Source organism: Vulpes lagopus, chromosome 15 (genome assembly GCF_018345385.1).
Source record: "Vulpes lagopus strain Blue_001 chromosome 15, ASM1834538v1, whole genome shotgun sequence".
In the NCBI taxonomy this organism is placed as follows: domain Eukaryota; kingdom Metazoa; phylum Chordata; class Mammalia; order Carnivora; family Canidae; genus Vulpes; species Vulpes lagopus.
Genome location: NC_054838.1, coordinates 22,444,200 through 22,588,378, shown reverse-complemented (window position 1 = coordinate 22,588,378; position 144,179 = coordinate 22,444,200). Strand labels below are relative to the sequence as shown.

General features: G+C 38.8%; 6 protein-coding genes and 1 pseudogene across 7 annotated transcripts; 2 read left to right on the top strand and 5 right to left on the bottom strand.

Moving 5' to 3' along the window:
• Positions 1-19,621: 19,621 nt before the first annotated feature.
• Positions 19,622-20,584, bottom strand: LOC121476615 (olfactory receptor 51I2-like). The gene has a single exon (XM_041730716.1). The coding sequence runs from the start codon at positions 20,582-20,584 to the stop codon at positions 19,622-19,624; it is 963 nt and encodes a 320-aa protein (XP_041586650.1).
• Positions 20,585-33,668: 13,084 nt separating this feature from the next.
• Positions 33,669-34,631, bottom strand: LOC121476622 (olfactory receptor 51I2-like). The gene has a single exon (XM_041730740.1). The coding sequence runs from the start codon at positions 34,629-34,631 to the stop codon at positions 33,669-33,671; it is 963 nt and encodes a 320-aa protein (XP_041586674.1).
• A 23,066-nt stretch (positions 34,632-57,697) lies between these two features.
• LOC121476675 (olfactory receptor 51E2) lies at positions 57,698-75,932 on the bottom strand. Of its 2 annotated transcripts, none has more exons than XM_041730814.1 (2): positions 75,795-75,932; positions 57,698-60,313 (listed from the first exon to the last, which is right to left on the bottom strand). In XM_041730814.1, the coding sequence occupies exon 2, from the start codon at positions 60,259-60,261 to the stop codon at positions 59,290-59,292; it is 972 nt and encodes a 323-aa protein (XP_041586748.1). In that variant the 5' UTR covers positions 60,262-60,313; positions 75,795-75,932; the 3' UTR covers positions 57,698-59,289. The 2 variants fall into 2 exon arrangements, with proteins under 2 accessions (XP_041586748.1, XP_041586747.1); XM_041730813.1 differs by having other exon boundaries at positions 57,698-60,310; positions 75,795-75,924.
• Positions 68,020-75,864, bottom strand: LOC121476676 (olfactory receptor 51F2-like). Its single transcript, XM_041730815.1, has 2 exons — positions 75,795-75,864; positions 68,020-69,191 (listed from the first exon to the last, which is right to left on the bottom strand). Exon 2 carries the CDS (start codon positions 69,188-69,190, stop codon positions 68,246-68,248), a length of 945 nt encoding a protein of 314 aa, XP_041586749.1. The 5' UTR covers position 69,191; positions 75,795-75,864; the 3' UTR covers positions 68,020-68,245.
• A 13,212-nt stretch (positions 75,933-89,144) lies between the features above and the next one.
• LOC121476668 (olfactory receptor 51F2-like) lies at positions 89,145-90,089 on the top strand. Its single transcript, XM_041730807.1, has one exon. It carries the CDS (start codon positions 89,145-89,147, stop codon positions 90,087-90,089), a length of 945 nt encoding a protein of 314 aa, XP_041586741.1.
• Positions 90,090-114,162: 24,073 nt separating this feature from the next.
• Positions 114,163-115,086, top strand: LOC121476167 (annotated as a pseudogene).
• Positions 115,087-127,086: 12,000 nt separating this feature from the next.
• On the bottom strand, positions 127,087-128,220 carry LOC121475910 (olfactory receptor 51F2-like). The gene is given in 3 exon segments (XM_041729575.1): positions 127,087-127,261; positions 127,456-127,512; positions 127,514-128,220. Coding segments are annotated over 3 exon segments (939 nt in total).
• Between the last annotated feature and the right edge of the window lie 15,959 nt (positions 128,221-144,179).

Here is a 144,179-nt window from a genome sequence, read left to right as displayed (position 1 = left end):
ATCTTCTTTATCCATTCATCTTTCGGTGGACACCGAGGCTCCTTCCACAGTTTGGCTATTGTGGACATTGCTGCTAGAAACATCGGGGTGCAGGTGTCCTGGCGTTTCATTGCATCTGTATCTTTGGGGTAAATCCCCAGCAGTGCAATTGCTGGGTCGTAAGGCAGATGTATTTTTAACTCTTTGAGGAACCTCCACACCGTTTTCCAGAGTGGCTGCACCAGTTCACATTCCCACCAACAGTGCAGGAGGGTTCCCCTTTCTCCACATCCTCTCCAACATTTGTTGTTTCCTGCCTTGTTAATTTTCCCCATTCTCACTGGTGTGAGGTGGTATCTCATTGTGGTTTTGATTTGTATTTCCCTGATGGCAAGTGATGCGGAGCATTTCCTCATGTGCTTGTTGGCCATGTCTATGTCTTCCTCTGTGAGATTTCTGTTCATGTCTTTTGCCCATTTCATGATTGGATTGTTTGTTTCTTTGCTGTTGAGTTGAATAAGTTCTTTATAGATCTTGGAAACTAGCCCTTTATCTGATATGTCATTTGCAAATATCTTCTCCCATTCTGTAGGTTGTCTTTTAGTTTTGTTGACTGTATCTTTTTCTGTGCAAAGGTTCTTATCTTGATGAAGTTCCAAAAATTCATTTTTGCTTTTTTTTCTCTTGCCTTCATGGATGAATCTTGCAAGAAGTTACTGTGGCCAAGTTCAAAAAGGGTGTTGCCTTTGTTCTCCTCTAGGATTTTCATGGAATCTTGTCTCAGCAATCAGACAACAAAAAGAAATAAAAGGCATTCAAGTTGGCAAAGAAGAAGTCAAACTCTCCCCCTTTACCAATGACATGATACTCTACATAGAAAACCCAAAAGCCTCCGCCCCAAGATTGCTAGAACTCATACAGCAATTTGGCAGTGTGGCAGGATACAAAATCAATGCCCAGAAGTTAGTGGCATTTCTATACACTAACAATGTAACTGAGAAAAGAGAAATTAAGGAGTCAATCCCATTTACGATTGCACCCAAAAGCATAACATACCTAGGAATAAACCTAACCAAAGAGCTAAAGGATCTATACCCTAAAAACTGCAGAACACTTCTGAAAGAAATTGAGGAAGACACAAAGAGATGGAAAAAGATTCCACGGTCATGGATTGGAAGAATTAATATTGTGAAAATGTCAATGTTACCCAGGGCAATTTACACGTTTAATGCAATCCCTATTAAAATACCATGGACTTTCTTCAGAGAGTTGGAACAAATTATTTTAAGAGTTGTGTGGAATCAGAAAACACCCCAAATAGCCAGGGGAATATTAAAAAAGAAAACCATAGCTGGGGGACATCACAATGCCAGATTTCAGTTTGTACTATAAAGCTGTGTTCATCAAGACAGTGTGGTACTGGCATAAAAACAGACACATAGATCAATGGAACAGAATAGAGAATCCAGAAGTAGACCCTCAACCTATGGTCAACTAATATTAGATAAAGGAGGAAAGACTATCCACTGGAAAAAAGACAGTCTCTTCCATAAATGGTGCTGGGAAAATTGGACATCCACATGCAGAAGAATGAAACTAGAACACTCTCTTGCACCATACAGAAAGATAAACTCAAAATGGATGAAAGATCTTAATGTGAGGCAAGTATCCCATTCATCTTTTGATGGACCCTGATGCTCTTTCCACAGTTTGGCTATTGTGGACATTGCTGCTATAAACATTGGGGTGCAGGTGTCCTGCCATTTCACTGCATCTGTATCTTTGGGGTAAAACCTCAGCAGTGCAATTACCGGGTCGTAGGGCAGATCTATTTTTAACTCTTGGAGAAACCTCCACACAGTTTTCCAGAGTGGCTGTACCAGTTCACATTCGCACCAACAGTGCAGGAGGGTTCCCCTTTCTCCACATCCTCTCCAACATTTGTTGTTTCCTGTCTTGTTAATTTTCACCTTTCTCACTGGTGTGAGGCGGTATCTTATTGTGGTTTTGATTTGTATTTCACCTGGGGCCAGTGATGCAGAGCATTTCCTCATGTGCTTGTTGGCCATGTCTGTGTCTTCCTCTGTGAAATTTCTGTTCATGTCTTTTGCCCATTTCATGATTGGATTGTTTGTTTCTTCGGTGTTGAGTTTAATAAGATCTTTATAAGATCTTGGAAACTAGCCCTTTATCTGATATGTCATTTGCAAATATCTTCTCCCATTCTGTAGGTTGTCTTTTAGTTTTGTTGACTGTATCTTTTTCTGTGCAAAGGCTTCTTATCTTGATGAAGTTCCAAAAATTCATTTTTGCTTTTTTTTCTCTTGCCTTCATGGATGAATCTTGCAAGAAGTTACTGTGGCCAAGTTCAAAAAGGGTGTTGCCTGTGTTCTCCTCTAGGATTTTGATGGAATCTTGTCTCAGCAATCAGACAACAAAAAGAAATAAAAGGCATTCAAATTGGCAAAGAAGAAGTCAAACTCTCCCCCTTTACCAATGACATGATACTCTACATAGAAAACCCAAAAGCCTCCGCCCCAAGATTGCTAGAACTCATACAGCAATTTGGCAGTGTGGCAGGATACAAAATCAATGCCCAGAAGTTAGTGGCATTTCTATACACTAACAATGTAACTGAGAAAAGAGAAATTAAGGAGTCAATCCCATTTACGATTGCACCCAAAAGCATAACATACCTAGGAATAAACCTAACCAAAGAGCTAAAGGATCTATACCCTAAAAACTGCAGAACACTTCTGAAAGAAATTGAGGAAGACACAAAGAGATGGAAAAAGATTCCACGGTCATGGATTGGAAGAATTAATATTGTGAAAATGTCAATGTTACCCAGGGCAATTTACACGTTTAATGCAATCCCTATTAAAATACCATTGACTTTCTTCAGAGAGTTGGAACAAATTATTTTAAGAGTTGTGTGGAATCAGAAAACACCCCAAATAGCCAGGGGAATATTAAAAAAGAAAACCATAGCTGGGGGCATCACAATGCCAGATTTCAGTTTGTACTATAAAGCTGTGTTCATCAAGACAGTGTGGTACTGGCATAAAAACAGACACATAGATCAATGGAACAGAATAGAGAATCCAGAAGTAGACCCTCAACCTATGGTCAACTAATATTCGATAAAGGAGGAAAGACTATCCACTGGAAAAAAGACAGTCTCTTCCATAAATGGTGCTGGGAAAATTGGACATCCACATGCAGAAGAATGAAACTAGAACATTCTCTTGCACCATACAGAAAGATAAACTCAAAATGGATGAAAGATCTTAATGTGAGGCAAGTATCCATTCATCTTTTGATGGACCCTGATGCTCTTTCCACAGTTTGGCTATTGTGGACATTGCTGCTATAAACATTGGGGTGCAGGTGTCCTGCCATTTCACTGCATCTGTATCTTTGGGGTAAAACCTCAGCAGTGCAATTACCGGGTCGTAGGGCAGATCTATTTTTAACTCTTGGAGAAACCTCCACACAGTTTTCCAGAGTGGCTGTACCAGTTCACATTCGCACCAACAGTGCAGGAGGGTTCCCCTTTCTCCACATCCTCTCCAACATTTGTTGTTTCCTGTCTTGTTAATTTTCACCTTTCTCATTGGTGTGAGGTGGTATCTTATTGTGGTTTTGATTTGTATTTCACCTGGGGCCAGTGATGTGGAGCATTTTCTCATGTGTTTGTTGGCCATGTCTGTGTCTTCCTCTGTGAAATTTCTGTTCATGTCTTTTGCCCATTTCATGATTGGATTGTTTGTTTCTTCGGTGTTGAGTTTAATAAGATCTTTATAAGATCTTGGAAACTAGCCCTTTATCTGATACGTCATTTGCAAATATCTTCTCCCATTTTGTAGGTTGTCTTTTAGTTTTGTTGACTGTTTCTTTTGTTGTACAGAAGCTTTTTATCTTGATGAAGTCCCAAAAATTCATTTTTGCTTTTGTTTGTCTTGCCTTCATGGATGAATCTTGCAAGAATTTACTGTGGCCAAGTTCAAAAAGGGTGTTGCCTGTGTTGTCCTCTAGGATTTTGATGGAATCTTGTCTCACATTTAGATCTTTCATCCATTTTGAGTTGATCTTTGTGTATGGTGAAAGAGAGTGGTCTAGTTTCATTCTTCTGCATGTGGATGTCCAATTTTCCCAGCACCATTTATTGAAGAGACTGTCCTTTTTCCAGTGGATACTCTTTCCTGTTTTGTGGAATATTAGTTGACCCTAGAGTTGAGGGGCCATTTCTGGATCCTCTATTCTGTTTCATTGATCTATGTGTCTGTTTTTATGCCAGTTTCACACTGTCTTGATGAACACAGCTTTGTAGTACAACCTGAAATCTGGCATTGTGATGCCCCTAGCTCTGGGTTTCTTTTTCCATATTCCCCTGGCTATTCAGGGTCTTTTCTGATTCTACACAAATCTTAAGATGACTTGTTCCAACTCTCTGAAGAAAGTCCATGGTATTTTAATAGGGATTGCATTAAACATGTAAATTGCCCTGTAACATTGATATTTTCACAATGTTAATTCTTCCAATCCATGAGCATGGAAATTTTTTCCATCTCTTTGTGTCTTCCTCAATTTCTTTCAGAAGTGTTCTGTAGTTTTTAGGGTATAGATCCTTTAGCTCTTTGGTTAGGCTTATTCCTAGGTATCTTATGCTTTTGGGTGCAATTGTAAATGGGATTGACTCCTTAATTTCTCTTTCCTCAGTTACATTGTTAGTGTATAGAAATGCCACTGATTTCTGGGCATTGATTTTGTTTCCTGCCACACTCCTGAATTGCTGTCTGAATTCTAGCAATCTTGGGTGGGGAGTCTTTTGGGTTGTATATGTACAGTATCATGTCATTGGTAAAGAGGGAGAGTTTGATTTCTTTGCCAATTTGAGTACCTTTGATTTCTTTTTGTTGCCTGATTGCTGAAGCTAGGACTTCTAGTACCATGCTGAAGAGCAGTGGTGAAAGTGGACATCCCTGTCGTGTTCCTGATCTTAGGGGAAGGACTCCCAGTGTTTCCCCATTGAGAATGATATTTGCTGTGGGCTTTTCTTAGATGGCTTTTAAGATGCTGAGGAATGTCCCCTGTATCCATACACTCTGAAGAGTTTTGATCAGGAATGGATGCCGTATTTTGTCAAATGCTTTCTCTGCATCTAATCAGAGGATCTTGTTTTTTGTCTTGTGATATGATCTATCACATTGATTGCTTTACAAGTGTTGAGCCAGCCTTGCATCCCAGGGATAAATCCCACTTGGTCATGGTGAATAATATTTTTAATGTATTGTTGGACCCTGTTGGCTGGCATCTTGTTGAGAATTTTTGCATCTGTGTTCATCAGGGGTATTAGTCTCTAATTCTCCTTTTTGGTGGGGTCTTTGTCTGGTTTTGGAATTAAGGTGATGCTGGCCTCATAAAACGAGTTTGGAAGTATTCTGTCTCTTTCTATCCCTCGGAAAAGCTTAAGTAGAATAGGTATTTTTTCTTCTTTAACCATTTGATAGAATTCCCCTGGGAAGCCATCTTGCCCTGGACTTTTGTGTCTTTGGAGGTTGCTTCAATTCCTTCCCTGGTTACTGGCCTGTTCAGCTTTTTTATTTCTTCCTTTTTTTTAAATAATAAATTTATTTTTTATTGGTGTTCAATTTGCCAACATACAGAATAACACCCAGTGCTCAGCCTGTTAATTCCCCCCTCAGTGCCTGCCACCCAGTCTCCCCCACCCCACACCCTCCTCCCCTTCCACCACCCCTAGTTTGTTTCCCAGAGTTAGGAGTCTTCCATGTTTTGTCCCCTTTCTGATATTTCCTGTTTCGGTTTTGGTAGTTTTTGGTTTTCCAGAAATGCATCGATTTCTTCTAGATGGCCTAATTTATTGGCATATAGCTGCTCATAATATGTTATTAAAATCATTCATATTTCATTGGTATTGGTTGTGATCTCTCCTTTCATTCATGATTTTATTGAGTCTTTTCTCTTTTGTTTTTAATAAGACTGGCTAATGGTTTATCTAATTAATTCTTTTAAAGCACCAACTCCTCGTTTTGCTGCTCTGTTCTACAGTTCTTCTGGTCTCTATTTCATTGAGTTCTGCTCGAATCTTTATTAACCCTCTTCTGCTTGTTGTAGGTTTTATTTGCTGTTCTTTGTTCAGTTCCTTTAGGTGCAAGGTTAACTTGTGTATTTGAGCTTTTTTTCTGATTTTTTGAGGGATGCTTGTATTGTGATGTATTTCCCTTTTAGGACTGCTTTTCTTGTATCCCAATGATTTTAAACCGTTGTATCTTCATTTTCATTAGTTTCCATGAATCTTTTAAATTTTTCTCTAATTTCCTGGTTGACCCTTTCATCTTTTAGTGGGATGCTCTTTAACCTCCACGTGTTTGAGTTACCTCCAAATTTCTTCTTGTGATTTACTTCAAGTTTCAAAGCATTATGGTCTGAAAATTTGCAGGGGTCAATCCTAATCTTTTGGTATCCTTTGGGACCTGATTTGTGACCCATTATGTGGTCTATTTTGGAGAAAGTTCCTCGTGCACTTGAGAAAAATGTGTATTCAGTTGTGTTTGGGTGGAAAGTTCTGTAAATATCTGTGAAATCCATCTGGTCCAATGTATCATTTAAAGCTCTAGTTTCTTTGGAGCTGTTCTTAGAATATCTATTATTTGCAGAAAGTGCTGTGTTGAAGTCTCCCAGTATTAGTGTATTATTATATAAGTATGTCTTTACCTTGGTTATTAATTTATTGATATACTTGGCAGCTCGCACATTACGGGCAAAAATATTCATGACTGTTAGGTCCTCTTGTTGGATAGATCCTTTAAGTATGATATAGTGTCCTTCTTCATCTCTTACTACAGTCTTTGGTATAAACTTTAATTTATCTTATATGAGAATCGCTATCCCTGCTTTCTTTTGAAGACCATTTGAATGGTAAATGGTTCTCCAACCTTTATCTTTCAGGCTGGAGGTGTCCTTACTTCTAAAATGAGTCTCTTGTTGACAGCAAATAGATGGGTTTCACTTTTGTGTCCAGTCTGAAACCCTGCAACTTTTGATGGGATCATTTAGCCTATTCATGTTCAGAGTTACTATTGAAAGATATGAATTTAGTGTCATCTTAATACCTATTCAGCCCCTATTTTTGTGGATTATTTCTTTGGGCTTCTTCTTTATTTTACAGAGTCCCCCTTAATATTCCTTGCAGAGCTGGTTTGGTGGTCACATATTATTTCAGTTTCTGCCTATCTTGGAAGCTCTTTATCTCTCCTATTCTGAATGAGAGCCTTGCTGGATAAAGTATTCTTGGATGCATATTCTTCTCATTTAGGACCTTGAATATGTCTTGACATTTATCCTGCCAGCTCTTTTGGCCTGTGTGGTCTCTTTGGAAAGGTCTGCTATGAATCTAATATTTCTCCCCATATAAGTTAGGGATCTCTTGTCTCTTGCTGCTTTAAGGATTTTCTCTTTATCTTTGGAATTTACAAGTTTCACTATTAAATGTTGAGGTGTTGAACAGTTTTTATTGTTTTATTGGGGGGGAGGAACCTCTCTATCTCCTGGATCTGAATGCCTAGTTCCCTCCCCAAGTTAGGGAAGTTCTCAGCTATGATTTGTTCATATATGCTTTCTGGTCCTCTGTCCCTTTTGACACCCTTGGGAACCCCAATTAAACATAGATTTTTTTCTTCTGAGACTGTCATTTACTTCCCTTAACCTATCCTCATGGTCTTTTAATTATTTTTCTCTTTTTTCCTCAGCTTCCTTCCTTGCCATCAACTTGTCTTCTGTGTCACTCACTCGTTCTTCTACCTCGTTAACCCTCATCATTAGGACCTCCAGTTTGGATTGCATCTCATTTAATTGATTTTTAATTTCTTCCTGATTAGATCTAAATTCTGCAGTCATGGAGTCTCTTGCATCCTTTATGCTTTTTTCCAGAGCGACCAGTAGCTTTTTTTTTTTAAATTGGAGTTCAATTTGCCAACATATAGCATTACACTCAGTCCTCATCCCATCAAGTGCCTCCCTCAATGGACGTCACCCAATCACCCCCACCCCCTGCTTACCTCCCCTTCTACCACCCCTTTTTCATTTCCCAGAGTTAGGAGTCTCTCATGTTCTGTCTCCCTTTCTGATATTTCCCACTCATTTTTTCTCCTTTCCCCTTTATTCCCTTTCACTATTTTTTATATTCCCCAAATGAACGAGACCATATAATGTTTGTCCTTCTCCTATTGACTTATTTCACTCAGCATAATACCCTCCACTTCCATCCACGTCAAAGCGAATGGTGGGTATTTGTCGATTCTAATAGCTCAGTAATATTCCATTGTATACATAGACCACATATTCTTTATCCATTCATCTTTCGATGGACACTGAGGCTCCTTCCACAGTTTGGCTATTGTGGACATTGCTGCTAGAAACATCAGGGTGCAGGTGTCCTGGCATTTCATTGCATCTGTATCTTTGGGGTAAATCCCCAGCAGTGCAATTGCTGGGTCATAGGGAAGATCTATTTTTCACTCTTTGAGGAACCTCCACACAGTTTTCCAGAGTGGCTGCACCAGTTCACATTCCCACCAACAGTGCAGGAGGTTTCGCCTTTCTCCACATCCTCTCCAACATTTGTGGTTTCCTGTCTTGTTAATTTTCCCCATTCTCACTGGTGTGAGGTGGTATCTCATTGTGGTTTTGATTTGTATTTCCCTGATGGCCAGTGATGCGGAGCATTTTCTCATGTGCTTGTTGGCCATGTCTATGTCTTCCTCTGTGAGATTTCTGTTCATGTCTTTTGCCCATTTCATGATTGGATTGTTTGTTTCTTTGGTGTTGAGTTTAATAAGTTCTTTATAGATCTTGGAAACTAGCCCTTTATCTGATATGTCATTTGCAAATATCTTCTCCCATTCTGTAGGTTGTCTTTTAGTTTTGTTGACTGTATCCTTTGCTGTGCAAAAGCTTCTTATCTTGATGAAGTCCCAATAGTTTATTTTTGCTTTTGTTTCTTTTGCCTTAGTGGATGTATCTTGCAAGAAATTACTGTGGCTGAGTTCAAAAAAGGTGTTGCCTGTGTTCTCCTCTAGGATTTTGATGAAATCTTGTCTCACATTTAGATCTTTCATCCATTTTGAGTTTCTCTTTGTGTATGGTGAAAGAGAGTGGTCTAGTTTCATTCTTCTGCATGTGGATGTCCAATTTTCCCAGCACCATTTATTGAAGAAACTGTCTTTCTTCTTTCTATTCTTTTATTATCTCTCTTCTTCTTTAGGATTCCTGGCCTTTTATTTTTTACTACTTTGTTTTAAATTTTGTTTTACACGTTTGTGATCCTTTTTTTTTCATTTCTTTCTGATCTAAGTTTCCAATATCTGGCCTCTTACTTGGCAGAATCACCTAGGGTGAAATATATTTAGGTCGTGGTTGATATTCTTGATGCAGCCCACTATACAGCCACTCTGCACTGAGCAAAATGGCTAGAAAGAAGAACTTGCGACAAAAGAAAGAATCATAAACAGTCCTCTCTGCCAAGAGTTACAGGATTTGGATTACAATTCAATGTCAGAAAGACAATTATAAAGCAATGTCCACAATAGCCAAACTGTGGAAGGAGCCTCGGTGTCCATTGAAAGATCAATGGATAAAGAAGATGTGGTCTATGTATATAATGGAATATTACTCAGCCATTAGAAACAACAAATACCCACCATTTGCTTCAACGTGGATGGAACTAGAGGGTATTATGCTGAGTGAAGTAAGTCAATCAGAGAAGGACAAACATTATATGTTCTCATTCATTTGGGCAATATAAATGATAGTGAAAGGGAATATAAGAGAAGGGAGAAGAAATGTGTGGGAAATATCAGAAAGGGAGACAGAACATAAAGACTCCTAACTCTGAGAAAGGAACTAGTGGTGGTGGAAGGGGAGGAGGGCACGGGGTGGTTGTGACTGGGTGGTGGGCACTGAGGGGGGCACTTGATGGGATGAGCACTGGGTGTTATTCTGTATGTTGGTAAATTGAACACCAAAAAAAATAAATTTATTATTAAAAAATGAGGGAAAAAAAGGGGGGACTGGGAGGTGGTGGTGGTGATTAAGTTGTTGTGGAGGGAGAATGTAGTCTACCTGAGGGGTTCTAGATGGTGATCCTCTTGTTTATGAGTATATGAAGTTCTGTTGGCTATTAGATGCTCAGTCCCAAATTTATATAAACCAGAAATACTTGTGGAGGGCCTCAATATTGACCACCATAACATAAATGAGATAAAAGAGGGGGGCAGGGGATTCCTGGGTGGCTCAGCGGGTTGGTGACTGCCTTTGGTCCAGGGCGTGATCCTGGAGTTCTGGGATTAAGTCCCACATAGGGCTCCCTGTATGGAGCCTGCTTCTCTCTGTCTTTCATGAATAAATAAATAAAATCTTAAAAAAAGAGGGGGGCAGACGGGGAATGAGGAACCTCACAGAATGAACTAGTACAGTATACCACTTAGTTCTGGGTGCATACTGGTCATGTTTTAGAAGGTATTAACTTCCACCATTGTAGAACAAAATGAGGCAGAGAAAATAAAAAACACAAAACAAAAAAAAACATATTTTGTGTATCTCCCAAAATTAAATTGAGTATGTTGAAGGGAATCTGGAAGTGGAAAATATATCTAGGACCTGTTATTATAGAAGTAGGAAAGTCAAAATGGAAGAATCTTAAAAATCAAGAGGTGGTAAAATAATGTAGTTAAGGTGGGAAAAGAGAAAAAAATTGGAAATTTACAGTCTGATATAAAAACGAGTTGTACTGGGAAAACGTAGGGGAAAAAAAGGAGGGGTACCCTCTGGTTCTATATACTGTAAGTCCCTCGACTTTCCCTGGAGCTTTCCAGCACTGCTGTGCCAAGAACTTTCTCTTCCCCTGTTCCTCAGTTGGTCTTCTGGGTGATGTGCCTGCTGGGCGTATTCTCAGGTGTGTGCCCTCGGGGAGGTGCCCTGCCCCCTGCTGGTGCTGGGCTCAGTGGGAGCTGTTTTCCCCATGAGGCCTCTGTTCCCTGGCGGCCCCGCTCCGTCCCAGGCACAGGGTGACACCAGGAGGAACAACTCCACTGGCAGCGGCCAGGTCTCCATCCCTGGAGTCAGCTTCTGCAATAACTACCACAGTCTCCCAGTCTGCACTGTCCTGGATGCTCCGAGGGCGGGAGGCACTGACCTGCCCAGCTTGGGGGGCCCAGCGGCAGGAGAGTCCTTGCTGTCCTGTGCCCTTCCCGCCTCCGCCTGCCCCTGGGGAGTGCAGGATCCTGGGCTGTGTCCCCCATGCCCTGGGATCCGGAGCCTGTGCTGCTGGAATCGCGCTCTCTGGCCATGGCTCCCGAAGGCAGCAGGGTGCAGCCTCCTCCTCCTGGAGCCCCGGCGGACCGACCATCTGCTCCCGAGGCCCTGCTGGTGCGTGCTCCCACCCTTTACCGAGATTGCCCTTGGTGTGTGGTGTGCTCTCCCCAGGGGCGCACTTCTATTAGTGATTCTGGGAGACTGGAGGCTCCACTGCCCCTCCTGCGATTCTCCTCAATTTCCCTGCTACGTGCCTTAATGTCCGGGAAGAATGTTTTAAAGTTCCTGCTTCTCTAGGACTGGGCCTTCCTGTCCCTGAGTCGGGCCTTAGCCTGGCTCCTCCTCCGGGGGGGGGGGGGCTCCTCCCCCACTGGATTCTTTTGTTACCCCCCCCCCCCCGCCTTCCTACCTTGTTAGAAGCAAAAACCCTTCTCTCTGTAGCGTTCTAGCTATTCTCTCTTTAAATCTCAGGTCGAATTCATAGGTTTTCAGGATGATTTTAAAGTAATCTAGGTACATTGGTGGGGCCAGGTGAGTTGAGGCACCTACTCCTCCACCATCTTGCCCCTCAAACGCATTCTGTAACACGTTATAAAATGAAGCTGCTTATCATTTTTGGGGGGCCAAAAGAAGCCTTTTCCCTTCATTGCCCCCAGACCTCTTGGCTCATACTTTAAAACAGGACCATTTACGGTTCAGAAAAGTTTGGGTGAGACTTCTGCATCATACTTGTTCATATTAATAAGATATCCAATATTTAATTTTATTAAGTTGAGATAAGACTCTCTTGGGTGCAATGAACATACATGTGAAGGTTTAACCCTCTACTTGTTTGTCTTTAAGATAGACCGAATTTAGGAAATGACCATGTTATACCATTGGTTTAGGATCTCAGAGTTGATGTTTATTGTTTATCTCTTAAGGTACAGTAGTCCCCTCTTATCCACAGGGGATACATTCCAAAACCATCAGTGGTTGCTGGAAACTGCAGATAATATTGAACTTTATATATATTGTTCTGTTTTTTCTATATATACATACCTATACATACCTAGGTTTGATTTATAAATTAGGTACCATATGAGATTAGCAACATAATTAATAATAAAATAGAACAATTATAATGTACCATAATAAAAGTTATGTGAATGTGGTGTCTCTTACTCAAAATATCTTATTGTGTCATACTCACCTTTATTCTTGTGATGATATGAGATGATAAAGTGTCTACAAGATGAGATGAAGTGAGGTGATTGATACAGGCATTATAATGTAGAATTAGGCAACTATTGACTTTCTGATGATGTGTCTGAATGTTATGTCTGCTTCCAGACGGTGGTTGACTGCAGATAACTGAAGCTATGGAAAGTGAAACCATGGGTAAGGTGGGGGTAGTAGCTTCTTGTCCATTCCCCTGACATCTCATAACATTCTTTATGTTAGACTTGATCCAAAGAGAATGAAACTAATGGGGAATCAGATTGGAGTCTGCCTTTTCCACTCCTGTGGAAGCTAATGGGGGTGTTAGACTTCAGCATGGAAACTGGTAGGCAAGGGAGTCTCTTGGAAAAATGGACATTCCTGAGAAAGGTTACAGGAAGAGTTAGTGCTGAGGCAGGTGGCACCATATCACCATGTCATGAGCCAGCATCAACTAATTAACACATTTATGTATTTACTTATTCAGCATAAAGTAAGAACTATTTTTTTGGGGGGGGGGGTTTAAACCAATACAGAAGAATAAGACAGAGAACCTGACCTTAGGGAGCTTTCATTTACTACATATTCTCTTAGCAATAACCATGTGGGCTTTTTCCTTGACCCCAAAGTATCCTTTATAATATCTGTCACTTAGAGCAGAATTGAGGTGGATGAAAGTACACTTTAAATCATAGGTTCCAGGGTAGTTTGTATAGGAAGTAGATCTGCTTTTCTTCCAGAGTCTTCTTCCCAGACATGTCCAGAGCCCTGATTTACTTCTGAACCCATTTCCTCCTCTTCCTTTTCTTATTCTTCCTTTCATCTTTTTCCCCACCATAATAATAATTATTTTAAAAATTAATTTATTTATTCATGACAGAGAGAGAGATATTGAGAGAAAGGCAGAGACACAGGCAGAGGGAGAAGCAGGCTCCATGCAGGAAGCCTGACATGGGACTCGATCCCAGGTATCCAGGATCACACCCTAGGCTTAAGGCCGCACTAACCTGCTGAGCCACCGGGGCTGCCTTCCCCCTACCATAATTTCTAGGAAATCTGTTCCCTCCCTTTATTTTTAAGCTGTTCTTGTGAGTTATTTTATGTTAAAATATAGACATAAATTTAGAGAGAAGCCACACTTTCAAAGGTAAGAAGTATGGAATTTGGGAGGTCTAGTGAAAATCAGAAAAAGTATCTTTAGAAAAGATGAGTGATGGGAAAGAAGACTCTAAGAAAGAGTGAAAGATGTATCACCCTTTCTTGATCCAGACTTAGGATGTTTTAGGTCTTTCAAGAAATTTTCCATCTCATCTAAGTTGTGAAATTTATTAGCATAATATTTCTCATAATCCTTTTAATATCTGCAGCATCTGTAGTGAGGTCACCACTCTCATTCCTAGTATTGATAATTTGTGTCTTCTCTCTCTTTTTTTCTTTTCTGTTCAGTTTGGCTGGAGGCTTATCAGTCTTAATTCTTTTCTCAATAAAATAGATTTTGAGTTCATTGATTTTCTTTATTGTTTCCTTTTTTGTTGATTTTTCTCTATTATTTTCTTTCTTCTGCTTATATTGCTTTTAACTTCCTCTTCTTTTTCTAGATTCTTAAGGTGGAAGCTGAAGTTACTGGGATATTTTTTCTTATATAGGTCCTGTACTGCTATACATTTCCTTCTAAGTACTGCTTCAGCCTGCATATCACAAATTCAATATATTTCATTTTCATTCAGTTAAAAAAATTAGTAATTCCCCATTTCATTTTTGCTTTGACCTATAGTTATTGTAGATTCTGTGTCCAGGAGGTCTGGCATAGGGCTCAGAAAGCTATAAATTTAAAAACACTCCATAAATGATTCTTATAGTTAGCAAGATTTGGGAGTCACCAGCTAAGATGGGAAGTATGAGATGGCAGATGGAGATAACATTGGCCATTTGAGGATGACTGGTAGCTGATGAGAGATCCTTCAGGACTGCAGTTTATTTGAGGTATTGTGTGGTATGGAACAAAAAGACAATCTGGCTATAGAAGCATAGGAATCAGCTCTGCTTCTAAGGGTGCTATTTCCAAGGCTTAACAGGTTTTGTCTTCAGTATGATGTGAAAACAGTCTTAACCAAGAAATTCAAATAACAACCTCTGAAACATGATCTTCTATGTGATTGAGATTCATTTTGCTTCTCAATCTTTAGGTTCCCTGATAGGTATTCCCACAACACACTTCCTTTTTCTCTTGTAACACTCATTATGTTTGGGAAATGCTTATTTAATACAGTATTTGCTACTGAGTTGTATGTGAATTTATGAGGACACGGTTTCATTGAACCCCTTTATCATTGCATCCTTAGCATTCCACAGTGTGCCTGGGTCATAGTAGGTGCTTATGACAGACATTGACTGTTGTTCCCCAGACCTAATTCCTCCCCATCCTGGACACACAGAGAGGCATTTTCCAGCCTCCTGTGAGTTGAGTATGATTGAATTCTAGCCATTATTTTCAATGTGAGTGGAAGTGACATGTGCCTCTTCTAGGCTTGGCTTGAAAACCCTTCTCTGTGCATTCTTCCATGTTGGTATCACATGTGACTTGGGAACCCAAGTAAACCACCAGCAGCCTGAGTTACTAAAAAGTTATGTAGAGCCACACCTTTCTCCCACCAACCTATATTTGCACCAGTTGAATAGATGAAAACTGAATGTGTCAAGTCTCTGAACTTATTTTTGTTGTTCTTAGTTTAGCCTTGTAAATACAACACTGAATAAATAGTTATTGAATAAATAGCTTAGAAACTAATGAAAATAAAACCTGGAAAGTGAGGAACTAAGGTTAGATTGCTATTTATCCTGCCAGAGAAGACATTGGAAGTTTGACTTTATCAATTTAATGTAAGGAAACTTAGATTATTGTTCCTTGTCTCTCTTGGTCATTCAAACCTACCATCTCAATCACTTCTCACATTCATTATTCATTATGCTCAAGTCTCTTCCATATTAAAAGCAACAAGTATAAATCTGCTCAGATCCTGTTTCTCTTTTTCTTTTCTTAGCCAGATCTCTTAGAGAAGTTATCTATAACTTATCTCCATGTATTCATCTTTTATCTAACTCTTTCATTCCTCCTGTATAACTTTAGCCTCAAACTACCAAAGAGCATTTACTATCATCATTAACTATCTCTGTGTATCTAATATTTTAAGTCCTTATCTTCCTTGGCTTCTCAACAACATTCAACACAATTTAACCACTCTCTCTTTCTTGGTACATTTTCTTCCTTTGGCCTCCATGACATCACACTAATGGCTTTCCTCTAATCTCATTTAGTACTTCCAAGTTTCCTTTGCTGTATACTTTCTACTCTGCCTTATGAGAGAACATGGTATAAGAAATCCTGGAATCAACCCTTTAATTGTTATGCAGTCATACTTGGGTTGATGGATTTCATTGCCATCTGTATTTCATGACTTAAATTTTATCTCTAGACAGACCATTCGGCTAATCTAGAGTACTGGGCTATAAGTACTGGCCTATGCAATCTAGTCATTTGGATGCTTTTAAGGGAGTTCAGGCTCAGAGTGTCCATAATTGAGCTCATAATATTCTTTACCCAACTAAGTTTTTCTATTCATGTTTCATTTTTCAGTTAATCACACTACCATTTACCCTGAAGTATTCCAAACTAGCAGTCATGCTTGGCCATTCCTTTTTCTTCTTTTACCCTTCATATTTGATCCAAAATCAAGCTATATAATTTCTACTTATATAAATTTGAGCCCATCATTTTTTTCTTTCTTTTTATCTCTATACCCTTGGTCCAAGTTTCCACTAAATTTCATCTCAACTATTTCAATAGCCTTCTAACTGATAAATTTGCATGCCTTATCACTTTAATCTGTTCTCTATAGCACAACATAAAATGCTATTTTTAAAATAAATGTGATCATGTTGAAACCACCCTCATCCACGATTAACACATTAATAATTTCTCATATTTCCAATTGGTTCTCATTTATGTTTTCACACTGGCCTTGAACCATAGGCTCTTTGCTCTTTGACTTCCAGTCACACTGATTTTCATTCCATTCCTTCACTGTGACATGCTTACCCTTATACAAACTCTTTGGAGACAGGGGTTTCTTTGCCTAATATACCTTTCCCTAAACACTCTCTTTTTTCCTAGTTAACTTCTCTTCAAAAATTGGATATTCCCATAATTACCACTTTTTGAGAAAAGCCAGATACCCTTGTTGTGTACTTTCATAGAACTATCCATTAAGTAACCCATGTATTTTGTCACTGTGGTAGGCAGAATTTTAACACCCCATGAAAATATCCTGTTCTAGTTCCCAAAACCTTTGAATATGTGAAATATAACTTCTGTGATTGTGTTATTATATGGCAGTAGCTGACCTTAAGATAGGTGGGCTTGAGCCCACATGGGTCCTTAGAAAAGAAGAGACTTTTCTGCAACTAGCTGGTGACAGAAGAAGCAGAGATATTCAAAATACGAGAAAGCTGTGATGCATTGTTGATGGTTTGATGATGAAAGGGCTCATATGAGCAGCCTTTAGGAGCTGAGGAAGGCCAATAGATAACAGCTGCACAAACTCAAGAACTGGCTGGCTTCTACCAACAGCCCAAATGAACATGGAAACAAATTCTTGTCTAGGGCTTCCAAATAAGAACTCAGTTGGCTGACACATTGATTCTGGCCTTATGGGACTCCCAGTTAGAGAACCTCGCCAAGCCCATCCATATTTCTGACCTGCAGAATGTGAAATAAAAAATGGGTGTTGTTTTAGATACTAAATTACATTTATTCGCATCAATACTTACTCTAATTCACCAAACCATTGAATATGGTAAAATGCCTCTCCTATGATTGTGTTATGTTAAATGGCACAGTTGAGTTTAATATAGGGAATTTATAGTATTCCTTCCATAAGAATAAAGTTTGATTTTGGTACCTCTGTATTCTCATTACCTAGTAGAGTGCCTGGTACATGGGGGTCACTAAAGAAAAAAAAACTTCTTTTTGTTAATACATAAAAGGCAAAATGCTCCCAAGTTAGATAGCTGGTAAATGTAAGAGACAGGTTTGAGAGATTTTGAATAAGATTTCTTTCTTGACTCTAAAGATTGTGTTCTTAACCACTATAACACATGAGCCTTCTTACCCAGTACAGACACTATTATACTAAGATCTTAAAATATTGAACCTCATACTTTTGGGAGGAGTAGGGAGTGGGTAAGAAGAAAGACACATCCCCTTTTATCTTCACTTTGTAATATGGTACACTCAAGGGGCTTCTGTGTAGCTCAGCCGGTTAAGTGTCTGATTTGTGATTTTAGCTCAGGTCATGATTTCAGATCCCGGGATCAAGCCCCACATTGGGCTCAGTGGTCAATACATATTTTCTCTGAGAGACTAGAGGCTCCTTGGAGTAAACATCTCCAGGTTATCTCTTAATTAATCTATTGCCCTTTTCCCCATTCAAATTCATGTATACATTCAAAAGAATTATTAAGTAGCTATTATTCCACAGATACCACTAGAAACTGAATATATTTTGGCACCTTTGCTTGGGGTTTACAGTCTAGTTAAGTGACAGACTATGGAATATTACATATGTGCATATTTCACATAGAGACACAGTTCAGTGAATAATGTGGAAAAGAGAATTGGGCAGGATTTTCTGAGAAATTAGGTTTCTACTTGACTAATGAGAAGTGAAACTGGAAATATAAGGGGGGGAGATGAGAATGTTACAGGCAGAGTAAATGGTGTCTGAGTAGACCCTGAGACCAGATAAGAGCTTAAACTAATAAGTCTTTTTGGCTTCAGTCTTGCTTATATGTCAATACATGTCTTTTTTTAAGTTTTTATTTATTTATTTGATAGAGAGAGTGGCACAGGAGCAGTGAGGAAGAGCTGAAGGAGAGGGAGAAGGAGACTCCCTGCTGAGCAGGGAGTCTGACATAGGGCTCAATCCCAGAACCCAGGATCATAACCCGAGCTGAAGGCAGATGCCCAACTGACTGAGCTCCCCAGGTACCCCTGTCAACACACTCTACCCTGCAATTCATACTCCTAACTTATTTTATAGTAAAAATATTTAAAAATGATTCATATGTTTTTGGACAAACCAAACTACTCAGCATAGTATGTGCAATTCTGTACAATTCTATACAGTTTGTGCAGCCCAAACCATACCACTTTCATTGTTTCATTTTCTTTCTGGCTTCATCCCATACCACTCCCTCTTCAATCTCTATGTCACAGTCACACCTATACAGATATAATAAGTGGTAGAGTATAAAGAAGTACAGGAATGCTTATCTTTACACAAACACATTTACTTCTTTGAAACATGGAATCTTTTTGTTTTCTAATTGCTCTTTCTTCCTAGGTTTTTCTCTTTTATACTGAATTCCTATTTTGCCTAGAAAAATCCTAACTTTTTTTTTTCAAAATTAAGTAAAAAGTATTCTCTCCTTTGTAGAGGTATATCTGATCTTCCCAGATAAGTTCTGGCAACTACTATTTGCAGTCCCTCTAATAATCAATTACACAGAACTTTATTATGGTACTTGTATTCCAGTTTTGGATTTACCTGCCTTTGTGTGTTTGTGGAGAGAAAGGATCATGTTTAATATATTTTTAATCTTTCATCCTCAGCACTATTTCCAGCACTATTTCCACTATTTAGTATCTAATGGTAAATGTAAGTTTTTTTTTATAAATTAATTTTTATTGGTGTTCAATTTACCAATATACATAAAAACACCCAGTGCTCATCCCGTCAAGTGTCTGCCTCAGTGCCCATCACCCATTCCCCCCCACCCCCCGCCCTCCTCCCCTTCCACCACCCCTAGTTCGTTTCCCAGAGTTAGGAGTCTTTATGTTCTGTCTCCCTCCTGATATTTCCCACACATTTCTTTTCCCTTCCTTTATATTCCCTTTCACTATTATTTATATTCCCCAAATGAATAATCCTGAACATTTTTCCACTAGCCTTGACTAGGAATTTTCAGTACTTGCTGAGGTAGCAGATTCCTGAAAGGTACAGGAAGTTTCTTTTATGGTACCTAGACCCTGCTATATTTCATAGTTTCATCAACCTTGGCCTTTCCTCTTTAGCATCCTAATCATGGCCTCCCTGATGGGCTTGGATTTCACACTGTAGATGATGGGGTTGAGCACAGGGGGCACCACCAGGTACACATAGGCAACCAGGGCATGTACAACAGTGGGTAGGTGCCTCCCAAAGCGGTGGATCATGGACACAGTAATGCCTGGGATGAAGAAGACAAAGACAGCCAGGATATGAGAAACACAGGTGTTGAAGGCCCGGATGCGCTCCCTGGGGGAGGCCAGTCCTAGGACTGTGTGTAGGATGAGAGCATAGGAGAGGATGATGAACAGAGAATCTATGCCACCAGTGGACAGTACCACATAGAGCCCATAGAGGATGTTTATGGTGATGTCAGCACAGGCTCTTCTCATCACATCAGGATGGAAACAGAATGAGTGGGACAAGAGAATCTTGTCAGGGCAGAAGTTCAGACGTTTAAGCAGGAAGGGCACTGGGAAGAGAGACAGGGTAGCACGGGCCACAATGGCCAGCCCAATCCTAATAATGACATTATTGGTGAGGATAGCTGCATAGTGAAGAGGGTTGGAGATGGCCACAAAGCGGTCAAATGACATGGCCAGGAGCACTGATGACTCCACCACAGAGAAGGAGTGGAGGAAGAACATCTGGACCAGGCATGCATTGAAGCCTATGTGCCGATAATCAAACCAGAGCACAGCCAGGGTGGTGGGCAGTGTGGACAGAGTGAGGCCCACATCAGTGAGGGCCAGCATGGACAGGAAGTAGTACATGGGCTGGTGCAAGCTGGGAGTTCTCCTCACAGCCAAGAGAATCAAGCAGTTTCCAGTGAGGGCCACAGTGTACACGGAAGAGAAGGGGATGGAGATCCATCCATGAACAGCCTCCAGCCCTGGGATGCCAATCATCAGGAAGGCATGTGGCTGGAAGAAGGAGATGTTGACATAGGAGTGGGAAGGGAGCATCTTTGGAAAGCAGTTGAGATCTCCAGAAAGATGTGACCTCTTTAGTCTGGACAGACAGAAATACAATGACAGGACACTTGTTATTAGGAAGACATTTATTTATGCTCTATAGGTCTTTTCATTAATTATTTCCCACTTTCTCAGCTCTCTGTATTATTAACTGTTCCAGGAATGTACATATGTTAGCTAATATGTCCTCAAACAAAGGTAGAATGTAGGGGATACTTTAAATTCCTAATGATTACCAGAAAATAAATGACTGAAATGGACTTAGAATTTAGTTGTTTCTAAATGTAAATTCTATACTGTTTCCACCCTAGCGAGCACTGTCTTCATTACATGAAGTGATGTTTGTTAATACTCTTTAATATGTAAAGCACTTTAAGTACTCATCATCATCAATCATTGTCATCATCATCACCATCTTTATCTAGGTATGTCCTGGTCATTATTGTTATCCCATTGATAATGCATTTTGCAGTATTCTAAGTACCTTCACATAATTATCTCATTGTTGTCTCATAATTACCTTGCTGAAAGAGAGGGAAATATTTTAGCTAAAGTAAAAAAAAGAAAAATTCTGAAGTCCATCTAAAGAAGAGAGTACTGCAGCTTTCCCCTGAGCCAGTTATTAGAACTCAAGGTCTTTTTGTGTTTAGAGGGTTTGAATATAAATCCTAGGACATACTCTTTTAATTATGTCCCAGTAATGATAAAGTCCCAGGCTGAAAATTAACATAAGTACTAGGAAAGTTTTGGTAAATGAAGAGACATTTCATTTTCCCCAGGTCATTGAAAACACTTAAATATCTGTGGTTCATCTATGCCTTGTCCAGAGTATTCAGCCTGGGTAATTGGATGTCCTTGTAATCCAGGCTACATGTTGCTTTTCAGGAATAATCCCCTAATTCCATTCATTCAGCAGTCTCCACATCCTTTAGAAATCCAGCCAAACATTTTGTTCAGCTCTCAGTACACCCACCTTGAGGTCTTGACTTGTCCTTGAGTGTGCCTTCCTGTAAATCAGTCAGCAGAGAGACCTGACCTAGCTGTGAGGGCCATAGCCCCAGGGAATATGGACCTGAGATACTTTTCCAAGAATTAGAATATCCATAGACATCAACTGAAAACATGAATCAAAGACATAAATTTAGTCTCCTTTAATGTTTAGTAGGATCTGTCCTATTAATGTCACTAATTTTGGTATCTAATACTGGACAAATAAATTTACCAATTATTGAATATCTATTATGTTTCAGATATTAGACCCCTCACTTACTGTTTGTTTGTAAATAATATCTCTTGGTCTCAAAAGAACCATATAAGTTTGGTGCCCCTGGGTCGTACAGTTGGTTGAGTGTCTGACTTTTGGTTTTTGCTCAGGTGGTGACCTCAGGGTCATGAGATCAAGCCCCATATTGGCTCTGTGCTCAGTCAGTGTGGAATCTACTCAAGATTCTCTCTCCCTCTCCCTTTGCCCCTCCTGCTCATGCTCTCTCTCTTTCAAATAAATAAAATCTTAAAAAAGAACCATATAAGTTAAGTATTATATCTTTTTAATAAATAATATAATAACGATAATGTCAAAAAAAATAAAACTGGAGGGGAGAGGCTTAATGAGTTCTTATAGGCCATTCAGGAAATGAGTCCAAAGTCAGGTCTGTTTGGCTTAGACACTTTCAGTGGTTTTACATTGCTTGTATTAGCCATGAGTTGTCCTACATGGTGGAGATTTATAAAGTGTGGGGCAGGTTGGACCAGATTATTTGGAAGAGTTTGTTCTCTTCTGATGTTTCATGGTTACATGATTTGGAGCCCTGCAAATAAAGCCCTTTCTTATTTCTCACAAAATCTGCAAAATCATTCTTTTACTCCTCATTGTGACCCTTTGTGTCCTTCTTATAAAGCCCTTTGCCTCTTATTGTGCTAATTATTTCTTTATTCCTGCTTTTATTTCTGCTAATCTAAGTCACATGTCTTCAAAATTCTCATTAAGTCTCATTGTTCTGATTTTGATGATTTCAAAGTTTCTGTCTTCTTTTCAAATTTTATTTTTAAAAAATTTTCAAGGACAATCAATAAATGAATAAGAAAATGAATAACTGAGTGAAGGTTCCTTAATTTTATAATTCAGTTCTCCTTTACCCAAAACCTTAATATAGCACCTCTTGTGTGCATATATTCATAATTTATACTATATGATTTATATGTAGTAAAGATACATGACTCCTTTAGATTAATGCAATTAGTATCTACTTTTATACTACTATTTTAGGATCAATCCAGGAAATACTCTTTGTCATTGGTAGCTTAAATCAGAATAGAGGATGAATTCTGTGCTCTCTCTTTAATTTGAAGGAATCTGAGAATTAATTTTACCTGAGAATAATATCACCATTCTCTCTCTTGTTTTATCCTGCGTTGATCTATCTAATACTGAGTAAGTGGCAAATCCTCCATTTTATTGTAGAAATTGCCCTTGTCTGCTCGTTGATATGTGTGGGTCCTATGCAACTCTGGGAATTTATGTGATCTATTGCTCTTGACTGTGGTGGAAGTATCCAAATGCTAAATTAAACAATATTACAAGAAGCCTAGAGCTCACAAGGGAAAATTAGAGGGTACTATTTAAGAGAAGTTGCCAAAAAATAAGGACAATTCTTAAACAGTCAAGCCAATTTCACCCTTGTATTCAGATAGTGGCCTTTCTATCCCTTTTCATGTTTTGGGAATATTATAGTTTTATGAAGAGCCTGACATTGAGAAGGGATTCTCTGTAGTGAAAGGACAGATTTTGGCAGCCCAGGTGGCTCAGCAGTTTACCACCACCGTCAGCCCAGGGCCTGATGCTGGAGACCTGAAATCGAGTCCTGTGACAGGCTCCCTGCATAGAGCCTACTTCTCCCTCTGCCTGTGTCTCTGCCTCTCTCTCTTTCTCTCTCTCTCTCTCTCTCTCTGTCTCTCATGAATAAATAAATAAAATCTTTAAAAAAAGGACAGTTTTTTTTTTCCTGCTCATTTTAGTAGCCAGGTTGGATTGACATGTTTTGTGGCTCTCATGAAGTCCAAAAACATTATATTAAATTACTTAAACCTGGAATTCACACTGGGTTTGGTCTTCTGTTATTATCTCCAGGACACCAAAGGGTCAAAGATACTACAAATTATAGCTCTCCCTTAAGGAAATAAATAATTTCTGTTTGAACACTTTGGGATTCTGTGAACTTGTTACTGGGTGTGTCTGGGAAAGTCAAGTTGCCTGAAAACAAAGGGCTGAATCCACCATTCTTTCTTAACCCAAAGCCAAGTACGTTCCTTTTTTTCCCCCACAAAAAAGAAATGACAATCATGTGATGTGAGGGAGGTGCTATGTAATGCTATGGTGTAATGATTTTGCAATATATACACCTAGTGCTTTTCTAAAAGGTTCTTACTGAGAAGATTTTGAAGGTCAATCTTATAAGGAGAGTTGGGACACCAAGCAAACATTGAGATCACCTGCAGGATGCTCTCTGGGATAGGATTTTAATATACTGTTATGCTGTTGCCCTACTTAGAGAAGCAAAAGGATACAAATGTGCTTGGACACTGAGTCTGGGTTTCTTTTTTCTTTTCTTTTCTTTTTTTTTTTGTATTCTTATATTTATACATTTTAATGTTAATTTATATACATTTTACTCAGAATTAGACAAATATTTAACAAATATCTTAGTGGATATGGCTTTTCCTTTTTTTTTTCTTTTCTTTTCTTTTCTTTTCTTCCTTCCTTTTGTTCTTTTCTTTCTTTCTTTCTTTCTTTCTTTCTTTCTTTCTTTCTTTCTTTCTTTCTTTCTTTCTCTTTCTTTTTAGAAATTTTCTTAGTCCTTTTTTTTTTAAGATTTTATTTATTTATTCATGAGAGCCATGGAGAGAGAGGCAGAGACATAGGCAGAGGAAGAAGCAGGCTCCCTGCAGGAAGCCCAAAGTGGGACTTTATCCCAGGACCCCAGGATCACACCCTGAGCTGAAGGCAGACACTCAACCACTGAGCCACCCAAGTGCCCCAAGTCTGGGTTTCTGAATAATTATCTGAATCAGGAAATTTCTGTGCTTTAGGAAAATAGCCACTTACATTTCCTTTGCATTATCTAGGGATGTAGATGTGCTGTCTTTGGAATTCCTGGCCTCCTTCCTTTCTTTCTTGCTTCTGACATCTGTTCACCTGCATCCCATTGACTCCTTCTCTTGGCAGCAGCTGATGAAAGGGGATCTTACACTAATTAACCAGGCCCCCATCCTTCTAAATAGTGTATAAGGGATTGTATCTAGGCCCTAACATACTCACATTACTTGTTACAGCCTTCTCTACCTCTCCAGATCCTGAAGAAGCTCAGGAAAATTCTGCAAGTAAGATACTCCCTTTATACCACTGGCTAGATGCCTTAGTGAGTTGCTACTCTCCAGAGATGTCCAAGCCACAGCCACAGAGAATAATAGTCTGTGCTTACTTTTTCCCAGGCAATAGAAAATGTATGGGGATATATGTGTTGATAGAGAGTTATAAGGCAAGTGAGATATTTGAGTAACTGAATTGTGGAGGAGAGGTTTAGAATCATCATCATCTCTAGGTATAGCCATTCTTTACCACAATCTGCAGGAAGTTTTATTCGGCATTTCAATTTTCCCCTTTACTTACTGCGCTCTTTAATGATATTAAATCAGGCATCTGGAGTCACATTGAATGCTTTCTGGCCTCTCCAAGTAGTACCTTTCAGAGACTCAGGGTTCATTGTATCTCCCTCCACTCTGTCTGTGGCCCCTAGGGTTGTTCATGCAGGTTAAGTACCCTTACTTCCTGTCTATTCTTCATGTAACATCATTGTGAAAGCCCCATTATGTTGCACAGCAAATGTGTATCAAGTGACCTGAGATGATAGATGGGAAATAAATGGCCCAAGGCAAAGAGAGAGAGAGAGAGAGAGAGAGATATGAATGGGAGCACCCATGTTTACTGGGAGCTTCTGCATCTCTATTTTTATGTTTTTAAAGATACAGAATGTCTTCCAACCTAGGAAATTTTCTTTGCTACCTTTTTTCTAATAGAGTGAAGTAAATTGAAAGCATGAAGAGGCCACAGATCTGAAATGCAAAAGTATCTGTGTGTGTGTATGTTCATAGCTGGTTTATTGAGGTATAATTGATGTGCAAAAAATGGCACTTAATGTATGCAGTTTAATGAATTTGGACATATGCATACATTCATAAATTTATCATCACAATCAAGGTAATAGACATATCCATCAACTCCAAAAGTTTCCTTGTTAAAAATGATAGGATTTCCTTTTATTTTTTAAGGCTAACTACTATTCTACAATATGTATATACTACATTGTCTTTATCATTCATCTTTTGATGAACATTTGGATTGTTGGATCTTGGCTATGGTGAATAATGCTGCAATGAAAATGGGAGCACTAGGTATGTAAGAAATGTATCTCGACATAATAAAAGATATACATGAGAAACCCACAACTAACATCATACTAACAGTGAAAGACTAAAAGATTTTTTTCCTTTACAATCAGGAACAAGGCAAGAATACCTATTCTTTCCACTTTTTAAAACACAGAAAAAAAAGTCCTAACAAGAACAATTAAACAACAAAAAGAAATAAAAGCATCCAGATTTTACTGTAAGAAGTAAAATTATTTTTCCTTGGAGGCAACATGATCTTATATATAGAAAACTCCCAAAATGCCATTAAAAAACTGTTAGAACTAATAAACAAATTTAGTGAAATTACAGGAAACAAAATCAATATACAAAAATCAGTTGTGTTCTATATACAAACAGTGAACAATCCAAAAAAGAAATTAATAAAACGATCCCATTTACAGTAACATCCAAAAGAATAGTACTTAGATGGGGTGCCTGGGTAGCTCAATTGGTTAAGCCACTAACTTTGGTTTAGGTCATGATCTCAAGGTCCTGGGATTGAGCCCCACATAGAGCCTCATGTTGAGCTCTGTGCTCAGCAGGGAATCTGCTTGTCCCTTTCCCTGTCCCTCTGCCCTCCCCTCCCCTCCCTCAAATAAATAAATTAAATCTTTAGAAAAAATAAAAGGGGCCTCTAGGTGGTGCAGTCAGTTGAGTGTCTGACTCTTGGTTTTAGCTTAGGTTGTGATCTTAGGGTCTTGAGATTGGGCCCCATGATGGGCTCCATGCTCAGTGCAGAGTCTGCTTCAGACTCTCTCTCTCTCTCGCTGACCCTCCCTGCTGTGTTCTCTCTTTCTCTAAAACCAATCAGTAAATCTTAAAAAAAAAAAAGAATAAAATACTTAGGAGTAAACTTAACCAAGGAGGTGAGACTTATACTCAAAAAACTAAATTATTGATGAAAGAAATTAAGACCCAAATAAATGAAAAGACATTGCATGTTCCTGAGTTGAAAGATTTAATATTATCAAAATATTCATCTTACCCAAAGTGATCTGTGAATTCAGTGCAATTCCTATGAAAATCTCAATGGCATTTTTTTTATAGAAATAGGAAAAAATAATCCTAAAATCCATATGGAACTACAAGAGACCCAAAATAGTCAAAGCAGTCTGAGATAGAAGAACAAGGGTGGAGGCATCACATTTCCTGATTTCAAAATACTTTGTAAATCTACAGTAATTTAAAACAGTATTGGTACTTGGCACCTGGCTGGCTCAGTTGGTAGAACATGCAACTCTTGATCTCAGGATCATGAGTTTGAACCTCATGCTAGGTGCAGAGATTATTTTAAAAATTAAAAAAAAAATCAGTATGGTACTGGTATAAAAACTGACATTTGGGATAGAGAGCCCAGAAATTAATGACATACCTACAGTCATCTGATTTTTGATAAGGGTCCCAAAAATATGCAATGGGGAAAAGACAGTTTCCTTAATAATTGCTTGGCAAAACTGGGTATCCTCATGCAAATGAATGATGTCATATTCTTATCTTATACCATATACAAAAAACAGACTTGAAATTATGAAACTCCAAGAAGAAAACAGAGAAGAGTCTTGATGACATTGAACTTGGCAATATTTAATTAGATATAGCACCAAAAACACAATCAATAAAAGCAAAATTAGATAAGTATGTCTACATCAAACGAAAAGGTTAATGCGCAGCAAAGGAAACAACAGAGTAAAAAGGCAGAAAATATTTGTAAACCATATACCTGCTAGAGGATTAATATAAAAATATATATAAGGAGCTCTTAAAACTCAGTAGCAAAAAACCAAATAACCTGATTAAAAAATGTGCAAAGGAATTGAATACACATTTCTCCAAAAACATACAAATAGCCAACAGGTATACGAAAGATGTTCAATATCATTAATTATTAGCAAAACGCAAATCAAAAATAACCCAAAGTGATCTCGTGGTTTCCAAAACCATGATGAGATACCATCACATAATATTTAAGGTAGTTATCATCCAAAAAAAGAGAAAGAAAAAGCAAATGATAACAAATATTGATAAGGATGTGGACAAATTGGAGCCTTTGTGCCCTGTTGGCAGTAATGTAAACTGGTATAGCCTCTATGGAAAGCAGTATGCAGGTCTTCAAAAAATTAGGAGTAGAACTACTGTATCATCCAGTAATTCAACTTCTGGATGTACATCCAAAAGATTAATATCAGGATTCAAAGAGATATTTACAGAAGCATCTTAAGAGAACATTTATATTTCCAAACATTGGCCTCCAAATCCTACTTCAACTTGGCAACTCCCTCAATTTTCTGCCAGTGTGCCTGCCAGTGAAGAAAGTGCCTGCCTCAGTGGTCCCTTGGGATGACTTTGGAATGAAAGTGTGTCTATCCCAGAGACATTGAAATTTAAGAGCTGAGGCAAAATAGTGATGCATAGCTAAAGCTTAGTCTCTGATATTATAATCTGCGGCAACCAAGAAGGGCAGGGGAAAGCCATTTTTGAGCAAGAAGATGCCCTTTATGAGCAAAGGATGCCCATTTGCTCCACAGCTGTGAAGAACTAAATCTATAGTTTCCATTGCTTGGAGTGTGGTGCGAACTTAGTAACTAGTTATTGAATAAACATCAGGATATTTGCTCAGGAATTTTGATTTATACATAGATTTACTCAAATAATGTCCCTGAAGCAATGTCTGGGCCAGTCCCTTTTATAGGTAATGAAGGCATTCGGTGTGAATGAGTCAATCAGTAATTGCCTTCTAGGAACAGGAATAGATCAGTACAAAAGATGATTTCAATAGCAAGTGATAAATTCTCTGAAAGAGGTGTGTGCCAGCTTCAAAGAGCTTGGAAGAGAGATTAAGGAATAAAACACAGAAGACAGAATCTTTTTTCTTTAAGATTTAATTTATTTATTTATTAATGAAAGAGAGAGAAAAAGGCAGAGATACAGGCAGAGGGAGAAGCAGGCTCTGTGCAGGGAGCCCGATGTGGGACTCGATCCTGGGACTCCAGGATCACACCCTGGGCTGAAGGCAGGTGCTAAACTGCTGAGCCACCCAGAGATCCCAGAAGACAGAATCTTTAATCTCTTCCTGGAAGGACAGAGTGTTCCATTTAAGATGGAGAAAGTAGTATTGACCACTACAGCAGTAGATGAAGCTGGGAGATCCACTCCCCTGGGCTGTATAGTTATGCATTCATCCTCTGTTGCCTACATTTGGACGTAAACTGGGGGAGCAGTGCTAGGATCTGCACCCAGAGATCTTTGTTTCTGACCAGACCTATAAGCTTTGTGCTACCTTCCTTTACTATCTTCTTTCCTTCATTCATTCACTAGAACATTATTTATTAAGCAATGTGTTTTTATGTGCCAGGCCTGAGTTAAGCATTGAGAACACAGAAATAGATAGAACATCATCACTGTTCCCTAGCTTCAAGGATTTCAAAGTCTCATATGCAATTATTTATAATTACAGTATAGTGTATTAAGTACTGCAACTGAAGGAAACACAAGGTGCTTAGGGATCACTGTGAAAGCAAACTCCTTACTTGGCTTGGGATGGGAATGGGCAAAATCCCAATTCAAGTCTTAGTGGAAAGTATATTCTAACCAAGAAGAAATATAACTATTTTCCTTCCTTTGCATTCTGATTCTGCATTCTTGACACCAACAGATTAGCTTGCCCATGCTTAGTTTTAGGCTCTCTCTCAGCATTCATTTAATAATTACTTGAGAGACTAAACTATCTTTCTTGAGGTTATAGGATCAGGGGGTTGGGGCTCACTTGCTTTCTCCCTCCACACCGTCTCAGACATGTATGCACACACACACAAACACACACACACCACATAGTTACACACTTTTTCTGCAGAAAAAGTAAATTGTAAACATTAGAGTCTTACTCCAATAAAAATATGTAAAAAATAAAAAATAAATATTAACCATGCCTCTTCTAAAACTAGGTACTCCTACATAATCACAAAACTATTATCAAATCTAAGCAAATTGTGCTAACCTAATAGTGTTATCAGTATATAATACATATTTAGATTTCACATTTTGTTCCTAATAATGACTGGTTAGTGCTAGTATTTGGTTGTAATGTCCCTTTAATCTCCTTTAATTTAGATTAATTACCCAACATTGTTTTTGTAAAATTGCATTTTTAAAGATACTGGGCTAGTGTGTGTGTGTGTGTGTGTGTGTGTGTGTGTGTGTGTGTGTGGTGGTAGCCATATTCAAGATTTTTCTATTACTTTCTCATGGTTAGATTCAAGTTGAACATTTTTAAAAAGATTTTATTTATTTATTCATGAGAGACACAGGGAGAGAGAGAGAGAGAGAGAGAGAGAGAGAGAGAGAGAGGCAGAGACACAGGCAGAGGGAGAAGCAGGCTCCATGTAGGGGGCCTGACTTGGGACTTGATCCCGGGTCTCTAGGATCAGGCCCTTGGGCTGAATGCAGCACTAAACCACTGAGCCACTCAGGCTGCCCCAGGTTGAACATTTTTGATAAGAATTTTACATATGTGATTTTTGTGTCCTTATTTTCAAATCAGAAGGTATATAAGGTCAAATTCTTATTATTGGTTAAGCTAAATTTGATCATTTGCTTCAGGTGGCAATTGGAGGTCTCTATTGTAAAGGCATATTCATCCTTTTCTATTTAGTAAATGGTATGTACAGTGATACTTTCAGACTGTTTGAATATTATTTTCCAATACTTTTAAGGCTTTGTTGGTTATTTTAAAATTACATTAAAAACTACAAAAAAGTAATTTTTAAAATCTATCAATACTTTCTTTCTTTTTTTTTTTTATTAACTTTTATTGGTGTTTAATTTACCAACATACAGAAAAACACCCAGTGCTCATCCCGTCAAGTGTCCACCTCAGTGCCCGTCACCCATTCCCCTCCAACACCCGCCCTCCTCCCCTTCCACCACCCCTAGTTCGTTTCCCCGAGTTAGGAGTCTTTATGTTCTGTCTCCCTTCCTGATATTTCCCAACATTTCTTTTCCCTTCCTTTATATTCCCTTTCACTATTATTCATATTCCCCAAATGAATGAGAACATACACTGTTTGTCCTTCTCCGATTGACTTATTTCACTCAGCATAATACCCTCCAGTTCCATCCACGTTGAAGCAAATGGTGGGTATTTGTCGTTTCTAATTGCTGAGTAATATTCCATTGTATACATAAACCACATCTTCTTTATCCATTCATCTTTCGATGGACACCGAGGCTCCTTCCACAGTTTGGCTATTGTGGCCATTGCTGCTAGAAACATCGGGGTGCAGGTGTCCCGACGTTTCATTGCATCTGAATCTTTGGGGTAAATCCCCAACAGTGCAATTGCTGGGTCGTAGGGCAGGTCTATTTTTAACTCTTTGAGGAACCTCCACACAGTTTTCCAGAGTGGCTGCACCAGTTCACATTCCCACCAACAGTGTAAGAGGGTTCCCTTTTCTCCGCATCCTCTCCAACATTTGTTGTTTCCTGCCTTGTTAATTTTCCCCATTCTCACTGGTGTGAGGTGGTATCTCATTGTGGTTTTGATTTGTATTTCCCTGATGGCAAGTGATGCAGAGCATTTTCTCATGTGCTTGTTGGCCATGTCCATGTCTTCCTCTGTGAGATTTCTGTTCATGTCTTTTGCCCATTTCATGATTGGATTGTTTGTTTCTTTGGTGTTGAGTTTAATAAGTTCTTTATAGATTTTGGAAACTAGCCCTTTATCTGATATGTCATTTGCAAATATCTTCTCCCATTCTGTAGGTTGTCTTTTAGTTTTGTTGACTGTATCCTTTGCTGTGCAAAAGCTTCTTATCTTGATGAAGTCCCAATAGTTCATTTTTGCTTTTGTTTCTTTTGCCTTTGTGGATGTATCTTGCAAGAAGTTACTGTGGCCAAGTTCAAAAAGGGTGTTATCAATACTTTCTAAAGAAGAGTTCTTTTTTTCCGTTTTTCCCTCTTTGTTTAGAATATCACCATGAACTCACACTTTCTTTAAAGATTCAACTTGTTACAACTGTTTGCTGTCAAAATTATTTTTAATGTTCTGTTTGATCCATCTGTAGCCACTGGTAGCCCTTTCAAATGAGATTCTGTGTATTTTTTTCAAGTGAACTTACTGTCTTTGTGTTCTATATTGCTTGGGATCGTAAGCTATTCCAGTATCATTTTATGTTTTTTCTAGTTCATACCTAGAATTAGCCATTGCTCAAAGGATTTTAGGTTATTTGTAGTGGGGAATGGTATGTAAAAACCAATACATAGGCCCTAGCTTTGCTCATTGCTTCCAGCACTTTCAGAGGACAGAGAAGAGAAATATAGAGATAAAATTTTAAAGAATACATTTAGTTTTTCCCATTATCGACTTAACTTTAGCTTCCATTCTTTTTTTTCCTAGACTGTTACAAAAATCTCTTAAATGCTTTCCTTGTATTCTTTTTCTCCACTTTCACCTTTCAAACTTGTAGCACATAGTTAACCCTATGTAACGTTTTACAAAACAATAGGCTTTCCATGACTGAGTCTTAAATAAGGAATGAGGGCAGATATTTCCATGAGGTCTGAAAGGCCCCAAGAAGCACAAGGAGTGTTCATCATTTCTATCTCATCTCCTGTCGATCTCCTTCCAACATACACTCTGATTATGCTGAGCCACATCTGCCTGACTGCTCATCTTTCCACAAACACACCAGATAATTCCACATCTTAGTGTTTCATTTTTGTTTTAAAGATTTATTTATTTATAAAGAGGCGGAGTGGAAGGGGCAGAGGGTGAGGGAGAAGGAAAGAGAGACTCCCAAGCAGACTCTGCTGGTATGGAACTTATCATGGGCTTGATCTCACGACCCTGAGATCATGACCTGAGCTGAAATCATGAGTTGGATGCTAACTAACTGAGCCACGCAGGTGCCTCACACTTCATTGTTTCTGTTTTTTACATTCTTTTACCTTTATTAAGTTTGCCTTCCCATTGCCCACCTTTTCTGTGACTATCTCCTACTCACCTTTCAGCCTCCTTCTTCCCTGACTTTTTTCTCATTTCCTCTTGATGAGACAGGAAACCCTCTTCCAGGTTTCTATAGCACTTTGTGTATATCTATCATAATCTCATTACACTTAATTATAATTGTGTATTTAGAAGCTTATGTCCTATAGTGGAAGGACAAGATCATGTATAATTCATTTTACTATCTCTAGTAATGAGCACAGACTATCTCACACAGGTAAATACTGAATTAAAAAGATGAAGTGCATGAGTGCAGGAAAGAATCAAGACTATTTGCCGCTGGGACACCTGGGTGGCTCAGTGGTTGAGCATCTGCCTTTGGCTCAAGGTGTGATCCCAGGACCCTGGGATTGAGTTCCACATCAGACTCCTTGCAGCGAGCCTGCTTCTACCTCTGCCTATGTCTCTGCCTCTCTCTCTCCATGTCTCTTATGAATAAATAAATAGAATTTTGAAAAAAAAGGAAGACTGCCACCCATCAGTCTGAGGGGATCTATTTGCTTGTCATACTCATGACAATGTGTCTTGGTCAGGTATCTGAGTAAGGGCTTTCTGGACATAAGACCGGCCATGTTTTTCCTCAGATTCTGTGGTTATTTCTTGGTGTCATCAGCCTTTCCTCTTCTCTCTCAGCAGTCTGAGCATAGCCTCCCTAATGGGCTTGGATTTCACACTGTAGATGATGGGGTTGAGCACAGGGGGCACCACCAGGTACACATAGGCAACCAGAGCATGTACAATGTGAGGCAGGTGCCTCCCAAAACGGTGGATCATTGACACTCCTATGACTGGGATGTAGAAAATCAGAACAGCTAATATATGAGACACACATGTGTTGAGGGCTCGGACACGTTCCCTGGGAGAGGCCAGACCCATCACTGTATGGAGAATAAGGGTATAGGACAGGACAATAAACAAAGAGTCTACACCAACTGTGGATAAAACTACATATAGCCCATAAAGGATGTTGACAGTAATGTCAGCACAAGCCCGTTTCATGACATCTGCATGGAAACAGAAGGAATGGGACAGGAGGATCTTGTCAGGGCAAAAGTTCAGTCGCTTCAATAAGAAGGGCACTGGAAAGAGGGATACAGTGGCTCTAGCCATAATGGCCAGCCCAATCCTAATAATGACATTATTGGTGAGGGTAGCTGCATAGCGAAGAGGGTTGGAGATGGCCACAAAGCGGTCAAATGACATGGCCAGGAGCACTGATGACTCCACCACAGAGAAGGAGTGGAGGAAGAACATCTGGACCAGGCATGCATTGAAGCCTATGTGCCGATAATCAAACCAGAGCACAGCCAGGGTGGTGGGCAGTGTGGACAGAGTGAGGCCCACATCAGTGAGGGCCAGCATGGACAGGAAGTAATACATGGGATGGTGCAAGCTGGGAGTTCTCCTCACAGCCAAGAGAATCAGGCAGTTTCCAGTGAGGGCCACAGTGTACATGAAAGAGAAGGGGATGGAGATCCACCCATGAACGGCCTCCAGCCCTGGGATGCCAATCATCAGGAAGGCATGTGGCTGGAAGAAGGAGATGTTGACATAGGAGTGGGAAAGGAGCATCTTTGGAAAGCAGTTGAGGTCTCCAGAAGGATGTGACCTCTTCAATCTGGGAAGAAAAATAAGGATAAAATCATTGGAAAATATACCAGCTCTGATATTAGGTGACATGGGTTCCTACATATTAGAAAATATGAAATGTGAAGGGATTTAGAAATGTATTCATCTAAAAGCCAATTAGAGAATAACTATAATTTAAATCTGTTGACTACAAGTGTCATTTTATAGTGTAAAACACTGATTTCTTCATGTTTTGAAGAAAGCAGAGCTTTCTTTAAGAATATGTGATGATCCTAAAAGGTCTCATCAGAAATGCTGTAGAAACATGGTCTGATGGAAATAAATTGCAAACACGTGGTGGAAGCCTGAAGGCTTGACAGCATGAGCTTGTTATCTTTATTTTCTTGAATTCACCTTTAAATTCCCAGATAAACAAGTAAATAAATACATAACCCTCTAAAGATAGGTCAATAACAAATGACATAAGGGGAAAAGCTACTGAAATACCTTTTAGGAAAGATTTAAAAAAAACACCAAAAATAAATCTGTGAGCTAAAATGGCTTTTAATATGAACCCTGGGTATACAGTTATGCTATCGTTTGCCAGTAATCAACTCAATCTGAAGGTAAGAGTGGCCTTTTGTTTCCTTTGGGGGAGGTGAATTGCTTTTAGAATTGGGTTTCTAAAACAGATTGCACATATCTAGTAGAGTATTTTAAAAGAGAATATAATGAAATAAGTTTTTGACAGTGTCAGTTTTGTCATCCTCCATTTCTTCTTTCTCAGACACTATTTTGAACAAATATTAATCTGTGGTAGAGCTCACCACATTCAAAGATGAGTAGCAGAAAAATTCCAACATAGAATTTGTGAAGACATGTTATGTCAAATTAAAAGGGTTAAAACTTGTTATAGATATGTAAAAATACTCTTTGAGATAAGGAATTATTGGGATGTCTGGGTGGCTTAGTGATTGAGGGTCTGCCTTTGGCTCAGGGTGTGATCGGGGGTCCTGGGATCAAGTCCCACATCAGGCTCTGGGCAGGGAGCCTGCTTCTCCCTCTGCCTATGTCTCTGCCTCTCTCTTTATGTCTGTCATGAATAAGTAAATAAAATCTTTAAAAAGAGAGAGAGAGAAGGAATTATTAAGGAAGAAGAGGAAAATTCTGGGTAAAAATTTTGTAAATAAATAAATGAAAGAAATCATGAACCAAACTAAAATTTTTGGTATTAGGGTATAAAAATGAGTTGATAATAAAAAGAAAACGAATATGAAAATGGTAAACCAAAGAAAATAACAAGAGAAAAATAATAAAAGCTAGTATAAAATAGAGAATACTTTTATTACGAAAGGACTACTGTTTAAAATACTCAGAGAATAGAACTGTGAATAATGAACTAAAATGAAGACAATGATAAAAATAATTAGACTATAACAGAGCTGGATGACGGGCACTGAGGAGGGCTCTTGATGGGATGAGCCCTTGGTGTAATATTATATATTGGCAAATTGAATTTAAATAAAAAGAATAGACATGTCAAACAGTGGAATTTTAAATATAATAGATATTCTTGAAGAAAAGTAAAATAAAAACAAAAACTAGAAAGATTATAATATAAAGTTTTTTTCCCTGAAAAATGAAAGAAAACCTATCTACATTTAATTGCTTGTCATATACAAAGAAATAAATACTAATAAGCAAATTTAGAGTATTTAGGTATGATAATTATATTGCAAGGATAAGCAAACCTATACAAGTGTTCTGATAAAAGTAATAAATCTTAAAATGAAAAAAAAAGACACTTATCCTAGAATCTATTAAGACCACTAGACCACAAAGAATGGATCAGTGTGTGTGGAGAGTTGCAGAAAACTATAGGGCACATCATTTGAGTCATTATTTGAATGCATTTGGGAAGCAAAACTTTAAGGGTAGGAATAGAGGATATGTAAATTCAAACAGGTTAGTTAAAATGCTATAATCATAAATTTGAGAGTATCAATTTGGGAATATCAGAATAAACTCAAGGAGTATTTCTCCTTTAAATAATACATATCTCCTAGCTTTATTTATAGAAAATACCTACAAACCAGAACAATTCAGTAGCAAGGAACACACCTAATGCTTAGATGTGGTCTCTAAATATCTTTTTCCCCAATTTCAGGTATCCTTTCATAAATGGCTATTAAGTCTTCCACTGGAAATATACCAAGTGACCTTAGATATCTTTAAATAATAGAAAACAGGGAACCGGGACCCCTGGGTGGCGCAACAGTTTGGTGCCTGCCTTTGGCCCAGGGCGCGATCCTGGAGACCCAGGATCGAATCCCACGTTGGGCTCCTGGTGCATGGAGCCTGCTTCTGCCTCTGCCTGTGTCTCTGCCTCTCTCTCTCTCTCTCTGTGACTATCATAAATAAATAAAAATAAAAAAAAAGCCATCTACGAAAACAGGGAACCAAAGACAACTGAGATTATTTTTAAAAGACAAGTCAACTCAGAGAGGCTTCCACTTGGCAAATATGGGTCAACGAAGTATCAGTGAGAATAATAACTGGTACAGATGGAAACACATTGAGAGAGAGAGAATGAGTGTGTGTGTGTGTGTGTGTGTGTGTGTGTGTGTGTGTAAAAATGAGGTCAGCAAGGCTAGGCATTCAGTATTCAGAAAACTGGCAAAAAACCTACTTTTCTTCTACATGAAGTAAAGAAAGGAGCTGATGGAGGAAAGTTTCTTTTTACAGAAGTATTCCAACTAATAAGAAGTAATAGAACTGAAGTGTTACTTTTTAACAAACCCAATGAAATAATGGCAAAAAAAAAAATATCAGGAGCTGATTGCATTACAAATGAGAGAAAACTAGATACTGTATTTTACCAAAATAACAAGCCTGATTCATATCTGACTACCAACTTCTAGAGAATATAGGAGATATCAGGTAAGCAGGTATGTTAAAAGACATAAAGAGATGTGATGAAAAAAAAAAATCCAAACTGCAACAAAAACAAAACCTTCCAGGACAAAATTCCAGTTTCTTCCACAAAAAAATTCAAGAAAATAAACAGGAAAGGGTTAAAACCTATACAATAAGAGAGATTTGACTCATATCAACTAAATACATCAGACAATAGAGAAACCTTGTTAGGATCTTGTTCTGAGCAAATCAAACATACAAAGTGAGCAAACTAGCATTCAGAAATACTTCCATGGGATAACTGGGGAAATATAAATACTGGTTGAGTTCCTGATGATGATCTTTTATTTTGGTGTGATTATGGTACTATGGCTGTATTTTAATACTTGAAAATATTTGTAAAATAAAGAAGGATGTTATGTTGACTTCAAAACAATTAAGAGAGTGGGGGCCACCTGTGGCTGGAATCGTGTAGAGCCAAGCTGCCAAGAGTGGCGGATGATTTTGGTAGCTGGGTATGGGAATATAGAGATCAAGTTTACCCTTTCTCTAATTTGGAGAGAGGATTTGATTTTTCATAATAAAATATTAATACTTTTACTCTGTAAAAAGTAACAACATTTAATGGGAAGAGTTTTCCAATAAAAAATGGTGAATTGCATATAAGCCTTTATCTCTGCTTTCTCTAAAATCTCATTTAAATGATCTATAAAGAACTTATTAAACTCAACAGCAAAGAAACAAACAATCCAATCATGAAATGGGCAAAAGACATGAACAGAAATCTCACAGAGGAAGACATAGACATGGCCAACCCGCACATGAGAAAATGCTCCGCATCACTTGCCATCAGGGAAATACAAATCAAAACCACAATGAGATACCACCTCACACCAGTGAGAATGGGGAAAATTAACAAGGCAGGAAACCACAAATGTTAGAGAGGATGTGGAGAAAAAGGAACCCTCTTACACTGTTGGTGGGAATGTGAAATGGTCCAGCCACTCTGGAAAACTGTGTGGAGGTTCCTCAAAGAGTTAAAAATAGACCTGCCCTAAGACCCAGCAATTGCACTGCTGGGGATTTACCCCAAAGATACAGATGCAATGAAATGCCGGGACACCTGCACCCCGATGTTTCTAGCAGCAATGTCCACAATAGCCAAACTGCGGAAGGAGCCTCGGTGTCCATCGAAAGACGAATGGATAAAGAAGATGTGGTCTTTGTATACAATGGAATATTACTCAGCCATTAGAAATGACAAATACCCACCATTTGCTTCGACGTGGATGGAACTGGAGGGAATTATGCTGAGTGAAATGAGTCAATCGGAGAAGGACAAACATTATATGGTCTCCTTCATTTGGGGAATATAAATAATAGTGAAAGGGAATAGAGGGGAAGGGAGAAGAAATGGGTAGGAAATATCAGAAAGGGAGACAGAACATGGAAGACTCCTAACTCTGGGAAACAAACTAGGAGTGGTGGAAGGGGAGGAGGATGGGGGGTGGGGGTGACTGGGTGGCGGGCACTGAGGGGGGCACCTGCCGCGATGAGCACTGGGTGTTGTTCTGTATGTTGGCAAATTGAACACCAATAAAGATAAATTTATTATTAAAAAATAAATGATAGTAAAAATAAAATAAATTTTCTGAGTAATCATAGGAAGAGTGGGAGAAACAGGCAGAAATAGAAGGTGAAGTTCTTAGAGAGAAGGTTATGCCACATATCCGCTTCAAAAAACTAAGGAGTTAGAGTTGATAAAGGCAAGACTAAGCTATGGGGATTGAAACCAATGACTTTTTAGGGAGCAGCTCTAGATTTCTTCTCCTGTCCCCTGCAGTCTTGCAGACTTTCTGGAAAAATTGTCCCAGCAAGGCTCTGGATTCAGAGATGCTAGACAGAAATGAAAGATGGCCAGTACTGTAAACAAATGAATTGAGGAAAGGTAGACGTCCCAGCTGTCTTTTGCCACTTGGTTCCCAGAGTCCTCGTAATCATGATTACTCTGTACCACTATAGGGCCACTGTGGGAAGCCAGGCCAGTGTGACAAAGAATGCCTATGAAGAAATGCCAGTCTGGATAAGGAGAATGATAGCTGAGATGCTGAACCAGAGCTCAGATGACCTCAGAATGCCAGAGGAGAAGAGAACTTAGCACATTTTTTCATCCACTCTCTGGAGAGACTATGAGGGACATCTTTCCTTGGAATGTGGTCTGGGATTCCAGTTCATCTCTGAGCTTTAAACTCCCTGAACCTCAGGCAGGCAGCCCCCTTCGGGTCCTCTTCTCCAAGCAGGAGATGGGACTAGTACCTTGCATAGTCCATGACTGATTACTTCACTATCTTCTGTGATATTTTCAGACCTTCCACCGATATCTCCATCGGAGGCTAAGGTGCTGGCAATCACCCATCTGGGGAAGCAGAGAAGGGGATATGTTGGGGCTCCAAGTACTCACCCTGGCTATTGTTCCAGCCTGCTCTGCCACTCCACATCCTACAAGAGTCCAAGATGACTTTGTGGCAGGGGGATTGAGTTTTATTCCATTACATGGGGATGTCTTGGCAACAGTGCCTATCTCCAGGGGAGGCCAGGCTTGGCCCACAGTGGAGTCACTATGCTCGAGTCCCTGGGGAATAGAAAAGTCGAGGCTAGCCTGGAATCACGGGAAGTGTTTGAGGAACTAAATAATAAAAGGGCAAGGGAGAAACACAATCATGGAATCTATAATATCCCACCACATTTAGATGGTTATATTCAGAGACTATCAGCTTCACTTGCCCATCTGCATTTGAGATCTTTACAAGACAATATTCCTGAATCCTCCTCTTCACCAGGCTCCAGGATAAGTCCTATGGAAGCTCTTAGTCTTTGCAGAGGGCAGAGATATGGAGCCTTGAAATCATGGCCTAATCCAGCCTGAGGAAGTTGGGGAAGGCTTCCTGGAGGAAAGGGAGTGGACTTCTAAAAGGCCTACAGACCCTGAGGGGGGCACTTGATGGGATGAGCACTAGGTGTTATTCTGTATGTTGGCAAATTGAACACCAATAAAAAATAAATTTATCATTAAAAAAAAAGAAAAATGTTGCTATGGCCAATGTCAGAGAAATTACTGCCTGTGCTCTCTCTTCTAGGATTTTTATGATTTCACGTCTCATATTTAGGTCTTTAATCCATTTTGAATTCATTTTCGTGTATTATGTAAGAAAGTGGTCCAGTTTCATTCTCTTGCATATTGCTATCCAGTTTTCCCAACACCATTTGTTGTAGAGACTTTTTCCCATTGGATATTCTTCCCTGATTTGTTGAGGATTAATTGGCCATATAGTGGGTTTATTTCTGGGTTTTCTATTCTATCCCATTGATCTGTGTGTCTGTTTTTGCACTATAACATGCCGTTTTGATTACTACAACTTGATAATGTAGTTTGAGGTCTGGAATTTTGATGCTTCCACCTTCAATTTTCTTTTTCTTTTTTCTTTTTTTTTTTTTTATTAACTTTTATTGGTGTTTAATTTACCAACATACAGAAAAACACCCAGTGCTCATCCCGTCAAGTGTCCACCTCAGTGCCCGTCACCCATTCCCCTCCAACACCCGCCCTCCTCCCCTTCCACCACCCCTAGTTCGTTTCCCCGAGTTAGGAGTCTTTATGTTCTGTCTCCCTTCCTGATATTTCCCAACATTTCTTTTCCCTTCCTTTATATTCCCTTTCACTATTATTCATATTCCCCAAATGAATGAGAACATACACTGTTTGTCCTTCTCCGATTGACTTATTTCACTCAGCATAATACCCTCCAGTTCCATCCACGTTGAAGCAAATGGTGGGTATTTGTCGTTTCTAATTGCTGAGTAATATTCCATTGTATACATAAACCACATCTTCTTTATCCATTCATCTTTCGATGGACACCGAGGCTCCTTCCACAGTTTGGCTATTGTGGCCATTGCTGATAGAAACATCGGGGTGCAGGTGTCCCGACGTTTCATTGCATCTGAATCTTTGGGGTAAATCCCCAACAGTGCAATTGCTGGGTCGTAGGGCAGGTCTATTTTTAACTCTTTGAGGAACCTCCACACAGTTTTCCAGAGTGGCTGCACCAGTTCACATTCCCACCAACAGTGTAAGAGGGTTCCCTTTTCTCCGCATCCTCTCCAACATTTGTTGTTTCCTGGCTTGTTAATTTTCCCCATTCTCACTGGTGTGAGGTGGTATCTCATTGTGGTTTTGATTTGTATTTCCCTGATGGCAAGTGATGCAGAGCATTTTCTCATGTGCATGTTGGCCATGTCCATGTCTTCCTCTGTGAGATTTCTCTTCATGTCTTTTGCCCATTTCATGATTGGATTGTTTGTTTCTTTGGTGTTGAGTTTAATAAGTTCTTTATAGATTTTGGAAACTAGCCCTTTATCTGATATGTCATTTGCAAATATCTTCTCCCATTCTGTAGGTTGTCTTTTAGTTTTGTTGACTGTATCCTTTGCTGTGCAAAAGCTTCTTATCTTGATGAAGTCCCAATAGTTCATTTTTGCTTTTGTTTCTTTTGCCTTCGTGGATGTATCTTGCAAGAAGTTACTGTGGCCAAGTTGAAAAAGGGTGTTGCCTGTGTTCTCCTCTAGGATTTTGATGGAATCTTGTCTCACATTTAGATCTCTCATCCATTTTGAGTTTATCTTTGTGTATGGTGAAAGAGAGTGGTCCAGTTTCATTCTTCTGCATGTGGATGTCCAATTTTCCCAGCACCATTTATTGAAGAGACTGTCTTTCTTCCAATGGATAGTCTTTCCTCCTTTATCGAATATTAGATGGCCGTACATTTCAGGGTCCACTTCTGGGTTCTCTATTCTGTTCCATTGATCTATGTGTCTGTTTTTGTGCCAGTACCACACTGTCTTGATGACCACAGCTTTGTAATACAACCTGAAATCTGGCATTGTGATGCCCCCAGCTAAGGTTTTCTTTTTTAAAATTCCCCTGGCTATTCGGGGTCTTTTCTGATTCCACACAAATCTTAAAATAATTTGTTCTAACTCTCTGAAGAAAGTCCATGGTATTTTGATAGGGATTGCATTAAACGTATAAATTGCCCTGGGTAGCATTGACATTTTTACAATATTAATTCTGCCAATCCATGAGCATGGAATATTTTTCCATCTCTTTGTGTCTTCCTCAATTTCTTTCAGAAGTGTTCTATAGTTTTTAGGGTATAGATCTTTTACCTCTTTGGTTAGGTTTATTCCTAGGTATCTTATGCTTTTGGGTGCAATTGTAAATGGGATTGACTCCTTAATTTCTCTTTCTTCAGTCTCATTGTTAGTGTATAGAAATGCCATTGATTTCTGGGCATTGATTTTGTATCCTGCCACGCTACCAAATTGCTGTATGAGTTCTAGCAATCTGGGGGTGGAGGCTTTTGGGTTTTCTATGTAGAGTATCATGTCATCGGCGAAGAGGGAGAGTTTGACTTCTTCTTTGCCAATTTGAATGCCTTTAATGTCTTTTTGTTGTCTGATTGCTGAGGCGAGGACTTCCAGAACTATGTTGAACAGCAGTGGTGAGAGTGGACATCCCTGTCTTGTTCCTGATCTTAGGGGAAAGGCTCCCAGTGCTTCCCCATTGAGAATGATATTTGCTGTGGGCTTTTCGTAGATGGCTTTTAAGATGTCGAGGAAATTTCCCTCTATCCCAACACTCTGAAGGGTTTTGATCAGGAATGGATGCTGTATTTTGTCAAATGCTTTCTCTGCATCTAATGAGAGTATCATATGGTTCTTGGTTTTTCTCTTGCTGATATGATGAATCACATTGATGGTTTTACGAGTGTTGAACCAGCCTTGTGTCCCAGGGATAAATCCTACTTGGTCATGGTGAATAATTTTCTTAATGTGTTGTTGGATCCTATTGGCTAGTATCTTGTTGAGAATTTTTGCATCCATGTCAATTTTCTTTTTCAAGATTGCTTTGTCTATATGGGGTCTTCTGTCGTTCCATGCAAATATTGGAATTGTTTTTTCTAGTTCTGTGAAAAATGCTGGTGGTATTTTGATAATAATTGCAGTAAATGTAAATGTGTAGGTTGTTTTAGGTAGTATAGACACTTTAATAATATTCGTTCTTCTTATCCATGAGCATGGAATGTCTTTCCATGTCTTTGTGTCATCTTCAATTTCTTTCATCAATGTTTTATAGTTTTTCAGAGAACAGGTCTTTCACCTCTTTGGTGAGGTTTATTCCTAGGTATCTTATTATTTTGCTTGCCATTGTAAATGGGGTTGTTTTCTTAATTTTTCTTTTTTGCTGCTTCATTATTGGTGTATAGAAATGCAACAGATTTCTATATTGATTTTGTATCCTGCAACTTTACTAAATTAGTTTATCAGTTCTAGCAGTTGTTTTGGTGGAATCTTTTGGGATTTTCTATATAGAATATCATGTAATCTGCAACTAGTAAAAGTTTTACTTCTTCCTTATTGATTAGGATGCCTTTTATTTCTTTTTTTAATAATAAATTTATTTTTTATTGGTGTTCAATTTACCAACATACAGAATAATACCCAGTGCTCATCCCGTCAAGTGCCCCCCTCCTTGCCCGTCACCCATTCACCCCCACCCTCCGCCCTCCTCCCCTTCCATCACCCCTAGTTCATTTCCCAGAGTTAGGAGTCTTTATGTTCTGTCTCCCTTTCTGATATTTCCCACACATTTCTTCTCCCTTCTCTTATATTCCCTTTTATTTCTTTTTGTTTTTTGATTGCTGTGGCTAGGACTTCTAGTACTATGTTGAATGGAAGTAGTGAAAATGGACACCCTTGCCTTATTCCTGACCTTAGGGGGAAAGCTCTCAGTTTTTCTCTATTGAGGATGATGTTAGCTGTGGGTCTTTCACATATAGCCTTTATTAAGTTGAAGTATGTTTTCTCTAAACCTATTTTATTGAGAGTTTTTATCATGAATGGACGTTGTACTTTGTCAAATGCTTTTCTGCATCTGTCAAAATGATTATATGGCTCTTATCCTTTCTCTTATTGATGTGGTGTATCATGTTGGTGGATTTATGAATATTGAACTACTGTGTAACAGAAATAAATCCTTCTTGATTGCGGTGAGTGATTTTTTAAAATGTGTTGTTGAATTTGGTTTGCCATTACTTTGTTGAAGATTTTTGCCTCTTTGTTCATTGGGGATATTGGCCTATAGTTCTCTTTTTTAGTGGAGTCTTTATCTCTTTGGAGTTTTTTTGTTGTTTTTGTTTTTGTTTTTTGTATCAGAGTAGTACTGACTTCATAAGATGAATTTGGAAGTTTTTGTATAATCTCTATTTTTGGAAAAGTTTGAGAAGAATAGGCATCAACTCTTCTTTAAATGTTTGGTGGAGGGGATCCCTGGGTGGCTCAGCTGTTTAGCACCTACCTTTGGCCCAGGGCCTGATCCTGGAGTCCTGGGATCGAGTCCTGCATCGGGCTCCCGGCATGGAGCCTGCTTCTCCCTCTGCCTGTGTCTCTGCCATTCTCTCTCTCTCTCTCTCTCTCTCTCTCTGTCTCTTTCAAAAATAAATAAAATATTTAAAAAAGTAAATGGTGAAAGAGAGTGGTCCAGTTTCATTCTTCTGCATGTGGATGTCCAATTTTCCCAACACCATTTATTGAAGAGACTGTCTTTCTTCCAATGGATAGTCTTTCCTCCTTTATCGAATATTAGTTGACCATACATTTCAGGGTCCACTTCTGGATTCTTTATTCTGTTCCATTGATCTATGTGTCTGTTTTTGTGCCAGTACCACACTGTCTTGATGACCACAGCCTTGTAGTACAACCTGAAATCTGGCATTGTGATGCCCCCAGCTATGGTTTTCTTTTTTAAAATTCCCCTGGCTATTCGGGGTCTTTTCTGATTCCACACAAATCTTAAAATAATTTGTTCTAATTCTCTGAAGAAAGTCCATGGTATTTTGATAGGGATTGCATTAAACGTGTAAATTGCCCTGGTAACATTGACATTTTCACAATATTAATTCTGCCAATCCATGAGCATGGAATATTTTTCCATCTCTTTGTGTCTTCCTCAATTTCTTTTAGAAGTGTTCTGTAGTTTTTAGGGTATAGATCCTTTACCTCTTTGGTTAGGTTTATTCCTAGGTATCTTATGCTTTTGGGTGCAATTGTAAATGGGATTGACTCCTTAATTTCTCTTTCTTCAGTCTCATTGTTAGTGTATAGAAATGACATTGATTTCTGGGCATTGATTTTGTATCCTGCCACGCTACCAAATTGCTGTGTGAGTTCTAGCAATCTTGGGGTGGAGGCTTTTGGGTTTTCTATGTAGAGTATCATGTCATCGGCGAAGAGGGAGAGTTTGACTTCTTCTTTGCCAATTTGAATGCCTTTTATTTTATTTTATTTTATTTTATTTTATTTTATTTTTTATTTTATTTATTTATGATAGGCACACAGTGAGAGAGAGAGAGGGGCAGAGACACAGGCAGAGGGAGAAGCAGGCTCTATGCACCGGGAGCCTGATATGGGATTCGATCCCGAGCCTTCAGGATCGCGCCCCGGGCCAAAGGCAGGCGCCAAACCGCTGCGCCACCCAGGGATCCCGCCAATTTGAATGCCTTTAATGTCTTTTTGTTGTCTGATTGCTGAGGCGAGGACTTCCAGTACTATGTTGAATAGCAGTGGTGAGAGTGGATAAACTCAAAATGGATGAGAGATCTAAATGTGAGACAAGATTCCATCAAAATCCTAGAGGAGAACACAGGCAACACCCTTTTTGAACTTGGCCACAGTAACTTCTTGCAAGATACATCCACAAAGGCAAAAGAAACAAAAGCAAAAATGAACTATTGGGACTTCATCAAGATAAGAAGCTTTTGCACAGCAAAGGATACAGTCAACAAAACTCAAAGACAACCTACAGAATGGGAGAAGATATTTGCAAATGACATATCAGATAAAGGGCTAGTTTCCAAAATCTGTAAAGAACTTATTAAACTCAACACCAAAGAAACAAACAATCCAATCATGAAATGGGCAAAAGACATGAAGAGAAATCTCACAGAGGAAGACATGGACATGGCCAACATGCACATGAGGAAATGCTCCGCATCACTTGCCATCAGGGAAATACAAATCAAAACCACAATGAGATACCACCTCACACCAGTGAGAATGGGGAAAATTAACAAGGCAGGAAACCACAAATTTTGGAGAGGATGTGGAGAAAAGGGAACCCTCTTACACTGTTGGTGGGAATGTGAACTGGTGCAGCCACTCTGGAAAACTGTGTGGAGGTTCCTCAAAGAGTTAAAAATAGACCTGCCCTAAGACCCAGCAATTGCACTGTTGGGGATTTACCCCAAAGATTCAGATAGATTCAGATGCAATGAAATGCCGGGACACCTTCACCCTGATGTTTCTAGCAGCAATGTCCACAATAGCCAAACTGTGGAAGGAGCCTCGGTGTCCATTGAAAGATCAATGGATAAAGAAGATGTGGTCTATGTATACAATGGAATATTACTCAGCCATTAGAAACGACAAATACCCACCATTTGCTTCAACGTGGATGGAACTGGAGGGTATTATGCTGAGTGAAATGAGTCAATCGGAGAAGGACAGTGTATGTTCTCATCCATTTGGGGAATATAAATAATAGTGAAAGGGAATATAAAGGAAGGGAGAAGAAATGTGTGGGAAATATCAGGAAGGGAGACTGAACATAAAGACTCCTAACTCGGGGAAACGAACTAGGGGTGGTGGAAGGGGAGTAGGGCGGGGGGTGGGGGTGAATGGGTGACGGGCACTGAGGGGGGCACTTGACGGGATTAGCACTGGGTGTTATTCTGTATGTTGGTAAATTGAACAACAATAAAAATTAATTTATTAAAAAAAAGTAAATGGTGGAATTCATCTGTGAAGCCATTTGGTCTTGGACTTTTTTTTTTTTTGATTACTGATGCAGTTTCTTTACTGGTTGTTTATTTGTTTGAATTTTCTATTTCTTCTTGTTTCAGTTTCGGTAGTTTGTGTTTCTAGGAATTTATTATAGATTGTGCAATTTGTTGACTTACAGCTTTTCATAATCTCTTATAATTGTTTGTATTTTTGTGGTGTTGGTTGTTATTTCTCTTCTCCCATTTGTGATTTTATTTATTTGAGTCCTTTATATTTTTTCTTGATAAGTCTAGCTAGAGATTTACAATTTTACTCATTTTTTTTCAAAGAACCAGCTCCTGGTTTCATTGATCTGTTTTATTGTTTTGTTTTGTTTTTTAGTTTGTATATCATTTATTTCTCCTGTAATCTTTATTATTTACTTCTGCTGAGTTTAGGTTTTGTTTGATTTTCTTTTTCTAGCTCCTTTAGGTATAAGGTTATGTCGTTTGAAATTTTTCCTTGCTTCTAGAGGTAGGCCTATATTGCTATAAACTTCTCTCTTAATACCACATTTCCTGCATCCCAAAGATTTTGGACCATTCTGTTTTCATTTTCATTTGTTTACCATGTACTTTTTAATTTCTTTTATTTTCTGGTTGACTCATTCATTGTTTAGTAGCATTTTATTTAACCTGCATATATTTTTGCTCTTTCCAGATTTTTTCTTGTGGTTGACTTCTAGTTTCATATCACTGTGGTCAGAAAAGGTACATGGTATGATTTGGATTATCTTAAATTTGTCAAGGCTTGTTTTGTGGGCTAATATGTGATCTCTTCTGGAGAATGTTCTGTATGTACTTGAAAAGAATGTATATTCTGCTGTTTTAGGATGGAGCATTCTGAATGCATCTGTCAAATCCAGTTCTTGCAATGTATTATTTAAAACCATTTTTCCTCATTGATTTTTGTTGTCCATTGATGTAAATGGAGTGTTAAAGTCCCCTACAATTATTGTATTATTACTGATTTGTTCTTTTATCTTTATTATTAACTGTTTTATGTATCTGGGTACTCCCATGTTGGGTGCATAAATATTTACAATTGTTCTATCTTCTTTTTTAAAAATATTTTTTAAAGATTTTATTTTTTATCTACTTATTCATGAGACACACACACACACACACACACACACACACACAGAGAGAGAGAGAGAGAGAGAGAGAGAGAGAGAGATACAGGCAGAGGGAGAAGCAAGCTCCATGCAGGGAGCCCGATGCAGGACTCGATCCCGGGACTCCAGGATCAGGCCCTGGGCTGAAGGCGGTGCTAAACCGCTAGAACGACCCGGGCTGCCAAAATTGTTCTATCTTCTTTTTTTTTTTTTTAATTAACTTTTATTGGTGTTTAATTTACCAACATACAGAAAAACACCCAGTGCTCATCCCGTCAAGTGTCCACCTCAGTGCCCGTCACCCATTCCCCTCCAACACCCGCCCTCCTCCCCTTCCACCACCCCTAGTTCGTTTCCCCGAGTTAGGAGTCTTTATGTTCTGTCTCCCTTCCTGATATTTCCCAACATTTCTTTTCCCTTCCTTTATATTCCCTTTCACTATTATTCATATTCCCCAAATGAATGAGAACATACACTGTTTGTCCTTCTCCGATTGACTTATTTCACTCAGCATAATGCCCTACGACCCAGCAATTGCACTGTTGGGGATTTACCCCAAAGATTCAGATGCAATGAAACGTCGGGACACCTGCACCCCGATGTTTCTATCAGCAATGGCCACAATAGCCAAACTGTGGAAGGAGCCTCGGTGTCCATCGAAAGATGAATGGATAAAGAAGATGTGGTTTATGTATACAATGGAATATTACTCAGCAATTAGAAATGACAAATACCCACCATTTGTTCTATCTTCTTGATAGATCTTCTATCTTAAAGAAGAGGTCCTGTAGTCCGCTGCAGTTTAGTGCTCCTTATTCCCCAGAGTCTGATACTTCTGGGAGTGTCTCCAATGTGTGCTGCATGTGCCCTGCTGTTGTGTCCTGACTCCTTTATCCTTCAGGCCAGTCATTTGCAGAGGCTCTCTTTGCCTGTTGTGGCCAGTGTTGGGTCCCTGGCCTGAATGTGGCCAGTGTTGGGTCCCTGGCATTTTAACTTAAGTGTATTTTTTTAAGATTTTATTTATTTATTCTTGATAGAGAAAGAGAGAGAGAGTCTCAGAGACACAGGCAGAGGGAGAAGCAGGCTCCACACTGGGAGCCCGATGTGGGACTCCATCCCGGGACTCCAGGACCATGCCCCGGGCCAAAGGCAGGTGCTAAACCGCCGAACCACCTGGGCTGCCCAACTTAGGTGTATTTTTGTCTATGTATGAAATGAGGCCTGTTGCCACAGCTACAGATACCATGGCTCTGCAAAACTCCCTTACTGGAAGACATGGTATGAGCAGGGATTTGGGCAGGACTTCTGGGGGAAGTGACCCATCACTCTGGGACTGAGGCAAGTGTGACAGGGAGGGGCACTTCTGCTGAACTGCAGGTGGGACTTGGTCTAAGCAAGTATTCTGTCAGCATCGCATTGGTTCCCACTGGTGGCCCTATACTTATGCTGAGGGGCAGGGGAGGGAAATGGTGCTGACCAGTTCCTTTTTTCCTGCTGGGGTCTCCCCATAATTGCTGTCTCTCTGGGCTATGATCTGAGAAGAGCAAATAACCTCCCCACTGTGCGCCCCAGGTGCTTTTCAGATCCCTTTTTCCATGCTGTCTGTCTGTGGGCTGTTTGCCTTCTTCATCTATAAAGCACCCCAGTGTCCTCCAGGCTCCTCCTAAGCCAAACATACTCACCATTAAAACTCCTGGTTTTAAACCATTCTGGTTGTGAGAACTCCTTAAATTTGGCCCCTCTCTCAATCTCTAAGCCAACCGCTATGAGAATTCATTTTCCCCCCGTGTGCACCTATTGTGCTAGTCTGTCTCTTGCCCTTCTCTGTGACTGCAGCTCCCTTCCCCCTGCATTAGCCATGAGGGAGATTGTTCCACCAGTCTTCAGGTTGATTCCTGCGGTATTTAGGATGGGTTAATAGTTATCTAGTTGTTGGTGGGATGAGGTACATCTAGGGTCCTCCTACTTCGACACCATCTTCCAACCTTATAAATTCTTTTTTTAATAAATATTTTGTTTATTTATTGATGAGATGCAGAGACATAGATCGATGGAGAAGCAGGCTCCCCATAGGGAGCCCGATGAGAGACTTGATTCTAGGGCCCCGGGATCAGCATCTGAGCCAAAGGCAGACACTCATCCACTGAGCCATCAGGTGCCCCTTATGGACTCTTCAAGATTTTTTTAAAGCTTTTTATTTTGAGATGTTTGTAGATTTGCATGCACTTACAAGATTTAATACAGAGATCCCCTGTACCCTTCACTCAATTCCTCCTTGCAAAACAGTAGTACAGTATCAAAATAAAGATATAAACATTACTACAGTGAAGATACAGAACACTTCCAGAACCACAAGATTCCTTCATGTTGTCCTTTTATAGTTTCATCAACTTTTCTCCCTCTCATCCTCCTTTTAGTCTTTGACAATCACTAATGTATTTTATATCTGTATAATTTTGTCAATTCAAAGACATCATGTAAATGAAATCATATAATATATAATTTTTTGGGATTGTTTTTTTCCTCACTGCATCATTCTCTGGAGATTTATCCAACTTATTCTGTGTGTGAAGAGTTCATTCCTTTTATGTGCTATAGGCATAGCTATACCACAGTTTGTTTAAGCATTCTCCTGTTGAAGAACACCTGTGTTTCCGGTTTGGGGTTATTACGAATAAAGCTGCTAGAAACATTTGTGTGCAAGCTTTTTGTGAAAATAACTCTTCATTTGTCTGGAATAAATGCCCAGGAGTACAAATGCTCAGCCATATGTTAGTTGTATGTTTAGTATTTTTAGAAACTGCCAAAATGTTTTCTAGAGTGGCTAGCTATATCATTTTACATTTCAATTTTTTTTATTTTTTTTTATTTATGATAGTCACAGAGAGAGAGAGAGAGAGAGAGAGTCAGAGACACAGGCAGAGGGAGAAGCAGGCTCCATGCACCAGGAGCCCGACGTGGGATTTGATCCCGGGTCTCCAGGATCGTGCCCTGGGCCAAAGGCAGGCGCCAAACCGCTGCACCACCCAGGGATCCCCTCATTTTACATTTCAACCAGCAGTGTATAAGTGATCCACTTTCTCCATATCCTTGCCAGCATTTGATGTTTTCACTTAAAAAAAAAGCCATTCTGGGGGTGCCTGGGTGGCTCAGTCAGTTGAGCATCTGCCTTCAGTTCAAGTCATGATCCTGGGGTCCTGGGATCAAGCCCTGCATAGGGCTGTCTACCCAGCGGGGAGTTGCTTCTCCCCCCCCTCCCTCTATGCTTCTCTCACTGTTGCTCTCAAGTAAATAAATAAAATCTTTAAAAAATTACATTAAAATTTTTCAAAAGCCATTCTGATAGATATATAGTGATATTTACTGTAGTTTTAATTTTTATTTCCTTCCAGCTAATAACTTTTAACATTTTATATATTTGCATCTGTTTCTTTTTCTATGAAATGTCTTGTCATGTCTTTTACTATTTCTAATTAGATATTTTTCTAGTTGAGTTTTCAGAGTTCTTTATTCTAGATACTAGGACTTGGATAGATATGTAATTTGCAAATATATTCTCCCACTCTGTAGGGTTTTTTTTTTTCCTTTCAACTGAATCTTTGACACAGAAGCAGTTTTTAATTTTAATAAGTTTAATTTATCAAATTTTCCTTGAGGGAATCATGCTTTTGGTGACAAGACTAAGAACACTTTGCTCTAGATCCTAAAGACTTTCTCCTAAGTTTTAAAAAAAGTCTTAGATTTATGCTTACATTGATTTTTTTTACATTCAAGTCAGTGGTCAATTTTTAGTTTACATATGTATTGAGGTACATTTAACAAATAAATTTGTAATATATTTGAAGGCTATAATGTGATGATTTGGTATCTATATACACTGTGAAAGGATTCCCACCATTGAGTTAATTAACACATCCATCATCTCACATATTTATCCTTCCTTCCTTCCTTCCTTCCTTCCTTCCTTCCTTCCTTCCTTCCTTCCTTCCTTCCTTCCTTCCTTCTTTCCTTCCTTCCATCCTTCTGTCCTTCCACCTTTCCTTCCTTTCTTCCTTTCCTTATTTCTGCTAAGAACACTTAAGTTCTACCCTCTCAGAAAATTTTAATATTATCAACTATAGTGTTCATGTTATACTTAGATCTTCACAATTCATTTTTCTTATAATTGAAATTTTATATTCTTTTATCAACTTTCCTGTTTCCCCATCCACAACCTCTGGCAACAACTGTTCTACTTTCTGTTTCTATAAGTTTCACTTGTGTTCTTCTTGATTACACATATAAGTGATACTATGCTGTATTTGTCTTTTTCTGTCTTGCATATTTTGTGTAACATCATGCCCTTTAGATTCCTCTATCTTGTTGCAAATGGCAGGATTTCCTTCTTTTTTAAGGCTGAATATTCCATGCCTTTTCTTGTTTCAATGCCTTGGCTATAGTGAATAATACTGTAATGAATATAGGAATAAAGATATTTCCTTGAGATAATGATTTCAGTTCCTTTGGATATATATCCAGACAGAAGTGGAATTGCTGAATCATATATGGTAGTTCTATTTTTAATTCATTAAGTAACCTCTATGCTATTTTTCATAGAGACTGTACCAATTTACATTCCCACCAAAAGGTGTACAAGTGTTTCCTTTTCTTCACATCCTTGTCAATGCTTGATATCTCTTGTGTTTTGGATAATATCTGACACCCACTGTAATATCTTCTATTGTTTATTTTGTATTCCTTTCACCTCTTACAGGGCCTGGAACATTGTAAATGATTCTTGAACATTTAACATAGAATGATATAAAAAAATGAACATTGAGCATGAATTTTGTCATGGGCTGGGAGTACTGGTCGTGATCATCATCGGAAAGAATCTCAGATATGTGATGCTGGTAATCTCTGCTGGTAAATATGTATTGACAGTAAATCTTTCTTCTAATGACAAAAAAAGCTTGGGGAAATCTCTGTCCCAGAAACATATTTATGTTCTGTCTTTATTTCTTGTCAGTCTATCTGGAGTAAATGATTTGCTGCTCAGAGATGAGGGCTAAATGAAATTACTGGAGGTGGGAGCTGTCCTGCTTATTGGGCAACCTCCGACTCTGGCTCTCAAGGGGAATTGGCTACCTAAACTAGTGCCTTCCACTGACCAGGCCAACATAAACATGACTGGGAACAGGGCAGTGTTTTTATGATCCTCAGTCCCTGGAGACCCTTGTTCACTGGGAAAGATACTCTCACTTCGTGACTACTTGTCTGAGACCCAGAGGCCTCTCACAGCAGGGACTTCCTGGGACTACCTCTGTGAGTTGACTCACCTCACCAAGTACCCAGAGGGCCTCCTCCTTGAAGCTCTTCCAGATCAATGGGAACCACAAGGCAAACACTCTCCCAGAACTGTGTCCTATGTGAACAAGGAATGGCCATAACACCCCCTTTTTAGTTTGTCACCTACTAGAATGAAATCACATTTTACTGAGATAGCTTTGAAAACTATGGCTTTCTGTTGTTTTTCCTCCTTTTGTGCAGAAGATCAGTCATTTCCATCCCATGTGAATTCCAGTTGAATCCTACTTCCACCATTTACCACACTTAGTCCTAATGTAGGTGAGAAAGACAGACCCAGTTCTTAGACTCCAGGCTTCCAAGTTGATGTGACTAGATGAATATTTAAGAAAAATCTGTAGCTTACTTGCCATGGGCAGAAACTCACATCTCTATCCCCTCAATATCACTATGAGGCAGGGATTATTGCCTGCTATCCCCTCCATGGTAATAATGAGTATTTATTGAGTTTGTACCATGTACTAAAAATTCTGTGCTAAGCATTATGTGTGGATTATTGTATATAATTCTCACAAAACCCTGAGGGGCAAACAATGTTATCATCCATCCCTAATAAACAGATGAGGTAAACAAGCCTCACAGAGGGTGAATTGGTTGTTTGCTATTTCTGTTGGATTGAGCTTCCTTTTAGAGAGTTTGTGAATATTTTTTTTGGGGGGGAAATCCCCATTTTTGAGAGTAGTTTTGAGTTTTAGAAGATCCTTAATTGCAGAATCAGGGGTAGGAGAGCAAGTTGATAAATACTGTGTTTGGGCAGATGGCCAATGTGGCCTCAGGGAAGGGGCTTGGCTTTCATGTGTGGCAGAAGGCAGTTTCCAGGAGTTCCTGTGGGGTTCCAGCCTTGAAAACTTTTAGGATTGTTCAAAGCTTCTCAATGTTCAGAGCACATAATATTCAGAATGGAATGGAATTTGGAGATTATCTAATTTAATCACCACATTTTGTAGAGTTAATTCAGAGAGATTATGTTTATTAGACAAGGTCACCCACCTAGAGGCAGAATAGGAACTATAGCTCAGAGCTCATAAATCCCATCCTGGGGCTCTTTCCTTCCCTTAATACAGATTAAATTTGGGTACTTTTATAAAAGGGTATTTACTTTAATCGAATATATCCAAAATATAACCATTTCAAGATTTTTTAAAAGAGTTTATTTATTTATTCAAGAGAGACACACAGAGAGAGGCAGAGACACAGAGGGAGAAGCAAGCTCCTCCCTGGGAGCCTGATGTGGGACTCAATCCCCGGACCTGGGATCATGCCCTGAGCCGAAGGCAAATGCTTAATCACTGAGCCACCTAGGCATTCCCAACATATTTTTTTAAGTTTGTTTATTTATTTATTTAGAGTATGAGCTGGGGGAGGAGCAGAGGGGGAGGGAGGAGGAGGGGGAAAGAATCTTAGGCAGACTCTGTGCTGAGTGCTGCAGGCGACACAGGGCTTGATCTCGCAGCCCTGATATCATGACCTGAGCTGAAATCAGGAGACAGATGATGCTTAATTGACTGAGCTACCCAGCTGGTCCTCAACATGTTCTTGATAAAAGAATTGATAATGATAATAATAATTTTACCTTTTTTCTTTGGTGATTATTTATTGTGGTAAAACAAACATAACATGAAATTTACCATTTTAATTGTACAATTTAGTGATATTAAATTAGTCCCACATTGTTGTGCAACCCTCACCACTATTTCTAGAACTTTCTCATCACTCCAAATTGAAACTATATACTCATTAAATAACACCTCATCCTACCCCAGCCCCAGCCCCTGGTAACCTCTCTTGTACTTTTTATCTCTCTGAATTTGCCTGCCCTATGTATTTCAAATAAGTGGAATCACATACAATTTATCCTTTTGTATGTAGCTTGCTTCACTTAGCATAATATCTCAGAGTTTATCTATATTGTCAAATGTATCTAAATTTTATTACTTTTTATGTCAGAATAATATTCTGTTGTATGTATATACCACCTTTTGTTTATGTTTATCTGTTGATGAACACTTGGGTCATTTCCACTTTTTGGCATTGTGAATATAGTGCTGCTATGAATATTGACAAACAGTTCTCTGGACTCCTTTACTTTTAAGATTTTATTCATTTATTTGAGAGAGAGAAAGAGAGGGAGAGAAAGAGAAGAGAGCAGAGGGGGAGGGAGAGGGATGAGCAGACATGGGCTGGATCCCAGGACCCTAAGATTATGACCTGAGCTGAAACCAAGAGTGGGTTGTTTAACCAACTGAGCTACCCAGGTGCCCCTGAACTACTTTTAAAAAATGAAAATCTTATTTCACTTAGCATAAATCAATCAGAGAAACACAAATACCATGATTTCACTCATATGTGGAATTTACGAAACAAAACAAATGAACAAAGGGAAAAAAGAGGGAGGGTCAAGCCAAGAAACAAACTCTTAACTATAGAGAACAAACTGATGGTTACAAGAGGAAAGGTGGGTGGGGGATGGGTGAAACAGGTATTAGGGATTAAGTAGTGCACTTATGATGATGAGCACTGGGTGGTATATGGAATTGTTGAATCACAACATTGTACACTTGAAACCAATATTACACTGTATGCTAACTAGAGTTATTATGCTGAGTGAAATAAGTCAATCGGAGAAGGACAAACATTATATGGTCTCATTCATTTGGGGAATATAAAAAATAGTGAAAAGGAATAAAGGGGAAAGGAGAAAAAAATGAGTCGGAAATATCAGAAAGGGAGCCAGAACATGAAAGACTACTAACTCTGGGAAACGAACTAGGGGTGGTGGAAGGGGAGGTGGGCAGGGGGTGGGGGTGACTGGGTGACGGGCACTGAGGGGGGCACTTGATGGGATGAGCACTTGGTGTTATTCTATATGTTGGCAAATTGAACACCAATAAAAAATAAATTTATTAAAGAAATAAGTAAATAAATAAATAACTTAAAAATCAGGTTTAAAAGAAAAAAATGAAAATCTTAGGGTACAGGGAAAGGTGGGGGAGATGGCAATAGAATATGAACAAGTTGGGCTACAGTGGGATACTGTGAGATTTGAAAGGAAAAGATACATGCTTTGTTAAATTGTTGATCTGGCTATGCTTTTAGACATGGAGGTAGGCAGGAGCATGTGATTTAAGGTTAAGTAATGCACAGAAGATAGAAGAAGATGGAGGTTGTGGGAAGAGACATATTGAGGTTCAGTCTCATAAAATGAGACTCTTGACCTCATTATTTGAGTAGTCCTAATACCCGGATCTCTATTTTTGCAGAATATAGGCATCTCTTTGTTTCTTTAAGGAAATCACCTATTTCCTACATTCTATCTCTTTCTCTCAGCCTTATCTTATGTGTGTTGATTTGCTCCAACTTTGGAAGCCACTTTACTACCTCTGAGCAGGGAATCACAATTGAATGTTACAGATACATATCCTAGGAGGACACTTCTCCAGGGGAAAGGTTAAGTGTCTGAGGTTTACTTTCCTAAGAAGAGCCCACAGGTTGGAGAGTCTTCCCCATGGTTTATCTACCCAAGTCCTCCACCAATATTTGTTCAGTGAAACTACTAAAGGAACACAATGACTTTAGCTTCTAATGAGATCTGATTTCAACTGTACAATGGAGATAGCTCACCTTGACATATTAAGCCTCTTTGCAAAGCTATAAACAATAGCTGGGGTGGAAAAGTAGCTACAAGACCTTCTGTGTTTTCAAATCTGAATTTATAGGATTTTATAAATATAAAAGCAGTAGGCATAACACTTAGCAAAATTTAAAATAAAAATTTATTATATCTTATACCTAAGTTAAAACCCAGACATTCAAAATGTTTGACAGGTACAGAATATACTTTAAAAAAAAGAAGATATGATTGAGAAGATGTAAGAGATAAATAGGCAAAAATATTCTTTCTTAATCTGGAAAGAAGCAGGCTGTAGAACATGAAAGGTGACTATAAAACATGAAGAGTAATCAGGATTTGTTGCCCATGAGGGCAGGGTTATCTCTCAACACAAATATAGTCATTCATCTTTCAAGGCACACTTTAGAGAGAAAACAGAGGATTTGCACAGGCTGAGGAAATAAATGGCAGATGTTAAACAGGAAGCAATATAACATGGAAATTCAGTAACTGTTTTTGATTATCAAGTTCAATTTCAAATCTTGGCACAGCACCCACAAATTGTATGGATTAGTTACCTTGTTAATGAAAGCTTCATTTCTCTCACTTGTAATGCAGGACAAAAGTGGTACCTACTCCAAAAAATGGTTGTGAAGATCAGATAAAACCTCTAAAGCACATAGCATAGTGCCTAGAACATGGTAAGCACTCAACACGTGTTCCATGGCATTATGTGCAAGGACGTAGATAAATTCCCAAATAATGAATAATAAACCAACAGTGAGGTCTGTGACAAGCTTCATTTTATGTAAATTATCTATTTCGTTTCTTCATTTTGAAGGTCACACATCAGCTAAACAAGATCATAATAAATAAATTTAGAAAGTAAAAACCAGAAGGAGTCACTATTAACTTGAGCACATTTCCCTCAAGGCATAGGTGCTTTTCAAGTTAGTTCCAATCATGTGTCTTTATTGTTTTATTTTTAACATTATATGCCTGTTTCATTTTATAGCAGATTCTTTAAAGGTCACATAATATTCCTTTTACATAGATTATTCCACATAACATTCCATTACATAAGTGAACCATACTTGAGTTTACTATTCCTTACTTTTGTATATTATATCTTAGGATTTTTAATATATTATTTCTCTAAATGATTGTGTAACAACATATTTTATGAAAAACCTGCTTTCGGCACTTAGGGATATTTTGTTAGGATAAATTTCCAAAAGTGAGAATATAACATTAAAGCATGTAACTTTCAAAAAGTTCTTGCTACACATTGCCAATTACACCATTAGCTGTGGTGTGGTCAAGAATTTATATTTCAACGTTATGAATTTTCATTAATAAAAACTGCTAATAGACAAAAATGCTGCCTAATTATTATTTTAATAAATGGTTTCTCAGATTACTAGTCAGGTAGAATAATTTTTCCCTTGTTAAAAAGTCAGTTGTATTTTTTTGTCACTCTTCTCTATGTTCTTTTTACTACATACTGGGGCATTGATGGATTTTCTAATTTAACCTTTTTGTACAATAATAATATCAATAACATGGACCTATGGAAGGAAATCATGATTGCTTCCAAACTTTCACCCCAAGCAGAGGTAGACTTTGGAGGCCACAGCAGAGAAAATCATTGATATGATAGGCAACTAGAATTAAGCTAGCATTAGGAAACCATTATGTAAAGGCATTAAAGATAAGGTAAAGTAGAATGGTAAGGATCATCTGCTCCCCACAGCCTGAGGGTCCTTGTCACAGCTGATCTTGAACATAGCTAGCACCCGAGTTCTGATCTGTTTGGTCTTGGCACCGTAGATGATGGGATTGATCACAGGAGGCAGAAGTAGATAGACATCACCCATGAGAACATGCACAATGGGATCAAGGCTGTTTCCAAAACGGTGTACCACTGAGAGGCCAATGAGAGGAACATAGAAGGCTAATACCACACCGATGTGTGACACACAGGTTCCAAAAGCCTTGGCCCGCTCTGACTTGGAAGGCAGTTGTAGAACTGTTCGTATAATCAGAAAATAGGACAAGGAGATGAAGAGGACATCCACACCCATAACCAACAGAATGGCTGTAAGACCATAGATCACATTGGGCAATGTATCTGCATAGGCCAATTTCATCATATCCTGGTGCACACAATAGGAGTGTGACAGCACATTGGAATGGCAGAAGGCCAGCCGCTTGATGAGCAGAGGCAGTGGGATAAAGAAGAGTGATCCACGGGCCACGGCCACCATGCCAATCTGGGCTGTTACTGTATTGTTGAGCACTGCTGCATGGCGCAGTGGGTGACAGATGGCTATATAACGGTCAAAGGCCATGGCCAGCAGGATAGTGGACTCAATAGCTGAAAGAGCATGAATAAAAAACATCTGGGCAATGCAGGCATCAAAAGTAATCTCCCGGGAATCAAACCAGAAGAGGGCGAGGATCTTGGGCATGGTGGATGTGGACAAGGCCAAGTCAATGGCTGCCAACATGCAGAGAAAGAGGTACATGGGAGCGTGTAGGCTGCGCTCTGTCCTTACGATGAAGACAACGATGCAGTTTCCAAATAGTGCCACGGCATACATTGAAAGCAGGGGGAAGCCGATCCAGAAATGGGCTTCTTCTAATCCTGGGATACCAATAAGTACAAAGGTGGTATGTGTGAAGTTGCAGGAACTCATAGCTGGCATCGAGAAGGGGGTTCTGGTGAGGGTGAGGTCACCCTGGCAGCCTGCTAGCCTGCTAGGACATGGAGCACAATCAGAGAGGCCAGCCCTGGAAACCTAGGAACTGGATGCACCTTAGCTCTCCCTCTCCTACTCTCTCTTTCCACTCTTGTAAGCCATTTAAGCTCTTTCATAAACTCTGAAGCCCTCTTCCAAAGGGAAAATGATAGCTCAAATTTCATTTATCAATTGCTACTCTCAAGATCTATCTCATTTAAAAATGTTTTTATATTTGTTTGAGAGAGAGAGAGAGAGAGAGAGAGAGAGAGAGAGAGCTTATATGGGGGGAGGACCAGAGGAGAGGGAGAAGCACACTCTGCCCTGAGCATAGAACCTAACTCGGGGCTCAATCTTAGGATCCCAAGATCATGACCTGTGCCGAAACCAAGAGTTGCATACGCAACCAACTGAGCCACCCAGGTACCCCTTGCCATTTACATTTTTAAAAGGGAACCTGGGGAGAATAGTGCTTATCCGAAAAATGTATCCTTTCCAGACTCCTTCAGACTCCGCTTGGCCTGAACCTTCATTACTGGATATTGGGTGGTGCTTTTCTCAGATAGGTATTAAGAGATACCCTATTGAAAACTCTTTGCAGGTATGTTTCCTTTCTTTCCTCCAATTATTCATTCATATTATAAGCATTTACTTATATGATCTATGTACAAGGCTATTTGTTAGGGCGAGGATCTTGGGCATGGTGGATGTGGACAAGGTCAAGTCATTGGCTGCCATTTTATAAGCATTTACTTATATGATCTATGATACAGAGATGAAAGACACATCTTTTGCCCTTCAGATGCCCTACCTGTGGTGGAAGATAGACAAGTAACCAAATTATTTGAGTTTTGGGATAAGTGTTAGCCTAAGGTGTGCATTTAATGCATGGGACAGGGAGAGGCATGATCAGAGGAATCTTCTTGACAGAAATGATTTTTTGTTCAGTCTTCAAACATGATTAGGAATTAGAGAAAGGGAAAATGGGTATACTGAGCCAGTGGGGTTAGGGAGTTTTGTTTTGTTTTATTTCCTTCAGATTTTCAGGATTCTAGGTCTCCAGGCCTAGCAAGGGGAGAAAGAAACACAAAACAACAATTTTTAAAAGAGGAAAAAAAACTAATAAGAAAAAAAGCGACAAGTCAATCTATTAAGTGAAAAAAGGAAACTCTTTTGGGGTCCTCTGAGGAAAGAGAGTAGATCTCTCCAGTGACTTATCCAGAGATGAAGGTGCTGGCAGGGTGTGTGGCCTCCAGCAGATCCTACTTGCCTTGTATGATCCCTTGTGAAGGCTCTTCTCTCTGCTCCTGATGTTTCTCCACACCTGAAATCTGCCTCCAAGCCCACACTCCTTACCCCAAAGAGAACTTGGGGTTGAGTCCTGATACTCCCAGGGCTTTCTCTTTTCTGGAATCTCTGGCAACAAGCCATTCATGTTAGGGAAAGCTTTTTGTTTTTGGAAGCCCAGCATTACTCTGCTCCCACCCTCCCACTCAAACACTTAGGCTTTGACTTCATCACTTTCCCTGGCTCCTTAAGCACTCTGGTCTCTAGAGCTCCTTAAGCACTCTGGTCTCTAGAGCTAATTGTCTCTAAAGAGCCAAAGGCTTGGCTTTAATAAGAAGGACCTCTGAATCTTGGAAATAAATCTGCATGTGTCTTCATTAGTGGTGGTAAGGTAAACCTGTTCAACTCCCCAGGATTCTTCTTTACTACTAATCTGGGTCCTTACTGCAACTAGGAGATGCTCTTTCATTTGACTTTAGAGGGGGGAGGGGTTGGAGACCAGCAGTCTTAAAATATAGTGTGATAAAATGGGAACTAAGAGATTTGACTTGGACTATCCCCATCATGGATAAGCAAGGAAGAATAAATCTAAGATTCAAAGGTAACAAAATTCACACCTTTGACCACTCTTTGCTCTTCTCCCTATCCTTAGATCTTATGCAAAGACAATAGCTACTCTCCTTGACAAATATGAGATCACAAATTTCGCCCCAAGTTGCCATCAGAGAATGAAAAACCCTTTTCATAGGCAGATAATTGCATCCTTCAGTGAGATAAAAATAACTTATGTCTTGCATCCATCCAACCATCTATGTATCTATCATAGGTAGCTTGAGGAGAGTCAGCAATCTAAGCAAGTCAGGATGAAAGGTATGAGTAATGCTAAGGAAACTTCCCCGGAGGGAGGCCAGCTCACTGGATCTCTGTGTCCAAGAGAAATGGGGCCCAGAATGAAGGAAAAGACGTGGGGAGGGGTGTTACAGGGAGAGCACAGTAATGTATTCCCCCTTTCCCAAAGCCTCTCACCCATTATATTGCATGATTACCCACAGATATAAGAGTCTCTTTTGGCCACAGAGTTGGACTCTTTCCCCACTTCTCTTTCTGCAAAGCACCTTTTTCTGCTTTGCTGGTAGCAGTCTAAGATTTTGGGCCATTATCTTGTCTCCCCAGTCACCTATCCCAGAAGAACTCAAGTCTCTATCCCATGTTGTCCAGCCTTCTACCTAAAGTGACCCTTGGCTAGAACAAATTTCAGCTTCTCTTTGGGTCTAAATGTGGCTATTGCATTCATTCTAACTTGCCTTTCTGGACTGTCCACTAGTACTCTGGGACATTTCTTCTAAGCCCATGAAGATGTGTGTGGGACACAAGCGGGCTTCTCTCTCCTGCCATGAGACAGTTGTGGGGTCCTCAAGGTCTCTTAAGATGGCAGGGGTTTGCCTTTCCCAACCCTAGGTGAAGTTGCACTCACTTGCAAACCATGCAGTCCTACTGAGAGAGAGCAGCTGGAGCTGGCTTATCCTTTCAAGCACAGGCCTATTTATAACACTGCCTAGGAGGCCCCTGGGAACAAGCTATGGACTGAGGCCCCTGGGGCTTGGCAGGCAAGGGACAGCATCTCTATGTTCACTTGTGTGTCACTCCTACAGGCTTCTCACTGTTTCTGTCTGGTATATGTGTTGTAGAGGGATGATTGTGATAATCTATCCCCACTCTTAAATATAACTCAAACTCCCCAGGAAGCAACAGTGATTAGAGCTTTTCATCATTAGCCACTTTGCTAGACATGACAGACATCATGGAAGTATAGTTATGTCCTTGAGCTCTAGGAGTTCACATCCTTTTTAAAAACCAAGATAGGGGATCCCTGGGTGGCGCAGCGGTTTGGCGCCTGCCTTTGGCCCAGGGCGCGATCCTGGAGACCCGGGATTAAATCCCACGTCGGGCTCCCGGTACATGGAGCCTGCTTCTCCCTCTGCCTGTGTCTCTGCCTGTCTCTCTCTCTCTTTGTGTGACTATCATAAATTAAAAAATTAAAAAACAAACAAACAACAACAACAAAAAAAAAACAAGATAGGTGGGCAGCCCCAGTGGCACGCGGTTTAGCGCCATCTGCAGTCCGGCGTGATCCTGGAGACCCTGGATCGAGTCCCACGTCGGGCTCCCTGCATGGAGCCGGCTTCTCCCTCTGCCTGTGTCTCTGCCTCTCTCTCTCTCTCTGTGTGTGTGTGTCTCTATGAATAAATAAAATCTTAAAAAAAAAACAAGATAGGTACACAAAACCAGTAATTCCCAGAACTCAGAAAAAGGGCAGGCACTTCTTCAGTTTCTCATTCTTGGCTTTACTTTCCATTGATGAAATAGACTTTGAGGTAGGAAAGCCACTCTGTAACCTGTGTTACAGATAAGGAATGGATAACATGAAGGCTCTTTGCCCCAGTTACAGAGTTATTAGTGATAATATTGGTTGGAGAACTAGGTATTCTGATTCTATATTTATTAACATTTAACAAATATTATTAGGGACCTACAGTGTAATAAAATATGCAATTTTTTAAAAGCTCACCCTCATGGATTATACATCCTGGTGAGAAGCACACACAGTCCATGGTTACCATGAGAAACAATAGTTTCTCCTTATGACTACCTAAGGAGAAAAATAGAAGTAAGAAGAGAACAACTAAATCCTGGGGTGGGTGGTTGAAATTTTAAATGAATTTGCCAGGGAATGCCTCACATAATGGAGACATTTGAGAGCCCTACAGGGAGTAACAAATATATCCATGTGATCACGAGGAAGACAATTCAAGGAAAGAAGAACAGAAACTACAAATCTTCTGAGAAGGGATGTATCTGGATGTTTAGAATAACAAGGAGGCCAGTGTGCCTGGATAGAGAGAACAAAGGGATGAGTAATATATAGAGAGAATCAGATACATAATAGGGAATTGGATCATATAGGGCTTTATGGGACTTTTTACAGGACAGTTAAGGATTTACTTAGAGTCTGCATTCAGGTAGCTACAAGAGCAGCCATGTTTCTACTACTGCTCTGGCTTTCAGGAAAGTCTCCAAGGCATTGCAAGCTTGTCCACCTTGGTGAGAGGTGACGTCCATCCTGCAAACCACCCATTCCAAAATTGTCCAAAATACCCACTCCCTCATGAGGAAAGCTTGCATATTTTCAGGATAGTGGGGCCACCCATAGGTTAGGATGTGTGTAGGGGGTGGTGAGGTAGGAGAGAAACACCTGTAGAAGTAGTATGAACATCTTGGCTGTCTGGTTCTTTAGACTAAAGTTCCTTCTTATTCTGATTTTCAGGACTCTGTTCCCCAACATTTTTCTCTATGTTTATCTTTCTCTCCCCCAACAAACAAATATTTAGACTGTAAATCTACAGCATCTTAACTTTTCACTTCTTTCCAACAGTGAATGAATGAGTCATAGACATTCCCTGATCCTGGGAATAAGAGTCTATGGTGAGGAAACAGTTACAGGAGAAAAGAACTAGGTACTGCAGAAGCACTTGGAAAGGAGTGAGAAGCCAGGAGATGTTTCTGAGAGAAAGTCATTTCTATTCTGAGTCAGGAGAAGGGAGATAGTGAGCGTGCTGAAGAGGGAGGTAACAGCTTGTGCAAAGGCTTGTAAGTGATCCAGAGCAATCACAACTAAGAAATGCAAGTGGTTAGTTGTGTCTGGAGCACTGAACAGAGGGCAAGCAATGAGGCTTGAGAGGTACAGAGAGCCAGCTCATTCAGGGTTGTTATTATTTTGTTATGTGGCAGACCCCAGTTTGGGGTCTGGAAGACAGTATGAATGAAACAAAATTATTCTCAAAGAACTTATCTGATAATGGGGAAACTAGGGAAGAAATAATGGGTATGTAATATTTTGATGGGAAAAGGGAGTGCCAAATATTAAAAATGAGACAGGTAAGGAAGACAGTGAATGCAGACAGAAATAGAAGGAGAGATGTTGTTATTTTTAAGTTAAGGGCCCTGTAATAAGGTAACACTTAGGCAGAGACCTGCATGAGGTGGAGGAGTAAATCACGAGGGTGTCTGGGGGAAGAACATCAAAGTAAGGAGGATAGAAAGTGTGAGGTTTGATGCTGAAGCATGGTTTAGTGAGTTTAAGTAAATATTTGAAGGCTGGTGCAGGTATAGTAGAATGAATAAAGAGGACAGTAGTAGGAGATGAAGTTGGAATGATAGAGGGGAATTAAATCATGTAGATCATTGTGAGATATTATAATGACTGTGAATGTTCCTTGGGCAAGACAGAGACACTGGAACATGCTGAACAAATGACGTGGCATGATCTGTTTTATGTATTAAAATAATCATTCTAACTGCCATGGGGAAAGTAAAGCAAAAGTAGATGAAGGAAATCTGCCAGGAGACTATTATATTTCAGATTCAAGATGATGATGGCTTGACACATGGTGGTAGCAGCAGAGGTGATAGAAAGTTAGAATCTAGGTATCAATATCTGGAATATCTGAAAGAAAGAGTCATCAGGATTTGCTGATAGGTTGAAGGTGGAGTGGGAGAGACAGACAGGTGTATAATGACTCCAAAAGTTCTATGTCAGCAACATGAAAAATAGAGTTTCAGAGTTAGGGAAGACATGGTTGATATGAATATTGGGATATTTATTTATTTATTTATTTATTTATTTATTTATTTATTTATTTATGATAGTCTCTCTCTCACACACACACACACACACACACACACACAGAGAGAGAGAGAGAGAGAGAGAGAGAGAGAGAGAGAGAGAGAGAGAATGGCAGAGACAGGCAGAGGGAGAAGCAGGCTCCATGCACCGGGAGCCCGACGTGGGATTTGATCCCGGGTCTCCAGGATCGCATCCTGGGCCAAAGGCAGGCGCCAAACCGCTGCGCCACCCAGGGATCCCTGGGATATGTTTTTGGACATGATAAGTCTGAGATGACTATTAAACATTCGAGTAGGATTACTGATACATAATATATTAATCTGGACTATAAACATTAGTTTGGGATTTGCCAGCGCGTAGATGAGATTTAAATCTATGATGCTAGATGAGATAATGAAAAATGAGAATATAATGAAGAAAAAACAGGTCTGAGAACAAAATTGTGGAACATTCCAACATACAAAGATCAAGGAAATGTAGACCAACTATTGTATTGAGACGAAAATGTTATTGTCAAGCAAACTGAGAATTTTGATGTCATCCTGGTTACTAAATAGTTAGTACTATTGTCACTTAATAAACTTCCTGTAGATATGACTGACTACTACTCCTTCCTTGCTGGATCTGATACCACCTATAGGGCCCATCTTTACTGAATGATATCAACATGTCATTGAAATACGTACTTTAAATATTTGAGAGTTAATGGGCATACTCAGGTGGGAAAAAAATAATTCACTTGCTGGATTAAGCCATTATGTGAAGCATATGCCACAAATTAAATATTTGCAAGTAAATGACATGAGGTGAAATTCATTTGCAATTCTCAATCATTTTTGAGTTTCTGCTAGGACAGAAAGTTCATGGAAGGCAGAGAGAAATTCTAGAATATGTTTAGTTGGGAGAGAACACCAGGTAGAAATACACTTGTATTTTCAGGTCTGAAAATTCTGTTTTGGGCTTTTTCTTCATAATTTGGTTAAAAATTTCTAGAGGATAGAGTTGTGGGGTTTTTTGTTTATTTATTTGTTTTGCTTCTTTATATTCCCTAGTACAAATTACATGACCCATATATATGTATATATACAAATTATATTCATGTATAATTATACATAGCTTATATTATAGATAGCAATATAGCTAAAGTTAAGAGTGTTGGGGGACCCTGGAGTCAGTTTGCGTGCATGTGAAATACGGCTCTGTTGTTTATGAGCTATTTAAGCAAGTAACTTAACATTTTTGTCCTCAATTTTCTCATTTATCAAAGAATAAACTACCTTACAATGTTGTTTTAGATATGTGTTAATACATGTAAAAAACACTAAGAACCATGGCTAGTCAAAGGAAGTAATACATGCTAGAAAAAATAATTATTGCAGCTAGAAAAATACTAACTGCACTAACTAAAGGAGTGGCTTTCTCATAATGTGTCATTCTAACTGATCTAAAGTGGACAAAGTCAGGAGATACAGTTTGTTGGCAGGATAAATAACAGTTTAGAATAAACAGTGATGAGTGAGATAAATGCTAGATTTAGGGCTTTATACTATTCATCCTTCTATTCTTATGTCTTCATCCCTTCTATTCATCCCTTCTTTATTTTAATTAATATTTTTATTGGAGTTCAATTTGCCAACATCCCACCAAGTGCCCCCCTCAGTGCCCGTCACCCAGTCACCCCAACCCCCCGCCCACCTCCCTTTCCACTACCCCTTGTTCGTTTCCCAGTTAGGTGTCTCTCATGTTTTGTCACCCTCACTGATATTTTCACTCATTTTCTCTCCTTTCCCCTTTATTCCCTTTCACTCTTTTTTAATATTCCCCAAATTCTATTCTATTCTTATGTCTCTATCTCATCTGTAAAATGTCAAGCTAACTGATATTCTAAATATATGCCAGCTTTAATTTAAAATTTTTGTTTTATGTCACCAGTTTTATTTTTAAATTGATAATGTAGGCCATCTCTAGAATTCTCTGATTCTACATGTCTTTGGAATAGAGAATTTTTATCACAGCTCTGCGTATCTGTTTTGTCTTCACGCTGTAGATGATGGGGTTCATTACAGGAGGGATCAAGAGGTAAGTGTTAGCAATCATTGTATGAACATAGGCTGGAGCTCGTTTTCCAAATCTGTGAACAAAGGACAGACTGATCAATGGAAAATAGAAAATAGCAACAGCCCCAATATGGGAGATACATGTGCTGAAGGCTTTCTTCCTCTCTTCTGGGGATGCAATGCTGAGGACAGTCTTAATAATCAAAATGTAAGAAAGGAGGATGAGGATTGAGTCCACACCAACAGTAGATATCATGGCTGTCAGCCCAACTGCATTGTTGATCCTGGTGTCTGTGCACGAGAGCTTCATCACATCAGGGTGGAAGCAGTAGGAGTGGTGGAGCACGTGGCTGTGGCAGAAGGACAGTCTTTTAAGAAGTGCTACCATTGGTGTCAGCATTAGTGTTCCCCTGATGACAATTGTTACTCCAATTTGAGCTATTCTGGAATCGGTTAAAATGGTGGCATACCTGAGTGGATTAGAGATGGCCACAAAACGATCAAAGGCCATGGCCAACAGCACTGAGGATTCCATGACAGTGAAGAGTTTAATAAAGAACATCTGTGACAAGCAAGCATTAAAGCTGATCTCCCTGGCATTGAACCAGAATATACCCAACATGGTGACCAGGGTGGATATGGATAGGCCAAGGTCAGTGGTAGACAGCATGGAAAGGAAATAATACATGGGTTCGTGGAGGCTGGGCTGAGTGACAATGGCAAAGAGAATCAGGCTGTTTCCTGAGAGGGCGGTTATGTAGAGAAAGCAGAAGGGAATGGAGATCCAGGTGTGGAAGGCTTCCAGCCCGGGAACACCAGTTAGCAGGAAAATGATGGAAGTAGATGTGGTATTCTGGAAGTTTGACATGCTGGATTAAAAATATAGAGTTCCAAGATGAAACTCTGGAACAACAACAAAACTATATTTTTTGTATTAATCCAATTATGAATAATTTTATTCAAAAACTAACCAAAGAAATATTTATATGCTATGTAAAAATGAATTGCTCATTTAAATTGATAAAGGAATTGTAAGTTTTCAACTGCCGTAGTAGGTACCATTCCTTTTTTTTTAAAGATTTTATTTATTTGTTTATTCATGAGAGACACAGAGAGAGAGAGAGAGAAAGAGAGGGGGGCAGAGAGAGAAGCAGGCTCCATGCAGGGAGCCTGATGTGGGACTCGATCCCAGGACTCCAGGATCACGCCCTGAGCTGAAGGCAGGCACTTAACCGCTAAGCCACCCAGGTGTTCCAACCATTCCTTCTTATATGTGCCCCAGCCCATCATTTTTTTTCCTGTGACCCCTTGCTGGTAGTTAAGTTTATACTATGTGACCTTTCCTTCCACTTCCCTAGCCAGAGATGACGGGACAAAGTGAAAACACTTTACCTGAGATTGGACAATTATATTTCATCCTTTCCGGATTTTCAAATTGTGATAAGGAGGTAGTAGGTTATTTTTTCTGTATGGTTGGCATCAGAGAAAAATAGACTGGGACTGTGGAACAGCAATATTACATCAGCCTCAAGTATAGAAAGCAGAGAAGCTTACAAACAAGTTGGGAAGCCAGAAAATATTGAGAAAGGGATACTTATAATACAATGTAACACATATGAAATGCTGATAGATGGCCTCGGCACCAGTACAGTCATGTGCAGATGTGTAAGGTATCTAACCTTGAAAGTGACACCTGCAATGTAGCATCTAGTGTCTCATTTAGGAGGTGGAGTTAGACACTGACCTATCGCCTCAGGGATAGAGGCCTCTGCCTGCCATATGATATAGCATACTGCCATATTCAGTTAGAGTTCGCTCTTCATCTGCCTGAAGAGTAGTTGTTCTCCGTGTTGTGAAGACATACTTCTCAGGAGATATTTAATAGAATTTTACTATTTTGCCTTGGAGAGAAAGATACCTTTTCTGGGAACATCACACTTTGTTTTTTATTGAGTACAGAATTGCAGGCTATTCAGATGGGTATGTATGAGTTGGAAGAGGGAGTCTTGGAAAAACAGACATTGGGGCTGTGACTGGAGAGGTTCAGTCAGCAAAGTAACTATTCCTCAGGAAAGCCTAAGTATTTTCCAGACCACTCAAATTCACCCAGATAAAGTGCCTCAAGGATTCACTAAAGAAATCTTAGTTTAAAAAATTGGGAAATTTTAAATTGAAATCAATGAAAAATTAGAGGGAAAAGATGTTCAAAGTTATATGAAGTGACCCAATAAGTAAACCATAACTTTAGACTCTATAGTTTAGAGTCTTGAGAATGTCCTCAGGGAACCAATTAAATTACTATCAGAAATGTTTAATCAAACCTCCTAATGGGAGTAAGAGTTGACAGAAAGGAACCATTAAGAAAGGGCACATTTTGGGGCACCTGGGTGGCGCAGTGGATTAAGCCCCACCTTGGGCTCCCTGCTCAGTGAGGAGACTGCTTCTCCCTCTCTTTGTGTGTGCTGGCTCTCACTCTCCTTAAAATAAATAAGTCTTAAAAAAGGGGAATATTTTCTTTTGGTCACTGTTTCTAGTGACTATTGATTGTCATGAATACAACTGACATTATGCTGAAATGAATTAGATACAGACTTGCTCAAATGGCATGCATTTCAGTTAATTATGAAAGTTTGAGAGTTGACAAGTTTAACAAATCTGATGTTTAACAAGTTCTGTTAGCCCTTTTCATAAATATATTGATTTCTGAAAAATATTTTTAGTAACTATATTTAGTTTTAAAAATACATATTGATCAGAAGTGCAAATTAAAACTCTACTTATTAAATTAATAGTACTTATGATAATTAAAAATGGATTCACCTCTCAAATGAATGGATTCATCTCTCCACAAGTCTTTTTTTTAAAGATTTTATTTATTTTATTTATTTACTTTTTAAAAAAGATTTATTTATTTATTCATTCAGAGAGAGTGAGAGAGAGGCAGAGACACAGGCAGTGAGAGAAGCAGGCTCCATGCAGGGAGCTTGACGTGGGACTCGATCCCAGGTCTCCAGGATCACATCCTGGGCTGAAGGCAGGCACTAAACCACTGAGCCACCCAGGGATCCCTCTCTATAAGTCTTTTTTTATTTTTATTTTTTTATAAATTTATTTTTTATTGGTGTTCAATTTGCCAACATATAGAATAACACTAAGTGCTCATCCCATCAAGTGTCCCCCTTGTTTTTGATCTGTTTATTTACTGTTAATTTCCAGAACCTGGGTCTCAGCTTTTGAGGTTAACAACTTCCTGGATTCCATGGCAGCTAGAGTATTTATGAAAAAGGGAACAGTTCAATTGTGTGTTGAAAGGGTTGAGGTATCTGGTGAAGTCTTTTTAGAGAAATCAGTACTTGAAAGATTGCTATGTTTTGTGTCAATAGAAATAAATTATTCCAAGGCTTCTAGAATGGTATATGTGAAAGTATTGAGCCAGAATGAACCTGTAATATATATCCCTTCCTTTGTTCTTGCCTTATACACTCAGAAACTTTAACTGAGCCTACTTTGGGCATAGTGTTGTGTTAGAAGCTAAGGCATATGCCAACAAAACCCCTCTTAGTTTAAAATCAAGTGAGGGAGAAAGAATTATAAATAGTTATTTATAAATAACTTTAACATCTAGTATACAGTGGTGAATGACAAAAAGGGTTATTAGGGGTACAGAGTGCCTCCATATGTGTCACTTAAGTCTGGCTATCGTGAAGACTTTCACAATGCTTATCACTATGACATGCACTCATTGAGTTGTAACTTTTGTTATTGAGTGCTAAGAAATTTTATAAAGAAATCTTTTTTTTAAGTTGCTATCAGAACAATTTCTCTTTCATCCTGACTTCTTCATAGCTCCCTTATTATTTTAAGAAATTTATTCATTACACATTTTCATTCTTGTCAGTTTTTTCCCTTCCCTTTCTTGTTGAGAGAGATCAGAAGAAAAACAATTGTAGGTGATCTGAGTCTGGCAGAAGAGAATTCCCTCAAATTCCCTCCTTTCCATTGCTCTACAACTGTGTCTTCCTGTACCCTCTCCTCATCCATGTTGGGTGCAGATGTAGAATATTCCTTATTCCTTTTCCATAGCTAGTATCTAAGCTCTTGATCATCCATCATCAACACTTAGTTCATTTCATCATCAAACTGGGAGCTGATTGGGTATTGTGTCAGCACTAAGGATATGAAGCAAATAAAATAACAGTGGTTTGGTGCTTGAGAAACCAAAGTGTTGTCAACACTTCATCTTTTTAAGACTGAAAACTTTATCTCTAATAAGAGCCCAGTGATTCCTATGAAAATGAAAAGTTACCAGTTTGGAACACCTACTACATGCTAGGCACTGCATATAAGAGGAGTCAAAGACAAAGAAATACCACTAGCTATAAGAGTACATCAGATAAAGTTTTTCTAAGTTAAAAAGACAGAATAGTGTGGAATGGCAGATTCTGAGTATGTGTATACATGAATGTGCCTGTGTGTCAAGAGGAATTAGTTCCAAGAACTCTTACTTGAATAGATGAATTAGAACTGTGTAATGTTTTGATGGGTGGATATAAGTTTATAAGGATGAAAAGCAGAAAAAGGGTGTTCTTGACATAAAAACGTGAGCAGAAACTGAATGAAGTAATAACATGGTTTGTTGGACAGCTACACGAAAATTTAAATACTGGAGCCTTAAATATGATGCTGGGTGACATGGGAGATGATCTAGAGAAATCAGCAGGGCCAGAACATGAACATCTTGCATTCCATGGAAAGGAGAAGGAACTTCAATTTTAACTGCAGAGCATCAAGAGCTAGGCATTTCAAAAATATTTTATGAATAAGTAAACAAATCATTCTTCATTTCTTTTCCCTTAACCCTAACAAAATTCCTTTCCTTCTTTAGTATCTTAGATAGTACCAGTGGCTCCCTTACTGCAGCTTCAATTCTCAGGTTTTGCCCCAAACCATTAATGAAAACTTCCCACAAATTTATACAGATGTTTTCAACACATTCAATTCAACCAAGGTATATTGACCATCTTTCTTAATTGGTCCCTGTGCTTTGCTAGTAAGGAAAATGAGAGACGAACCATTTTTTCTCCCTCAATTTCCTGCCTTCTCTTTTATAACAACAACAACAAATATTATTTGAAGGACAGTCTGCCTGTGTTTGTTATTCCTTCACCTTCAGTAATAATCTGGGTTCTTGCTCTAATGACTCTCAGGAAATTCTCCAACTTAGGTCACCAATGACTTTCTAAATACCAAGCCTTAAAGTTTATCTTTAGATTTGTTTTCCTCTCCTTCATTTCAAATTTTTGCAGTTTTTAGGCACCGTTTCTTTGAAACTTTCTCCTTCATTAGTTTCAATGATGGTTATTCTATGTTTTTTTTAAAAATTTATTTTTCTGTCTTTCAGTTGTGGTATTCTTTAAGAGTCTTTTTCTTTCAAGAAGCCCCTGGTTTTTGTTTTTGTTGTTTTGTTTTGTTTTGTTGTTTTTGCTCTCTGATATACTCTCCTTGGGATATCTTAGTTTTTCCCATGGCTTTAAATAGCACTTATATTCAGATGACAGCAAATCTGAAATCTAATTATAGATGCTCCTTGGTTCTATATTTTTTAAGTTAACAGGATCTTTGAAGCCATGGCAAAATGTCTGGCATGAAACTTGAAGGCAGTAATGAATCCTGGAACTAGAGTGAGGTGATCAAATAGACAATTTGGAAAGCTAATAGGCAGCACTTTGGAGAACAGGACAAAGTTCTCTGCTTAGTGCCAGTGAACAAAAGGTGAATAAACTACTTTATCTACCCCTGAGGGATACTCCCACCCATAATCCATCAGACAGCTCAGCCTCAATATGAGCCAGACAGAACTCATTCCTTCTCCCATTCCAAACCTGGCTCTCTCTTCTATGCCTCATTTTCCAGTAAATGGCATCGAACTAACAAATCATCTAACACAGTTACTGCCTTCACGCACACACATACACTCTCCTCCTTCTCTCTCATCTACTACATGCAAATGTTCATGAAATATTTTTTTTTAATTTACTTCTAAAGTGTAAAAAACTGGAAAATCAGGAGGTTTCTATTTGAGGACCAAGTAATAGCAATGTGATTCAGAGTGGGTGTTTGAAGTTGTACTTTATTGTCTTTCTCTTAATTGAAAACAAAAATACCCACTCATATCAAAGAATAAAGAAGGGCTAATGGATTTATCAGGGAGAGGTACTAAAATTCCCCCAAACTACTCTTTGTGCTACCATCACCCTGGAATCTGTTTAATCCATCCTTTCCAATCTGTGTACAACCTTTCATCTCTCTTGTGAGATATAAGGTATAGTCTCCTAATTAATTTTCCTGTCCTCTCAGATCACAATAATGCTCTTGTTTTGTTGCACTGTTATGAGCTATAGTTCATGGCTATGTCTTTTACTGCTGAACAGATTATACACCATTATCAATATTGTCCAAACCATTGCTAATGGCATCACTGTAATGTGTGACTGATCTGGGTTCAGATCCTTGTTCAACCACTAACCAGTTTTGAGACTTTTTACAGCAATAATAATAAAAAAATATTAGTCATAATAACAGCTACCAATTATTGGAATTTGTTCTGTGAACATTACAGAGCTAAGATTTGAGAAACATTCTTTTAATTCTCACACGGGGACGCCTGGGTAGCTCAGTGGTTGAGTGCCTGCTCTTGGCCCAAGGTGTGATCCTGGAGCCCTGGGATCGAGTCTCAAATGGGTCTCCCTGCGAGGAGTCTGCTTCTCCCTCTGCCTGTGTCTCTGCCTCTCTCTCTGTGTGTCTCTCATGAGTAAATAAATAAAATCTTAAAAAAAAATTCTCACTACAACATCATTTGGAAAGTATTATTAAATTCATTTTGATTCCCTTTTTCTGATAAACTGAGTGTCAGAGAGATTATGAAACATATTGAGAATCACACACAGCCAGTGAATGTCAGATTTTAAACCCAATTTAAAAAATTCCCACATTCATAATCCCCAAAACTATGGTTTCATGTATAAGTAGTATAAACTTTCTTTGATCCAGTTTCCTTATCTATAAGGTAGATTATATTCTGCACCTAATACAGTGCCTGGCATGCAGTAGGTGTTCAAAATTGGTATTTTTTTCATTTTTAGTAAGAATAATTGGGATTAGAAATGAGATCTTTGGCTCCTGTTAACCTCTTTGGTTTTCTCAAGCACCACTAACTATTATAAGTTACATAGCAGCCTGAGTCATTTTCTTAACAAACCACAGGCTATCCAACCCACACTGGGCAGAATAACATGCCCTTTTCTGCAGGTTTACTGAGAACAAATAATTCTACAAATTCTGCCTCCCACCTCAGCCCACCATCCCGTGGTATCTATCCTAATTCTGCACATTGTGAGGAAAGTCTTCCTGTGAATAAGAAAGTTCAGCTCACCTAGAGTTAAGCCTTTTCACTGAATAAAAGTTTTACTTACAGAGTTTGTACAGCAGTTCTGCTTGTCGCTCTCAGGCTACTCAGAAGGCTGAGGAGACTTTAGATTCCAGGAGAGGACTGAGCTTATGAGGAGACTTAGTCCAGCCTGAATGAAGACAGGTACAGAGCTGAGAGACCCGTTCCTGGTGGTGGTGTCACTCACTGTGCCTCCAGGGGTATGCTGGTTCCCAGAGGACTTCTTTTGCCTTATACAGTCTTTGTCTGTCTGTTCCATTACGCAATTACTTATTGTAGCAAAGTGCTTTATAGGCTGATGTGTTTTTTTTTGTCCTTGTGCCCTTTTATTGAAGTGTGTTTTGTAAAAACAGTTTTGAGACATAATTCACATATCATAAAATTCACCCATTTAAAATGTACAATTCAATAATTTGTAGTAAATTCACCAAGTTGTACAAGCATCATCATGGTTTACTTTTAGAAAATTTTTATTACCACAAAAAGAAATCTCATGCCCGTGAGCAGCCACTCTGAAGATGATTTTTAAAAATGAAATTCTATGCTAAATTGGTAAAAGACATCTCCTTTGTTGTGTGTAAATCATACTCTACTCCATAGATCCTTAGCATCTATTACTATTCATAACTGACCTATTTCGTTAACCTACCTATGCTTCTTAGCAGCTTGTCTCTTACAACTCTTGCATAAGAGTATCCTGTATTCCTTTTTTTTTTTTTTTTTTTGAGTATCCTGTATTCCAAACATCATCCTAAGTGCTGGACATTTAAAAAAAATGTGGGGGCGGGGGAACTGGAGGGTATTTTGCTGAGTGAAATAAGTCAATCAGAGAAGGACAAATATTATATGGTCTCATTCATTTGGGGAATATAAAAAATAATGACAGGGAATAAAGGGGAAACGAGAAAAAATGAGTGGGAAATATCAAAAAGGGAGACAGAACATGAGAGACCCCTAACTCTAGGAAACGAACTAGGGGTGGTGGAAGGGGAGGTGGGTGGGGGGTGGGGGTGACTGGGTGATGGGCACTGAGGGGGGCATTTGATGGGATGAGCACTGGGTGTTATTCTATATGTTGGAAAATTGAACACCAATAAAAAATAAATTTACAATAAAATAAAATAAAATAAAATAAATAAAATAAAATAAAATAAAATAAAAAAAGGGGGGGATACAATATAGTTTTTACTGTCCAGGGTTTCTTAGTTTAGTTTAGAAACACACTGTTAGCTAATAATTACCAATACTGATAATCAATGATAATGTTCTCTAGTGGCATGAACCAAGTACTTGGAGAACATCATAGTTAAAAATCTCAGTCTTCAGTTAGGTGTGCAGAAAATACATTTTTAATTACTTTTTCATAGTTTAACCTGTTTTCTGTTTTGAGTCCCAGCCTACTAACTGGAAGGAAACTAACAACAATAATTTGGGATTCTCTCCACTTGTGTTTAAATTTTGAGGATCTTGCATTGTACCAAGGGCTTTAAGTATGTGGATGATGGATCTGGCCAGTGTTGCAAGCTAAACAGGTGACAGTTGTTCCCCCTAGTCTTGAGAAAATAGAGTACCCACAGATTGCTATAGACTGTCCATATTCTCTACTTATGGACTCTTTAGGTCCTCAGATGTTTTACCATTTCTGGACTACTCTAGAGCATATGAGACTTGGAGTCTACCCTTGATTTCTGACTCTTATACTCTTATATAAGCCTGTAGATCTTAATATCTTTGAAGCTATAACTGAAATGTAATCATTCTTCATCACCCCCAAGAGTGCCTCCCTTTTCCAAGGATCCATTATCTCTCACTTGGATAGTTCCAGTGGCTTCCTAACTATTCTCCCTGATTCCATCCTTCTCTCTCCCTATTACCCAGTCTGTTTCACCACAGAAAATATCTTGGCCTGAAATATTTTATTCTTTCTTTTATTTATCAGAGTTATTTTATTCTTTTTTTAAATAATAAATTTGTTTTTTTTATTGGTGTTTAATTTGCCAACATACAGAATAACACCCAGTGCTCATCCTGTCAAGTGCCCCCTCAGTGCCCCTCACTCATTCACCCCCACTCCCCGCCCTCCTCCCCTTCCACCACCCCTAGTTCATTTCCCAGAGTTAGGAGTCTTTATGTTCTGTCTCCCTTTCTGATATTTCCTACCCATTTCTTCTCCCTTCCCTTCTATTCCCTTTCACTATTATTTATGAGTGAGACCACATAATGTTTGTTCTTCTCCGATTGACTCATTTCACTCAGCATAATACCCTCCAGTTCCATCCACGTTGAAGCAAATGGTGGGTATTTGTCATTTCTAATGGCTGAGTAATATTCCATTGTATATTTTATTCTTTATAACATAACAACAACACTTTATTACGCATTCTATGCCCGAGATACTATGAAATGCTTGTGGTAGAGAAAATAGTGGTCTCCAAAGATGTCAGTGTCCTAATGCCTGGAAACTGTAAATATGTTACCTTTACATGGCAGAAGGGATTTTGCAGATGTGATTAGACTTAAAGACCTTGAGATAAGGTTATCCTGAATTATCTGGTTGGGTTAATTCTAATCACATGGGTCCTTAAAAGTGGAGAACCAGGGAGGTGGCAGTTTGAGAAGGACTTGATCCACCATTGCTAGCTTTGAAGATGGCAGAGGGGAGGGAGACCATGAACCAAGGAATGTGGGCAGTCTCTAGAAGGAGAAAAGACAAGGGTATTGTTCTATCTTATGCCCCCTAGAAAATAAGGTAGACCTGTTGATGCCTTGATTGTAGCTCACTGAGGCTCATCCTCAGCATCTTCTGACCTACACAACTGTAAAATAATAAATTTGATGGAAAAATCCATTATTGCTTTGATTTATACAGTTACCAAGAATTAGAGAATTTAAGTAACTTACTTAGGTCTCTCTCAGTTAATATGTGTCACAACCACAATTCAAAGTTTGAGCTATTGGAAACCCTTTTATTCTCTAGAGAATCTTCACATGACCATTCATCCACCATTAATTCCAAATCAAATTGTTCTAACTCAATAGCTGAATGCATTCTTATGCTCTAGACTGGATGTTAACTTATTGTCACCTATGTATGTTTATATTTTGCATATGAAGATTGGCCTGTTATATTTCCTCACGGTAAACTTCTTGAAACCTTTGGAAACATGTTCTCTACAAGTCTGAGCAAATTCTAGGGCAGTGACTGCTTTCCCATCAGTCTCAGAAACTACTTGGTAATGATTATGTTTATTTATCACCTAGCCAAAATAATGTTACTTTTTCTCACAACAATAAAATTATCATAATATTATAGTATACTCTGAGCCAGAGCTTGGTGCATGCATATGGAACTGGTGTGCATAGTGGTGGAGCACTGACACACATTGTACACATACTTTCAGAGTGTGGTCCTTCTCATTATGCTACTCTCACATCAGCCTGACAGAACAGTAGCTGGTAATTCAATTCAACCTTCTGAAAGTCTGAGCAAAATGCCCCTCAATAAAATCACTTAGCAATAGGAATATGTCATTATTAATATGTCAATATCAATACCACTGAACCTGGGAAACATAGCACAGTCTGTGATATCACTGCATTACATATTAATGTTTTCCAAACTTGTTAACCCAAACAGGAAGAGCAGAATTAGAGACAAGAAAAAATGTGTCATAGGGACTTGCAATGAACGTTATTTGTTGAATGTCAGTGTTTTACTACTGTAAACAGTAAAATATTCTTGCCTGTCAAATTAGCAAATTAAAAAAAAGCATGATACACAAAGTTATATTGCTTTGTTGTTGTGGACTAAGCACTGTTTTACAGTATTTGTATGAATTTTCTGGAAGTGTATTTTCCAGTATATTGTTGGCTTAAAAGGTCCATAACGCTCTATTTCTAGAAATTTATCCCAAGGAAAAATAAAGGTACAGGCCATGTTTTATATAGAGGAACATTTATTGCAGTATTATTCACATCAGTAAAAAATGTGGGTAACAAAAATTCTCAGTGACACAGAAATAAGTAAAGTATTTTATCCAGTCACAGGATATGATCTTTAAAATTCACACATGGAGCAGCATGTGGATGGTCATCCTGATCAGGAAATGAGAAAGCAGAATTCAGGGCTGAGAGTTTTCTAAGGCAGTAAACAGTGTAGGTTCTGAAAAAAAACTGAATCCGAGATAGGAGCAAGAGGCCAGAGGCAAATCAGGTAACCTAGGATTAATGTATACAAATTGTAGAAACAAACTTAAAAGCAGGCAAAAAATAACAATAATAACAAAACTGGTTGCTGCATTGGTAATCATTGTGTTTAGAAACAATCTATTTGCTATTTACAAAAAAACAAACAAAAACCATTAAGGTCCTACAACACCTACTGATGAAAGTCTCATTCTCTTCTCCTGGATTCAGTCATGTTGAATTATCAGTAGTTCTACCCTATTAATTTGGCCAACACTAACTATTCAATTTTAGTGGATAAAGAAATCTAACTTTCTTTCCTCTCTTTATCATCTTCTTCTGGCTATTCCTTTTTTTTTTTAAAGATTTATTTATTTATTCATTCACAGAGAGCGAGAGAGAGGCAGAGACACAGGCAGAGGGAGAAGCAGGCTCCATGCAGAAAGCCCGATGTGGGACTTGATCCTGGGTCTCCAGGATCACACCCTGGAGGTGATCTGCAGGCAGCGCTAAACCGCTGCACCACCAGGGCTGCCCTTCTGGCTATTCCTATTTATCCCATTCCTCTCTTATCTCACCGTGTCTTGTACCTGCTTCCATCAACATTCTTTATGCATTTATTTATCATTTCAAAAATATTGTATGCAGACTATATGTCTGTTCTTAAGATTTGAAGGTGTAATAACAGTGAATACAATGGATATTGCCCCAGATGTTACAGAGTTTAATGGAGGATAAAATTAAGTATGTAGGAAATTATAATACTCTGTTATAGTTACTTTAAAGGAGGAGAATTAATAGAGATTTCTGCTGCTAAAGAACCAATAGTATTGGTATCACCTGGAAGCTTGTGATAAATGAGAAATGCAGAATATCAGATGTCCTGAGTCATACTCTGCATTTTTACAAGATACGTAAGGGACTTATTTGACATTCAAGTTTGAGAAGCACTAATGTAGACCACATGAATATTGAGACCTAGTCCTATATGGTCAAGGGGGGCTAGCCAAATATAATTGCTAAAATGAGATCTGAGGAAATAGGATTTCCTTTAGGGAACTAGGGGATCTAGGGATGAGGATAGTAGCATAGAGGGTAGTATGAGGAGTTAATAGAAGTTTAGGGAAATGTTGCAGGCATGATCAACAGGTGTGGTGTTCTATCCCATAGGCAGCCTGAACATAATATTGGGGAACTATAATGCAGGACAGCTAAAAAAAAACCCACAAAAACAAAGGAAAATAAAATATCCCACAATATTCAGCTTCCATTAGTTTATCTTTAATTTTTTAAAGAATTATTTATTTTTTTATGTTAGACATAGAGTGAGAGAGAGAGAGAGAGAGAGAGAGAGGCAGAGTGTGTCACAGGCAGAGGGAGAAGCAGGCTCCATGCCGGGAGCCCGATGTGGGACTTGATCCTGGGACTCCAGGATCGCGCCCTGGGCCAAAGGCAGGCGCTAAACTGCTGAGCCACCCAGGGATCCCCTTATCTTTAATTTTGAAATCACAAAATATTAGAACAGTTCTTTAACTTTAATATAAATGTAGACTTTATGTCAATAAAAAATCTTTTTTTTGAATTACATTTGAGGCAGAATTTGGGAATCAGTTAATAGCTTAATACTTCCTTGGACAACAAGACTCAGAGATGGGCAAAAGCGGGCCATGTTTAGGGAATTGAAGATGAATTCAATAGGGCTGAAGCAGAGAGAGTAGAAAGACTGTGCTTTCAGGATAGAGCCAAAGGCCTGCAAAGCCAGATTCCTCAGGGAACTGAGAAGTCAAAGGATTGGAATCAAGGTGATGTCCTAATCAGATTTGTTTTACTATAGTGGTTGTTTCACTTGTCAGAAATGTGGACTCCGTGAGGACAGAAACTATGCCTTTTCTTCTTGACAGCTGAAGCATAGTATCTGACATGAACCAGTCACTAAATAATTATTTATTAAAATTCCTTTTTATAAATTTATTTTTTATTGGTGTTCAATTTGCCAACATATAGAATAACACCCAGTGCTCATCCCGTCAAGTGCCCACCTCAGTGCCCGTCACCCAGTCACCCCCACCCCCCGCCCACCTCCCCTTCCACCACCCCTAGTTGGTTTCCCAGAGTTAGGAGTCTCTCATGTTCTGTCTCCCTTTCTGATAGTAATGAAAAAATAATTGTACTGATAAGTAATAACAATAAACATTAATAATTGTTTTTTTAAAAAATACTTTTGCTTATTTATTTGAGAGACAGAGCACAGGCAGGGGGGACAGAAGGCAGAGGGAGAGGGAAAAGCAGGCTCTTTGCTCAGCAGAGAGCCTGACATGCGGCTGGATCCCGGGACACTGAGATCGTGACCTGAGCTGAAGGCAGACACTCAACTGACTGAGCCACCCAGGCACCCCAATATTAAAAATTGTTTGTTAATAACCTATTATGAGTGAGCACAAAGTATACTGTGGTGACTTTTCTATGGATTGATACTGGGTCACTTTGTTTATTACAAAAAGTAAATGTATGAAGTGGATATAATTATTTTCCCCATGTAAAAATGAAGAAATGGAAGTGAAGTGGTTACATAATTAGCCTAAGGTCATACGTTTGGTGACAGAGCTGAGCTTTGGAGCCTGGCTATCTGGTTCTAAATACTTTGATTTTAACTAATGTTTGTCAACTCTACATGTTGGAAACATCTCTTTGAATTTTCAGTACATTTTTTTTCCCCATTGAGTCTCAGTCATTTCATGGCAGACTTATCCAGTGCTATGAAGATGTCTGCCCCATCTGTTGAAGCGCCTTCTATGGGAACACTGTGTTTCTCTTAACTCTGAAGATGTCTAAATTGATAGCATATTAGGCTTTTTTTTTTCAGGCTTTTGATGAACTCCTGGAAAGAACTGTGTCTTCCCAGGCTTTCCTGGGATCTAGAATCTTGTGACAGAAGGAAAAAAAATTAAACAGGATGGAGATTCCTGGGTGGCTCAGCAGTTTAGCTCCTGCCTTCGGCCCAGGGCGTGATCCTAGAGTCCTGGGATCAAGTCCCACATCGGGCTCTCTGCATGGAGCCTGCTTCTCCCTCTGCCTGTGTCTCTACCTCTCTCTCTCTCTGTGTGTCTCTCATGGATAAATAAATAAAATCTTTTAAAAAAATTAAACAGGACAGCTAAGGCCTGAAGTATGTTTAATTAGTTATTGTTCTTGAAACTACTAGCCCTCGCAATTTACCACTAATTGTCAAAGCCTATATAAATGGCCAAAGGCTGAAGGCCACTTATGAGTATCCACAGTTTTAACAGAAGCTATCTATCAAACATATTTAATGTCTCCACCATAGAGGTGAATGGATTAGTGTCAATTTTAGAACAGTTATCAGAGCAGCCTCGTGCCTTTGTAAGCTTGCAAGGGACATACAAAGGACTCACAAAGCTTTGTAGTCTTTTTAATTGCTTCTTTTAATAGAAACGACAAATACCCACCATTTGCTTCAACATGGATGGAACTGGAGGGTATTATGCTGAGTGAAGTAAGTCAATCAGAGAAGGACAAACATTATATGGTCTCATTCATTTGGGGAATATAAATAATAGTGAAAGGGAATAGAAGGGAAGGGAGAAGAAATGGGTAGGAAATATCAGAAAGGGAGACAGAACATGAAGACTCCTAACTCTGGGAAATGAACTAGGGGTGGTGGAAGGGGAGGAGGGCGGGGGGTGGGGGTGAGTGGGTGACGGGCACTGAGGGGGGCACTTGATGGGATGAGCACTGGGTGTTATTCTGTATGTTGGTAAATTGAACACAATAAAAAATAAATAAAAAAATTTTTTAATAGACTATTCTCTAGAGAAGTTTAGATTCACAGCAAATTGATTGGAAGGGACAGAGATTTCCCATATATCTCCTGTGCCCACATATCCATAGCCTTCCCCATTACCAACATCCTCGATTAGAGTGGTTCATTTCTTACAATTGATGAACCTTCACTGACACATCATTACCACTTGAAGTTCATAGTTTACATAGGGTTCACTCTTGGTGTTGTGCATTCTATTAGTTTGGATGAATTTATAATGACTATATTATTCAACATCATAGTATCATATAGAGTATTTTCACTGCCCTAAAAATCCTTAATATTCCACCTATTAATTCTTCACTCTTCCCTAGCCCCTGGCAAGCCACTTATTTTTTTATTGTCTGCATAGTTTGCATTTTCCAGAATGTCACATAGTTGGAATTACACAGTGTGTTGCCTCTTCTGACTGGCTTCTTTCAGTTGGTAATATGTATTTAAGTTTCTTTCATGCCTTTTCGTGGCTAAGCACCTAATTTCTTTTTAGCACCTAAAATATTCCATTGTGTAGATATATCATACTTTATTTATCCACACTTATTCAAGGACACCTTGGTTGCTCCCAAGTTCTGAATAAAAGCTGCTATAAATATCTATGTGCAATTTTGTGTACATATAAGTTTCCAGCTCCTTTGGTTATATAAGGTTATATAAGGGATGCAATTGCTAGATTGTTTGGTAAGAATATATGTTTAGTTTTATAAAAAACTGCCAAATTGTCTTCTAAAGTGTCTCTACCATTTTGCATTTACACCAGCAATGAATGGGAGTTCTTATTGCTCCACTTCCTTGCCAGGATTTGGTGTTGTCAGTGCTCTGGATTTGGGCCATTCTAGTCATTATTGTTTTAATTTGCATTACCCTGATGACATATGATTCACAGCATCTTTCATATTCTTGTTTGCTGCATCACTTTCTTTTAAGTTAATATTTTGTATGCCAGCGTACAAGTTAGCAACAGCTCCCAAGATATTCAGAATGCCCAGGAACAGTCATGGGCTCTGAACCAGATACTATTACACTAGCCTCAGTGAATATAGTTTTTCAGCAATGCTTTTCCTACCTGGTTCAATGTCTTATGATTGCTGTGATATTGGCGAATGACTGGTGATCCATTAATACTACTTCTCCCTTACTTTTACCCTGTGGAAAGCTTTGACTTATAGCTAGCTTTTCAGGGGTCAGAAAGCTCTTCAATCCTGGAATCTCCAGGATTTTTCTTTGGTCCTGTAAGAGTGAAGCTAGACTGCAAAGAAATTGCCCCTCTTGGTCTGTCTTTCAGAGAACAAAGGGTTAGTGGGACACAGGTGCCTAGAGTTCTCTCTTAGGAATTTGATTTTCCATTGGGAAAATGGCTCTTGCCAGGCAGCTGCTGGGCCCCTTATATAGGCTTCTTTTTTGAGATCTGATACCTAAGAATTCTTTGTGAGTTCTCTTGGCAAAAGAGAACCTCTTTGGAGATAGTTTAAGGGGGCAGGACTGATGGGGAGTGTTTCCCTAGCCTTAGGAAGAAGGATCTTTCTGCCCATAAGTTTGAAATTGAGATAATCTCTCTATCTTTGGCTTTAAAAGACTGCTGCTGGCTGAGATGACTCTTCAAAGAGCAGGGGGTAGGAGCAAATGACCTCCCTTTCCAGACTCAAGATTTCTTCTTTACATGAGGTCAGTGTTTTAGTGCATTGAAAACTTTTCTGAATACATCAAGGACTGTTCAATCTTCAGATAGTTTATGAAACCAACAGAGAAAATTGGTAAACTTAGTAGTATATATTCAACAAATTCATACACTATGTATATTCATGCATTATATAAATTTAAAGACAATTGATATAATACGCTATACATTAAAGTCATAAAGCCATCACAATGTGTTCATTCAACATATTTTAAAATTCAGTTCCTTTTAAAATAGTAGTGGCAAATCCTGGCATTTGAAGTCAGAGAGAACAAAGTTTAATTCTTGGATCCACCATTGTCATGTTAGATAAATGTGAAAAGTAATATGATTCTTCTGAGCCTTGGATTTCTAACCTTAGCTTCAATTTTCCCATTTGTTAAAAGGAACTCATAATACCAGTGCATGTTGTGATAGTGATGGATGGAAAGCTTTATAGTGGGAGCAGTCTATATATTCTTGGTTGTCTGGTTACAAGGTTGTGTAAGTCATAGACCTTTTCTTAGAATTCTCCATTGGGGAGAAAGAGAAATTTAAATATATCTTTCCATTAATAGTTATTTAATATTGCTTGTAGTTTTAGTGCAAGAAGACCCAAGGGGGTTAAGAATCATAGAATTTTAAAAAAAAGGAATTAAAAAAAAGGTATTCTTTTCCCATAAGCTTTACTAATGGAGTTTCCTGCATTAGAATAGTTCTACTCAGTTTCCCTTTGATTGAAAAAAGAGACCATTAGAAGCATGCAAAGCAGTGGAAAGAGGATCCGGCAAAGGAGATATAAGTATATTGTTACATAGTAGGCATTTAATACATTATCACTATTATTAAATAGAAGACTAGTTTAGATACTTAAATATCCATTGGGATCTCTTAATTTATTTAACTATGATAAAAAGAGCATTAACTTGAGAGCCTGATTTCTCATCTTTAAAGAGGATATGATTTAAAGGTCCTTACAACTTCACATAGAAACAATTTATTTTTGTCACCAAGTCTATCTTTGAGCAAAGTCCTAGTATCAAGGATGAATACCAGATTAATCAGAAAACTGTTAGCTGATCTCCTATTTTAATATATGGCAATATTGTCATGAACTTTATTCATCATTTGAAGGAGCTGTCTATTGGGAATCACAATATATGGCTGAAGTTAAGTGTCTAGGGTCTATCACTGCTATCAGATACAATGAGTTAATTCACTCAACAGATATTCTTAGACAATGTTGTGCCAGATTTTCTTGGCTCTGAGATCAGAGGTCTGAGAAAAACTCAGTTTTTCTGGGAGTTATTTTCACCTTAGGAGCAGGCCTATGCCATCTCATCACTAGGTGCCTCTTCTGTATTTTTTGAAAATACTACTATTCCCTAGTGCTCTTTCCTCTGACCTTTTCACTGCTCCTGTGACTTTAAACCAGCCTTCAGTTAGACAAGTCATAAGCCTTACTGTCAAGGCAGAAGTCTCTTTGTTAGGAAAGCAAAGATAAATATATATTCCAGTCATTGCATGTAAGTAACAGGTGAAAAAGTGAGGTTTGTTTTCCAACTGAGGTCCAAGCATTGAAACAAAACTCATGAATTTAATTTTGTTATCCATTGCTCCTCAATTCAGATTTTCTAGTCATTAATTTTTTTGTGTCTTTGAGTTCTCAAGAGGTGTCCTATATTGAACAATTTTTTCTTTTCTTCTTTTCATGGGCTGTGTTTTATCTTCATCATACTTCATGTAATGAATTATTTCTACTCTAGCCAAAGCTACTGCTTGTTCATATAGTGGTTAGAATGAAACTCATCAAGTTGACTTATACTTAGATATTTTCTTTCCCAGAGTTACAGACAGATCTTCTTGGTGTACCAGATCTAATTCTTTTTTATTTTTTTATTTTTAAAATTTTTTTTATTGGTGTTCAATTTGCCAACATATAGAATAACACTCAGTGCTCATCCCATCAAGTGCCCCCCTCAGTGCCCGTTACCCAGTCACCCCACCCTCCGCCCACCCTCCCTACCACCACTCCTTGTTCGTTTCCCAGAGTTAGGAGTCTCTCATGTTCTATTTCCCACTCACTTTTTCTCCTTTCCCCTTTATTCCCTGTCACTATTTTTTATATTCCCCAAATGAATGAGACCATATAATGTTTGTCCTTCTCTGATTGACTTATTACATTCAGCATAATACCCTCCAGTTCCATCCACGTCGAAGCAAATGGTGGGTATTTGTCGTTTCTAATGGCTGAGTAATATTCCATTGTATACATAGGCCACATCGTCTTTATCCATTCATCTTTCGATGGACACCGAGGCTCCTTCCACACTTTGGCTATTGTGGACATTGCTGCTAGAAACATCGGGGTGCAGGTGTCCTGGCATTTCATTGCAACCAGATCTAATTCTAATTCTGTTCACTGCACATATTGGCATTTTGTAGGTGTTCAAATATTTGTTGAGTGAATGCATGCCTGAATGAATAGAAAAGGAGCACATACCTTAAAAACCAAGCATTATTTCTATATACAAAAATAGGGGGTGTCAGGAAACTTAGAATAAGAATCAGTACAGAAAAGCTACTTTAATCCTACAAATGTCTTGATCTGGGTGACCACATGCTCATATCCTCAGAGAGAAGATGGTTCATAGTCATCATCCTCCAGCTGAACAGAAATGAATCCAGACTCATGAGGGTTTCTGAAGGTACAACACCCCCAAACCCTCCACTCATTTTCTTATCTTTTTGCAATAATGGAATATTAAGAATCTTAATCAGATAATCCTGTCCAGTTATTATCTGTTCGTTCATTGCAACGAATAGTTCCTTTGTTCTTAAGGTTAACCTTTCCTTTAAAGGAGATTTGAGGATCCCTGGGTGGCTCAGTGGTTTAGCACCTGCCTTCACCCCAGGGCATGATCCTGGAGTCCTGGGATCAGGTCCCACGTCAGGCTCCCTGCATGGAGCCTGCTTCTCCCTCTGCCTGTATCTCTGCCTCTCTCTCTCTCTGCATCTCTCTCATGAATAATAATAATAATAAAGTATCAGATTTGTAACTACTACTTGCATAATGAAACACTTTACCAACTGTCACCCATTATAGTCTATTTGCCAGATTGAACTTGTTCTTTTATATTTATTTTATAATATTTAGTTTTATGAATGGTAATTTTATGAATTAATTTAATGAGTGGTGTTTTTCTAGAAAATATTTAATATTTATGATCCTATTTTCATTGGGTGCATAAGGCCTTGTAAGTCTTAATGGGCTCTTAAGGGCAACTGAGAAGTAAAGAAAAGCAGGATGAGTTGGCAGTGTTGCACAGAAGAGTCCTGTCTGTCCATGTACAAGGAATCATAGAATTGGAAAATATGTTACCATTATCTACTCTAACCTTCTGTTTTATACATTTATATGAGACTATACTGAAGCCTAGATATAGCATGTTACTTTTGCTAAAACCCAAATGTCCTCATACAATTTAATATTCTGTCTCTTTTCCTAGTTCACTACGATCAATTCTACATCTAAGAAAAGGACTTACTGGGCCTGCACTTCCATGGAAGACAAGACAAGGCTCCCTAGTGATACTAAATTATATGATATGTAGAAGAGAGTGAAAACGTCTTTTTTGCCTATTTTGCAGGACATGGTCCTTTTTCTCCAGGGAAGTTGGCTCCCTTCACTCATTATGCCATTTTCCAATCAAAGCATTTTCCACCCTGCAGTCTTCTTTCTTACTGGCATCCCTGGTTTTGAAAGTTACCATGCCTGGCTCTCCATCCCTTTTTGTTGTCTCTATGCCATTGCCATCTCTGGGAATGGTATGATCTTGTTTGTCATCCTCACTGAGTCAAGCCTCCATGAACCCATGTACTATTTCCTCTCCATGCTCTCCTTCACGGACCTAGGGCTGTGCCTTTCCACATTGGTCACCATGCTGCGTATTTTCTGGTTCAATGCTCAAGAAATCAGTTTTGATGCCTGCATTAGCCAAATGTTCTTTATCCATGGTTTCACATTCATGGAGTCCTCTGTACTTCTGGTGATGGCCTTTGACCGCTTCATTGCCATCTGTAACCCACTGAGATATGCCACAATCTTAACCAATTCAAGGATCATCAAAGTGGGCTTTGCTATTGTTATTAGAGGGACAACGGCTCTAGTACCTTTACTCCTGCTCTTAAAGCGTCTGTCCTTCTGCCGTAGCCATGTTCTGCACCATTCATATTGTTTCCACCCTGATGTGATGAAGCTTTCATGCACAGATACCAAGATCAACAGTGCATTTGGTTTGGCTATTGTTATCTCTACTGCTGGCATAGACTCTGTCTTGATCCTTCTCTCCTATGTTCTGATCATCCACTCTGTGCTCAGCATTGCCTCCCCAAAGGAGCGGAAAAAGGCCTTTGGTACTTGTGTCTCACACATAAGTGCCGTTGCCATCTTCTACATCCCCATGATCAGCTTGTCACTGGTACACAGATTTGGGAAGCATGCCCCTCCCCTTGTGCACACCCTTATTGCCAATGTTTACCTGCTCATCCCTCCTGTGATGAATCCCATAATCTATAGTGTGAAGACCAAGCAAATTCGTAAGGCTGTGCTCAAAATTTTCCTTTCTAAGCTGATTTAGGAAATTTTCAGTACATTCTTCTTTATATAGTCTCTCTCACTCATTTTGATTTTCTACTAGTGTGAGTTACAACTATACCATGAGAAAGCATGTTTATACAGGATTTCACTCTTTTCTGATAATCCAGTAATTTATGTCTTATACAGTTCTAGAATGTGAACATTTTTAGAGCAGAGATCATGTCTTGTGTAATTCTGGCACTCCCACAAATACTGCTTTTGGCTTAGAATAAGGCCATAGGTAAAATATGCCTACATGCATAGATAAATGAGGTCTTTCCTTGGAGCTCTAGAGTATGTACCTACCCAAGGAATGTCTGATGTAATTTAAATATTTTCTTTATCTATTTAGAGAGAGCATGAGCGAGGATGGGCAGAAAGGGAGTGAAAGGGAGAAATAATGTGAAGCCGACTCCCCACTGATTCAGAGCCTGATTTGGGGCTTGATCTAATGACCTTGAGATCAAGAGCCTAGCAGAAACCAAGAGTCAGAAGCTCAGCTGACTAAACCTCCCAGGCTAAGTCACCCTTGATATAATTTAGATCAGTAGGAAATTCTAGGCTTCATAAATATCTATTTTGGGGAATAATTTCAAGGTCCTGGGATCAAGCCCCAAATCAGACTCTGAGATCAGTGGGGAGTCTGCTTCAGATTCTTTTTTTCTCTGTCCCTCCCTGTCTGCCCTTCCACTCATGAACTCTCTGTCTCTCAAATAGATAGATAAATAAATAAAATATTTATATCAGACATTCCTTGGATAGCTACACACGCTAGAGATGGTAAAACTGTCTAAATCCCAAAGAAAGACATCACTTGTCTATGCATGTAGGCATATTTTACCCATCGCTTTATTCTAAGCCAGGTGCAGTTATTTGTGGGAGTGCCATAATGATAACTATCTCCCAAAATAGATTATTCAAGGCTGAGGAACATGAATAAGCACAGTAAATAAGAAGAAATGTGAATGAAAAGGGTACTTTCTTAATTCTTTAAAGAGTCCTACAGATTAGTTTGGTAAATGTATTATTTTATTATCCAATATCTATTGATTCATAATCTATATATATGTCTAAAAGGGGAAAATGGACAGGAATGCAGAGTTGTATTATGATGTTCAATATATCATTATACATTGTAATGAAAATTTGGAAACTGCTTAAACAATTACTTTTAGGATATTGGTTAAATAAGATATAAACTATCATGCAAAAAACTAAAACTGATATAAATATACATGATAAATGATTAAGAGATAGATTAGTATACAGAGTACTTTATACAGTTTGTATATATATTTCATGTGAATACACACATACACACACAAACACACACACACACACATTAAAAAGAATGGTCTAAGGACACCTGGGTTGCTCAGCAGTTGAACATCTGCCTTTGGCTCAGGTCGTGATCCCAGAGTCCTGGGATTGAGTCACGCATCAGGCTCCCTGTAGGGAGCCTGCTTCTACCTCTGCCTATGTCTCTGCCTCTCTCTGTGTGTCTTTCATGAATAAATAAATAAAATCTTTTTAAAAAAATTATAGTCTACCACAGCCTGGCAGTCTGTGGAAAACTGGAAACTCAGTTTGGGCTCACAGATTCCATAGTTCTGTGTGTTGGTCAACACAGAGCAAACGGATGAAAAAAATTAGCTGTCAGCTTCCTCTTGGGGAATGAAAGTGTAGAGCCATGCATACAGCACCGCAGTTTCCCCAAGAGGCCTTCCAGAATACTGGCCTCTGTCTTGCCACTCTTGGAACCTGAATGTGTTGACCACAGCCTGATAACCTGGGGGGAGAATGGAGAGAGCATCTTGGGCTCGAAGACACCATAGCCCCGATCCTTCTCATCACAGAATGAGCGGATAAAAAAGGGACCTCTCAGCATTCTTCTGGGTTGGGGAAGAGTTGAGCTGTATGTACAGTGTCCAAGCTTCTCTGAGGGGATCCTCCACAGGACTGCCCTCTGTCCTGTCAGTCTTAGGACTCAGATGGGTTTTGCAGAGTCTAATAGCATGGGGGAGAAGGAAGCCATAAGGTTGGGCTCTTAGAGGCCATAGCTCCACCTCCTGGTTCTCCACAGAGTGACATGAAAAATCCCCCAGCCACCTGCTTCTCCCTAGAGAGGGAGAGGTGATAGGGCCCAGACTCATTCCCTAGGCATATTGGTGGAGGTTTTCTCCTCTATAAGGCCAGTCTGTGAAGACTGGGAAAGAAGTCTGCTTTATATAATGCGCAAATATCAAAGAAAAAGGAAAATCAGCCAAAGAAATTTCAAACAAAGGAACAAGAAAAAATCTTCAGAAACTGACCAAAATGAAATGAACCTATATGATTTACCTGACAAAGAATTCAAAATACTTGTCATAAAGAGGCTTACTGAGATCTAGAGAATAATGCATGAATAAACAGAATTTCAACAGAGATAGACTATAAGAAATACCAAACAGATATGTAGGCAACACTATGTTTTTTAATAATAAATTTATTTTTTATTGGTGTTCAATTTGCCAACATGCAGAATAACACCCAGTGCTCAACCCATCAAGTGCCCCCCTCAGTGCCCGTCACTCATTCACCCCCACCCCCCACCCTCCTCCCCTTCCACCACCCCTAGTTCGTTTCCCAGAGTTAGGAGTCTTTATGTTCTGTCTCCCTTTCTGATATTTCCTACCCATTTCTTCTGCCTTCCCTTCTATTCCCTTTCACTATTATTTATATTCCCTAAATGAATGAGAACATACAATGTTTGTCCTTCTCCGATTGACTCATTTCACTCAGCATAATACCCTCCAGTTCCATCCATGTTGAAGCAAATGGTGGGTATTTGTCGTTTCTAATGGCTGAGCAATATTCCATTGTATACATAAACCACATCTTCTTTATCCATTCATCTTTCGAGGACACTGAGGCTCCTTCCACAGATTGGCTATTGTGGACATTGCTGCTAGAAACATCGGGGTGCAGGTGTCAGGGCGTTTCACTGCATCTGCAACTTTGAGGTAAATTCCCAGCAGTGAAAATTGCTGGGTCGTAGGGCAGGTCTATTTTTAACTCTTTGAGGAACCTCCACACACTTTTCCAGAGTGGCTGCACCAGTTCACATTCCCACCAACAGTGTAAGGGGGTTCCCTTTTCTCCACATCCTCTCCAACATTTGTGGTTTCCTGCCTTGTTAATTTTCCCCATTCTCACTGGTGTGAGGTGGTATCTCATTGTGGTTTTGATTTGTATTTCCCTGATGGCAAGTGATGCAGAGCATTTTCTCTTGTGTGTGTTGGCCATGTCTATGGCTTCCTCTGTGAGATTTTTTCTGTTCATGTCTTTTGCCCATTTCATGATTAGATTGTTTGTTTCTATGGTGTTGAGTTTAATAGGTTCTTTGTAGATCTTGGAAACTAGCCCTTTATCTGATACATCATTTGCAAATATCTTCTCCCATTCTGTAGGTTGTCTTTTAGTTTTGTTGACTGTATCCTTTGCTGTGCAAAAGCTTCTTATCTTGATGTAGTCCCAATGGTTCATTTTTGCCTTTGTTTCTTTTGCCTTCATGGATGTATCTTGCAAGAAGTTACTGTGGCCGAGTTCAAAAAGGGTGTTGGCTGTGTTCTCCTCTAGGATTTTGATGGAATCTTGTCTCACATTTAGATCTTTCATCCATTTTGAGTTTATCTTTGTGTATGGTGCAAGAGAGTGGTCTAGTTACATTCTTCGGCAAGTGGATGTCCAATTTCCCCAGCACCATTTATTGAAGAGACTTTCTTCCCGTGGATAGTCTTTCCTACTTTATCGAATATTAGTTGACCATAGGTTGAGGGTCTACTTCTGGATTGTCTATTCTGTTCCATTGATCTATGTGTCTGTTTTTATGCCAATACCACACTGTCTTGATGAACACAGCTTTATAGTACAACCTGAAATCTGGCATTGTGATGCCCCCAGCTATGGTTTTCTTTTTTAATATTCCCCTGGCTATTTGGGGTGTTTTCTGATTCCACACAGCTCTTAAAATAATTTGTTCCAACTCTGTGAAGAAAGTCCATAGTATTTTAATAGGGATTGCATTAAACGTGTATATTGCCCTGGGTAACATTGACATTTTCACAATATTAATTCTGCCAATCCATGAGCATGGAATGTTTTTCCATCTCTTTGTGTCTTCCTCAATTTCTTTCAGAAGTGTTCTATAGTTTTTAGGACATAGATCCTTTACCTCTTTGGTTAGGTTTACTCCTAGGTATCTTATGCTTTTGGGTGCAATTGTAAATGGGATTGACTCCTTAAATTCTCTTTCTTCAGCCTCATTGTTAGTGTATAGAAACGCCACTGACTTCTGGGCATTGGTTTTGTATCCTGTCACACTGCCAAATTGCTGTATGAGTTCTAGTAATCTTGGGGTGGAGACTTTTGGGTTTTCTATGTAGAGTATCATGTCATCGGCGAAGAGGGAGAGTTTGACTTCTTCTTAGCAAATTTGAATGCCTTTGATATCTTTTTTGTTGTCTGATTGCTGAGGCTAGGACTTCCAGTACTATGTTGAATAGCAGTGGTTAGAGTCAACATCCCTGTCTTCTTCCTGATCTTAGGGGAAAGGCTCCCAGTGCTTCCCCATTGAGAATTATATTTGCTGTGGGCTTTTCGTAGATGGCTTTTAAGATGTTGAGGAATGTTCCCTCTATCCCTACACTCTGAAGAGTTTTGATCAGGAATGGATGCTGTATTTTGTCAAATGCTTTCTCTGCATCTTGGTTTTTCTCTTGCTGATATGATGAATCACAATGATTGTTTTACGAGTGTTGAACCAGCCTTGTGTCCTGGAGAAAAATCCTACTTGGTCATGGTGAATAATTTTCTTAATGTACTGTTGGATCCTATTGGCTAGTATCTTGTTGAGAATTTTTGCATCTCGTTCATCAGGGATATTGGTCTGTAATTCTCCTTTCTTTTTTTTATTTATTTTTTTTTTTATTTTTATTTTTTTCAGTCCTGTTTTTTTTTTTTTTTTAACTTTTATTGGTGTTTAATTTACCAACATACAGAAAAACACCCAGTGCTCATCCCGTCAAGTGTCCACCTCAGTGCCCGTCACCCATTCCCCTCCAACACCCGCCCTCCTCCCCTTCCACCACCCCTAGTTCGTTTCCCAGAGTTAGGAGTCTTTATGTTCTGTCTCCCTTCCTGATATTTCCCAACATTTCTTTTCCCTTCCTTTATATTCCCTTTCACTATTATTCATATTCCCCAAATGAATGAGAACATACACTGTTTGTCCTTCTCCGATTGACTTATTTCACTCAGCATAATACCCTCCAGTTCCATCCACGTTGAAGCAAATGGTGGGTATTTGTCGTTTCTAATTGCTGAGTAATATTCCATTGTATACATAAACCACATCTTCTTTATCCATTCATCTTTCGATGGACACCGAGGCTCCTTCCACAGTTTGGCTATTGTGGCCATTGCTGATAGAAACATCGGGGTGCAGGTGTCCCGACGTTTCATTGCATCTGAATCTTTGGGGTAAATCCCCAACAGTGCAATTGCTGGGTCGTAGGGCAGGTCTATTTTTAACTCTTTGAGGAACCTCCACACAGTTTTCCAGAGTGGCTGCACCAGTTCACATTCCCACCAACAGTGTAAGAGGGTTCCCTTTTCTCCGCATCCTCTCCAACATTTGTTGTTTCCTGCCTTGTTAATTTTCCCCATTCTCACTGGTGTGAGGTGGTATCTCATTGTGGTTTTGATTTGTATTTCCCTGATGGCAAGTGATGCAGAGCATTTTCTCATGTGCATGTTGGCCATGTCCATGTCTTCCTCTGTGAGATTTCTCTTCATGTCTTTTGCCCATTTCATGATTGGATTGTTTGTTTCTTTGGTGTTGAGTTTAATAAGTTCTTTATAGATTTTGGAAACTAGCCCTTTATCTGATATGTCATTTGCAAATATCTTCTCCCATTCTGTAGGTTGTCTTTTAGTTTTGTTGACTGTATCCTTTGCTGTGCAAAAGCTTCTTATCTTGATGAAGTCCCAATAGTTCATTTTTGCTTTTGTTTCTTTTGCCTTCGTGGATGTATCTTGCAAGAAGTTACTGTGGCCAAGTTCAAAAAGGGTGTTGCCTGTGTTCTCCTCTAGGATTTTGATGGAATCTTGTCTCACATTTAGATCTCTCATCCATTTTGAGTTTATCTTTGTGTATGGTGAAAGAGAGTGGTCCAGTTTCATTCTTCTGCATGTGGATGTCCAATTTTCCCAGCACCATTTATTGAAGAGACTGTCTTTCTTCCAATGGATAGTCTTTCCTCCTTTATCGAATATTAGATGGCCGTACATTTCAGGGTCCACTTCTGGGTTCTCTATTCTGTTCCATTGATCTATGTGTCTGTTTTTGTGCCAGTACCACACTGTCTTGATGACCACAGCTTTGTAATACAACCTGAAATCTGGCATTGTGATGCCCCCAGCTAAGGTTTTCTTTTTTAAAATTCCCCTGGCTATTCGGGGTCTTTTCTGATTCCACACAAATCTAAAAATAATTTGTTCTAACTCTCTGAAGAAAGTCCATGGTATTTTGATAGGGATTGCATTAAACGTATAAATTGCCCTGGGTAACATTGACATTTTTACAATATTAATTCTGCCAATCCATGAGCATGGAATATTTTTCCATCTCTTTGTGTCTTCCTCAATTTCTTTCAGAAGTGTTCTATAGTTTTTAGGGTATAGATCTTTTACCTCTTTGGTTAGGTTTATTCCTAGGTATCTTATGCTTTTGGGTGCAATTGTAAATGGGATTGACTCCTTAATTTCTCTTTCTTCAGTCTCATTGTTAGTGTATAGAAATGCCATTGATTTCTGGGCATTGATTTTGTATCCTGCCACGCTACCAAATTGCTGTATGAGTTCTAGCAATCTGGGGGTGGAGGCTTTTGGGTTTTCTATGTAGAGTATCATGTCATCGGCGAAGAGGGAGAGTTTGACTTCTTCTTAGCAAATTTGAATGCCTTTGATATCTTTTTTGTTGTCTGATTGCTGAGGCTAGGACTTCCAGTACTATGTTGAATAGCAGTGGTTAGAGTCAACATCCCTGTCTTCTTCCTGATCTTAGGGGAAAGGCTCCCAGTGCTTCCCCATTGAGAATTATATTTGCTGTGGGCTTTTCGTAGATGGCTTTTAAGATGTTGAGGAATGTTCCCTCTATCCCTACACTCTGAAGAGTTTTGATCAGGAATGGATGCTGTATTTTGTCAAATGCTTTCTCTGCATCTTGGTTTTTCTCTTGCTGATATGATGAATCACAATGATTGTTTTATGAGTGTTGAACCAGCCTTGTGTCCTGGAGAAAAATCCTACTTGGTCATGGTGAATAATTTTCTTAATGTACTGTTGGATCCTATTGGCTAGTATCTTGTTGAGAATTTTTGCATCTCGTTCATCAGGGATATTGGTCTGTAATTCTCCTTTCTGGTGGGGTCTTTCTCTGGTTTCGGAATTAAGGTGATGCTGGCCTCATAGAACGAATTTGGAAGTACTCCATCTCTTTCTATCTTTCCAAACAGCTTTAGTAGAATAGGTATGGTTTCTTCTTTACATGTTTGATAGAATTCCCCTGGGAAGCCATCTGGCCCTGGACTTTTGTGTCTTGGGAGGTTTTTGATGACTGCTTCAATTTCCTCTGTGGTTATTGGCCTGGTAAGGTTTTCTATTTCTTCCAGTTCCAGTTTTGGTAGTTTGTGGCTTTCCAGAAATGCGTTCATTTCTTCTAGATTGCCTAATGTATTGGCGAATAGCTGTTCATAATATGTTTTTAAAATCGTTTGTATTTCCTTGTGTTGGTAGTGATCTCTCCTTTCTCATTCATGATTTTATTAATTTGAGTCTTCTCTCTCTTCTTTTTAATAAGGCTGGCTAATGGTTTATCTATCTTATTAATTCTTTCAAAGAACCAACTCCTGGTTTTGTTTACTTTTTCCACAGTTCTTCTGGTCTCGATTTCATTGAGTTCTGCTCGAATCTTTATTAACTCTCTTCTTCTGCTGGGTGTAGGATCCATTTGCTGTTTTTTCTCTAGCTCCTTTATGTGTAAGGTTAGCTTTTGTATTTGAGTTCTTTCCAGTTTTTGAATGGATGCTTGTATTGCGATGTATTTCCCCCTCAGGACTGCTTTTGCTGCATCCCAAAGATTTTGAACGGTTGTATCTTCATTCTCATTAGTTTCCATGAATCTTTTTAATTCTTCCTTAATTTCCTGGTTGACACTTTCATCTTTTAGCAGGATGGTCCTTAACCTCCATGTGGTTGAAGTCCTTCCAAACTTCTTCTTGTTATTTAGTTCTCATTTCAAGGCATTATGGTCTGAGAACACACAGGGGACGATCCCAATCTTTTGGTATCGGTTCAGACCCGATTTGTGACCCAGTATGTGGCCTATTCTGGAGAAAGTTCCATGTACGCGTGAGAAGAATGTGTATTCAGTTGAGTTTGGATGTAAAGTTCTGTAGATATCTGTGAAATCCATCTGGTCCAGTGTATCATTTAAAGCTCTCGTTTCTTTGGAGATGTTGTGTTTAGAAGACCTATCAAGTGTAGAAAGCGCTAGATTGAAGTCACCAAGCATAAGTGTATTATTATCTAAATATGTCTTAATTTGGTTATTAATTGATTGATATATTTGGCAGCTCCCACATTCAGGGCATGTATATCCATGATTGTTAAGTCCTCTCCTTGGATAGATCCTTTAAGTATGATATAGTGTGCCTCTTCATCTCTCACTACAGTCTTCGGGGTAAATTTTAGTTTATCTGATATAAGGATGGCTACCCCTGCTTTATTTTGAGGACCATTTGAATGGTAAATGGTTCTCCAACCTTTTATTTTCAGGCTGTAGGTGTCCTTCTGTCTAAAATGAGTCTCTTGTAGACAGCAAATAGATGGGTCCTGCTTTTTTATCCAGTCTGACACCCTGCGCCTTTTGATGGGGTCATTAAGCCCATTCACGTTCAGAGTTACTATCGAAAGATATGAGTTTAGTGTCATCATGATATCTATTCAGTCCTTGTTTTTGTGGATTGTTCCTCTGGACTTCTTCTTAAAGGGGAATTTTAAGAGTCCCCCTTAAAATTTCTTGCAGAACTGGTTTGGAGGTCACATATTCTTTCAGTTCCTGCCTGTCTTGGAAGCTCTTTATATCTCCTTCCATTTTGAATGAGAGCCTTGCTGGATAAAGTATTCTGGGTGCAGGTTCTTCTCATTTAGGGCCCTGAATATATCCTGCCAGCCCTTTCTGGCCTGCCAGGTCTCTGTGGAGAGGTCTGCTGTTACCCTAATACTCCTCCCCATAAAAGTCAGGGATTTCTGGTCTCTTGCTGCTTTAAGGATCTTCTCTTTATATTTGGAATTTGCACGCTTCACTATTAAATGTCGAGGTGTTGAACGGTTTTTATTGATTTTAGGGGGGGATCTCTCTTTTTCCTGGATCTGAATGCCTGTTTCCCTTCCCAGATTAGGAAAGTTTTCAGCTAGGATTTGTTCAAATACATATTCTGGCCCTCTGTCCCTTTCGGTGCCCTCGGGAACCCCAATTAAACGTAGGTTTTTCTTCTTCAGGCTGTTGTTTATTTCCCTTAATCTGTCTTCATGGTCTTTTAATTGTCTGTCTCTTTTTTCCTCAGTTTCCCTCTTTGCCATCAACTTGTCTTCTATGTCACTCACTCGTTCTTCCACCTCGTTAACCCTGGTCATTAGGACTTCTAGTTTGGATTGCATGTCATTCAATTGATTTTTAATTTCTGCCTGATTGGATCTAAATTCTGCAGTCATGAAGTCTCTTGAGTCCTTTATGGTTTTTTCTAGAGCCACCAGTAGCTGTATAATAGTGCTTCTGAATTGGCTTTCTGACATTGAATTGTAATCCAGATTTTGTAACTCTGTGGGAGAGAGGACTGTTTCTGATTCTTTCCTTTGAGGTGAGGTTTTCCTTCTAGTCATTTTGCTCAGTGCAGAGTGGCCAAAAACAAGTTGTATTGGGAAAAGGAGAAAAAGAGAGGAGAGAAAGAAGGAAAGAAAAGAGAAAAAGAAAAAAGAAAACGTAAGAAAAAAAGAGAAGAAAAAGAGAAAGAAAAAAAAGAAAGGGGAAAAAAAGGATGGGGGAAGCAAACAAATCAAAAAGAAAATAAAAAAACACGGGGGAGTATCTTCCGATTCTGTATACTTTAAGTCCCTTGACTTCCTCTGGTACTGGTCCGTCTCGCTGGTCTTCTGGGGGAGGAGCCTGCTGTGCTGATTCTCAGGTGTTGGCACTTGGGGGAGCTGCTCTGCCCCTGCCTGGTGCAGGGCTCAGTGGGGGTTGTTCACCCCGTGAGGCCCCGGGAGGAAGCCACAGTGGCAGGGGCAGCTCTGGGACCCTGGAGTCAGCCCCCGCAGTAGCTCCGGGGCTCTCTGTCTGCAGGGCCTGGGGGCTCCGGGGCGGGGCCGCTGATCTGCTCAGCTCCGGGCAGGAGCGTCCTTGCTGTCCTGGGCCCTCCCGGCCTCTGCCTGTCCCGGGGGAGGCCGGATCCTGGGCTGTGTCCCGCGCCCTGTGCTCCGGGGCCTGCGCTGTTGGATTCGCGCTCCCGGCGGTGCAGCCCCCTCCGCGGAGCCGCCGCCCGAGCCCCTCCGAGCTGCTCCGGGTCCCGCCGTGTGCGCTGCAGCCCTTAGGGAGCTCGGCGCACTCTCCCGGGGCGCAGGTGCCTGTTAGTGTCCCCGGGAGCCCGAGGGCATCCCCGCCCTCCTGGGTCCTACTCTAACTCCCTGCGGGCCCCTTTCCGCCGGGGAAGGTTGGTGCAGCTCCTGCTCCTCCGGGACGGGGCTCTCCTGTCCTGGGGACACTCGCCCCGGCCTCAGCCCGGCTCCTCGCGGGGCCCCTCCCCCTTGCAGGCCTTTTGTTTCTTTATTTCTTTTTTCCCATCTTCCTACCTTGAAAGAAGCGCGAACTCTTCTCACTGTAGCGCTCCAGCTGTTCTCTCTTTAAATCTCAGGCCGAAGTTGTAGATTTTCAGGATGATTTGAAGTTTATCTAGGTAATTTTGTGGGGACAGGTGACTTGGGGACCCTACTCCTCCTCCATTTTGCCCCTGTCTCCAACAACACTGTATTTACTGTAACGGTGGTAGGCACATCAATATAAATACAAACATAAAAGGTAAACAAAGCATTTAAAATGACTGTAACCACAAATATGCTTAAATATGCACAATATGAACAGATATAAACTGTAACAACAACAGCAAAGTATATTTAGGAGAGAAATTAAAGTGTAGCATTTTTGCGTGTGATTGAACTTAAGTAGTTATCAACTTAAATTAGACTGCCATAAGATATGTTATGTAATGCCCTTGCAAGAATACCTATAAAACTTACACTAAGAAACAGAAAGGGATCAAAGCATATTAGTACCAAGAAACTCCAAAATACAAAAAAAGAAAATGAAAAAAGAAAAACCAGTGAAAAGACAGCAAAGGAATTACCAGACTAACAGAAAATAACTAACAAAATAGCAATGGTAAACTCTTCCTTATCATTAATCACTATTTTTTAAAAAGATTTGTTTATTAGAGAGACAGAGAGAGAGAGAGAGAGAGAGATGTGGAGGGGCGCAGAGGGAGAGGAAGAGATAAACTCTAAGAAGACTCTGCACTGAGTGCAGAGCCGGACCTGGGGCTCAGTCTCATGACCCTGAGATCATGACCTCAGCTGACACCAACAGTCAGACACTTAACCGACTGTGCCACCCAGGTGCCCCTTAATAATCACTTTAAATGTAGATGGAATATATTCCCCAATCAAAAGAAAAAGAGTGGCTTAATAGAATGAAAAACAGAAGAAAAAGAAACCAGAAACAAACCATGATCCCACTATCTGTTGAATTCACTTGAATCTTAAGGACACACATACACTGAAAGTGAAGGATATAAAAATATACTGCACAAATGATAACCAAAAGAGAGCAGGAGGTGGCTATATTTATATCAACAAAATAGACTTCAAGTTACAAACCATCCTGAGAAAGAACAGGACAAAATGATAGAGGGTCGATCTACCAGGAAGATATAAGAATTATAAATATATATTTACCCAACATCAAAGCATCTAAATATATAAAGCAGCCACTGACAAAACTGAAGAGAGAAAGTAATATAATAATAATAATAATAGGAGAGTTGAATACTCCACTTTCAATCCTGGATTGAACTACAAAACAGAAGATCAACAAGAAAACAGAGCTTGAACAACAAGATAGCCAAATGAACCTAAGAGACATATAGAAAACATTCTACCCAACAACAGCTGGATATACAATCTTCTCAAATATGCCTACTTTCTCCAGGGTAGATCACATGTTAGTTCACAAAATAAGTCTCAACAAATTTGAGAGGTTTAAAATCATACTAAATGTCTTTTCTGATCAATGGACTAAAACTAGAAATAATAGCTGAAGGAAAACTAGACCACAAAAATGTGGAAATTAAACAACACACTATTGAGCAACCATTGGATCAAGATGAAGTAAAAAGTAAATTAGAAAAAAAGTACCTTGCACTGTTGGGGATTTACCCCAAAGATACAGATGCAATGAAACGCCAGGACACCTGCACCCCGATGTTTATAGCAGCAATGTCCACAATAGCCAAACTATGGAAGGAGCTTTGGTGTCCATCGAAAGATGAATGGATAAAGAAGATGTGGTTTGTGTATACAATGGAATATTACTCAGCCATTAGAAATGAAAAATACCCACCATTTGCTTCGACATGGATGGAACTGGAGGGTATTATGCTGAGTGAAGTGAAATTCTTCTCCAATTGGAGAAGGACAAACATTATATGGTCTCATTCATTTGGGGAATATAAAAAATAGTGAAAGGGAATAAGGGGGAAAGGAGAGAAAATGAGTGGGAAATATCAGAAAGGGAGACAGAACATGAGAGACTCCTAACTCTGGGAAATGAACTAGGGGTGGTAGAAGGGGAGGTGGGGGGGGTGAGGGTGACTGGATGACAGGCACTGAGGGGGGCACTTGATGGGATGAGCACTGGGTGTTATTCTCTATATGTTGGCAAATTGAGCACCAATAAAAATAAATTTATAAAAATAAAAAAATAAATGTGAGAATAATGAAAAAATTAGAGAAGTAAATGCAATAAAAATTAAAACAATAAAATCAACAAAATGAAAAATTGTTTTTTTTATAAAGATAAACCAAATTATAATCCCTTAGCTACACTAAAAAAAAGAACAGACATTACATCTAATGACGGAAAAACATCATAAGTGACTACTGTGAAAAATTACAGTAACAACAAAAAAGAATAAAATATTTAGGCATAAACTGAACAAAGGAGGTGAAAACTTTATCTATGGAAATCTAGGAAACGTTGATGAAAGAAATTAAACAAGACACAATCAAATAGACATCTTGTTTAATATTAAATCTCCTGATTCATGAACACAAGATATATTGTAATTGAAAATGTTTTCTTAATTTATTTTTTCAGATTGTTCATTGTTATGGTATAGAAATATAACTGATTTTGTATTTTGATTATATATATATATTACTTTTTTAATAATAAATTTATTTTTATTGGTGTTCAATTTACCAATATACAGAATAACACCCAGTGCTCATCCCCTCAAGTGCCCCCCCTCAGTGCCCGCCACCCAGTCACCCCCACCCCCCGCCCTCCTCCCCTTCCACCACCCCTACTTTTTTTTATTAGTTCTAACAGTTTTGTGATTTTGAGGTGTTTTCTTTTTTCTTTTTTTTATAAATTTATTTTTATTGGTGTTCAATTTGCCAGCATATAGAATAACACCCAGTGCTCATCCCGTCAAGTGCCCACCTCAGTGAGGGGTTTTCTATACAAAAGATCATGTTATCTGCAAACAGATAATTTTACTTCTTCCTTTACAATTTGGATGACTTATACAAAAGGGAATACTATTTAGCTTTAAAAAAGGAAATTCTGCAATATATGACAACATGGTTGGACCTTGAGGACATTATGTCAAGTTTAGCAAGCCAGACGCAGAAGGACAACTACTGTATGACTCCACTTATATGAGGTGTCTGAAATAGTCACGTTCATAAAGTCAAAGACTGGAATGCTGGTTACCAGGAGCTGATGGGTAGTAGGGGGGGAAAGGAATTATTAATCAATAGGCAGAAAGTTTCAGTATAAATAAGATGAATAAAACTCTATACATAGATTTGTGCTACAACATTGTATCTGTAGTCCACAGTAATGTATGCTTGGAATTTGTTGAGTATGGATCTCATGTTAAGTGTTTTTATCATATACAAAAAAAGATAAATAACATAAACCAAATGTTAAAAGCATTTATCTTTTAATAGATATTGGTTTACTTATATTTTTTATTTTATTTTATTTTATTTTATTTTATTTATTTTATTTTATTTTATTTTATTTTATTTTATTTTATTTTATTTTATTTTATTTTATTTTATTTTATTTATTTTATTCCTGAGACACACACAGAGGCAGAGACATAGGCAGAAGGAGAAGCAGGCCCCCCTTTGGGAGCCTGATGTGGGACTTGATCTTGGTACCCTGAGATCATGACCTGAGCCAAAGGCAGATGCTCAACCGTTGAGCCATCCAGCAGTCCCACTTATATTTTCTTTATACTTTGCTGTAGTTTAAAAATAATAATGTCTTTTAAATAATGTCTTTAAAGAAAAGCTCGATAATGTCTTGAATTGTTTTTCAGATATTGAAATAATCAATTTCCATTTAATAACCCCCTCAGTTCCCCAACACAGCTTTTCTCCCCCACCCCCAGCTTTGTTTTGCTCTTCACCTTCCTCAAGATCTTCATTTATTTGAGTCTTCACGCTACCCTCTTTCCATTTTTATCTATCACTGGTCTCAGTGTGGTCCAGCACCAGTACATCCAAATTGGTATTTTTTTTAAATGTATTTATTTATTTGAGAGGAAGAGAAAGAACACAAGAGCAGGGGAGGGAGAAGCAGACTTCCCACTGAACAGAGACCTGAATGCAGGGCTCAATTCCAGGACCCTGGGATCATCACCTGAGCTGAAGGCAGATGCTTAACTGATTGAACCACCCAGGCACCTCAGCTGGTAATTTTTTTTTAAGATTTTATTTATTTATTCATGAGGCACACACACACACACACACACACACACACACACACACACACGGAGAGAGAGAGAGAGAGACAGAGAGAGAGAGAGAGAGAGAGAGAGAGAGAGAGGCAGAGACACAGGCAGAGAGAGAAGCAGGCTCCATGCAGGGAGCCTGACATGGGACTCCATCCGTGGTCTCCAGGATCACGCCCTGGGCTGAAGGCGGCGCTAAACCGCTGAGCCACCTGGACTGCCCGAATTTTTTTTTTTTTTTTCTTAAGCACAGATTCCTCAACTTCATCCCAGAACTGCTTAATCAGAAACTCTTTAGATGGAGCCCAGGAATTTGCATTTTAACAAGCTACCTACAGATTGTACAGATTAGAGTAACACTCTTCTGGGGTCTAGGCTAAGACCTACATTTGAAAAACACCATGAATATCTTGCCATTAGTCTTTTATCATTTTGCCCTCTCTAACTGAAATATCTACCTGTTTTTGTTGTTGTTGTTGTTGTTGTTGTTTTAGCACTGGGTGTTATTCTGTATGTTGGAAAATTGAACACCAATAAAAAATAAATTTATTATCTACCTGTTTTTTTCTCTTCTGTTATTTGCTTTCATTTCACTAGGAGTCATTAGTGAATCTTTTATTGTAGGCTCTTAGTTTCCTACTGACTTGAAACTTTCTGTAAACTCACTGTAGTGTTTTCGGGAGATTGGTATATCTTGCAGAGACCCAAGAACTGTGCTTTATTAATAATAGCTAACTAAATATATGCTTATTGAATTAATAGTGTGTTTACATAATTTTGTAGATATTCTTAAATATTTGAGCATCTTCATTTTGGCAAACACTGTCAGAGGTACTTGGGGATGAAAGAGTGAACAATGGTGACATAGATTCTATTCTTAAAAGTAGTAACAATCTGACAAAACACATCTAAAATGACATCATATTTTGCAGTTGTTTCTTTTGAATAAGAGTCAATAACACACTGTGGCAGATACTAAAAGGAGTCATAGATGGTGATTTCTCACTTTTCCAGGGAAAGCTTGAACTAAAGGGAAAATCATCAACCTAGAAAATTCATAGCCTGGTGAGAATAATATAGCTTCTAGAAATTTACTGTTTAACAGAGGAGGCTGGACAGCCCCAGCGGCTCAGTAGTTTAGTGCCTCCTTCGGAGGGGGCTGTGATCCTGGAGACCCGGGATCGAGTCCCACGTCGGGTTCCCTGCATAGAGCCTGCTTCTGCTTCTGCCTGTGTGTGTCTCTGCCTCTCTCTCTCTCTCTCTCTCTCTGTGTGTGTGTTTGTGTGTGTGTGTCATGAATAAATAAAATCTTTAAAAAAATAACAGAGGAGGTATAATACACATAAGCAATACAAACAAAACATGATTCCAATTTCATGAATGTGCAGGAATGGTTTTGAAAAAGGAGGGTTTTGAGGATGGGGCGACTATCTTTTGGGATATGCTTTAAAATAAATATATAACAAATATTCTTATGAAAGCTACACCTCTGACTTTTGATGCAGTAAGAAAGATGATTCATGAAGTGTCACTTACATACAATTTTGCATAGTATAGCCACATATATACTAATAAAAGCCATTTTAAAATACATCCCTTTTCCTACTTTATAAAGTGATATTATTTACAGAAAGTGCATAAGCAATTTTTTAAAATCTTACAAGCTATATTTTTTACTTCTCCTTACTAGCTGTGTTACACTGTGAATTCAACACCATCCATTATGGAGGTTGTTTCATGCTGGTCTGAACCTGTCAATAACCAACCTATGGATAAACTGGTTTTTATTATGATTGCAAGCCATCCTTCAGTAAAGGCCATCAGGAAACTTAGAAAGTGAGAGGGTTTATTACTTACAAGTCTTGGAAAGTACATGGCACATCTGGGGTCACACAGTGAGATTACAGAGAGAAAGTAGGGGCCTGGGGTTCTGCTTTTATTGAGGTCAGGGGTGAGGGCCGAGGGTTTTGTGGGTTCACTTTTTATTGGTGAATTTAAAACATAAGTTTAAGAACTAAAGCACAGAAAGAAAAGAAAAAAGTAGCTAGATATTCAATTGTTTAAATCAACTGATCTCTAAAAGCAAAGGAAATATGGGGGTGGAGAGGGTGGCCTGGCTCTTTATCTAGTCCTGTGGCTGGCAATGTGTTTATTTTTTATTTAAATTCAATTTAATTAACATATACTGTATTATTGGTTTCAGGGATAGAACTTATTGATTCATCAGTTGCATATAACACTCAGTGCTGTTTCCATCATGGGCCCTCCTTAATGCCCATCACCCCGTTACTCCATCCGCCTTTCTACCTCCCCTCTAGCAACCCTTAGTTTGTTCCCTATAGTTAAGAGTCTCTCATGGTTTGTCTCCCTCTCTGCTCTTATTTTATTTTTCCTTCCCTTGACCTATGTTCATCTAGAGGGTATTATGCTAAGTGAAATAAGTCAGTCAGAGAAGGACATATACCATATGATTTCACTCATATGTGGAATTTAAGAAACAAAACAGATGGCAATGTGTTTTTTTAAATAAATTAATTTTTTTTGGTGTTCAATTTACCAACATACAGAATAACACCCAGTGCTCATCCCATCCAGTGCCCCCCCTCAGTGCCTGTCACCCATTCACCCCCACCCCCCATCCTTGACCAACAGCTGTCAAGACTTCTACTACAGAGGTCTATATATTTTTACATTTTTAAAGATATCTAGACCTATGAAACAATGCTTAAGACTGTCTGAGCTAATGTGGAAAATAAATCTGGCCAATCTAATGTAGAATTTGGAAGGGTAGGTAATAAAGTATCTGCTAAGACCTTACTAGTACATCAAGATTCTGTTTGAAAGTGTTTTCTGCATTGATATTTTTGTATAATCAGTGTATTGTGGCTGAGAGGAAAATACATTTGCTATTATTAATAGTCAGGCTTATATTGATGCCAAGTGAGGAACCACAATAGCTTATGGGCCCTCAAATAAAGTTCCCAACTCCCTCAGTTGCTTCACAAGAAGCTGCAGAAATGTGTGTTTCTAAGAAAGGAGAAAGATTAAATTCCATGCTGAGCAATCTCTGTTGTTATTTAGATTCATTTGTCTTAGAATGCCAGTACTTGCGTACATGGATCTGTTTAGCTTCATCATCACTTGCCACTTGCACCCAGGATTCCAGGCAAGCTGAATATATTATTAGTCTCTGTTCCTTATATGCTCTGTGCTCCCTTGTTTCTTGGTGCTAATCTTTCTACAGGATAAATACATGCCCTTATCATAAATATGACCTGTTCTAATCACTGAGTTTTATGCGTGTTTCTTTAGTGGATTTTGAGTGACTATTCTATTTTGTGTAATATCATTGCAAAACCGTTATAATGTGATCAATGATCAAAGTGTTTTATGAAAGAATCAGTGAACCTTTTTGGGGGGCATAAATGAAAATATTTCTTTAAAAAGTACAAAATTCTGGATGCCTGGGTAGCTCAGTCGGTTAAATGCCTGCCTTCGGCTAGAGTCATGATCCCAGGGTACTAGGGTGAGCCCCACATCAGGTTCCCTGCTTGGTGGGGAGCCTGCTTCTCCCCCTCCCTCTGCTGCTCCCCCTGCTTGTGCTTGCTCTCTCTTTTTCTGTCTCTGTCAAATTAATAAAATATTTTTTTAAAAATAAAAGGTACAAAATTCATCATAATGTTGGTGGAAGATAGAATTGCCAGGTGGCTTGAGGTAGTGTGGGGATGAGGAATGAGCTCATGCATAGAGCAGGTGCTTTTATCTGGAATTATATACCTACAAATTTACTTTTAACAAAATTTAATCAAGATATAAGATTAATGAGTGGGGTACCCAGATGGCTCAGCAATTGAGCATCTGCCTTCAGCTCAGGGCGTGATCCCGGGTCCAGGGATCGGTCCGGAATCAGGCTCTCCGCAGGGAGCTTGCTTCTCCCTCTGCCTATGTCTCTGCCTCTCTCTCTCTTTCTCTCAGTCTCTCATGAATAAGTGAATAAAATCTTAAGAAAAAAGATATAAGATCAATGAGCTATGGCATCAGTCCCTACAAAAGTTAAGTGCAGTGAAAAAGGGAAGGAATCATGAAGTAGAATGAACCCTTCAGAAACTTCATACTCTGGGGACCACAAAAACATCCACTAGGAGTTTTCTGATGTAGAGATTTCATGCATCCTGGGTCTTGGCTCCTTTATATATGCTACATATCCCTGAGTAAAAAAATCTCCCCAGCTCCTCAGTCCCTTCCTGGCAAACAGGGCAAGAAAGAACACATCTCCATGTTTTGTAAATAATAATGCTGCATTCAGGGAAAACATCAAGCTTTACACACAACTGGTTTCTTTTGAGAACGAGGAAGATTTTTTAACAGCAAAAAGCCCAAGGAAAATTGTGGAAATCTCTTTCCTGAAATCTATTTCTGTGAACATTCTATTCTAATTGATGCGATACAGTTGATCTATGGGCCATACGTCTTGCAGCTTGGACAGGTTGTTAGCATACTTATGCAATGAATTGGATATGGGTTTTAGCTATGCTACATTTCAAACTGTTGCCTAAGGTCAGCGGGCATACTACTACTGCCCACCGCCACTATCATCCTCATTCTCATCCTTATTTACCATTATTAAATGCTGCCTATGTAACAGTATTTACATAACAAATGCTTTAAAAATGATATATCATTTAACCTGTATAAATTAATAGTATTGGTGAGCTACTAATTTCACAGAAGTAGAATCTAATGTAAAATTATTATTTGAGAACTCTAGCTGTTAATGACAGATCTAGCATTTGAACCTAGTTTTGCTGGACCTTATAACCATGCTGCTGAATTTCCATAATCAGAGGAGAGAGGTGACTCTGTGTAGAGTCCCACACAGAACCTGCAAATGCTCTTAGTGCAATTGGAATATCATAAGGAGAAAACTACTATCAAAGAATGTGTGTGGGGGGATGGGCATACAAACATTTACTCTACAATGAAAAGACACAGTGTTCTGTCAAACTACAATAAACTCCCCAATTTAACATGCACTCACATGGACACATACACAGGCAAAAACACAGATATTACTCAGTCTGTGGGAATGAGGGAGAGCTCAGTAAGATAATTCCAACAGTTATATTGTAATTTCAGGAAACACAGCATGCTTTAAATGGACAAAACTAGGTAATGATATATTTCCAAATCCATGATTTACAACTCATAGATTTAATTTATACCTGTAAGTATATATTATTGTCTCCCACTGTACAGAAAATAATACAGAGTATTTGGAATATAATGATGACTGAACAGTGATTCACTTGCTAGTAGCTGATTTCAGTTGGAGAGGCATGTTTTTAGATTACTTATGACCATGCAATGGCATTAACACTCTTCTAGATGTGCAAATTAAAAAGAATGTGACTCCAGAGGAAGAAGTAATTCCTTCTGACTTGACATGGAGAAAGAAATGCCACAAAATTTTTAATAGAGAAAATAAATTAATGTTGAATTTATAAATGGATCCATGGAGCAAACAATAAGTCTAAAGAATTTAGCCTCATTCAAAGATGAGTGTGAAGCACATGAATTAATAAGCAAAGCACAGCACAGTGAAAGAACTTGCTATCTTTGATAGTTTGGTGAGGTAGGAAAGGTCCAGGCTGATCATATCAAAAGGTCCCTGGCAAAAGGTACCTGGGGTAGGTGATTGGGCAGCAAGAACAGTAGATTTTTGTCAGATTGGGAAGATCCTTGACTCCTATAATAAAGGGGGAAAGAATTTTTAGTTCATGCTGAAGGCAATGAAGAGTTCTGTATGAGGAGGGCCATGAAGTGGTATTTTTGAGAACTTATGCTGGCATAGATATGGAGAAAGTGTGTAAACATTTGAAACTCAGGGCCGGGAAATTACTTATGAGAAGATTGCTGTAGTTCCTGCAAAAACTAACGTTATATAAAATAGAGGTGATACAAGTGGAGGGTAAGGATGGTCAGTCAAAAGATACTTTAGAAGTCAAACCATAAAGGTTTGTAAATTTGCTGACCTAGACAGCTGTGGTAGGCAGCATTCTAAAAAGGCCCTCAGGATTGCTGTCCCCTATGAGCACAGTGCAGTATGAACCCCAAACCTGGAGTGAGTGGACTTATGAATGTGATGGGATATGTTGCATTGTATGTATGGCAGAGAGAGTTTGCAGATGTCAGTAGGGTTTGTGATGACTTGACTTTGAGTTAATCAAAAGGGAGAGTATGCTGGGTAGACCTGTTCCAATCATGTGAGCTTTTAAATGAGACAAGAAGCAACAGAGAGATTCCTCTGTTGGATTGGAAGATGCCATGTGTCATGTTGTGAGAGGTCCATGTGACTGGGTAGAAGACAGTCTCCAGGAGCTGAGAGCAATGTCCAGTCCACCGCCAGCCAGAAAGCAGAGACCTCACTTCTATGGTGCAAGCAACACAATGCTGCTAACAACCTGTTTGGGTTTGGAAGGGACTGACCTCTGGATGAGCACACAGTCCTGGCTGAAACCCTGATTTTAGCCTCGTGAGATCTTGAGTTACAATCATGCTATTGCCATGCTCAGACATCTGACTTGCTGAAATATGAGATAATGAGTCTTGTTTTTTGAACCATGAATTTGTGCTAGTTTTTTATGCAGAAGTATACAATTAATGCAACCGAGTATGCTTCAGACCAAGAAGTAAATTTCAGTGATAGTTGTGAACCATTTAAGAGGGAAATGAGAACAGACAAATTTTCAGTAAGTTGTTGGTGAAATGAAGGAGATATGTGCATCAAGAAGGGGACAGTGTTATGTTTAGGTTGAGAAAGAAGTTGAAATACTTATAGACAGTGGTTATGGTACAAATGAAAATGTCCAAATTTTAATAAAGAAGGAAAATCGAAAAAAAAAGAAGGAAAATCATTGGTATTATTTCACAGTAGAGAAAAATATCTATGTATTCTCTATTTTTTCAGTGTTTAGAAAACATCCAAATTCCTTACCCTTTGATGGTGATAAAATAATTCTATAATGGATTGCTGTTACCTTTAAACACTTTTAGCACTTTGTATTATCTCAGATCTTCAGTGGCAAAATATCTGAAACAATATACCTTGGATATGCTTAGAGTATCTTCATGGTGATTTTTACCTATCTTTCCCTGATCAAGAAAATTTCGTCCTGTGCTCAAGGAAGCCCTTCTTGACCTTTCCCCCTACATGACTTTCTAATATAGTCCACCTGTGTATTTTAAACACAAGCTCATTATTGTATATATAAGATTGCATTTTATTTGCTTGTTTACATGTTTGATTTCCTAAATATTTTATCCTTTCCTGAATATATTTGAAGGTGGGTACCATGTTTAACTTGGTTCTGTATCCTTGTAGTATTACAGCATGCACTCAGTAATTTAATGTTAAACTAAACAAATATCCAGAATTGATTTAGAAGCTGCATTGTCTTTGGAAGTGATCATGAGTTCTTCTTTTGAATCAGGAAAGAATAAAGAAGAAAATAAGCTGTGGTGGAAGAAGGGACCACATGAAGAAGTTATTAACCAGTAATCATTGCCCAAATCAGACTTAGATCATATTTTCATCTTTTGCCTCAACTCAGACAATAAGACCTGTGAATTAGAAGATGGGATGCAAATAGATATGGGAAAGGAAGGAAAAGAAATTATTATATTTTAAATTTATTTTTAAACATATAATAGCTTCATATACATTAACTAATTTAATCCTTATAGTAATTCTATAGGCTTTATATGTCATTATTACTTTAGAGATGGAGAAGTTCAGGGCACACATAATTTAGGAACTTATCATGTGGGTAACTTAGCCAATAAATATATCAGTCCATGCTTGAATGCATCAGCATGTAGAACATGCAATCCTAAAAAAATTGATTTGAGATGCCAAATAAAAATTTATAACATCAAAATATCCATATTTACCTTTGAGGCCCTTTATGCTCAAATAGTTCTGTTTGTAATTGTCTTGATGGCTTACTCGTTATGTGGTATGAAAGTTACATAGATACAGTTCAAGTTATGACACTACAAATAAACTGTATCCATACAAGATATTAACACAGCTACTAAGAGTAGGCGCTTAGCAAATGTAGGTTATTTATTATGCCTGGAGATATTCAACCTGCTTGAATGGAGGTGTCCAGGAAAAGAGGAGAGCATTGTTTTTGGGCCCCCAAAGCTAGTTTACTTTACTGATATAGTTATCAGAATCCCTGCATATAGTTTGTTTGTTGTTCATCTATGATTTAATACAACTCAATATACACATTTCAAAAAAATTTATTGACTGCCTACTATGTAAAGCGAGGAAGTGATGGGTGCAAGCTACTTAACAATGAATTAAAATAAAATGGTCATTGTTGATTTGTTTATATATAAATTCTGTACCCTCACAAATTGTTCATTTCCTGTTTTCTTCTTTATTAGATGTGATTTTAATTTTCTTCCTTTATTTTTTAACCAATATTCATAAACTCTATAATACAGAGGTTGGTTTTATAAATAGTTACCTAGTGAAATAATTACTTTCAGGTTGAATTCATTATAAAGAAATATAGTGGGTTACCTGGGTGGCTCAGTGGTTAAGCATCTGCCTTCGGCTCAGGGCGTGATCCTGGAGTCCTGGGATCGAGTCCCACATCAGGCTTCCTGCATGGAGCCTGTTTCTCCCTCTGCCTGTGTCTCTGCCTCTCTCTCTCTCTCATGAATAAATAAATAAAATATTTTTAAAAATAAAGTTTATCATTGCAGGATATTGAGTTTAAGATTCAGCAGTTTGAGTTCAACATGCCAAACTTTCAGAATATCATATCATATCATATCATATCATATCATATCATATCATATCATATCATATCATATCATATCATATCCTCTTCCATCATTTTCCTGCTAACTGGTGTTCCCAGCCTGGAAGCCTTCCACATCTGGATCTCCATTCCCTCCTGCTTTCTCTACATAACCACCCTCTCGGGAAACAGTCTGATCCTCTTTGCCATTGTCACTAAGCCCAGCCTCCATGAACCCATGTATGGTTTCCTCTCCATGCTGTCTACCCCTTGGCCTATCCATATCCACCCTGGTCACTATGTTGGGTATATTGGGGGTTCGATGCCAGGGAGATCAGCTTTAATGCCTGCTTGTCGCAGATATTTTTCATTCAACACTTCACTGTCATGGAATCCTCAGTGCTGTTGATCATGGCCTTTGATCATTTTGTGGCCATCTCTAGTCCTCTTAGATATCCTTCTATCTTAACTGACCTTAAAATAGCACAAGTTGGAGTAGCAGTCATCACCAGGGGGACACTAATACTGACTCCTATGGTGTTGCTTCTCAAATGATTGTCCTTCTGCCACAGCCATGTGCTCCACCACTCCTACTGCTTCCACCCTGATATGATGAAGCTCTCATGCACAGATGCCAGGATCAATAGCGTAGTTGGGTTGACAGCCCTGATTACCATTGCTGGAGTGAACTCCATCTTCTTTATTTTTTCTTATGTTTTAATCTTTAAGGATGTCCTCAGCATTGCATCTCCAGAAGAGAGGAAGAAAGCCTTCAGCATATGCATCTCACATATTGAGGCTGTTGCTGTGTTCTGTATTCCATTGATTAGACTGTCCTTTGTTCACAGGTTTGGGAAATGGGCCCCACCTTATGTATGTACTCTTATTGCCTGTGCTTACCTGCTAATCCCCCTGTGTTGAACTCCATCCTCTATAGCATGAAGACCAACAGATATGTAGGGCTGTGTTCAAAGTTCTCCATCCCAGTACAACAAAGAAATAGATGGAGTCTACTTTCAAAAGCTTGAAATTTGTTTTGGATTTAAAGTAGATTGAATTTTGGACTAGAAATTTGAATTTTCCAATTCTGGTCATTGTAGGTAAGTACAATGCCATCCAGAGAAGTTAAAATGTTGACTCATGCCTGAGCTGAAAGAATTCCAAAAGATCATTTTAGCTTTAAGTATAAGCTATGAGTTCTCTCTCTCTCTCTCTATTTCCTCAATAGCCACAATATTATTAACATTTACACATTTAGGATGAAATATTTTCAGTGACCTAGACACCGGTAAGCCAGTTTCAGTTTCATATGTGGAATTTTTTTGAAGAAGGGAATAAAAAGTGTATTGATTGCAAATCACTGAATTTTATCATCTAAATCTGCACATTCTCTATGGTTTTAGGATTGTTCCAGATATTCTTAATTTTCCTCTTGGCCTTCTGCTCTCCCTGACCTTTAATATAATTGGTAGTATCATCATCAATACGTGTTTTACTGCTTTGTCATCAACCTAACCATTTTTGGTCAGATATACTTACTTTCCCCCAACTCTTCAGGGAAGATTTATAGCACAAGCATTTTGTGAAAAATGATTCTCCTTAATTCAACTCCAATCTGTATGTTTTTTTCAGAAGTACTAATGTCATGCTTAACACTTATTAAGTCTGTTTTTGGTTTTGGTAAATATCAACTCAAAATAGTTTTTCTTTGAAGATTCAAGAGTACCAGGAACCAAATGCAGAGATATTTTAATCTGGTTGGATATGCAATGCTTTATTTGGACTTTCTCTTCAAGGAGTGTTAAAGTCGGTATGTTATCATCTCTAGATAGGAAGACAAATTATACCAGTGGTTAACACTGGGAGGATTTAATCCAAGGAATCTGATAAAGTCTAGGTGAACTGATGGCACAAATGGAATGCAGAAATAATAGAGATAATAACTACAGCATGTCACTTCCACCTGTATGTCTGTGGGAACGAAGAGAGGAGTTTGATGTTATGAAAATCTAGAAACTTGGTGGAAGCTCTTCCCAGAGCTGACACTCATACCTATAATGAGGGGGTGCTATCCTACTAATTGTAGTACCTAAGGAGTGAGAAAATGGACCACAGGGATCCAAGCTCCAAATCTCAGGGAAGGGGCACTTTGTAGCGGGAGCTCATGCCACTGGAGCACAGAGGAGGACCCCTCATGGACCTCCTGAAAGTCAGACTCCTGAAAAAGCACCCCACTGGTGTGTGGTTATGTTTTTTCCAAGGGAGCATGATGAAAACTTCCTGGGAGTGTTGGAGAAAATAAAAGTAGAAAGTGGAACCAGTAATGTTGGCATGGTTATGTGGCAATGACAGGAATAGCAAGCAAACATGCTGGGATACTTATCCTTCCAGTAGCTTCCAGTTTCCTTCTCGAATATTTCAGTTAACACAGCTGGCAGAGGATAATTGTGTTTCCTGATTCCCAGATTACTTATCAAAACAGAGTAGAGAATAGTGATTTTAGAGCTGAGGTTCAGTATTTTCATAGCCACCACAGTTGGGTAATATGCATGTTACACAGTTAAGTTTTATATAGCCATTACAAGGACTTTCTTAGTTGCTATAATCTAGACTGTTGATCATAGCAACAGTGTCTAGTAAATAAAAGCTATACAAGTGCTTCCACAATTCACCAAGTATTTCTACATTCAATCTTCTGAAAGACTGATAGGTGACAAAGGGGGGGATGCTTTTGCTCCTTTAAAAAAAAACAAATTTCTAGTTCTTCTAGGACCACCCAGATGTTTGTTCAATGATGAACAGTAGAGTTCCAGGCTTTGCCTGTGTCAGCTTCTAATTTGGTTTGCTGGCTACTCATGGAGTTTTCTGCAAAATTTTACATGCTCTTTGTTTTTAGGGCACTTGTCATCTTTTCCCAGTTACTTTCACTTCTGTTAACTTTGGATAATTTCTGAAGACTGAGCATATGCCATGTCTATTCTCATTGATAGATTTTGGTTGGAAACCTGTGCTCATTATTCTCACTTCCCTTCCCAGTGACATAGATCTGCTCATTCTTCTTTGCTTTTCTTGATGCTCTAGATGTCGACTTAAATGTGCTGATATGGTCCAGTTTCTCTTATATACTGACTTCTAATTGGGTTATAAAAAGGAGGGCATGAAGAGAAGAAGGAAGGGTGAGAGGAGAGGTCCTACTTTGATAAATATCTTTTATCCTGTTGGCTCCTGGGCTAGTAATGTTTTCTCACTCTCCCTGGTCTCTAGATCTCTCAGCCTCCCCTGTTTGTCTCCTTAACCCCGTCTTCCTTTCTGTAATTAAAACTTTCATTAAAGTCTCTTCATTTAAGTTATCCATGTAGTTTTTGTTTCCTGGTGGTTCTGTAACTGATATGTAGTCTTCAATGAGCAAAGATAATGGCTCCTTGATCTGTCTGGATATACTGCTTCTATTTGAACTACATTTATAAGTCAGTTTTGAGTATGAGATGCATGAGATGGGTACTCATTAATCTTTTTGTCACCTGAGGCATAAAGTAATGCCTTTTTCTGAGCCTCTCATTCCAGGTCTTAGTACCAAGAGCCTTGCTTCAGACACATAGAAGAAACCAGGTCCAGTCCCACCATGGTGATTCCTAGACATAGAGGGTAATATAGGATTTTCCTCTACATCCTCTCAGGGTCTGGACCAGAAAGTTGGATGGAGTAGCCATCTGACATCTTGGCTGGCTGGTCTGTGGGAATCTGGGTACACAACCTGGTATATTTTCTCTAGTGCAAAATATATAGATTGCTGTCTGACAGCCAGAATTCCAGACTGGGAAGGGGGAGAGAAGCTTTGATTCTTTCCCAAAATTCCTTCTTTGGACTTTACTATCATAAAATTATAAAGTTGAAAGAATATACTCATTGTTTACTTTGTGCTTAACCTTCTAGAATCCAAAGTTTATAAGATAAATAGCTATTAAGGATGTAATGTATAACATGATAACTATAGTTAGTATTGCTGTATGGTATATATGAAAGGATTTAAAATTGAATCCTAGGAGATTTTTTGGTATATATTTTTATTGGAAGTCAATTTGCCAATATATAGCATAACACCCAGTGCTCATCCCCTCAAATGCCCTCCTCAGTGCCCGTCACCTAGTCACCCCAACCCCCTGCCCACCCTCTTTTCCACCACCCCTTGTTCATTTCCCAGAGTTAGGTGTCTCTCATGTTCTGTCACCCTAACTGATATTTCCCACTCATTTTCTCTCCTTTCCCCCTTATTCCCTTTCACTATTTTTTATATACCCCAAATGAATGAGACCATATAATGTTTGTCCTTCTACGATTGACTTACTTCACTCAGCATAATACCCTCCAGTTCAATCCACGTTAAAGCAAATGGTCGGTATTTGTCCATTCTGATGGTTGAATAATATTCCACTGTATACATAAACCATATCTTCTTTATCCATTCATCTTTCAGTAGACCATAGCTCCTTCCACAGTTTGGCTATTGTGGACATTTCTGCTATAAACATTGGGGTACAGGTGTCCTGCAGTTTCACTTCATCTATATGTTTGGGGTAAATCCCCAGCAGTGCAATTGCTGGGTCGTAGAGCAGTTCTATTTTTAACTCTTTAAGGAACCTCCACACAGTTTTCCAGAGTGGCTGCACCAATTCACATTCCCACCAACAGTGCAAGAGGGTTTCCCTTCCTCCACGTCCTCTCCAATATTTGTGGTTTCCTATCTTGTTAATTTTCACCATTCTCACTGGGGTGAGATGGTATCTCATTGTGGCTTTGATTTGTATTTCCCTGATGGCTAGTGATGCGGAGCATTATCTCATGTGCTTCTTGGCCATGTCTATGTCTTCCTCTGTGAGATTTCTGTTCATGTCTTTTGCCCATTTCATGATTGGATTGTTTGTTTCTTGGGTGTTGAGTTTAATAAGTTCTTTATAGATCTTGGATACTAGCCCTTTATCTTGATATGTCATTTGCAAATATCTTCTCCCATTTTGTAGGTTCTCTTTTAGCTTTCTGGACTGTTTCTTTTGCTGTGCAGAAGCTTTTTATCTTGATTAAGTCCCAATATTTATTGTTGCTTTTGTTTCCTTTGACTTCATCGACGGATCTTGCAAGAAATTGCTGTGGCCAAGTTCAAAAAGGGTGTTGCCTGTGTTCTACTCTAGGATTTTGTTGGATTCTTGTCTCACATTTAGATCTTTCATCCATTTTGAGTTTATCTTTGTGTGTGGTGTAAGAGAATGGTCCAATTTAACTCTTCTGCACGTGGCTGTCCAGTTTTCCCAGCACCATTTATTGAAGAGATTGTCCTTTTTCCAGTCGATAGTCTTTCCTGCTTTGTCAAATATTAGTTGACCATAGAGTTGAGGGGGGCATTTCTGGGTTCTGTATTCTGTTTCATTGATCTATGTGTCTGCTTTTGTGCCAGTACCACACTGTCCTGATGATCACAGCTTCATAGCACAATCTTAAATCTGGCATTGTGATGCCCCTGGGTCGGGTTTTCTTTTTTAATATTCCCCTGGCTATTCGGGGTCTTTTCTGATTCCACACAAATCTTTTTTTTTTAAATTTTTTTATTTATTTATGATAGTCACACAGAGAGAGAGAGAGAGAGGCAGAGATACAGGCAGAGGGAGAAGCAGGCTCCATGCACCGGGAGCCTGACGTGGGATTCGATCCTGGGTCTCCAGGATTGCGCCCTGGGCCAAAGGCAGGCGCCAAACCGCTGCGCCACCCAGGGATCCCTGATTCCACACAAATCTTTTTTTTTTTTTTAATTTTTTTTTTATTTATTTATGATAGTCACAGAGAGAGAGAGAGAGAGGCAGAGACACAGGCAGAGGGAGAAGCAGGCTCCATGCACTGGGAGCCTGACGTGGGATTCGATCCCGGGTCTCCAGGATCGCGCCCTGGGCCAAAGGCAGGCGCCAAACCGCTGCGCCACCCAGGGATCCCTGATTCCACACAAATCTTAAGATGATTTGTTCCACTCTCTGAAGAAAGACCATGATATATTGATAGAGATTGCATTAAATGTGTAGATTGCCCTGGATAGCATTGACATTTTCACAATATTAATTCATCCAATCCATGAGCATGGAATATTTTTCCATCTCTTTGTGTCTTCCTCAATTTCTTTCAGAACTGTTCTGTTCAGTCTCTTCAATAAATGGTGCTGAGAAAATTGGACATCCACATGCAGAAGAGTGAAACCAGACCACTCTCTTCCACCATACACAAAGATAAACTCAAAATGGATGAAAGACCTAAATGTGAGACAAGATTCCATCAAAATCCTGGAGGAGAACACTGGCAACAACCTTTTTGAACTTGACCACAGTAACTTCTTGCAACATACATCCATGAAGGCAAGAGAAACAAAAGCAAAAATGAATTTTTGGTACTTCATCAAGATAAGAAGCTTTTGCACAGCAAAGGATACAATCACAAAACTAAAAGACAACCTACAGAAAGGGAGAAGACATTTGCAAATGACGTATCAGATAAAGAGCTAGTATCCAAGATCTATAAAGAACTTATAAAACTCAACACCCAGGAAACAAACAATCCAATCATGAAATGGGCAACAGACATGAACAGAAATCTCACAGAGGAAGACATAGACATGGTCAACAAGCACATGAGATAATGCTCCACATCACTTGCCATCAGGGAAATGCAAATCGAAACCACAATGAGATACCACCTCACACCAGTGAGAATGGGGAAAATTAACAAGGCAGGAAACCACAAATGTTGGAGAGGATGTGGAGAAAGGGGAATCCTCTTGCACGGTTGGTGGGAATGTGAACTGGTGCAGCCACTCTGGAAAACTGTGTGGAGGTTCCTCAAAGAGTTAAAAATAGATCTGCCCTATGACCCAGCAATTGCACTGCTGCAGATTTACTCCAAAGATACAGATGCAATGGAATGCCAGGACACCTGCACCCTGATGTTTATAGCAGCAATGTCCACAATAGCCAAACTGTGGAAGGAGCCTCGGTGTCCATCAAAAGATGAATGGATAAAAAAGATGTGGTCTATGTATACAATGGAATATTACTCAGCCATTAGAAATGACAAATACCCACCATTTGCTTCGACGTGGATGGAACTGGAGGTTATTATGCTGATTGAAATAAGTCAATTGTAGAAGGACAAACATATGGTCTCATTCATTTGGGGAATATAAAAAATAGTGAAAGGGAATAAAGAAAGGAGAAAAAATGAGTGGGAAATATCAGAAAGGGAGACAGAACATGAGAGACTCCTAACTCTGGGAAACTAACTAGGGGTGGTGGAAGGGGAGGTGGGCGGGGAGTGGGGGTTACTGTGTGACGGGCACTGAGGGGCCACTTGAGGGGAGAGCACTGGGTGTATTCTGTATGCTGGCAAATTGAACATCAATAAAAAATAAATTTATTTAAAAAAGAACTGTTTTGTTGTTTTTTAGAGTATAGATCCTTAACCTCTTTGGTTAGGTTTATTCCTAGATATCTTAGGCTTTTGGGTGCAATTGTAAATGGGATTGACTCCTTAATTTCTCTTTCTTCAGTCTCATTGTTAGTGTATAGAAATGCCACTGATTTCTGGGCATTGATTTTGTATCCTGCCACACTGCGGAATTGATGTATGAGTTCTAGCAATCTTGCGGTGTTTTTTTGGGTTTCCTATGAACAGTATCATGTCATCTGCAAAGAGTGAGAGTTTGACTTCTTCTTTGCCAATTTGAATGCCTTTGATATCTTTTGTTGCTTGATTGCTGAGGCTAGGACTTCTAGTACTATGTTGAATAGCAGTGGTGAGAGGGGACATCCCTGTCTTGTTCCTGATCTTAGGGGTGGCTCCCAGTGTTTCCCCATTGAGAATGATATTTGTTGTGGGCTTTTTGTAGATGGTTTTTAAGATGCTGAGGAATGTTCCCTCTATCCCTACTCTCTGAGGAGTTTTGATCAGGAATGGATGCTGTATTTTGTCAAATGCTTTCTCTGCATCTATTGAGAGGATCCTATGATTCTTGTTTTTTCTCTTGTTGATAGGATCTATCACGTTGATTGCTTTATGAGTGTTGAACCAGCCTTGCATCCCAGGGATAAATCCCACTTGGTCATGGTGAATAATATTCTTAATGTATTGTTGGATCCTATTGGCCAGTATGTTGGTGAGAATTTCTGCATCTGTGTTCATCAGGGATGTTGGTCTATAATTCTCCTCTCTGGTGGGTTCTTTGTCTGATTTTGGAATTAAGACTATTCTGGCCTCATAAAACGAGTTTGGAAGTATTTCATCCCTTTCTATCTTTCGGAACAGCTTTAGTAGAATAGGTATTGTTTCTTTAGATGTTTGATAGAATTTCCTTGGGAAGCCATCTGGGCCTGGACTTTTTGTCTTGGGAGGTTTTTGATGACTGCTTCAATTTCCTCACTGGTTATTGGCCAGCTCATGTTTTATGTCTTCCTGTTCTAGTTTTGGTAGTTTGTGGTTTTCCAGAAATGTGTCCATTTCTTCTAGATTGCCTAATTTATTGGTGTTTAGCTGCTCATGATATGTTTTTAAAATTGTTTGTATTTCCTTGGTATTGGTGGTGATCTCTCCTTTTTCATTATGATTTTATTAATTAGAGTCTTTTCTCTTTTGTTTTTAATAAGGCTGGCTAATGGTTTATCTATCTTATTAATTCTTTCAAAGAACCAACTCCTGGTTTTGTTGATCTGTTCTACAGTTCTTCTGGTCTCTATTTAATTGAGTTCTGCTCAAATCTTTATTAACTCTCTTCTTCTGCTTGGTGTAGGTTTTATTTGCTGTTCTGTGTCCAGTTCCTTTAGGTGCAAGGTTAGCTTGTGTATTTGAGTTTTTTCCAGTTTTTTGAGGGATGCTGTATTGCCATGTATTTCCCTCAGGACTGCTTTTGCTGTATCCCAAAGATTTTGAATGGTTGTATCTTCATTCTCATTAGTTTCCATGGATCTTTTTAATTCTTCTCTAATTTCCTGGTTGACCCTTTCATCTTTTAGTGGGATGGTATTTAACCTCCACGTGTTTGAATTTCTTCCAAATTTCATCTTGTGATTTAGTTCTAGTTTCAAAACATTATGGTCTGAAAATATGCAGGGGACAATCCCAGTCTTTTTGTATCTGTTGAGACCTGATTTGTGACTCAGTATGTGATCTATTCTGGAGAAAGTTCCATGTGCACTTGAGACAAATGTGTATTCAGTTGCATTTGGATGTAAAGTTTTGTAAATATCTGTGAAATCCATCTAGTCCAGTGTATCATTTACAGCCCACGTTTCTTTGGAGATGTTGTGCCTAGAACATCTTTCATTTTTAGAAATTGCTGTGTTAAAGTCTCCCAGTGTAAGTGTATTATTACTAAGTATGTCTTAACTTCCGTTATTAATTGATTGATATACTTGGCAGCTCCCATATTAGGAGCATAAAAATTCATTATGTTAGGTCCTCTTGTTGGATAGATCCTTTAAGTATGATATTGTGTCCCTCTTCATCTCTTACTACAGTCTTTGGGATAAACTTAATTTATCTGATATGAGGATGGCTACTCCTGCTTTCTTTTGAAGACCATTTGAATGGTAAATGGTTCTCCAACCTTTCATTTTCAGGCTGTAGTGTCCTTACTACTAAAATGAGTCTCTTGTAGACAACAAATAGATGGGTTTTGCTTTTTTATCCAGTCTGAATAAAAACTGTGTCTTTTGATGGGATCATTAAGCCCATTCACATTCAGAGTTACTCTTGAAAGATATGAATTTAGTGTCATCATAATACCTATTTAGTCCATGTTTTTGTGGGTTATTTCTTTGTGTGTCCTCTTTCTTTTATAGAGTCCCCCTTAATATTTCTTGCCGAGCTGGTTTGGTGGTCACATATTCTTTCAGTTTCTGCCTGTCTTGGAAGCTCTTTCTCTCCCCTTCTATTCTGAATGAGAGCCTTGCTGGATAGAGTATTCTTGGCTGCAGGTTCTTCTCATTTAGGACCCTGAATATATCCTACCAGCCCTTTCTGGCCTGCCAGGTGTCTGTGGAGAGGTCTGCTGTTAGCCTAATATTTCTCCCCATATAAGTTAGGGATCTCTTTTCTCTTGCTGCTTTAAGATCTTCTCTTTATCTTTGGAATTTGGAAGTTTCAGTATTAGGTTTCGAGGTGTTGAACAGTTTTTATGGATTTTAGGGGGAGGATCTCTCTATCTCCTGGACCTGAATGCTTGTTTCCCTCCCCGGGTTAGGGATGTTCTCAGCTATGATTTGTTCAAATACACTTTCTGGTCCTCTGTCCCTTTCAGTGCCTTCTGGAACCCCAATTAAATGTAGATTTTTTACCTTCTGAGGCTGTCATTTATTTCCCTTAACCTTTCCTCATGGTCTTTTAATTGTTTTTCTCTTTTTTCCTCAGCTTCCTTCTTTGCCATCAACTTGTCTTATATGTCACTCACTTGTTCAACCTCATTAACCCTCGTCGTTAGGTACTCCAGTTTGGATTGCATCTCATTTCATTGATGTTTCATTTCAGCCTGATTAGATCTAAATTCTGCAGTCATGAAGTCTCTTGAATCCTTTATGCTTTTTTCCAGAGCCACCAGTAGCTTTATAATTGTGCTTATGAATTGGCTTTCTGACATTAAATTGTAATCCAAAATCTGTTACTCTATGGGAGAGAGGATGTTTCTGATTCTTTCTTTTGTGGTTATTTCTTCTTTCTAGTCATTATGCTTAGTTCAGAGTGGCTAAAAACCAGTTGTACTGGAAAAAGGAAGAAAAAAAGGAGAAAAACAAACAAACAAACAAACAAACAAAGAAGGAGGGGTATCCTCTGATTCTATATACTGTAAATCCCTTGACTTCCCCTTGAGTTTTCCAGTACTTCTTGGTCAAGCACATGCTTTTCCCCTGTCCTTCCAGCTGGTCTTCTGAGGGAGGGGCCTGATGTGCTGATTCTCAGGTGTGTGCACCTGGGGGTGCTGCCCAGCCCCCTGCCAGGTGCACAGCTCAGTGGGAGCTGTTTATCCTGTGAGGCCTTTGTTCCCTGGTGGCCCACTCTGTTCCAGGCAGAAGGTGACACAAGGAGGAAGAACAACACTGCTGGAAGCCAGGTCTCCAGCCCTGGAGTCAGCTCTCCAGAAAATACTGCAGGTCCCATTCCGCACTGGCCTGGATGCTCTGGGGGCGGGGCGGGGGGGGGGCGCTGATCTGCACAGCTCGGGGCCGCTGAGCGCAGGAGCGTCCTTGTTGTCCTGTGCCTTCCCTGCCTCCGCCTGTCCCAAAGGCAGCGCCGGATTCTGGTATGTGTCCCCTGGGATCCGGGGCCTGTGCTGCTGGAACCGTGCTCCCAGAGCGTGCAGCTCCCTCTGGCCGGAGCTGCCACCTGAGCTTCTCCCAAGGTCCCGTGGGACACTCGCTCCAGCCCTTCAGCCTGCTCCGCGGGTGTGTGGCGCGTCCCCCCCCCCGCCCCGCCCCGGGCGCACTTCCTCTGTTAGTGACCCTGGGAATCTGGAGGCTCCACTGCCCTTCCTGGGATCCTGCCCAAGTTCCCTGTGAATGCCTTTCCCTCCTGTAAGAATCTCGTGTGGATTTTTAAAAGTTCCTGCTTCTCTGGGACTGGGCTTTCCAGTCCTGGAGGCTTTTGCCACCTGGCTTTAGCCGGGCTCCTTGCAGGGAGCCCTCCCCCACTTGATTCTTTTTCTTTTTCTTTTTCTTTTTCTTTCTTTTTCTTTCTTTTTCTTTTTCTCTTTCTTTCTTTCTTTCTTTCTTTCTTTCTTTCTTTCTTTCTTTCTTTCTTTCTTTCTTTCTTTCTTTCTTTCTTTCTTTCTTTTTTTCTTTCTTGTTAGAAGCACAAACTCTTCTCTCTGTAGCATTCCAGCTGTTTTCTCTTTAAATCTCAGGCTGAATTAGTAGGTTTTCAGGACGATTTGAAAGTTATCTAGGTAAGTTGGTGGGAACAGGTGACTTGGGGACCCTACTCCTCCACCATTTTGCCCTGCCTACCTATCTGTAAGGCTTTTTTAATTAGGGAATTTAGAAGCTTGTGACAGCCTATATTTATATTTATTTATATTTTTATATAGTCAAAAGTACATAAAGGGGAAAAAAGGATCCTGGCAAAACACTATAAAGGACAAAATATGGGACACCTGGGTGGCTCAGAAGGTTAAAGATTTGCCTTCAGCTTAGGTCGTAATCTCAGTTTCCTTGGATCAAGCCCTGCATCAGACTCCTTGCTCAGCAGGGAGTCTCCTTCTCCCTCTTCCTCTTCCTTCCCCCCCCCACTCATTCTCTCTCTATCAAACGAATAAATAAAATCTCGTTTTAAAAAAAGACAAAATATGGAAGGAGAGGTCAAGTGTCATTGGGGAAATCATGAAAAATTTAATGAAGAGGATATTTAAAGACAAGACTTGACATATAAGTAGAATTTCAAGGTGAAAAGTGGGTGTCAAGGTTGAAGTGTAGTCAACAGTGAAGCTTGCCTTTAGGATAGTTGCATATTCATGAAGGAATAGGTAGAAGACTGGTTTTCTTAGACTGTGGAGTATATGGAAAGAAAAAGAGGTAGATTAAATTTTAAAGGAAAGTTGAATCCAAGTTGTGGAGGACATTGTCAGAGCTAGGAATGGTTACTTCATTTAGTTGGTGTATGAGAAATAAACATGGAAGAGATGCTTATTGATTTGTGACTAAATTTTATTTGTACTGGATATTTGGAAAATTAATTCAAAGTGAGTTATGTGTGGTTTTAGGTAGAAACAGTAGAAAGATAGGAAGTCAGTCATCTATAGGAATAGGGTAGCAGAAGTACTGAAAATCTGAGTTAGTATTTTGGTGGGAGAAAAGGTAAGGTTGCTTAGGTAGGACTCATAGAATTGGATGGCACCTAATTTCACCCAACTCTAAAATTGCATGGGTTATAACTCCAATTTATGATCAACTTTCAGACTTTGAAATAGGTCTTTATGGATCAGGAATTGTTAAATACGAGTTCCCTTGGAACATACAACTTTGAGCACAGCTTTTTGAATCTGCTTTGTTTTCACACTATAGATGATGGGATTCATCACAGGGGGAATGAGCAAGTAAATATTAGCAATCAGTGTGGGCACATATGGTGGAGAATGTTTTCCAAATCTATGAACAAAAGACAGGCTGGGGATCCCTGGGTGGCGCAGCGGTTTGGCGCTTGTCTTTGGCCCAGGGCGCGGTCCTGGAGACCCGGGATCGAATCCCACATCGGGCTCCCGGTGCATGGAGCCTGCTTCTCCCTCTGCCTATGTCTCTGCCTCTCTCTCTCTCTCTCTCTGTGACTATCATAAATAAATAAAAATTAAAAAAAAAAAGACAGGCTGATTAAAGGGATGTAGAATATGGCCATGGCCAGGATATGAGAAATGCAGGTGCTTTTTCCTTTCCTCCACGGATGCAATGTTGAGAACTGAGTGAATGATCAGGACATAGGAAAGTAAGATAAAGATAGAGTCCACTCCAGCAGTAGAGATAATTGCAGTTAGTCCAAATGCACTGTTGATCTTTGTGTCTGAACACGAGAGCTTCATTACATCAGGGTGGAAGCAGTAGGAATGATGGAGCACATGACTTCGGCAGAATGATAGATGCTTAAGAAGCAAGACTAGTGGTGTCAGAATGACAGTCCCCCTGGTAATGACTGCCAAACCAATCTGTGTGATCCTTGCATGAGTTAGAATGGTCGCATATCTCAAGGGGTTGGAAATGGCCAAAAAACGGTCAAAAGCCATAGCCAGGAGCACTGAAGATTCCATGAACGTGAAGAGGTGAATGAAGAACATTTGTGATAAGCAAGCATTAAAGCTGATCTCCCGGGCATTGAGCCAGAATATTGCTAGTACTGTCACCAGTGTAGAGATGCATAAGCCAATGTCAGTGGTGGACAACATGGAGAGGAAATAGTACATGGGCTCATGGAGGCTTGGTTCAGTGAGGACTACAAACAGGATCAGGGTATTCCCAGAAAGAGCAGTTAAATAGAGGCAACAGAAGGGAATTGAGATCCAGGCATGGGCCCACTCACGTCCAGGGACCCCAGTCAAGAGGAAAGTAGGAAAAGTAGAATTATGGAAAATTGGCATTATGATCTGCAGAAGCTGAATTCTCTTGTAATATCTTGATTTTCTAAATTTAGAATTTTAAAATTACTTTTAAAGTTTAGTACACATTTAGTAAAGTGCTCAAAACTTTTGAATACAGCTTAATTAGTACAGCTTAATGTATCTGTGCGCACTCATATAACCACTTTCAAGATAACTGATAGAACATTACCAGCAACCCAGAAGGCTTCCTAATGCCTCTCCTCATCAATATCCTCTGCTGTTATAATCATTAGTCTGACTTCGATTACCATAATTACTTTTCCCTGTTCTTGATCTTGATATAAACAGAATCATGCAGTATGTACTAATTGCATCTGGCTCCTTTCACTCAATATTATGTCTGTGGGATTCATCACTAAAATAAGATATTTAATTAAGTTCAATTTAATTTCATACTTAGCTAAATTTGTTGTTTATCACTAATTTGGACTCTTATCTTTTTGTTAAATTTTTATCCTTCAACTGGATTATGAATTTATACTTATTAATATGGTCTTATTAGAATAAGAGTTTATTTTTAGCTAATCTTTGCTTAGTAGAATTATTTGCTCATAGAAGGTAGCAAATATATTTTTGCTAATTTCTGTTTTATTTGCTTTTCCTGAAATACTATAATGATGAGTAGGTCCAATCCTAAAAAAGTAGTTTTGTCTTGGAATTTTAGAATTATTAAACTCAATTTTCTAACTGAAAATTTATTTTAACTTAGCCAGAAAACATCTCTTTTCATGGATAACCTAAAAATCCACATTAGATAATGCCAGTTCATGCTGTCTCACCCTCATTACTAGAGGGAACTGAAGAAAGTTGCTTCAGTTTCTATGGATCTGAAGCTTAATACTCTTCTTAATTTGTAAACTAAAATACTGGCTTGTTTACCATAATGTAACCTGCCTCTGTTGTGGTAAATATCAATGAGTAAAATGATAATCTGGTCTTTAATCTGACTTTTGATTTCTTATTGGGTTATTTGAATATATATTATGTGAATGATAAGATGTTCCATATAATGTTCTAAGTATTTTGCTAGATACTTCATTTGACTCTTGGAAAACCTAAGGGAGAAGTATTTTTATTTGTTATAGATACATAAGGTGAAGTTTAGAAGTTTGGTTAAATAGCTGAAGATCATAAAATCTGAAGGTACTGATGTTGGGAATCAGAGAAAATAAGACTTTAGAACCTGTGCTATTAGCAACTACACTGCACTTTTCAATAATAATAATGATATAGTAACAATAATAATGATATAATTCTACTTCTATTTCTACTATAATAATTATAATACCCTATCAATAAATAAGGAAAATGTGTTAGAGATATCTATGTTTGCAAATCTCCTAATTATTTAACATTTCTATGGTTCAGAGTCAAAACAATTTTATTTCAGAATAGCATACATATTGCATGATACATAAATAAACTAATGAGACTTAATTTTAGCAAATTGTAAGTTCTTAAGGATATTATCAGATGCTAATTTAAATTAATCCATTGGATGCTATAATTTAAATTAACCCATGGTGGGGGTGCCTGGGTAGCTCAGTCAGTTAAACGTCCAACTCTTGGTTTCAGCTCACATCATTATCTCAGGGTTGTGAGATTGAGCCCCACCTTGGGCTTCATACTCAGCATGAGATCTACTTGAGATTCTCTCTCCCTCTCCCTCTGTCCTTCCCACTTATGTTCTCTCTCTTTCTCAAATAAATAAATCCTTAAAAAAAAAAAAACCTCTTTAAGATGTCCATTGTTCCATTAGAAGCCATCCATGATAATTTCTATTAAGTATGCCCATTTATCTACAATTTTATTATCTAATTGGCTACATAACTCATTTATGGATATAGATAAAAATTAGTTTGACTATTTAAATAAACATATTGTCTATTTCTGCATTCTTTCAATTCTGTAGGCATTCTATGTACAATGTTTTTATTCATTTATTTTCCTAATTTAGTATACTTCTATTTATCCCAGGCTAATCCCTTAAATATTAGATCCATGTATCTAACTCTTTGATTTTTCTGCTTAAATATCTTTTTTTAAAGATTTTATTTATTTATTTATTTATATTTATTTATTTATTTATTTATTTATTTATTTATTTATTTATTCATAAGACACAGAGCGAGAGAGAGGCAGAGACATAGGCAGAGGGAGAAGCAGGCTCCATGCAGGGAGCCCGACGTGGAACCCGATCCCGGGACTCCAGGATTGTGCCCTGGGCCGAAGGCAGGCGCCAAACCTCTGAGCCACCCAGAGATCCCCTTTGCTTAAATAGCTTAATGTGAACTTGAGCACAACATGACTGCATCTGAATTAGCCCCCTGAACCCCCACAACTTGTATGTTCTGTTTTCCTCATTTCAATAGAATAGCTATAGATCTGTGATAGCATGATTTTTCAGATTGTCTGACCCAGAAATCTAAATGTGCTTTCACCTCACATTTGTTAATCATCAATTTCTGTCTGTACTGCAATTGTTTGTAATTTATACAACACATTTATTTCAGAATTTTCTTTCAAAGATTTAAGATAGACTTCCATTTTAAAGTAATTTTAGCCAGTATTGCCTGAAACAGTTTTCCCCAACTTTCTGTTACATTTTTGATAAAGATAAAAGATAAAAGGGAACAGACCAAAGAAGTACAAATGCTAAAACTGAAGTCCTATATCCAAGATATTTTGAGGGTGATTAACTCCTAACTGAGGAATATGGAGATCTATTGAGTCAAAATGCAGGACAGCACTTGAGCAATCAAGGAAAAGTAAAACACCTCTATTCTTTTAGGAAGGAAAATTATAGTCTGATTTTCTAGAGTACTAGTCATTTCATATAAAGAAAAGTTTGGAGTTATATCCTGCTGCTGAGGAAAATCAGTTACCATCACATGATGGTCTGTCAAAAACAATGAATAACAATACAATATCCCTAGAAAGGCAAAATGCTTTGCCATCATTGAAAATGCCTGGATTCAGTTAATTTACTTATCCATTCAGAGAACCATTTGAGAGAGTCCTTCATTGTATCTTTCTGAATTTATGAATGTTACAAAGTTAACCACTTACACAGAGAGTAAGCAGTTCCTGTATCCTGTGAACATGCTGACCTGAGAGGTATTGTAGTCTTCATGTCCAGAGCCTGGACTGAAATATGCTCTAAGTGAAAGGTTGGAAGACCAGTGAGAGGGTAGCCCTAATAGTATTCTTAGTGAGAAGAGAAAATACTGAACCAGGTTCTCTGCCTGTTGTTGCTTTAGTTCCATAGCACCATTAATAGGCTATAACTAACATTCTCAGCTTTTTGGTGAGAAGACTTTGGTTCAGAGTGAAGGTCCCCCTAGACAGGATAATAGGGCCAGTGTGTGAATCCAGGTCTGTCTGATTCTCTAAGTATGCTCATTTCACCATGTCATACTGCTTCTGGTGTCTAGTCAAAATTAAAAAGAAACAAATCAGATTGCTGCAGATTTGAGAAACTGAGTAGAATAGTCATGTTATAGTTAAGTGTAAACCAATTAGAAATATAAGTAAAACAATAGATATACCAGTGATTTTGGGCTTTGGTTATTATATGTGTCAGAAAATATATACATTAGAAGAAGCTCAGTTTTGCTATGATTAGCTAAACAGATGAGGACAAAATGTCTTTATGGAATTTGTAATTTCTGAATATGTATCAGTCAGGTTCATGGAAATGAGCCAAACATTGGAGAGTAAATGTAATCAGTGGCTCTGAGGGTTTGGAGATCAGAGGCCAGGGGTAAGTGGGGAGAGTCTTACCTTCAAGATGTGGAAAATTAGAGAGGATTCGAATAAGATGTTGAAGGAGCAATGCCAGAGACTAAATGAATTATTGTCTTTAACTTCACTTCCAAGAAATCTTTCCTTATATTTATCTAAGCTAAGTTACTCATGATGGAGCTGAAAGTCTTCAGATATTTTACTATAGACACAATGAAGTACTGGTTTTGATCTGAGCAGCTGCTTGACTTGGCCTTTAGACAAGGAAAGGAGCTTCTCTTACTCTTATATAGAGTGGGGTATATTAAGGTCACCTATTTACCTCTATGTATGGAAAATTTTTATAAAGAACGTTAATGGTGTAATAATTTACCCAACTAGGATAAATATACCCTTGGGGGATTTCAGTGCCATTCTATTATGCTTCACCTCTCTGCTGCCAAGTTATTTAACTGGCACCAGGGACTGTGGATGCTCCAACAGGCAAAGAAGAACCAAAGAAAAATAAATATTGACATGGTAACTCTGTGTTTATGTGTTTTAACTAAAAAATGAAATTGAATCATTACTTTGAACATGGATACAACATTTAAGATGAGGATCCAGTATTTCTTCTTGACTTTTATTCTATATGTTTCTTGAAAATAGTCTATTATATAGATTTTTGTGTACAACTAAGTGGAATAACAAATACTTTGAAAGTATCTCCAGGTAATAGCATAGTGCCAAGTACATAGTACATATGAATGAAGTATTTGTTAAAACGAGGAAATGGATTCCTACCATTCAGAAACCAACAGTAAAATAGAATTGCAAAGTCAAGGGGTTCCATGAAGGTTACCCTTTCAATAGAAGGAAGATTTGTCAGCATAACCACTCAAATGGAAGAAACTCCATTTGAGGAAAAAAAAAAAGGTAGATTGGCTCTTCTTCAGGGATTATGTTAATTAACATCTGTATAGTGATTGATTTTTACGAGTAATTTCAGGTACATTATCTTATTTAGTCTTAGTTTTTCAGTCTAAAACAAACATTTATAATTTATCTGACAAATACTGATAAACATAGTACTTGACACAAAATCAGTGGTCAATAGTATTTATCAAATTAATTTATCCCTCACTCTTGCAGATCCATTTCACAGTCTAGGAAAAAAATCATAAATAAGCAAAATAGAAGCCATGTTATTCAACTCTATTTTGATTGATGATTAGGCTAATTAGCTAATAAAGTTGGTTAAATATAGGAATCATAAAAGTAATTTTAAAGTACGTTAAACATTTTATTTTAACCTGGGTCTTAAATGTGTAATTTATTCATCATTGTTTATGTAGAGTTAGGGCCTTTCAATGTAGTTTTGCAAATTGCAATTTTATATTACTTGCTAATTGGAGAAAGAGCTATGAGTGTTCAACTGGCTACTAGCATTACTCAGTATGTTCTATAGAGGGAATACATATTGCTGTATAATTTAGCAATCTTATTCAGTAGAACTTTTGTTGAAATCTTTTTTTTAAAACCATTTTATTGAGGTTTGATTGACATATAGGAAGCTGTATATATTTAATATGTATAACTTGATGGATTTGGGAATAATTATACAACCATGAAACCATTATCATCATAAAGGCCATAAACATATGTTACCTCCAAAAGTTTTCTCCCACCCCTTTTAGTATTATTTTGTGTATGTATATATGTGGTAAAACATTTACCACAATACCTACCTTTTCACATAATACCTTTTCACAACAGGTGGGTGAAAAGATGCTCGACATTAATAATCATCAAAACAAATCAAAATCACAATAAGATATCATCTAACACTTATTAGGATGCCTGCAATTGGGAAAAAAAGCAGCAAAAAATAAAAGATAACAAATGTTGGTGAATATGTGGAGAAAAGGGAATGCTGGTACACTATTGGTGGGAATTTAAATTGGTACAGCCACTATAGAAGATAGTATGGAGGATTCTCAAAAAAATCTTAAAAAGAACTAGTATATGATCCAACAATTCCATTTCTGGGTATTTATCCAAAGGAATTGAAATCAGGATCTCAAAGTGAGATTTGCTCTCCCATAATTATTGCATAGAAATCTTTATACTTAAATTTTTTTTTGTACATTTTTAGAAAAGTGGAAACACAGGGGGGAAAAAGAAACTCATCAAATATGGCAGGCAAATAGTTGAAGCATCTCCAGTTTTGAGAGAAGCAGGGTAGTAGAGTTCTAAAAGTCCTATATTATTCAACCAGAAAACTTTGCTCTGCTAATAATGAAAAAAAAAAAAAACACACCATAGAATGATGAACTAGATAATCTTTGAAAATTTTAAAGAAAAGTACGCAGGATTAGAATATAATGTTTTTTTGGTTGGCAGAACTCATGTACAACTTGGACAGCAAGAGAAGCTATTGAAGATTTTAAGCAATGTTGTGATTCTATTATAAGATTGATCTGATATTTGCATAGAAGGTAAATTAGAATCAAGGGAGATTGAAAGTGGGGCCACCTGGTAGAGTGTGCTTGTAGTACTGGCAGATTCTGAAGATACTGAATAGTGGAGTTGGAAATGAGAAAAGTATACTAATTGCAGCATCAAAGAAGTTATTTATGTTATGTTACCACTTTCAGTGTGGAAAGACATGTTGCCAGGGGTCGGAGGAGGCTGGTGGGGTTTTTGCAAAGTAAAACTTTTAATCACTTTACATTCTTCACTATCAAGGATGATTTCACTCATCAACAGAAGGATCAGATTGTAAATGAAACAAAATAAATTTGGCTTTGGACTTGCTGAATTTTAGATACTGAAAGGACTCATGGATCAGTTTGGTAGGAAGAAATGTTTCATGAGGGACACCTGGGTGGCTCAGTGGTTGAGCCTCTGCCTTTGGCTCAGGTCGTGATCACAGGGTCCTGGGATTGAGTCCCACATCAGGCTCTCCAGGGGAGCCTATGTCTCTGCCTTTTTGTGTCTCTCATGAATGAATAAGCAAACAAACAAACAAACAAACTTAAAAAAAAATAAATGTTTAATGAGAGTATAAGTCCTTGGAGATCATGTTTTATTTGTTCTTACATGTAGTAGGTGTTGATAAATATTTATTGAATGAATAATGAACAAATTACAATTTTGTGGAAATTAGTTTTGCATAATGGATTTTTCTGTCTGCTTCATGTAGGGCAATGAGTACAGAAACAGAGTTAAGATGCTATGGACATTTGGTAATTGTTTTTGCATATTTTCTTCAATTTTCATAAATTTTCCCAGACTAAGAATTATGCTTTCTTTTATTTTTAAAGATTTTATTTATTTATTCATGAGAGACACAGAGACAGAGGTAGAGACCCAGGCAGAGGGAGAAACAAGCTCCATGCGGGGAACCAGATGTGGGACTCAATCCTGGGACTCCGGGATCACGTCCTGAGCCAAAGGCAGATGCTCAACCACTGAGCTACCCACGTGTCCCTAAGAATTATGTTTTCTTAAGGTTTAATGTTATATAGCATTATTTATTATTAATAGCAAAGCATCTGGCATTGTATTGAATTTATAAAACACTAATTGTCAGAATAAGTAATTCTTTAATATAGTAAACATGAAAATTTCATGAAGAATCTAAATGTAGACATGAGGGACATTTTATTGTTTCTGTGTCTAACAAAGTTGATTTTTAATCTTGATCATTTTTTAATCATTGCTTCAGAATATCTGAATCTGTCTCTTCTGCCCTGAAGGAAAGATATGACATGCTAATATATGTACTTATATTTTATAAATTTACATAACTGTCTTGTTATTCATCTAATCGGTGATTTTGTAATCCTTGGTACTTTTGCCTTGAGGAGTTTTGCTAAAGGGAAATTTTCACATTTAAAATATCAGAAAGGGAGACAGAACATGGAAGACTCCTAACTCTGGGAAACGAACGACCTAGGGGAGGTGGAAGGGGAGAAGGGCAGGGGGTGAGGGTGACTGGTTGGCGGGCACTGAGGGGGGCACTTGATGGGATGAGCACTGGGTGTTATTCTATATGTTGGCAAATTGAACACCAATAAAAAATAAATTTATTAATAAAAAAAACCACAATGAGATACCACCTCACACCAGTGAGAATGGGGAAAATTAACAAGGCAGGAAACCACAAATGTTGGAGAGGATGCGGAGAAAAGGGAACCCTCTTACACTGTTGGTGGGAATGTGAACTGGTGCAGCCACTCTGGAAAACTGTGTGGAGGTTCCTCAAAGAGTTAAAAATAGATCTGCCCTACGACCCAGCAATTGCACTGCTGGGGATTTACCCCAAAGATACAGATGCAATGAAATGCCAGGACACCTGCACCCCGATGTTTCTAGCAGCAATGTCCACAATAGCCAAACTGTGGAAGTAGCCTCGGTGTCCATTAAAAGATGAATGGATGAAGAAAATGTGGTTTATGTATACAATGGAATATTACTCAGCCATTAGAAATGACAAATACCCATCATTTGCTTTGACGTGGATGGAACTGGAGGGTATTATGCTGAGTGAAGTAAGTCAATCGGATAAGGACAAACATTATATGGTCTCATTCATTTGTGGAATATAAAAAATAGTGAAAGGGAATAAAGGGGAAAGGCGAAAAAATAAGTGGGAAATATCAGAAAGGGAGGCAGAATATGGAAGACTCCTAACTCTGGGAAACGAACTAGGAATGGTGGAAGGGGAGGAGGACAGGGGGTGGGGGTGACTGGGTGGCGGGCACTGAGGTGGGTACTTGACGGGATGAGCACTGGGTGTTATTCTGTATGTTGGCAAATTGAACACCAATAAAAAATAAATTAAAAAAATAAAATATTCTGCTTAGTCAACCATTTAATTCTTAGGATATTTGTCATTAATCAAATGTTCTTAATGCACTCTTTTGGATAAAAAGCAGGTATTTGAGTGGTGTTGGGTAGTTCTTTGGTAAAATATTTTCCCTTTTCTGGTAGACCCAAACATAGAAGTAGGCCCAATATAGTCCTGTACAAATGAACCTGATTAAGTAATACTAGGGGCTTAGATACCTGTCTCAAGAAGGGTCAATCAAATATTTTCTCATGAGAATTTTTAAATTTTTATTTTATAGAGAGAGATAGAGAGTGCACAAGCAGGGGTTGGGTAGGGCCAGAGTGAGGGGGAGAGAGAATCTTGAGCAGGCTCCATGCCCAGCAAGGAGACCAACATGGGGCTTGATCTCATGACCTTGAGATCATGATATGAGTCAAAATCAAGAGTCAAATGCTTAACTGACTGAGCCACCCAGGCATGCCTTCTTATGAGAATTTTTAACAGTGAATTTCAAAATAATTTCTGGGTTATAGAAAAGCTGCAAAAACAATACTAAAATTTTCATATCCTTCACTTTGATATTCAATTTTCTGAGTATTTGAAACTTCAAGGGAAGCCCATGATCCTGAGAAATGGCAGACTGTTAAACTTCTCCTGAGCAGCCCAGAGCTGCTCTGGCTTCTCTGTCTCAAGGTTTGATTCTTTGGCTCCTTGTATTGCCCTGCATAGTTTCCTCTTAATTTAATAGATATGGTTATTGTTAAATATGCCCTTAAAATTTCTGATTAACTCAATGGTCCTAGTTTTCAGCTCTTAATTCATCACATTCCCCAGAGGTCACATTTCCGTGAACTGTTTTCAGCTAATGACTGAACGTAGTCGGGAAACTAGGGCAGGCCCATTCATAGAAGGTGCAGGACACTTCTGATAGATGACTTTGACTTGAGGATAGCCAATGGCCTTGAATAATTGTTTAGAATTGCCTGACAATCTCAGATGTTTCTTTGTACCAAAACCTCTTTCCTTATTTTCTCCCTAACTCAAGGTGAAGCTTATATCAATGTATGACAGTTCTTCTTATCCATTCTTGTCTCCTTGTTACCTAGCACCTTGTTGGCTCTTTGTCTATTTTGCTTCAGGGATGTCATACTCTATTAACCATACTCATAACTGCTTGAAGTTTAAGCTCTCTTGCATGCCCTTTGGGTCTTGTTTGCTTGTATGATAACTGCAGCCCTCCAGTGTCTGGTGGTTACATAGCCTCTGTTATGTCTAGACCTCATCACATGTATGGATATTAATGAGCTTGGCTCAGTGACTGCATCTGTTGTTGTCCCTGTCAGCAGAGAAGAGCCACTTTTCAACTCTCAGTGATGCTAGTATCATTTTTGCAGCTCATTCCTAATTAGCTTAGTGACTACTGTATCCTCTAGGCTTCTTATGGAATGCCATCTAGGATAGGTCTTCTGACCTTGTATGATTTATCCATCCCAATGTGCTCACTTTCCTCAGCTACTTTATAATTCTAAAGAATTATTCATAAAAGTAGAATCATGAATACAATGTGGATTAAAAGAAAAAGTGGAAGGAATGTGGTATTTTAGCGTGGGAAGAAGCATGATTTAACTTGAAGTTAAATTTGACGAATGGTAAGAATACAAGTCAGTTGGAATACCTGGCTAATGAAGTAGATAAGCAAGCATGCTTTACTTCAAAACTGAGAGACTGGATCCATCCTTCTGAAGGAAATATTTTTATTCCATTTTTTCCATAATTAAACAGATGACAGTTTACTGGATGGACCAAATGAAGAGAAAAAAAGGCAAGTAACACAGTAGATGTACACAAATGAAAGAATCAGGACATATACAGTGTATGGAAAAACATAATGAAAATAATCAAATGCCTTCACATGCAGAGGACTTGTTTTTTCCTTTCTTGCCAGTCGCTTTTGTTTCTACATGTAACCTATAGGATGACCTATTCAGATCCTCAATACTCTCCTGGGAGAATCTCTTTTTAAAAGATTGATTGATTGATTGATTGATTGATTTTAGAGAGAGAGAGGGAGTGGAAGAGAGAGGCAGAGAGAGGGAGAGAGCAACCCAGGCAGACTTGTTGAGCCTGACTCAGGGCTCAATCTTACGACCCTGAGATCATAATCTGAGCCAAAACCAAGAGTCAGTGCTCAACCAACTGCAGCAATGAGGCATCCTATCCTATGAGAATCTTTTTAATAGTTCCCCTTTGAACTACTGAACTTTATTAGAATGTTAATTTAATAAATTTACCTAAATCCCACTCTATACACTAAGCCAAGCACTAGTTTATCCTCTTTAATGAATTACACTAAGTTACATGTATATGTAGTATCCTAGACATTTTGGAGATCAACAGTACAACTCAAACTAAATAAGATTATCCAATGTTTTGCTTGGACCTCATAAAGTTCCCCCAAAATGTGTCCCTTTTGCTATTACCTTGTTCTCTTACTCAATTCCAGGTAGGTTTCCAGAGATATCTAGAGTCTTTTCTTGGGCAGACTGTTAGGAGTAAGCTTTGTAATATTGTAGCCCTTTGAATATTTCAATATGTAAGTCCCTCAACTTTAATATTATCATGTATTCTATCTTTCTGAAGCTCTAAGCACCTAACAGGCATGTGGAATTACCAGAACAGAAGTCCCCCGTACATTCAGGTAGCACGTCCAAATTTCTAAACCAAATCTACAAATCAACTCCCTTATAAAATAGTATTGTTCAAGCAAAAGATGTTCTTTTAGCAACTAATACAAACTCTGCAGTCTAAATTCACTTAAAATAATCTGATGGATAGAGAAGAGAGAGGAAAAAAGGAAGTAAAGTTTTGTGTTTTTATATTCTTCAACACTATATCCAGATTGGACTAATGAATTTGAAACTCAAGAGTATTCTCCTGTGAAGAGTAAAATGGTGATAAAGTACTTCTCACATTCTTCCACAGAACAGATTTGCTTCCAAAATGCACTTCTCCTCTATGTACCTTTGGGAACATTTTCAACTTAGATGACAACAAAAACAAGGGGTATAATTTTGTATTACCAACCATCACAACTCTTAATACATTACTTTATAATTTTTTTGTCTATGTCATTGCTTCATACACTAGACTTTAAGCTTCTAGTGCAGGGGGAATATGTTTTTTTGAACTTTTAATTTCTGTTGCTTCTCACAAAGCCAAATATAAAGTTGACTCCCAGTCATTGGTATGCTGGTAAACTGAATTTCTGAAAAATAAAAATTCCCCATTTGTAGCATTTGTCAGTTCCCAAGTATAAATGGTGATTTCAGGCTGCCAATATGACATTATTGAACATAAGAATTGAGATGAGATGCACGGTATGGCTGCTTGCAAAGCTGATATGTGCTGGCTATAGCACATTGCTGCCTCCAGTGTTTGTGGGATTTGTGAAATATCCCTCCTTTTGATTACTTTTCCAACTGCAAAATAATTGATGTGATTACCATCAGCTTTCCACCTCCACTTTCTTTTCATTTTTTAAAAGATTTTATTTATTTATTTATTTATTTATTTATTTATTTATTTATTTATTTATTTATTCATGAGAGATAGAGAGAGGCAGAGACATGGGCAGAGGGAGAAGCAGGCTCCCTGGAGGGAGCCCGATGTGGGACTTGATCCTAGGTCTCCAGGACCACACCCTGGGCCAAAGGCAGGAGCTCAGCCACTGAGCCACCCAGGTGTCCACAACCTCCACTTTCTAATGCTTTTTTTTTTTTTTTCCTTAATTGATTGGTTTACCAAAAAGTATTTTCTTAAGGAACCATATTTTAGGTACCACTAAGTACAGACATTTATAGGCTGAGCATTATGAATTATTTAACTTTGTTCTTTGGTTGGTTAAGAAAGCTATAGTAGGTCCTCTGTGGCATTTATGAAACCTCTGAAATTTTAAGGAAACTATAAATGTATTTATTTATTTTTTTATAAATTTATTTTTTATTGGTGTTCAATTTGCCAACATATAGAATAACACCCAGTGCTCATCCCATCAAGTGCCCCCGTCAGTGCCCGTCACCCCCACCCCCTGCCCACCTCCCCTTCTACCACCCCTAGTTCCTTTCCCAGAGTTAGGAGTCTCTCATGTTCTGTCTCCCTCCCTGATATTTCACACTCATTTTTTCTCCTTTCCTCTTTATTCCCTTTCACTATTTTAATACCCACCATTTGCTTCGACGTGGTTGGAACTGGAGGGTATTATGCTGAGTGAAATAAGTCAATTGGAGAAGGACAAACATTAAATGTGTTTATATGTGATTTTTCTGTGGAGAAGGGCTAATAGATTTCATTAGATTCCAAGGGAACTGTTATGCTTAAAAGGGGTTAAGAAGCTCTGGCTCAAACTTTTTCCAGTGCTCCAAAGTTCCCATTTCCTATAATAAATTAGCAAATGCCCCTAATCACTGAAGCCATGCTATTGACTATCCAATAGTAGATACTGGTCTATGGCTTACATGGCATGACATATCTATTCCTACCTTTGAAATATTAACTGTGAATGAAGAAACAAGCTGAAGTATTCTCTAGGAAGACAACACACTTTTTCAAAAGGCATGATGTATGAACAAGACTCAGTTCTTATTTTTGATCTCATAATATTTTTCCTAGATGCGTTTGGAACATTAGAGTATTAGTACACTAGTGAAGAGCATGGCATCTAACATGCAGAAAGCCTGGATTCAGATCAATGTTAGATGTCTGGTTGATGGCCTACATGTCCTTAGGCCTCAGTTTCTTCATCTCCAAAATGTAATTAATAGTATTAATTAATATTAATATTATTATATATTAATTGGGTTGTGGGGTTTTTTTGTATACTTTTCTATTGGGGTTCGATTTGCCAACATATAGTATAACACCCAGTGCTCATCGCGTCAAGTACCCCCCTCAGGGCCTGTCACTCAGTCACCCCAACCCCCTGCCCACCTCCCTTTCCACCATTCCTTGTTCCTTTCCCAGAGTTAGGAGTCTCTCATGTTCTGTCACCCTCACTGATATTTCCCACTCATTTTCTCTCCTTTCCTCTTTAATCCCTTCCACTATTTTTTATATTCCTAAATGAGCAAAGCCATATAATATTTGTCCTTCTCTGATTAACTTACTTCACTCAGCATAATACCTTCCAGTTCTATCCACGTTGAAGCAAATGGTGAGTATTCCTCATTTCTAATGGCTGAGTAATAGTCCGTTGTATACATAGGCCACATCCTCTTTATCCATTCATCTTTCTATGGACACCGAGGCTCCTTCCACAGTATGGTTATTGTGGACATTGCTGCTATAAACATTGGGGTGCAGGTGTCTTGGTTTTGCACTGCATCTGTATCTTTGGGGTAAATCCCCAGTAGTGAAATTGCTGGGTCGTAGAACAGTTCTATTTTTAACTCTTTGAGGAACATCCACACAGTTTTCACAACACAGAGTGGTTGTACTAGAAGATTAATCACCATGACCAAGTGGGATTTATCTCTGGGATGCAAGGCTGGTTCAACACTCATAAAGCAATCAACGTGATAGATCATATCACCAAGAGAAAAAACAAGAACCATAAGATCCTCTCAATAGATGCAGAGAAAGCATTTGACAAAATGAACAGCATCCATTCCTGATCAAAACTCTTCAGAGACTAGGGATTGAGGGAACATTCCTCAGCATCTTAAAAGCCATCTACAGGGGATCCCTAGGTGGCGCAGCGGTTTAGCTCCTGCCTTTGGCCCAGGGTGCAATCCTGGAGACCCGGGATCGAATCCCACGTCGGGCTCCTGGTGCATGGATCCTGCTTCTCCCTCTGCTTCTCCCTCTGCCTGTGTCTCTGCCTCTCTCTCTCTCTCTCTCTCTCTCTCTCTCTGACTATCATAAATATATAAAAATTAAAAAAAGAAAGTTTAAAAAAAAAGCCATCTACAAAAAGCCCACAGCAGATATCCTTCTCAATGGGGGAAACACTGGGAGGCTTTCCCCTAAGATCAGGAAGACGACAGGGATGTCCACTCTCACCACTGCTATTCAACATCAAACTAGAAGTCCTAGCCTCAGCAATCAGGCAACAAAAATAAATCAAAGGCATTCAAATTGGCAAAGAAAAAGTCACTCTCCCTCTTTGTAGATGACATGATACTATACATAGAAAACCCAAAAGACTCCACCCATGATTGCTAGAACTCATACAGCAATTTGGGAGTGTGGCAGGATACAAAATCAATGCCCGGAAATCAGTGACATTTCTATATACTGAGACTGAACAAAGAGAAATTAAGGAATCAATCCCATTTACAATTGCAGCCGAAAGTATGATACCTAGGAATAAACCTATCCAAAGAGGTAAAGGATCTATACCCTAAAAACTACAGAACACTTCTGAAAGAAACTGAGGAAGACAGAAAGATATGGAAAAATATTTCATTGAGTTCTTTGAAGAATAAATGGAGTATGTCTTAAAAGCTGTTAATAGAACACATAGTATTCGAAAGATGAATGGATAAAGAAGATGTGGTTTATGTCTACAATGGAATATTACTCAGCCATTAGAAATGACAAATACCCACCATTTGCTTCAACATGGATGGAACTGGAGGGTATTATGATGAGTGAAGTAAGTCAATCGGAGAAGGACAAACATTATATGTTCTCATTCATTTGGGGAATATAAATAATAGTGAAAGGGAATAGAAGGGAAGGGAGAAAAAGTGTGTGGGAAATATCAGAAAGGGAGACAGAACATAAAGACTCCTAACTCTGGGAAACGAACTAGGGGTGGTGGAAGGGGAGGAGGGACGGGCACTGAGGGGGGCACTTGATGGGATGAGCACTGGGTATTATTCTGTAAGTTGGCAAGTTGAACACCAATAAAAAATAAATTTATTATAAGAAAAAAGAAAAAAAGAAACCAGTTCAATCAGGACACTGATCACATATGGGACTAAACGAAGAATACTGATCTATAGTGTCAGGTCAATTCATCTCCAACTGATGGGCAATAGGTTTCAAAAAGGGATTTTTTGGGAGTGTTGGGCCTGAACATTTTTTTTGTAATACAACAGACTCAGCTGACAATTAGGCGGGGAATACAAGAATCTGGAGTGGGATCATGAGTTATATTTTTATGAACTAAATCAGCTTGAATTTGAACAAATAAAATAGTCATCTGCCGAAAAATAAAGGCTAAAAGCAGAATAGGGAAGTATCAAATGAAAAGTCCACTGGCCAATTTGCATGCACCAAGGTTGGACCTGTTTCCTCCTCAATTCAAGGGTCCATGGGGATTTCCTCTTTTCCTATACAATCCACCAGGGGGTCCGATGGACAGTTTGAGATGCTA

Excerpts from the sequence above, each read along its gene's own strand:
- LOC121476668 (XM_041730807.1), top strand. The coding sequence starts at position 89,145 with ATGCCATTTTCCAATCAAAGCATTTTCCACCCTGCAGTCTTCTTTCTT.
- LOC121476622 (XM_041730740.1), bottom strand. The coding sequence starts at position 34,631 with ATGCTCCTTTCCCACTCCTATGTCAACATCTCCTTCTTCCAGCCACAT.
- LOC121476615 (XM_041730716.1), bottom strand. The coding sequence starts at position 20,584 with ATGCTCCCTTCCCACTCCTATGTCAACATCTCCTTCTTCCAGCCACAT.
- LOC121476676 (XM_041730815.1), bottom strand. The coding sequence starts at position 69,190 with ATGTCAAACTTCCAGAATACCACATCTACTTCCATCATTTTCCTGCTA.
- LOC121476675 (XM_041730814.1), bottom strand. The coding sequence starts at position 60,261 with ATGCCAGCTATGAGTTCCTGCAACTTCACACATACCACCTTTGTACTT.